We start from the raw sequence: 144,179 nt of genomic DNA on the forward strand, positions 1-144,179 counted from the left end.
TAAAACAAGGTCACTCTGTGAAGGAGAACCACTTTTTGCCTTTTTTTTTCTCTTTTATCTTTTTTAATTTTTAATTATTTTCTCCCTTTACTATGGCCCTCCAAATTCAGACTCTTCATCTCTTTGTCATGCTACATAGCCAGGCACTCAGTGTTTAACTGTACTGGGACTGTTTAGGACTACAGCACTGTAGACCACTCCAGAAGTGATCACCTCCTTTCCCTAACTATACTTGAAAATGCATATGGAAAATCCTTACAAGTATATGAGGGAAGAGTTAACAGGTTTTAGATGTTCATAGTTACTGGATAATATCATCCACACTCATTGTCCCAGAGAGGAAAGCTTATTGTTTTTAGATCGGATGAATGAGTTCTAATTTATTTTTAAAGAAATCTTTCATTAATGTCAACAGCTTTTTATGTTCAACTCATTTCAAATCTGTGACCAGAACGAAAGTCTCAAGGATCTCTTAGGAAAAGTTCCATTTTGTGGAGTGAGGTATTGCCTTCTTATCTCAGAAAGAACCTGAAATGTCCTCATAAGGAGAAGTCAGAGTTTTCTGGGTTTTTTGAGCAAATGTTGTACTTTACATTCCACAAATCAATGACACTGAGGGGACCTCCTTCTGAATATAAGGAGGATAAGGAGATAGAAAGAACTGGTACAACTTTACCAAGGACAGGTTTTGCATAGCAATCAAATTGACTTTTGAAATTAGAATAATTTCTCTGTGGACCAGGGGAGATCAGTGGATATTTTACATTGAGTCTAGGAAGGCCTTTGAAAGAGCATCTGTAATTTCTTGGTAGCCATGTGGTGAGATATAGATCAGAGAACAGTAAAGTGGGTGGACAATTGAATGGACTGGAGGGCTAAAAATGTTGCAAACAGGGGCAGAAAATACAAATGTTTTCTAGTTAGTAATGCCGTTCTTCAGTCATGAGTAGTGGGACTGGTACTCTTTGCTTTAGGTGTACTTGTCTTCATCCCTTTTTCTGAACTTGTTTTCCCATAATGACCTCAGACCTAAATAGCAGCTTGGTGTATTTAGCCATGTCTCCTGGCTGTACCCATGTTTTGCAAGCTGATAATTAACCTTCTTAGCAGCAACTCAATCTATGTTCAGACCCTGTGAGATGATGCCAACTGGTGAGGGTAGAGAGTGGGAGAGAGTCACCCTGGGCTTCCAGATGTCCTCCATTGTACACAAAGCCTGCTCCAGCTGCCTTCTGACACAGAAGTCTAGAAAAGGCTTGTAGTAAAAGAGCAGGAAAGACTATGAGTGCTGCCCAGAATGTGTATTTGCCATTGAACCATGGCACCACCAAAGGTACACTTCCACCTTCACTTGGATGCCTCTCTGCTGCTCTGCTGAAATGTTATTGGACATACATAGACACAGCTATCTGAAAAAAAAAAGCCACTTGCAAAAATAAGCCTTTTTACATAAGGAGAGTGGTAGATGGAAGGACTGTATGATCCTTCCCCCCTCCCCTCCCACCATCTCTTTCTAATGTAATTTATAGATTAAGGAACTAGTTCATGTGTGTTTCAAACAGAAGTTGAGAAGAGATAGAGAAATGTTTGAAATAATCCTTTCAGAGTTTTGTGTGCCAAGTAAACTCAAGGAACAGGGCAGAAGATTATGTCAGATGGTGGGAGGCCACTTAAATGAAGATCATTGAAGCTGAGGTTCAAAAACTTCAAGATTTAATGAGTCTCCATGGGTAAGTTTACTTTATAATTGCAGATGATATTTAGACGAACAGGACTAATTAGAATTGATTATAAATGTGTTTAGGCTTAATTGAAAGTAAGATTTTCTTATGTTAAATTCAAGATGACTCTCTTTTAATATATAGAGTTTAAGTAGATGTGTAGAACTAAAATCTGATATCCATATGTCTTCTGTGTATTAGCCTTCGTGTTTCTTTTCTATTTCATGTTAAAATAAATTTAAAGAATCAAATTACTTTTGGTCTTCAGGCAATTGAAATTAATCTATAAATATTTTATTTCAGAACTGGTTTTAGTACAAATAATAAAGAAAATAAATAAAATGGAAAAAATCCCTGGAGACCATATAGCTTTTTGAATGGCTGTGTTTGTTAGCTTAATGTTTGTCACCCACTACAGCTATAATATATATATATAAGCTCTAAAGCTTTTAAATTATTACACATATAAATGTGAATAATATTAATAGGTACATTCTATTATTAATTGAATTTCTAATTATTATTCATAAGTTTTGGGATTTTTCATTAGTATTATGGACTTTTGATTTACATAGTAATGTTATTATGTCTCATAATTAGACAGCACATAAACACTGTTCATAACTGATGAAAAGAATGGTTCACTACCTCCTTATTGCTGAATTTCAGAGTGATTAATAATGTGCAGCTTTTACAATCTGGGAGTCTTCAACACAGCCAATAACTTTATGGGTGCAACTAAGCTTTGTATGTTAAGTTTCAAAAGGTTTGAAGAGCTGATCAAATATTGCAGTGTTTATTGGAAAGCAAAGCTTGTTCTTGTGGACCTGTATCTTGTTTGTGTTTTCTCACTGGAGCAAAAGGGGAAGAGAGAGACAGGTTGGACATTTATTAAAAAGATAAACAAGTTTTGTCTGATTAATTTGCTAGGATATGGGTACCATACTTCACCAATGAAAGACAAGTGGTCAGTAATGAATTTCTAATTCTGTCATTTAACAACTGGGATGTATGGGAAGTAAAAAAGTTTGTAGTTGTTCGGAAGTAGAGCAGTCTGTCATTGAAGCTTCCAATAATAAATCAACATAATGTGGCTGATTTAAGAATTCACTTTTTAAACATTTAGGACTCTTATGTACATGATAACCTGATCAAGCAATCAGCCATCTGATCATGGCTATCCATGAAAAGGAGTGTACCTGCATATTACATTTTTCATAAGATATCACAGAGAAAGTTTGGGCCAGCTGGCATTCCTTGTCCACGTATATTGTAGAATATTGTACAGACATAAAGGGAAAATGAAGCTCCTCAGGTGTAAGACACCTAAATTGAAGTGCCTACATGGAAGTAACCATGCCTGGAGTAGACATCTAAGATTGGATTATAACCACTACATTCAAAGATTGTATTCTGAGAAGCAGCTCCTAATACTCCCCTCATACTAGTTAATTAAACCTGCCTAGGCAAATTCCAGACACTGAGGTCACCTGGAAGAGACTGTCATGTGTTCATGCCAGTTCAGTGTCTGGTGTTTTAAACTACAAATTGTCTACTGTAATGGTATCTGTACCATTTTAATAGCTAGACTGTCCTGTGAATTGTTCAAGGCTAAGTCAAATTAATAGCAGAAATTGTTCTAAGTGATTGTTGTTAGAAACATTTGCTTCCCATTGGCAGAAGCATATCAAAATCTGTCTGAATTTATTGTGATACAAGTGAATTGCCCTATAGAGTCCTTCAGACTTTGCATGTTAGAGTTCCATTGCCTTTAATAGAAGTCTAGGAATTGAGATGACATGAAGGTGCCTACCCTAGATGTTGGAAATTTTTTGCTTATTTGTGAGAATAAAAATTTAAAATTTAATTGAAGTTATTTATTAATGCTTTCCAGAATGACTGTATTATATCAGTAAAGTTTTAGTCATATACTTGTGGTTTTATCTCTTACAGTAATTTAAACTTTGGTAAATTTGTCCTCCTTAGGAACGTGGACTTTGCCAAAAAGCAATACATTTGGGCAACTAATTAGACAAAATATTGAAGTAAATTAATGAAATGAGATAAAAGGCTATTGGGATAAAAAAATTGTACATGTATAAACACACAGCACATATGTGTTTTGGGGTAGGAGTCTAACTTTACAATAAGAACTGTGGAAAAAAACAGAGAAAAAAAATAAAAGTTTTCATTTCTGGTTTTCATCAAAAGAAAACTGAATTAAGGTTAGCTAGAAACTGAAAGAAACAGAAAGAATCTTTATTTCAGGAGCTGATAGAGTATGGCTAGATTGCTGGGTTTCTGTATAACCCTATCAGAGTTAATAGAGCTCCATGTAGCCAAACAATCTAGCTGAAAATGGTACATTTCTGGGTTATGGACTATTATATGCTATTTCAAGGGATGGGATGACTTTGTGGTGAGGGAGAAGTAACATTAACTGAAAGAAACCATTCTGAAAAAATACATACCCCCCCCCCCCCTTAATTAATAGCTATTAATCAATAAAAGGCATCTAGCAAATTAAAAATTATGCAGCTGAGAAGATACAGATGGTTCCTGTAGAAAAGGAAAAACAGCTAAGGCAGAAAAAAATGAATAGTAAAATAATACTTGTTAGCAGTTTGAATTAATCCTATGGGTTTTTCTTCTATCCTTTTGATAAAATTTAGTGAGAAAATGTTATGGGTTATTATCCATCACTTCTTTCAACATTATTAGCAGCTTTCAAAGACCTTTGAAGAAAACTGCATGTAATGAAGTTAATAATACATATATTTTATCCGTAAAGGTTACATCTGTCTAGCACTTTAATTTTTCCACCTCTTACTTATGTGGTGGTTAGAATTACAATGAAAAATCATTAGATCAGGTATGACTCATCCATTACAGCCTGGAGAAAAGTCAATATTGACACTCCCAATGATCTCATATGCACCTTTCATATATAATTTGTTGATGCTATTATGTATCTGTGATCCATGCTTCCCAGGGAGGAACATCCTCTAAGGTTAAGTTCAATAATCTTCGCAAGAAAAGATGATTGGAAGACCTGAATATACCTAATAAATTTTAGATTAACAGACAAGATGACATTTAAGCACAAGATGTGAGCAATGATTAAAAGAACATTATGAAGAAGGGAACATGCTGTGATTTCACGATTGTGTCATCTTTTCAACGCTTTAGGATTATATAATGATCCTTGAATATTTGCTTCAGCTACTCTGGGCAAAAGAATCCCAATGACAAAAATTTCCTCTTACCAAAGTTAATAGTTTCAATTCTTCACCTACTCTACTAATCTTTGGCTAACATTTTTGCAAAATAGGAATAAAACTGAGTGTTCCATTTGCATATAGTGCTCTGCTCTGACATCCTCTCCTTGTTTGTGGTAACATGGTATATATGACACAGGGAAGTTTAAAATCCTGAGGGAAGCTGGGAAGGCAAGAAGAGTACAGACCCTGAATGTCACTAGAACAGACTGACTTATTCAGAAGTGGTAGAAAAGATCCTGTGAGATGCAGCTCTGAAGGGCAGAAAAGCTTAGGAGTAATGTCAGATCTTTGAGAGCAAACCTCCTCCAAGTACAGGAATGATGTGTTCCAGAAAGTAAGTAGAATTGCCATGAATAAACAGGCATATTCATGATTAACCAACAAAAACAAACAAACAAACAAACCCAAACAAACAAACAAATACATCAAGTAGAAGCAAAGATAGGGTATAATGGAGGCATACAGAAACATTGCCTGGTCATGCAGGAATGCTGATGGAAAAGTAAAAACTTGAGTAGACTTGAAGGTGGCAAGGGATGTCCAGCGTAAAAAGAAGAGCTTTTGTGACTGCACTGACAGTAAATACACCAGCAATTAAAACATTGACTCACTGCTGAAGGAGGTGAGAGACGTAGTGACAGTGAATACCAGATGAAGATGGGGTACTCAATGCCTTCTCTGATTTTCACCAACAAGGTCTCCTGGGCCTCTCTGTTTGGAGACAAGGTTGCAGAAGGAGAGAACCAACCTGCAGCATGTGGAAGTTGAAGTCAGGGATTTTTAAAGAGAGTTTGATTCACACTAGTTCATAGGATTTGGTGTGTTGCACACAAGTGTACTGGAAGAACAGCACTAGGAGACAAATACTTTAATAGTCTTCAAGCAGTCTGAGGGAAATTGAAATAACTGAGTTTTTCAGCCTCACTTCAGTAGCTGTGAAAATTACAGAGCAACTCTTTTTGGAAGCAATTTTGGCACTCGTGAAGAAACTGACTTCAAAAACGAACCTGGACTGACATATAGCAGGTTGAGTCTTTTGCTTACTTTGTGGGATAAAACTACTGGATCTAGAGAGAAAGAGGAATGTTGATTTTCCCTTAGTCACAGATAGAAAAAGGGACTTTAGTGAGGTTTTCAACATAGTCTTCTCTAATATCCTTGTCAACAGGTTTGGACATGATAGCATACATAAATTTATTACAAAATGAGTGGAAAATATTCTGGACTGTGCAACTTGGGGATTGTGCAATCTCCCTGGCAGCAAGTTACAAGTGTAATTCATCAGAATTCTTGCCTGGGACCTGTTAGTCTTGTTCAACATCTCTATCAGGGACCTGGAGGAGGTAAAGAAGTGCACTCTTTTGTCGAGTTAGAAGACCAAGGTTGAAAGACCAAGCTGTATTTTCGAAGGCAGGTCTGCTGTTCAGAAACATAGACAGACTGAAGGCAAGGTCTAACAGGAACCCTATTAAATTCATCAGTCCTCTACCAGGAATGGACCAAAGAGTAGTGTGGACAAATTACTCTTATTGACTGACTAGGTAAGTATCTCTGAGGCAAGGACTTGGGAATCCTGGTGAATTGTCATTGATTAAATAGAGTCCCATGAAAGTCATAGCAGGTGCTAAGCCTGTGCCTCCTGGCAGTGAAAAAGTAGCATTGATTTCCTCACAGTTAAACTAAAATAAACATTTTTAATATTGCATTTATATAACGAATATAATTAGAAATACTTAATGAAAGCAGATAAAAGAAGTGTTCTCATCTAGAAATGGACATTAAGCTCCCCTGAAATAAAAACAAAAAAATATTTTCATCCCAACATCAAAACAAAATATGCAGAAAAATATATATCTGCCTCATAAAATGGTCAAGTCTTTGCTTTGTGCTCACCAGAGATGTTCCTATTTCCCTGAGTTAAGGTCACCCTTGCAACAATTACAGATTTTCTGTTTGGTAAGATTAATAGATTGAACATATTGGTCAGATTCTCTGAATCACCCTCTTTTACTGGCCTCCTTCTCTTATCCTTACGTCATCCTTTATATTTACACCCATTTTTACAGCAAATATTAACTGCCTGCAGTCTTAGGTTAGTGATCTCATTTTTTATGAGTATTTCTACACATTGCAAAAAACACCAAACACCCAGAAGTTCACAATGTGACCTCTTAGATGGTGCAGCATGGTCCAAGTCAGCATGAGCCGAGTAAAGGTATGGATGCCTTGCATCTCTGAGAAACAGAGGAAGCTTTATGAATCAATACTCCAGGTCACTGGGTGTCAGTCTCTTGTCAACCTGGTCTTCTGAGGAGAGCAGATTCTTACTATCAGACAGGGTATTTCATGCTCATATATCAAATAAATTTGAAACAAAACTTGCAGCAAGTGCCCTTTCTTTTCTCTGATTGCTGATTCTGTAGTCCAGATTCATCTCCCTTATACACTTCTTAAATTTTTTATTACAGAGGCACTACCATTGTCACTGGTGGGCTTGGCCTTGTCCTGCAGTGGATCCATCATGGAGCTGGTTAGAATTAGTTCTTTTGGACAAGGGGGAAGTTTCTCCAGCTCCTCACAAACGCCCCCTCCCACCCTGTAGTTCCCCTGATACACAAGCTTGCTGTGCAAACCCAAGGAAGAGGGATATCATCAACTCTGCTTCCCTGTAAGTGTGTTTGCAGCAGAGAAAAGTTTTGATAGAGGTTGTTTGCCCTGATGGGTTTAAAATAGAATTTGGCCATGTAAAGAGTAAAAGAGTAGAAGGGAGGAAAGAGCAGAAAAGAAAAGAGAGATCAATATCAATGTTCCCAGGAAGTGAACAGTTGATTTTGGTCATATTTCAAAGAGGAATATGCTTGTGTATAAAATGCAGTCATATTGAACAGGTTAGTTGTGACTGATCTCATGATAGTCCAATCTACTCCATTATGAATGACCGTTGCAGAATTACTTTACAGAAGCATAGTGAGGTGGGTTCTCACATCATAAACTGTGGTCTTAACCTCCAAACATGCATACTCACTGCAGAGACAGGACTTTGCTTTGGTATTTTTTGTCATTACCTGCTCAAAATTATACCTTGTAGTTAAGGAAAATCTCTTGTTTCAGACACAGCCAGTTTGATTATGGTTTCATCTAATTTCCTACAGAACTTCACTCTGATATACAAGCGGATAAAAAATATGTTAAATAGATAGGGAAAACATCAGAGGTAAGAATAATGGAATTCCATTCCTAATGTGAAAAGATACAGAAATGTTGGTTTTTCTTAAAGAGAAAGTATTTTCTTGGCACAACTTTTGCAAATTTTGGTATATAAGTTGCTACTTATGGGTCTGCACAGAACATGGTTCAATAATATAGTAAATGGTTAATATTAATGTAGGTCTCTTAGCATGGGTTCAAAAATGCTGCATAGACATTCTGTTGCAGAGTGGCACAAGCTTGCATTTCATTTTCAGCATTCTTCAAAAAATGTTTGTGAGTTTTCTGACAAGTGCATATAAAGTATGTTCAAAATCAACAACAACATGCTCAGAGGGATAGTCCACATCATGTGTTCTGGCTAAGAAATGTGATTGTGTGCCTGAGTCTGATATAGATCAGTTTAGTACTGCCTGATAATGTGACAGTGCAAAAGTCTGGCATTGGTAACTGTAGAACAGCAGAGCATCATGTACTGAGAAGTACATGGCTTCTTAGAGTCACCTGTGGAAGGCAATTTTAACAGAGATTAATATCCTTCCCCACAAAAATCCACAGCTGAATTAATTCAGAAGTTTCATAAATGAAGTTATGTATAAGGATTACACTACAGAAAAACCATTAGCTGAAAAGATGTGAAACTTGGTCGCACATGGCACACAAAAATAAGTTTTGAACATGCTGAGAAAGCCAATATTCTGTGTTTTTAAGAATCTAGAAGAAAAATTTTGAGGGATTAGTCAGTTTTCCTTACACTAATTTGCCAATGTCTTTTTTTTAACATAAGTACTTCAAGGTACAAGTATTACCCCATGAACATTTGTTTTTTGACATATTAAGGCTGTGAGTGTCTTGCCAAGACATTGCAATGAATAGTCATGAGCAGTGCTCTACATCTAGCCTCAGACAGAAAGGGCATGTTAGGCATGTGGAATGAGTACGAAGAATCCTTGAAAGAGCAAACTGTCTTAACTTACAGTGGAAGCAAGTATAAGTATGATCCATGGTATGACATGCACAGCTTTACTTGTTTTGGCCAGTGCTAGAGCAAGAGGAAACACATATCCTCTCTGTGTGAACCTGAAAGGGCTTACACTACCTGATCAGTTTGGCTTATTTTCTGCATTGACATTTACAGGTTCTACTCTTCCTTAGTTTGCCTGGAAGATGTCACTGATGTCAATGTGAGCATCTGTATAAGTGTTGGTGCACACATGTTTTGGTACATTACTGAACACTCTGACACAGATAAATTAATTTGATCAAGTAGTGGTAGAGGAAGGATTAAAAGCATTTATATAGAATTTCACAGAGGAATGTTTTTGTAACAATTAACACCAAATCTTCACTAAAATGAAGATTTTCCTTTTAATACAAAATCAAAACATTTGGAAGCAAGGAAGTAGTAAGTCATCTGCATAAAGTGAGAATACTGGAAATTAGAGGTAGTTTTTCTCTATCTCTCATATTTTTGCTTTTTAAAACTACTTTCCTATCTCCTGAAAAGGCACACAGAGAGAAGAAAAAAGAAAGAAAAGAAAAAGAAGCCCCAAAGCTTTAATAAAGCGTTACATTTGACAGAGCAGACAACTAGTGAAAAGAGGAGATATCTTTGGCAATATGACATTGAGAGCTTTCAGAGATGCTTGCTGTGTTCATGCTGGAGAAATCCTTTATATGTGCAATAATCTGCAGCCATAGCCTTGAAGGTTTATTTCTCCATCACCTTTCTCCTTCCTGACACCTTAGTTCTCAACATACCTGAACACCAGCAAAATGGGCTGGAAGGCTCTCAGCTGTTTTTCATACAATCTAGTGATTGGATAGACAAATAAAGAATGTTTGGGATTTTTTGTTATTCTTGTTCTGTATTTTCCTCCTTTATGTGGCTTGTATTTGGTTGGTTGGGTTTTACTTGTTTTAAAGAAAAAGCTGTTTTACACTTTCAGAGTGCTGTTACCGCCAGTGAGCACCAACTGTTATGGACTTCATGTATAATTCATGCAATCAAAACTTTGCAACTGTGCAAAATTGCGTACCCCACATCCTGTGCCTTCAAATCGGCTTCCACACACTGTCAGAAGTTACAGCAGTGGAGCCCACTCAGTGGCCACAAGCTGAAACACTAATGAAGCTGCTTGAGTAGCTCCATAGAGAGCCATTTAATCAGCCTTTGTTTTTAATTTTGGTTGGCTGACAGGTGGCCAAAAGTACTGAAACACTGAAAGGAAAAAAGAAAACCTAATTCAGTTATCACTTAAATGAATAGGAAACACATAAAGAGATTTTTATCAAGGCTTTCATTTTGATGGTGAAAATTAAAGATTACTTTGAAAACACTTAAGCATTTGTGGTATTAAATATTGAAAATACATTATCCATCTTAATAATTATGGAATTATATATGAATTACTGAAGTAAATTCCTTTGAGGCATTGGTACAAGGGAGGTGTGTTATCTCAAATTTACATATGCCTCAGATTTTTTTAATAAGATTTAAAAATAGTATCAACTTCTCAGTTCCCCAGATTATACTTGTACTCCTTTTCTTTCTTCCTTTCCCCATATACACTGTCTTGATCTAATAAATGGTTCCCTGAATTTAGACAGGACTGACTGTGCTGCCCCAAGAGACAAGAGTAGAAAGAGAGATTTTTGAATTTAAATCCATTCAATTTTATTTAATACACCAACTGAAAACCCAGCTGCTGAAGTAATTGAATGCTAATTCTTGACACTGAACCCAGTGACTGTGGGACTTCACCCATGAGTTAAACTCAAGCATAGTAGAAATCTGTAGAGAATAATTTTATTTTTCTGTCCATAGCTGGTAATGGATAGTTCACCTCTATAAGCATAACTAAGCATAACTTTGGTTTCTTGAATGTTCTTTACCACCTGATGACAAATATGTTGGCTGATCACACACATCTATAATCTTTGCTTCTTTCTTATAAAAGTCCTGATATTGATATTACCCAGAGGTATGAGTTTCTGTAAAAACATAACCAATTTTATCATTCAGTGTTGCCAAGTAGCCACTGGATTAAAGTCTTAGATAAAGGATGGATTCTCTCTCTACCATGTTCTTATTTGCTCAAACCTGAAAATCTCCAGCTTTTCAATCTTAGAGCTTGCATAGTTGCTTCTATGCCTGAATCATTCATTATTCCAGTGCACGTTACTGGGAATTAGGATTGTTCTAAAGATACTTTGAATGATGTGATAGTCAATATAAATTAAAAAAAATTGCAAATACTGGGCATTCAGATTACATTTTAATCTGTAGTGTGCCACACTAACTATGCTGGAAAAATAATAATAAAAAAAACCCCAGTTTAAATTCTACTTAGCTGTGAACAGTGTGCACAAAAAGGTTAGTAGTTTATCTTCTTCAAAAGTTCATGGCAACAGTTTCCTTCCTACTCCTGCACATGTTCCCAAACCTTAGGGTGTCCCATGTCTTCCTCAACATTCATCTCTTAGCAGGTGGATAATTAGTTTTCTTAGACTTATGAATAGAACCAGTGTACAGCCTGTGTGGCAAAGAAATAAAAAATACCAAAGTAGTAACAGCATCTAGGATGGTAATGTGCTTGGGCTCAGGAAAAAAAAAACCATAAAATTCTACTTAGAGAAAAATGAAAGTACCGAAGTATATTTCTGTTCCATGGCTGCTGTTTATCCTTTTGAAATATGCCTGAATATTACAAAATCCCATTGAAAATCTAATGAAGAATTGGCAGATGCTACACTTGCAATTCTACATCTGAAGTTCTTATCATGGGTGGCAACTTTTAACTACTCTTTTTTCCTTCCTCATTGCCATGAGTGAACTCAGTAAGGCTTTGTGTACTCTCTGATTTCACTCCTGCACTGGGTTATTTGTTCTTCCAATGCTGCTGAGTCTGATTCAAGGAACTATAAAGCATAGATTCACCTTTATTTCAAGTATGTTTCAGCTCGTGAACCTGCCTAACAACATTCTATATACTCTGAACAAAGGTGAGGTCAATCCTGATGATGTTAATGCACATAGATCAGCTGAGCAAAAGCACACTGAACCAAGATACCACTGGGAAGGATGTAAACAGAAAAAACTCAGGAATAATGCCTCACCTTCTTCTAGTAACAATTGGCACAATGAGAAAACATGTAATGTACAAAACAAACCTCTCAGTATTTATGAATATAATTGTTCACCTATTCATAAAAAATCAGTATGCCCCTTCTACAGACCTTACTTTCAAACATAGTGGCCCAGAGTCTTGAAAATGTTGAGTGCTACATAAATTGCTCTTCCACTTTTTTAATAGACTGCCTCATTAATTACATGAGACAGCAAACAACAGTTTTGTGTGAGCTGATAATTAGATAGCATTCATCTTGGTACATGTGCTTCATGGAAGAATTTCTGTCAGACACTGCCCACTTTTCTCCTTTCTCCCGGATTATTAAATCCTGACTGTATATGAAATAAATTAAAGAAAATTCTGACTATTGCAATTGCAGTCAGAATGCAGTAAATGTACAAAAATTCTGTGACAGAAATAACTTTTAGTTTTCACCCATTTTCTTTGACATTTTTGTCTTTAGCTTTGCCTTGCCAATTGAAGTTACTGTTAGACAAATACTCTGTTTACAGTGATAGAACTAGGAGAATTTCCAGGAAATATCAGCACCAGAAGTAGAAGTACATTGACAATCCTGCACCTTGATGCTGTATGATGAGTGTCTAAGAGAAGAAAGGAGCTTCAAAGAACCATGTGTTTCTGCCCCATACAGTTTTGTTTCAGGCTGTCACTTGACTGAAATGAGATTGGAGACAAGATGAAAAAGCTTGAGAACATCTAGAACAGGTTAGGAAATGCAACATTCTATTCAGAAATATTTTGTAAGAATAGTGCTGATTTCATAAACTGAATCCATAAAAATTTTGTGTGAAGGAATGATAGAAAACAGCTACCTGAAAGCTAACAAACTGAAGAAAACTGACTGCAAACTGTTAAAATCATATATCTTCTCTACCAAAGAAACTACAAAAGTACTGCCTTTATAACAATACAAAAACAAATCAACCAACCAAAAAAACCCGAAAACCAGTAAAAACCAACCCCATCTAGATCCCACTACTCTGCATATTATGAGGAAACCTGTTGATCTTGTGTTCCCAGTGTCTGAACATCCAAGAGATGGCAGCAGTATCCATATGTACCATCTGTGTTTTTTGTAAGTTGTCCAGAGAGGTGGAAGCATACAAGGGTTTCATGATAAGTCTCTAAAGGCCATAAAAATTGTGAGTTGTGGAGGCTGCACCAGCCCTTTCTAAGCCTTGAACTGGGTGCAGATGGCAGCCTAAGATGAATGCCCTTTCCTTCTGTAAAGCACTTGGTTTAATTACAAAGCCCTGGCAGCTGTAAGACAGAATTGTGATTGCCAAATAACACTACTGAGAAAGAGAATCTGGTCCAGTTTCTGTAGGACTCCTTAGTATTTTTGTGCTGTGTGTCTTTGTAATTTTTTACATATTAATTTAAAAACCTGTTATTTGAAGAAGCTAAAAAATCCTCCCCCCTATCCTTCTGGTCATTAATTTTATGACACATGGGCAGTTTGAGGATTCATCCAAACTTCTTTAGGCAAAATACTAGAGAATTACAGTGTTTTGAACGATATTTTACTTTCATTCATCATTTCTATCTTGGCAGTGTGAGAGTTGTACACAAAAGTATTCTCTTGGATGAGTACTCCTGTCGTGAGCAATGAGTGTTTATCTTATCACCAACAAGCAGACTGTCCTGCAATTCTGAGTAAATCAAAAGAGACTTGTCATGTCTATAAGGGTAAATATGTTTGCCTTTCTTGGTTCTGTGATACAATTAATTTCTATTTCAGATATTACACTATTGAAGTGCATTTTCTCTGTAACTCCATTCAGAACCCATTTCTGACCTCAGTTAAAATGAGCTTGTATGTTTTACATACATTTACATTTTTACTTCAATTTGCAGTCCTCTGACTGCTGGACACAGCTCTGTTGGAACTGCAGGGATAATATTCTCATTCAGTGATTTTTCTAACCTATGACTTACTGCATTGCTGATTTAATTTCTTGCTCTATAAATTGACTTTTGTCTACTCAGTATAAAAAAAGGCATAAAATTAAACCAAACCCTGTCTCAAAACCTGTGTCATACTTGCATATGCGTGCACAGTCACTGATTTTACAAGAAATACATAGCGCCTGCATATCTGAAAGCAGACCTGGCTTCTGTAGTTCTTAGAAATAAGGAATGATTTGCCATTTCCAAGACCGTGCTTTTGCTTGCCTTTTATGTGTAAACTGGGAAAGTATTTTCTATCACACCATAATAATTAAATCTGCAGAAGAAAAAAATCATGAGCCCCTACCAGAACAAGTCTCTTTTATGACAGTTCACATTTTACCCAAATTATGTTTTTTTCCTTAAGTTTTTATTGCTAGAATATATTAAACTTTAATGGACCCAAACAAGAATTTAATTGCAAAAAAATAGAGATACTGTCATACTTTTATGGACTACTGAAGAAAAGAATGGGAAAAATTCCACGGGGTAAAGCATGGCAGGATTAGAGGGGGAAAAATTTTCTAAGATGCTTTATAGAAAATGTTCTGAAAATCATCATTATAGATATACAGTGAGTTCTCAAATTATATCCAGTGGGATATTTTTAGCATGATTGCAGCACAAATTCCTACGTGAATGTTACTATTGCAACTGAAGCAAACTCTATAAAAAAATTCCCTTCCTCCAAGCTCAGCTGTTGTATTCTGTATGTTCTACTAAACCACAAGATATAAATTCAGCTAGAGATACCTCTTTGTGGAAAAACCAAGCACTGGAATATTTAGTTGAAAATATTAAGGAAAAAGATGAAGATCTGCAAAGGAGTACATACCTGTGTAAAAGTTTCACAGAGAAATTTATTTCTTATTCATTAAAGTCTCTGGAGCTTTGCAATTATCTCTAGTGTGTATAATAGATGAATTTCTTATTTTGTAAAAGGCATTATATACATTTACTGAACAGTGTGAATTCCTTTGCAAGACTGAGGGTTTTAAGGTCACTTGATGAGTCCTCATTCTATAAATCAATAGATATAATTTCTCCCATAGTCTGTCATTCCTAGGTACAGACTTTCTGAGAAGAAAAAGCTGTTTATTTGTTGTGTTGCAGGGTTTTTATCCCATTCACTGGAAGGATTAATAGGGTGAGAAAGAACAAGAGCAAAATTTACATGACAGTTCAAATTGTATTACAGCCCTTCTTCATCAGACACTTTCAGCATTCAAAGGATTTCTAACAACATAACTCTCCAGCAGTTCAAAAACAGGCCACAAATGAAACAGACTAACTCAACTTTACTGGAAGCCTTAATGAATATCTAAGTATTTTACCCATTTGTCTTGAGCCTTTACAAATCATAAAGCATATCTATTTCTAATACCTTATAAATTCTTGTTGTATTAAGTGTTTTCAAATGCAATTGTAACTCCAAAACAAACACAACTGTAAGTTCTTATTTCATTAAATGTAATGAAAAACTGAGGAAAAATTGAGGAATTTTGATGTCTTAGTGTATCACGTCCTGCTGTGACACCTGTATATGTTATAAAATTTTCTAAAAGACTACTCTTCATTGACATAGACCTCTATACATAGAAATGTATGGATAGATGTATTACTGATGAATTACTTGATTGCTTTTAAAAGTGTCTTCAGAATGGACTCACCCACCAGTTCTAATTCTACTGGACAGTGGGTGTCAACAGACTAAAACAACTCAAGTTGACACACAGATAGATCAGAGTCAATCTGTGCAGAATCAGCAAATAAAACAACTGGAAAGGTGAAAGTTAATGTAACCATTACATTTTGGGTATGTAGTCCTTGCTTGAAAACCACCTTGACCTCATATGCTGCTATAGACTAAGAGCAATATTTCATGATTATTTGAAGTAAAGTCATTCAAGGAGAACCCACACTTCATGAAATATGGTGCTTGTCACCAGATGATGTTTTTCCTTGGTGGCTGACATGGGAGTGATCCCATCATACTTCTATCATTTTAAGATGGTTCTGTAAAAATACAGCATCCCTGGAACAACCTGTGGAGCACCTGTTACTTCAGAAGAGCTTATTTTATCAGGTGCAGATTCCTTTGAGTACCTCTGAAGCTCTTTCAGCTGTGCACAACAATGTGAACCCCAACATTTTTGCTGTGAAAGATAAATTTTGCAATTACATTCACTCATTTACAATTTAATTTTTAATCACTGAATGTGATTAATTTAATGACTGTCTAAGAGGTTTTTCTAATGTTGTTTCTTTAAATGGAAAAGAAAAACAAGATCTTCACTACTTGTACATCATTATATTTTAAAGTTACTCTATGCAAGATTATCATTATAGTCTGCTCTTTATCTGGTCTCTTAGTGTCTTCTGAGTTCAGTTGGAAATCACATTATTCTGTGTTTAGGGATGTAAATAACTTATAGTATTGCTGTTTCAAATCTTTACTGTGTTTTAATCAGACATTTTCTTTGCAAAACATGTAATTTTAATACAACGTTTGGGTGATTCAGGATGAAAATATAGTAATGCTTTCAAGGAAGTGTATGGCAGGATATGAAGCATTTGTATTCCTTCTACATAAACTCCATCAAGTATTTGGGGATATCGTGAGCTATTCTTATTCTGTAAATCATTGCTCTAATAACGAGGACCAGTGTGAAACTAATTTTTCATCTGCTGGATTACTCAAACACAGCAGAGCTTTTATGCTCTCAAAGATTCATATTTTAAAAATTACAGTCTATGAAAAAATTAGTGTTTAACATAGTTTATGGAGAAAAATACTGATTAGCATCTGAAAATTTGCATTTGAAACAAAGACTCTTTCATAAAGTAACATTTTCATGCCAAAAATGTTTCTTAGACTGATTATATTTATTATGTGTGTCATGCTGTAATACAGTAAACATCAATAATTTTGATTACTAATGGGAAATCATATCAAAAGCCTCCTTCATCATTTCTGGATGAGCTTTCTGTGTCTTGAGAAATCAGCAAGTCTGTAAATGATATTATAGTGCAGTGGGAACACAGGTAATTTCATAATAACCTGCTTAACTTAGGTAAGAGCACATAATAGATACCAATTAGACGAAGAAAGAAAGAAGAAAAAATGAAGAAAATGCATCTCATAAAAACATAAGTAGAAAAGATTATTAAAAGAAATCAGTGATGTTTATGAATAGGAAACAGTGCTCTTTGTTCCAAAAAAGAAGTACAGGTCCTACTATCACTAACATTAATCTTAACATTATCATTGCAAAAAATTTTTAAAAGATGGAGCTATAGAAAACTCATGGTAAGCCAGATTCAAGTTAATAAAAGGGAGTGATTGTTCTTTTAAGAATGAGTCCAGAGAAAATATCTGACCTTGATTATTGTTTTACTAACATAGCACATAGAAAATGTCATCTCCCCTGTTACCTATTTAAAAGAAAATATTAATAAAATTTAAACCATATACCTTATCACTATCCTTATGTGTGTGTTAATACACACACACATAAGGATATTGATACACATATTTATCACTTTTTTGACTTAGCAAAATTCTCTTGAATGTGCAAAAACAAAGATATGCTGTGAATGACATTACCTGTGCATTCAGTTTTTGTTTGTTAAAAATAACATGATATTTTACTTAAAGTCTGAATGATATATAAAGAATAGCATGAAAACGATGCATAAATATAACTTTTAAAATAGTGTCTGACAATTCAGCTTTTATTTTGTGGTGATAAAATTTCAAAAATTTACTGTTACAATTTTCTCTGTATTCTTTATTGTACGTTTCTGTGTAGAATATGAGGAGTGTATTCAGCACCTACTGAAGTCAATAAAAAATCCAGACTCAGAGATTAACTATATGGCTCCAGTAGAGTGTGATATAAAGGACAAGGGATGAAAGATTATATGTATGAAACGTCATCACCAAGGTGATGAATGAAGAATATAAGAAGGTCTTTAATTCCTGAAAGACCAGTTTAATAATTCAAAATAGAGTAAGATAGTGGAAAGTACACCTGAAGTTGAAAAACAAGATAAAGATATTTTACTGGTGCTTTTATAGCTTTTGAGGTAGCTTGGGTATTATTACAAGGTGTAAAACAAGGAAGAAAAATCAAAATAATTCGTGCTCCTTCCTGCAAGGGCTGCCTGTGGGCTGCAGCTTCTTTTAGGGTACATCCATCTGCTCTGTCATGGAGGCCCCCAGGAACTGCAAGTGGATATCTGCTGTGCTGTGATCCTTCGGGGGCTGCAGCACAGCAACCCTCGTCACCATGGCCTTCAGCATGGGCTGCAGGGGAATCTCTGCTCCAGCACCTGGGACGCCTCCTCCATCTCCTTCTTTGGTGACCTTGGTGTCTACAAGGCTGTTTCTATCAAACTTTTATCACTACTCTCTCTAATGGCTGCTGCACAGCATTTTACACCTTTTCTTAAATATGTTATATCAGAGACGCCTCCAGGATCACTGGTGTTCTCATCTTTAGAGCTGGGTGGAACTGGCAGTGGGAACCATGGGAAAGTGCTGAGCCTCTTCTCACAGAATCCACCTCTGCAGTCCTGTGGCAAAAGCTTGCCACACCAGTCAGCCATCACAGTGCCATATGCTTTGGCATCTATCCCTTTGAGGGGTTTAGATCAAAATTCTATCCTATTTACCATTATGTTCTGAAGCTTTAACTATGCAACTTCGAAAGGTGTAAAATTACTGTTACTGTATATATATAGACAGGCTTAGAGTCACTGGGCACGTTAGAAGTGGTCATTGCATCCAGAGAAGAAAAAGATTTTTTAGTCTTGTAAAGTCTTTAGTTTTTGGGGTTTTTTTTTTGTCCTATATAAAACTCCTTAATAAAGGCTCAAAGGTTCAAGTTCCAACCCAAAAAACCAGAAAAAGTTACTGCAGATTCTGTACCACATGCTATGATGCTCTTTAACTTAATAAACTTTTCTTTGCATAGTCTTTAGGATGTTAATTTCTTAAAAATAAAGTATTTTATATTATTTATCTGTTTATCTTAAATTGCATTAATATGTGCTGTGTGTGTTGAACTCACTTCCTGTTTTGCACAATACATTAGAAAATAAAAAGCTTACGAAATGTTACTGGTCTCTGCTTCTACTGAAAAACCAAGCTAGGAAGCTGGAATTATAATAAATTATTTACCTGTCTATGCGATCTGTAGCTTGCAAAGCTGAAGTCTGTGTTGTAGAGTTGGGACCAATATAAAAATACAAGATCCAGATTTTTCATTTCTGTTCTCACACAAGCCTAGAATATCTAGGTGCAAAGTTCAGCTAATTTAACTATTATTCCAATAATACTGAATGCTCATATTACCAACCTGTATTTCTTTTTGATAGTCAACCTCCAGATGACATATTTGTCTTGTAGCAGAACTACAACCCAAATCATTCAGTTCTACCTCATTTCACCCCAGTGTAAACATATTCAGATTTCTTTTGGCTCTACATGCATTCTTGTAAGCCAAAAGTGGCTGGTTAGAGATAATTGAAATTCTGTTTGATTATTGTCACATTAAAATTGTAATAGGTTTCCATAATTATCATATTTCTGTATGTCTATTTTTTTTGGATTTCACCAGCAACCAAAGAACTGCTAAGGCCCACCCTTTCCCATTTATTACTAAAGAATGAAGCACAGAATTGTCAGGCATGCTATTATGTGAAGAAGTAATGGTACTCAAAAGCATTAAAACCTGTCACCCTGCATCCTATACAACTTTGCTACCTAAATTCATTTTCAGGAGGAAGAAAACTGCTTTAGATTAAAAGAAGTTCTCACTGGGTGTTTAGCTTGAACACAAAGCCATTCCAAAGGGATTAGCAAAATATAAAAAGTAGTATCAGAAGAAAATTCAATGGGTCTGTTAGAAATGCTGCACATAAGTTGGCTCCCTCCTAAACTCTCCCTCTGTTTGACTCTCACAATGTGTAATGTGAGAAAAATGAAGTCATTAAACTTTTAAGAATTTGACTTGCTTAAAATATGTGATTTTAATTAGCAAATTAATTTAGGGTTTTTTTTAAGTGTAGTATCTACTGGGAGGAGCAAGTGGGTAATTAAAAAAAAGTATTAGTATGATTTAAACTGTACTTCTTCACTAATTTTTCATGTTAACTAATGTCTTCATGTAGCAATATTGCTTCACCTAGATAAAGTACTGTCTACATAGCTACACTCTTTCCATTGGTTTATTGCACACCCTGAAGCTAAATGACGGATTAAAGTAGAGATAAAATACAAAAAACAAAAGCCCCAAGAATGAGATACAACTCTGTATTAAGAAATGTGAATGTATGCATATAGTTATAGGTTTCTACAGAACAAGAGTGTCCTGGGTTGTAAGATAAGCTTGTATTCCATTTGCCATCTGTCGAAGGCGAACCGGTTGGACAGGTTTTTTGTTATCTCTCTCAGAGACAATGGTTTGTGTATACACCTTTGACTGATTCAATGAAGAGCTGAAAAAATGTAACACGGTGAGGGGTCCCACCCAGAGGGGGGAAGCAGCTCGCTCTCTTCTTCGCGGGACTCCGAGAGAAGCAGCTCTCTCCCTCTTCTTCGCGGGACTCCGAGAGAAGCAGCTCTCTCTCTCTCTTCGCGGGATTCCCAGAAAAGCAGCTCTCGCTCTCTCTCTCTTCGGCGGCACTCGCAGCGAAGCAGCCGGCGCGTGCAGAGGCGACGGCAGCGGAGCTCAGAGGCAACCCCGGCGCAGAGGAAGACCGGCCCCCACTGCCACCAGATCTTCAGAGGAAAATTATACCCTTCTAAAGATCACCACTTCAGCTGCAACTCATCAACTATTGCAAGGGAAAGCAATTGTCCCAGCAAACCTGATACTGGCAATCCTCAGGTTCTAGACTTTTTTTTCTTTCACTGGTTTTGTTTGTACCGATTGCATTTGCCTTTTTTTAAATTGTTGTCCAGTTTTCTCCTAGTAAAGAATTGTTACTCCCACTCCCATATCTTTGCCTGAGAGCCTTTTAATTTAAAGATCCTGGTAATTCAGGGGGAGGGGGGTTTGCCGTTCTCCATTGTACAGGAGGCTTTGCCCTCTTTCACAGACTCCTGTCTTGTCTAACCAAGACAGAATTTGGCGCATCAACGTGAGGCCCGAGGGCATTGAGAGGGAAAAAGGATTAACAGTTCTTAAGTAATTTGGTTTTGTTGTGTGTAAAAACATCTTCAGCATCACCATGTGGTCTAGTTTACCTTGGTTTGGGTGGCATGTGATCGTAGCTATACTTTTTCCATTTGCAGACCCTTATCTAAAAATGGGTCCTATAACTAAGGCTACGGTGTCTGTTATCAAGTTTGGCTTCTGGGTTAATTGGGTGAGGAATTCATGGATCTTTAATTTCCTCTGGAAGGCAGGTACATGGATTCATAGCTATCACACGTTAACTGTATGTTTTTGGGGTTACTTTAATAACGGTACCTACTGCGAGGAAATAGCACCTGGGCAAACTTTCTCTCAACCTTTTAACCATCTTTTTGGGTCTGCTCCACCAGTTCTCAAAGGGTTAAGATCCTTTATAAGTGCTAATGATACCATACAATGGGTGGTGTTGCTGATAGTCCTGTTATATTTAGCATTCAGAGATAAGGGAAGATTAACCTGGATAACTACCCTCACACCTACACCACAGACTCGAGATGCTGCTGCTCCAGAGCCTGACCCTGCCCCACAGCCCACCTCAGAAATGAACCGCCCAGATTGGGTGAGGGTTCTGGTTAAGGAGATACGAGAGATGCTGAAGGAGTGCATTTCCCCAGCTGGTGAGAAACCGGCCCTTTGCCTTGAGGAGGGACAGTCTAATAGTACAGCTGTGGAACCCACTAATGTTACAACTGTCCAGGTTCCAGCTGAACCACAAGGGCAGTCACGGTCAGCAGCAGTGGCCCCGGTAGAAACAAGGAAGTCTAAGGTGAAAGCAGAGCACCCTGCAGATAGGGACAGGAATGGAGGAACCTCACAACCCACAGGGGAGCCAGAGATTGCTATCATCACCGAGTCCCTGACGTACGAAAGTCTTCGCAATCTGCATAAAGACATTGTGCGACGAGGGCGTGAGGCTTATGCTACCTGGCTACTCCGGGTTTGGGATCTTATGGGTACAGGCGTGCAGCTGGACGGTGGTGAGGCAAGGAACTTGGGACCCTTGACCCAGGACTCGGGTATAAATCAGGTTTTTGTAAGGGAACCAGGGTCCCTTTCTCTCTGGGAGCGGCTCTTAATGAGTGTCAGGGAGAGGTTTATCCACAGAGAGAGAATGCAAGAGCACCATCATAGAATGCGCTGGAAGACCCTCGAGGAAGGGATCCAACAGCTGAGAGAAGTGGCAGTATTGGAGGTACTCTTTGGGAGGGATGGACGACACAATAATGATCCTGACAAGGTCAGGTGTACGGGACAAATGCTGTGGAGTCTGGCAAATCTTGGGCCATCTCAATACGCCACCTTCATTGCAACGATCAATGCTGACACCCACCGGGAGACAATAGGTTCTGTTGCCAACAAACTTAGGAATTATGAGAGTATGATTAATGGCCCAATGCAGGCTCATATCTCAGCCGTGATTAAGGAGTTTAAAGAGGAGATGAGGGAGGAGATAAGGAAGGTTAATACAGCACCCGTGAGAGTCACAGGCCCCAGAATCAGCGCCCAACAATCCCCAGCTAGAGAGAGAGGGTACACCCCAAGGGCTAATCTGTGGTTCTTCCTGCGTGACCATGGGGAAGACATGGGGAGGTGGGATGGGAAACCCACTTCTGTCCTGGCAGCACGGGTCCGTCAACTCAAGGAGGGAAACTCTAACCGGGGGAGTTCCACCAAAGTGAAGGTAGCCTCAACCTCCCGTGACCAAGCTTGTGGGTACGATCTGTCAGACCCCCTTGAAGGGACCTCTAGTATGTATGCCCAGGGAAGGAATGATAACCAGTGTTAGAGGGGCCCTGTCTCTAGCCAGGGAGAGGCACGGGAAAACCGGATCTTCTGGACAGTGTGGATCCGATGGCCTGGCACATCAGAGCCACAAAAATATGATGCTTTAGTTGATACTGGTGCACAGTGTACTCTGATACCATCGGGACATGTGGGGGCAGAGCCTGTTTCCATTGCTGGTGTGACAGGGGGATCACAACAATTGACTCTGGTGGAAGCTGAGGTGAGCCTGACTGGGAAGGAGTGGAAGAAACACCCTATAGTGACTGGCCCAGATGCTCCGTGTATCCTAGGCATAGACTTCCTCCGGAACGGATATTACAAAGACCCAAAGGGACTCAGGTGGGCTTTTGGAATAGCCGCTGTAGAGGCAGAAGACATTAAGCAATTGAACACCTTGCCTGGACTGTCAGAAAACCCCTCTGCAGTAGGACTCCTAAGGGTGGAAGAACAACGCGTGCCAATTGCGACCTCGACAGTGCACCGCCGGCAGTATCGGACGGATCGAGATGCCGTGATCCCCATCCACAAAATGATTCGGGAGCTGGAGAGCCAAGGGGTGGTCAGCAAAACCCACTCACCCTTCAACAGCCCCATCTGGCCTGTGCGCAAATCTGAAGGAGAATGGAGATTGACTGTGGACTATCGTGGCTTAAATGAAGTGACTCCACCGCTGAGCGCTGCTGTGCCGGACATGCTGGAACTCCAGTACGAGCTGGAGTCCAAGGCAGCAAAGTGGTATGCCACCATTGATATTGCTAATGCGTTTTTCTCCATTCCTCTGGCAGCAGAATGCAGGCCTCAGTTCGCTTTCACCTGGAGGGGCGTGCAGTACACCTGGAACCGACTGCCCCAGGGGTGGAAACACAGCCCCACCATCTGCCATGGACTGATCCAGGCTGCACTAGAAAAGGGTGAGGCTCCAGAACACCTGCAATACATTGATGACATCATTGTGTGGGGGAGCACAGCGGCAGAAGTGTTTGAGAAAGGTGAGAGGATCATCCAGATACTACTAGAAGCTGGCTTTGCCATCAAGAAGAGCAAAGTCAAGGGACCTGCCCGAGAGATCCAGTTCCTGGGAGTGAAATGGCAAGATGGACGGCGCCAGATTCCCACTGAGGTCATCAACAAGATCACAGCTATGTCCCCACCAACCAGCAAAAAGGAAACACAAGCTTTCCTGGGTGCCATAGGTTTCTGGAGAATGCACATTCCTGAGTATAGCCAGATTGTGAGCCCTCTTTATCTGGTTACCCGAAAGAAGAATGATTTCCACTGGGGCCCTGAGCAGCAACAAGCCTTCACCCAGATCAAGCAGGAGATCGCTCATGCTGTAGCCCTTGGCCCAGTCAGAACGGGACCAGAGGTCAAGAATGTGCTCTACTCTGCAGCCGGGAACCATGGGTTGTCTTGGAGCCTTTGGCAGAAAGTGCCTGGGGAGACTCGAGGCCGACCACTGGGATTCTGGAGCCGAAGTTACAGAGGGTCTGAAGCCAACTACACTCCCACAGAGAAGGAAATCTTGGCTGCCTTTGAAGGAGTTCAAGCAGCCTCGGAAGTAATTGGCACAGAAACACAACTCCTCCTGGCACCCCGACTACCGGTGCTGGGGTGGATGTTTAAAGGAAAAGTTCCTACTACCCACCATGCCACTGACGCCACATGGAGCAAATGGATTGCCCTCATCACTCAACGCGCCCGTATTGGAAACCTGAATCGCCCTGGGATTTTGGAGATAATTACGAACTGGCCAGAAGGTGAAAACTTTGGTCTCACTGATGATGAGGAGCAGGTACAAGTGGCAAGGGCTGAAGAAGCTCCACCATACAACCAACTACCAGCAGAGGAGACCTGCTACGCTCTTTTCACTGACGGTTCCTGTCGCATCGTAGGGATGAACCGGAAGTGGAAAGCAGCCGTATGGAGCCCCACACGCCAAGTTGCACAAGCTACCGAAGGAGAAGGTGGATCGAGCCAACTCGCTGAACTCAAGGCCGTTCAGCTGGCTCTGGACATTGCTGAAAGGGAAAAGTGGCCAAAGCTCTACCTTTATACTGATTCATGGATGGTAGCCAATGCTCTGTGGGGCTGGCTGGGAAGGTGGAGGAAGGCCAACTGGCAACGTAGAGGAAAGCCAATCTGGGCTGCTGATATATGGAAAGACATTGCCTCTCGGGTGGAAAAGCTGACGGTGAAAGTCCGTCATGTAGATGCCCATGTCCCCAAAAGTCGGGCTAATGAGGAGCACCGGAACAACGAGCAGGTAGATCAGGCAGCAAAAATAGAGGTGTCAAAGATAGACTTAGATTGGCACCATAAGGGGGAGTTGTTCCTGGCTCGATGGGCTCATGATGCCTCAGGTCATCAGGGCAGAGATGCCACCTACAAGTGGGCACGAGACCGAGGGGTGGATCTAACCATGGACAGTGTTTCCCAGGTTATCCATGACTGTGAGACGTGTGCTGCCATCAAACAGGCCAAGAGAGTGAAGCCCCTATGGTATGGTGGGCGGTGGTCCAAGTACAAGTATGGGGAGGCCTGGCAGATTGACTACATCACACTGCCCCAGACACGCCAAGGCAAGCGCTACGTGCTGACCATGGTAGAAGCCACCACTGGATGGCTGGAGACTTTCCCTGTACCTCATGCCACTGCCCGGAACACCATCTTAGGCTTGGAAAAACAAGTCCTGTGGAGACACGGCACCCCTGAGAGAATTGAGTCTGACAACGGCACCCATTTCAAGAACAGCCTTATCAACACCTGGGCCAGAGAACATGGTATCGAATGGATATATCATATTCCCTATCATGCTCCGGCTGCCGGCAAAGTTGAACGGTGCAACGGACTCCTTAAGACTACCCTGAAGGCACTCGGTGGGGGAACATTTAGAAACTGGGAAATTAACCTGGCAAAAGCAACCTGGATGGTCAACACCCGGGGGTCTGTCAATCGAGCTGGCCCTGCTCAGTCAGAACCCTTACACGCAGTAGATGGAGATAAGGTCCCTGTAGTACATATGAAAGGTATTTTAGGGAAAACTGTTTGGATTAATCCCACCTCAGGCAAAGACCAACCCATTCGTGGGATTGTCTTTGCTCAAGGACCTGGTTACACTTGGTGGGTAATGCAGGAAGATGGGGAGACCCGCTGTGTACCACAGGGAAACTTAGTCTTAAGAGAGAACTGGGTGTAAGATTTCATGGTGTGCAGATGGAAATAGAATAAGGGGTGGATAATGTCCTGGGTTGTAAGATAAGCTTGTATTCCATTTGCCATCTGTCGAAGGCGAACCGGTTGGACAGGTTTTTTGTTATCTCTCTCAGAGACAATGGTTTGTGTATACACCTTTGACTGATTCAATGAAGAGCTGAAAAAATGTAACACGGTGAGGGGTCCCACCCAGAGGGGGGAAGCAGCTCGCTCTCTTCTTCGCGGGACTCCGAGAGAAGCAGCTCTCTCCCTCTTCTTCGCGGGACTCCGAGAGAAGCAGCTCTCTCTCTCTCTTCGCGGGATTCCCAGAAAAGCAGCTCTCGCTCTCTCTCTCTTCGGCGGCACTCGCAGCGAAGCAGCCGGCGCGTGCAGAGGCGACGGCAGCGGAGCTCAGAGGCAACCCCGGCGCAGAGGAAGACCGGCCCCCACTGCCACCAGATCTTCAGAGGAAAATTATACCCTTCTAAAGATCACCACTTCAGCTGCAACTCATCAACTATTGCAAGGGAAAGCAATTGTCCCAGCAAACCTGATACTGGCAATCCTCAGGTTCTAGACTTTTTTTTCTTTCACTGGTTTTGTTTGTACCGATTGCATTTGCCTTTTTTTAAATTGTTGTCCAGTTTTCTCCTAGTAAAGAATTGTTACTCCCACTCCCATATCTTTGCCTGAGAGCCTTTTAATTTAAAGATCCTGGTAATTCAGGGGGAGGGGAGTTTGCCGTTCTCCATTGTACAGGAGGCTTTGCCCTCTTTCACAGACTCCTGTCTTGTCTAACCAAGACAAAGAGATATCTTGAAATTTACATTTCCTCTACAGAGTTAGCCATTTCTATTTGAGACATTTGGAAATACAGGTAGCAGACAGTACGGGACTCATGATTTCAAGCAGCGCTTAACATCACAGAACCTTGACTTACACCCATTGTCAATGAAGTCAGTGGAATTTAACTAACCAACTGCATCATGGAATGTCTCAAGTTGGAAGAGACACATGGGTAAGGTTCAATACTATTGTTAAAAGAAGTATCTAAACTTTTCTGTGCCTTTGACACCATAGGGATATCTTAGTTTACAGTTTCCTCTCCCAGTGTGTGAAGATTTTCCACAGGATCTGTGCTATGACTGACAGACCTGAATATCAGTAATAGAAATTTTAATCAACTTACACAGTAATAGAAACCAGTGATCATATAACTAAAATCTGGCCCAGGTATCTTTATTGTTGTTAGATGAACAAGCTCCATGGACAGCTCTGACTGGACCTCTGTAGATTGTACAGGGACCTTACACATTCAGTGCTCATTTCCACTTCCATTTAGACACTTTAAATTTAGGAGATAATCCTGGACTGAATTCAGGCCCTTCACTGAGATCAGTACTATTATGCATTTCTTGCCCAAAATGAAAAGATTCAATGTTTTACTGTATGTCTTCTCTTCTTTCATTTGATGTATTTTTAAGCCACCTTTCAGGATCTAAACAGAGATTTGTATAGCTTCTTAACTGGTATTATTTTTAATTTGAAGAAATAATAGTTTCCACACTTGATATCTTATATATCCTTGAGTTTTAAAAAGTTTAAAAAATAGAGGAAATTTGAAAGATTCTTTAATGGAATTTGCTCTAAGAAAATTTCCAGTAAAATACCCTCTGTGCTGATTCTTGACAAAAATCTCATAGGCAGCTTCTCCAGTGTATTTGATCATTATAAGCACAATGAACAAAATCTGGGAACAAATACAGTTTGCACTTCACTTTTCTATTTCTCACAAGTGAGATTTCAACAAGACAGGATAAATTAAGGATTCATTATCCATATCTGTAAACAAGCAGCTCTCATTCATAAACACTCATGATCCATTTTTGACTGACATGTGTGAGCATCTAACTTATCTGTCACAAGACTAATAATGTTAAAGATCAAGGCTCAGCTACATAGGACTGTAACAGAGGAAATGATTTTGATATCTAAAATCTGTTCTGTTCAGCTGTGCTGCTCAGTTTAGGTGTATGACTTTTCTCACTTCTGATGGTGTACGAAGTCAATTCCTGGCAGCCACAGACTGCTGAAAAATGCTTCACTTACAGTACTTACCATGGTTAGATTAAGCAGGTTAAAAGCTATTCAAATATGACTTTCAATGAAATGTAAAAAAATAAAGGGAGAAAACTCTCTGCGGTTTCTTATACCAATAAGGTATTCAGTGGCATAAAAAAAACCCCCTAAGAACCACCATAAAAATCCTATGAAAAAACCTGCAAACAAATGAAAAAAAAGCCCTACTGTAAAATGATTTCCTGAAATTTATAGATAGACAAAGACTTTAAAATCCTTTAAATTTATCATTAACTTCTAATGATTTTTTTTTTTTCTATTAGAGGCTGAGAGATCAGGAGTTTATCAGGCATGCTGCTATGGGGAACACAAGTCACTCCTGCTGCTGGGTCCTGGGAGTCAGTTGATGATAGAGTGTACTCAGCTACACTGCTGAGCTGCATAAGGAACACCATGTCCAGAGCTGAATTTCCCAGATCATGAGTTGGATGAGGAGAAATTAAAGAGATTTCCAACAAAGGCTATCAAGGCACTGTTTATAACCTCAACCATACCTGGAAGGGTGCTGCAGCATTTTAACAGGTTGCCCCACTTTTCTTGAATGTTTTTTGGCCTAAGCTACAAAAGCAAAAGCAAAAGCTGTGCCAGACAGTTATTTGGGATAGTATTGCTTTGAGTGAGAGCCTGCACTAAACAATATTAGAGGATTCCTTCCAAATATAATGAAAATATCAGATTATTTTGATTATTTTTCCCTATTCCAGTTCCAGATATTTAAGTGTTATGCTTTAATATTTTAGTATTTGTTTACAAAAAATTATTTGAATAAGCTAAAATATTAAATAACTAATATTATATTGACCTATTTTAAGCAAATGTTGAATCTACATTCTACAGAATAAAAAATAACCCTCTTGAGAATATTATTTACATTTGCCAAAACTAAAATATGTTGGCATCTCTTAATAAAAATATTTTAGTTTCTAAATCTAAGACAACATGTTTGATTTTGCTTGCCATGAAAATGAGTCTAGAATACTTACATAAACAATGAAACCTTACTTTTAAAAAAGGACTGGAATGAAAAGCTTGAGTTCCAGCTCCAACCACAGATATTTTGGAAGCGACAACTGACACAAAACAGTCTGGCAACTGGAAAGATTTTGATTTACAGCAATCTAGTGCAAGTGCAAATTCTTTTTTTTCAAGACACTGGAGACCCAACATTTAATAAAAAAAACTCACTTATGCAGATATTGCATCTTTCATCTTAAAAAACCAAACCCAAACCCATCAAACCAAAACCCCAAAGTAAATTTCTGACTCTCTGTGGACTACATTTAAATTGTATAATGACAAATTTTCCCTCAATTTAAGAAAGATGTACTTTTACTATTAAAAACTTTACTGAGTTAATAAAGAAAGCTTTAAAGAAGCTAAAGTTAAAACTAATGCCATGTCTCTTTATTAAAGCAGACATCTGAGATTGTATCATAGAACTATAGAACAGGTCAGATGGGAAGGGACTTCAAAACATCATCTTGTCCAACAATTCATGGGAAATGGAACCTTGATGACATCAGAAACAGTTTTAGTAAAAACTCAAAGAAAAGAGGGTTATATTGGAAATTAAGAAAATATTATTAATCATACTGGAAAATGCAACAGCACTGCCACAATTGTATGCAATCTTTTGTTTTTCTGTCTCACTATTCTGCTACTTGGAAAGTGTCTTCTGAGCACAAAACAAAATTTTCAGAAATTAGTTATTAAGTCAGTATTATCATTACATATCATTATTAACAGTAAAGCACTTCACAAAATTCACTTAGCCAAAGAAATATGTCAGAAATTGCATATTAATTTGATTTGTACGGTTTCCCAATTGCACACTGCCCAAACATTTGTAGATTCTTATCCATGACAAACCAATAGTCTTGAAAATAATTATTTTAAAAATAGTTTTCTGGTATTGTGCATAAAAAAGACAAGTAAATAGAAAGACAAGTAAATATTTCCCTAAATATCTCCTTGGATGGAACCTTACACAAAGTATTCTTGATTGCCAAGAGCACAGTATAGTGCACTCATAGTAGTGGCTGCACCGACGCTGCACCTCAGTGGGAAGAGGAGCTTCAAGATAAAAATATCTTTCCTATACTGTGTGTAAAACTATATGTTTATGTGTATATGTGTGTTTTCATTTGTGTCTATTTAGAAATAAGCTGAATGAGTTTGAACATGTTTCTTTGTGTGATTAAGTTTCAATACTACTTTAATTCTACATAAGCTATGCATAAAATCCTGGTTTTACAGACGTGAAATACTATACTGAAATATGTCTTGTGGAAGGCCAAAAAAAGTGATTTGGGTTTAGAGCATTAGAGACAGGTAATTGCAGGCTGAGAATCCGGGTTATGCAGGCTGAAAAAGTGTGTGCAAAGGAAAGGTCTTATTGCTCCTCAGCTACCTCATATACCTACAATATGAATAAGCCAGCTGCTGGAGTCAGCTGCTCAGAAGTAAGGAGCAATTGAAAAGGAGGCAAAAGGCATAAGCTGCAATAAGACACATATCAATGTAAGGGGGAAAAAGCCCCACACTTATCACATATGGGAAGCCCAACACTGGAAAATGTACCAAGAAAGATTCTAGAATCCCCACCCTTGAAAGAATTCAAAACTCAAAACTCAAACGCAGAACTCAAAACTGTTGAATGCTCCTTTCAACACACATTATTCACTGTTCCAAGGATTCAGTGTATGTATAATTACTAATATCTTCGCAGCTCATCTTCTTTTTCATGTTTCCTTCTCTTTTATTTTTTTCTGTATTTTTAGCTTAGATTTTGATTTGGGGAGAGGTATCTATACCACATTTATCGTGTTTGTAACAGCTAACTAAAAAAAAAAAGGAGATTTCATTAAACAATTCACTTTTTTAATATCCACCTTGACAAAGTTGTCAAAATAAGTAAACGCTCATGGCCTGTATAAATCAATGAAATAAGCCTCCAGTTAGAGCTGACTGACAGGCTGTGGCCTGTTTGAATCTATGTAAGTTAAGATAACAAAGATAAGGTTGGCTGCAGTGATGTTCAGCACCTCACTTACTGATGGCATCCAAAAATCAAGGCTTCTCCAGTGTGCTAAACTAATGTTTGTTTTAACAGCTTGGGTGGATATTTGTAACTGGATGATCATATTGCAGATGGTTTGTTGATTCTCAACAAGATATTATTCTCTCTGCTTGCTTTATTCACATAAATGTGAGGTTTAGCTTTTATTAGCTGGTTTTGGTCACTACTGCAAAAAAGCATAACTTCTGTTATTTAATGACATAATTTCTTTTGCATTACTATTATTGAAGATCCTTAAGACTTGTTACTGTGTCTCAACTACAAATAACTAATTTTCAAAATACAAGCATTTAAGAAAAGATGAAAAAAATTCTCACATAGCCCAGTAATTTGTTTGGATTTTGATAAATTAATCTATGACTAAGACACTTCTGGAGGATATGGCATAGATTTAAAGTGTGGGGCTTAGCTACATTATTTTAAACTAAAATCAAAGCAATAGCTTTAGTTAACATTTAATGTTTTCCTGAAGTTAACCAGTCCAAATATTTTAGTAATGTTGTACAATTAGGGGTATCACCTTTTCTTTTCTTTTGCAACAACTCACAGCAATTAGCCAACTACCAGTCAATGTATTCTTAACACAAGGTTATTGCTTGAATTAGTTTCTGAAATGCAATTATGCACTTAAAACTTTGAAGAAGCCCTCATCATTCTGGAAATTGCACTGATAAAATACGTCATATAAAATCAGGTTCCATCTGATTTCATTTTAGGTTCATCAGGTTTCATTTTAAAATCTGCTGTCCCTTGCACACCACCTCTCTCTTTCCATGTCTGAAGTGTAAGGTCTGGCAGCCCAATTGGAGATACTGCATGGTGACCTGACTGAGTATTTAAGGGAATAGAGGGACACTCCTGTTGCAAAGCCCAAAGAGGGAATTCAGCTGGGGATAAACTGTGTCTTTGCATGTAATGGTTTGATGCTGCTCAGTCTCACCATTTCTTCAATTAAAGAATGATTTTGTTAGGATTTTGCCAGTGGCATTGAGGCAGCTGGCAAACATCTGTTACCTATGAGTGCTTCCATATATTGTATCTTTCAGCCCACAGGATATAGAAAATTGTGTGATTTGATATCACATCTCAAAATACAGGCTCTGAAAGACACTAGTTCTGGGACTACTTCAAAATGTCAGACAATTAGGTTTTTTTGTTAGATGTGCAGAATAAGTCCCTTAAGTACTAAAAAATGTACTGATGAAAAATAGGGGCAGCACCAGTGTTGCTGTGGGTAACAAATTACTAAAATTTCTTCTCTGTGTTGTGGTAACTCAATCAAATAAAATCCATCAAGCTAGTCAAAATTGAAATACGTGAAGAAGAACACACGTATTGTTGTGTTTTAGCTTTCTGCACATATTGCCAAGAACTTTGCTGTTATTAATCATTTTGATCTGGTTCTTCAATAACTGGCCATTGACTCTGCCTCTTTGAATTTACAGACTTAATCTAAAGAAAATGACTCCTGCAGGAACTTTAAACCTGAAAAACAATACCTATATCCTTTTCTACAGTGATCTCAGAAATCTTTGTGTAAAAGTCTGATTTCCTGTGTACCTCCTCTATACCATTAAAATAAGTCTTGCAAGAGTTTGAAGTTTACTTATTTGTTGCTAAATCCCTTATGAGGTCTTTATTGATAGATCTGACTGACATGATAGTTCATATATCCAGAATCTGATTTGATTGGATAACTTCTTTGGCTGCCTTGGAAATAGATGCTTGTCCTTTCCCTGTTTATCTCCCCAGCTCTGCAAGGACTGACTTGGCTTTCTCTTGCCAGTTCAAATGCAAATGAGATAAATATATACACATAATCTCAGGGTCATTGTTCTGCAAACACAAACTTTGTTATTTGATGATTGTCACACTGTGACTATTAGAACCTGCAGTCAAGTACCTGAACTCTGAACATGTCATGGAAACCTCATTCTTCAAAGTAACTGAGCCATACTCCAACATAAGAGGAATCCTTATCACAGAACCTTTATCTTGCCTTCTTACATATCTGAATGAAATTACTTTTATAGTGAACTTTATAATGTATCCTTATTTGTATCAGGAACAAAAACATTTCAGTTCTGCTACTCTTACTGACCAAAGTCTTTCACTGGCACAGGCCATTTATGCAATGTCCTCAGCATTATCCTTTTGACAGTAATATCCTGCTAGTGAATACTGAGAGTCCTCTTAGCTATACAATCCTCTGACCTGCAAACATGAGTTTTAATTTCTAAAGTTAAGGGATTGAGTGGTACTAATAAAATTTCAGCTGAGAGTCTGTGCATTTTCTGGGGGAAGCTTTGCATCTCTGCACTGCTGATTGGCAGAAGTGAAGAGTCTGGGTTTTTTATAAGGAAACATAGGAGGTAAAGAACTAGGAAGTCACAAATTCAGTTGTCACATAAGGTAAAAAAAACCAAATAAATGCCAGGCTGTGTTTTAGCTACTGCATTATGTATTTATGCAAAGGTCATTACAGTGAGTCATATCCTGTCTGAAGAGACGTTTTCAACTTCTTACAGCAAGATAAAGCAGGTTGTTAAACACTGCAGCTGAGGCAGGGTTTGTGGGGAAAGATGTGATAATTCTTCTTCCCATTCTAAATATTAAAATTAGGAAGTATGACCAGCTGATGCATAGCATACAATAACTCTAGCAAAGACTTCCATCTTTGAAATGAGAGCCCACATTTGATTTCATAAACCTGATATAGCTAAGAAAGAATAAACTAGAGGAAAGACTGATCAGAAAAACTGGAGGGAAAACAGTTTTTCAGGGACTTTTGTTTCAGTTATATAATTCTATATGTTCCCATTATGAATTATTGCAAATATTAATGGAGACTAATCACACAACAAAAGAGCAAAAAATGTGATCTTTTTGTACTGAGTAGATACTTGTAGCTCATTTATACCATTTGGACAGTTTGAAACTCCAGAAATAATTTGATACTCCATTTCTAAGCCTTATAAAGAAATCACAGAAAACTCAGTGAACTGCTACCTGGAAAAGGTGATGTTTTCCACATTTGAAGGTAAACAGATAAATACCTTATTAATCTAGAATTCTGTGGCTCATGGCAGTAGAGAAAATAAATGTGTTTCAAGTCACAACTTTGTCCTGTTCCAAAGCACACAAGTTGGTTTTAAATAACTTATTTATTGATAAGAAGAGTGATTCTGCAGTGCAGGCCTCTGTGACATCTAAAAGCAGTAAAAAGAACCTGAAAATACTAGAAGTATAGAATCTTCCCTAGTGCAACTGAAGTCAAAGAGGAATTTATCAGAGTTGTGTAAGAGCAGGAGCAGACATTTATAAAAAGCTCCTATAACTTGTATGAAACTGCTATGGGAGAAGCTTGCTTGAATGAACAATCCATCCTTCATCTTCCAGCATGACAACTAGAAATACAGGAAATAATGAAAGATGTAGGTAGGGTTTCCTTAGCTGAAATCATATCACAGACTCTTTGCAATACATAAGTATAAACCTGTAATTTATTTAATTACCTGTCAGAACACTCTGATCCATAGTTAATTTATGAAGCACTATTTATCCCTAGTGATTCTTTTCTGTCCACAAAAGGGTAAAATAAATGTGGAGGATGTTACAAAGCACCTACATTGATTTTTTTGGGGAAGATATGAATTTGTATTCAGAGAAGGATGGCTATAAGATACTGAAGGTTTCTTCTAATGATTGCCAGCCAAAAGGCACTTTTGATTCCAAAATCAGAAAGGTCAGCCACCATTACTTTATTGTTACAAATTATCTATGCAGTGAGAATACACATCTCCAGCTTCAGCTCCCCTTTGCCATGGGAAGCACACAGACCCATGATCACACAGACCTTGCTGATAGGTGAGCCAGCTTGGTGTTGTTGCAGTGCAGATTGTATGCTAAATTGCAAGTTCAGTGCCCTGTCTTTTGGGTATTTCTACCTCCTTATCACTGCCTTAAAAACACAAATAGCAGGACACAGAGACATGGCATTTATTTTCCCAAGCTCTTCTATTAAATGTAATTGTCTATGCTAATGATAAATTAAGGCCAGATAAAAATCTCTTGCAACTGCCAGACTCTGAAATGCTTAGTCCTATTGGAAGGGTCATCTAGAAAGTAGGCAAGACAGTGCTAATAAAAAAAAACAAACCTCTATGAATAGCAAAAGGGATTATGAGTGAAAAATATGGAAATTCTACCTTACTTAATATTGCAGCAGGCATGCAGTATGTGAGTGTAATTTGAATTAATGGGCATATTCTTAAGGGTCCTTGTCGATGTGTGATAAGTTTAAAATGCTTTAGTTACCTCATAAGGTGCCAATGAATAAAACACAACAAGAATTATCAGTTTAACTAAGAACAAAATTTTGAAAAGAATTCTAGACTGCAAAAATGCTCTTACCAACAGCTTTCCTTTCCCTGTGACCCCTGGCAAATTTCTAGCTTACTCTTCCAACCTTAAAAATGTTCGGCATAGATCAAAGGTACGAGCTGCATATCAAAATGTACCTCCTTGAAATTTTCATATTTTAGAATAATTTTCCCATGGAAAAAAAAGAAACGTCATGAAATGAAGCCATTAAAAGACAAAGGCTTCTGCCCAACTAGGCTGGAAGGTAGCTAGAGTCTGTCAGAAAATAATTTTAAAAAATGTTGGCTACATGGGTTTTGTGCTATTTCATTTGCAAGTAAGGATATTGCTATCAGATGTCTCAAACATGGTTTTGCAGCTCTGCAAATAAAATAACACCTCTTTCACCTGATTGCCCTCAAAAACTCCTCTGTATGTAGCAAGCAGTTAATTATTCTGAATTCACACCTAGCATCAGATTTAATGCACTGAAAAATACAGCTTATATATACAATAGCAAGTAAATATGTTTTCTGTTTAAAAGAAAAGCTGCATGAAACAGAAATGCTAATGAAATCAATGTTGGAAGATATCTGAGAATAAAATTCATATTTGATCAAGGAAGGATTACTGGGATTAGTCAGCTCTGGGAAAACAATAGGAAAAGAACAGGAAAAGTTCCTGTTGTAGCTCTTTCCTAAAGGACACAGAGGCACATATTTCATTTTAGAAACTGCAATGAGGAGCACAAAGACTTGGGCACAGGTTTACTTAATTATATATATGTACGTCATCTAGTAATACACAGGAACTGTGTACTCTTTTGCTATATTTATGAAGCTAATGAAAGGGTTCCTTGTTCAGAAAGGAAGATTCTTTCTTGCTTTCTGCTATTTCTTCTGACTTTCCTGCCACACAGTTGAGAAAGGCAACATAGCTTCTTTTTGCATGTTATCATGTGAACTTCACACAAAGCTAACAATAGCACAGAAATTGGCTTAGCCTCTGTTACCTTTGCCAGAAAGTGAAAAATAAAGAGTAAACAAACCCTGTCTTGAGTCACTGGTTACTGTAGAGTTTCAGTTCAGAGAGAGGTCTCTTATTACCTGACCTTGCCAGAAAGGGCTATTGGTAAGTGGATACTGGAGATCATTCCACTCAGAACAAGAAGCAGTTTCAAAGCTCTAAATAAATTTACCATATACCCGATGATGAATGCATTTGAAAAAGGTCAAGAAAACAATGACAATTTTATTGTTCTGTCTTATTTGTTTTTATTTCATCTGCTCTTTTATCTCCATATGGCAACCTTTCACAGAAGTCTAAGACATATTACAAAAAAAAAAAAAGAAAAAAGAAACCTGTAGTGAATTTAAACATAAAATTTGCATGAGACTTAAACAGGGCTTAAGCTCCTTTTCTCTTGTTTATTAAATCCTGACCCTTTATTTATTTTTATTTTTTCTCCTCTTTTTTTCTTTTGCAAAAGTAAACCATAATTCAATAAGTGAGATGATGCAGAAAGTAACTGACACTGAGAGCAAAAAATGTTAGATTTTCTTAGAATTGGGAAAATTTATAAAAATCATAGTTTCACTGTGTTTATGATCATTTTTATAAATGGAAATTTAACACTGAGATTTTTTTGACTAAAGACACATGTCCATGCAGATAAATACAAATACTAAAGGAAATTTTTTTTCATATCAACTGCCCTGAAACACCTTTTTTCATAATTAAAGCATATTCCCCTCATGAGAAGACTAATCATTCACAGGCAGGTTTAAGTGTCCCCAGAGCAAAAGTGGTTTGCTTCTTGCATCAGCTTGCTTTCTTTGTGTCTGGGGAAGAGACTACACCTCCCTTCCAGGCATGGCTGTTTCAATAAGACCATCAATGTGATTTATCCCTGGCCTCATAACTCCAGTCATTCTATTGCTGCACAGTGAAATATCACTCCTAGAAACTCTTCTAGCCACACTCTTCAGGTCTGTGGAATTTTAAGAGCTGATGAAGGATGGTATTATTTGGCCTCCAAGCTGCCTGTTTGCCAGATGTGTCTCCTCGTTAAAGTTCCCTTGGTACCTCTCTGGTCAAGGAAGACTGCTAATCCTTTTAGCTTGGTCAAATTCCAGTTCATGGAGCTCCATTCTGTCTATATCAACACCCTTCCCCCACTTTAATAAGAATACCTGAGGGGTTTGCTTGTTTGCTTCTGTGTTCCTCATATAAACAGTCACACAGTGCTCTTTCTTATTGTCATATTTTGTAATTCATCTCAAAATGCACCATATGCAGCACAATAAGAAGGTAATGGAAAATGTTGGTGTCAGTGAATTCAAATTCAAGATTTAATTCTTGAAACTATCAGCTTGTAAAATATGCAGAGTTTGAAATCCCTGTGTAAACATGAGGTCATTATTACATTAAACAAAATCAATTTCCCTCTTCCCAGAAATATTACCAGGATTCAAATAATTCATGTATGTGTAAATTGTATGATGAGCTTTATTATCAAGGAAACAGAGTTCAGGGGTGAGTTTGGGTCAATATTTTTTTGTCTGGGTAAGCGCTTGAGAAGGATTACTTGATTTTTATTGGTAATATCTCCAAGTAATTCCTCTACATTTATAGTATAAAGTTCCCAATATCACAACTTCTTTAGCTCTAATTTCTAAAAAGCTCCAATTCTAGTACTTCTGGAGAAAATACTTTAAATACCTGATTTCAGTAATGTTTAATTTCAGCTCATGTGCTTTCATTTCTAGTTTAAGATCTTCCAGAATAGAAGACTTATATCTTGTGAGTCCTTTTTCCAAAACAGGTCAGACCTCAGGACATGGAACTGGGATAAAATCTGTTCACTGTTTGTCCTAATACAAGCACTGCATATTATTGAAAGTGTATTATTCAAAGTATTGAAAGTTTTGGGAATGGTGCTAATTAAGGTACATTGAAACAGAAGGATGTGAGTGAATCACATAAGGAGCAAGACAGTGTAGTGGAAGAGAGCCTTTGGCACCTGAGGCTAGAAGAACCATGAATTCTGGCAATTTCTTGTGTAAATATCTGAAACTAGTGAGGTAAACCACTGCTTACTGTTTACACCAAGATCTCTTCATTAGTTTTTCTCAAAGCCTCATCCACGACAGGCTGAACCCATAAAATCATTATTAATTTTTGTATGTGAATGGAAAAAATAATAGAATAAAAGCTTTAAGGAGTATTGTATTTGTGGGCTATAAAAGATGTAAAAAAAAAGGAATAAAAATAAAGCTAAGACAATTTTACAACACTGTATTTTTTCTGTCCACTCACATAAGTGTATAGACACTGAAAAACACATTCACAAATAATGAACAGAGAAATACACAGCAAGAGACCTTTTTTTGTTTAAGTATGATAATAAAGCTAAGATCTCATCTCATAATTCAAAAACATGTAGACTCTACATGTTTAACAGGTAAAAGATGTCTGATTACACTTACTGTTCTTTCACACTAAGTTTTCATCCTGTAAGAGTATACCATGAAGAAGCAGAAAAACACATAGTTGGTTCTGCAGCTTGTGACTTTGGGATTTCATGCCCTGTCTGCTGGAGGCACATTTACATACAAAGGTTAAATCAGATGAAGCAGTCTGATACCAGTCTGTCAGTAGTAATATTGGCAGTGATTCAAGATTTTGGTTACTTATGTTATAAAATTCCTGTTCTGCTTTTAATTTGATTGATTTATTTAACTTACTTTCATTTGACTGACTTATGCTTCTCCTTTCTGGTCCAGTAATTTAGACAATTAGTTTTATATTTGCAATAACTTTTATCTGAAGAATAGTAACTGAATTTCTCATAGTGTCTACATTTCTTAATATAAAGCTATGACTTTGTGTTTGGGGAGAGTCTACAGTGTTAGAAAACTAATTCCCTTTACTCTATCTCACTGTTAAAAAAAAAAAAAAGAATACCATCTTCCCTGCTGAATATCCTTTAAAATTTGCTTCAGCCTTTCACACAGAGAAAAGGGGACAAAAATTTTAATGGAAAAGATTTGAACCTCTTATACACTGCAGACACAGTAACCTCTGTGGAAATCTAACAGTTAAGGATTTTCTATTTAATTTCACTACTTTAAAAATAGAGGGTCTAATTTTCCAAATCTTTTGCATGTTTCCTCCTTTTTATTCATGTAGACTCACTGACTTCATTATGAATAGAAGGGATCAGCATAGAACTACCAGGAACAAGTTCACTTTTCTACACAAAAGTTAAAAAAGCCCATCTTTTTATTACATTTTATAGTTTTAAAAATAAAGAGTTATGAGCTATAGCAAAATATGTAGGGATTTTTTAAAATCATGTAATGTTTAAAATATGGAGTCAATGAATGAAGGTATATAGAATAATTATTGCTTGCTCAATAAGAACTTCTAAATTAAATAGCAGCTCTTTCACCAAATACTTATGCATTTGTTTTCTCTTGATTGTGCTTCCCCTAATTTACTGAATGTTTGCATATATACAAATGAAAATGCAACATATTTTTAGATATAAATGCAAAGCACTGTCATAACATATTCTGATGACACCCACACCAATCTGTAGCTTGTCTTTCTCAAAAGGAATAGGCTAATGTATGAAGTAAAAAATGGCCAGAGGTCCTAATTTATATGTCGATTCTCCAGGTAATATGCTGTGGGACTGAAATAAGAAGTACTGTGAGTCAGATTGAACTGTCAGCATTTTGGCAGAATATTGTTCTGACACTTTTTGAAATATCTTGCACAAAAAGGTTATATTAGCTGAGAAGAAAAACTATCTTTATCTCATGATGTGGAAAAAATACTTTCTAATGGCAGTAAATACACCAGGAGTACAGTCTGAGAGATCAGTTTGATAGTTTAATATTGTGCAAAATGCACCACATACAGTGAAAATAAGTGTGATGGCAAAGGGAAGAGGAATAGAAAACTTTCTGCTCTGAAGTTGAAGGCTATAAGGCATGAAGATTTCCTGACACATAGTAGATTTTTTGGCTGTCAGGCAGCAGATTTTTCAACACATAGCTTAATATTTTGTATATAAATTTTAATTTGCTACGAGTATTAGTGGTATGAAGTGCAAGTGACTTTCACCTATCTTTACTGAGCAGTTTAGTTACTGAGGAACTAAACATGTTGTATTGTGTTTTTATATTTCTGTAACAGTTCTGTAATGGTTTGCCCCTCCATCCCCCGTTTTCTCCCAGTGGTTCCACCAGGAGTTTTCCAGCTGTTCCCTCAATGTCAATCTCCTGGAAAATGCTTAGTCATTCCCCTATCCCCTCCCTGGCACCTTGCCCATCACTCAGCTCCCCATCCCATTCTTCCAGAATCTTCTACCCTGTGTGTCGAGTGATTGGATGAGGTCCCGGGGTCCCTCCCTTAAACTTCCCCCATTGGTTTTTTTATTTGTCTGTCCTTTCACCTTCCACTCCCCAAATCCCTCATTGGTCAATGTTGTTACCAGCCTGGTATTTAAGATGTTGCTGAGAGTCTCAAGAGATGTTGTGATTCAAGAGCGCTCTTGGCTGTTGGATCGTCTGGAGTTCAGAGCTCTTAGGAGCCTGGATTAAAACTGAAGCTGTTTTCCCAGCCTTTAGTCAGCTTCCCTCATTATCTCCTCGGATGCTGCCTCTCCTCCAAACAAGGCAGACAGTGTAGCTTTCTGCCTTAGCTGCTCCCCGACTCTCCTCAAGACAGGGGAGTGTCCCCGCAGCTGACCGTGCCTCTGCTGGGCAGGTGAAGACAGGGGGCTTCAGATTAGCACAGCAGCATAAACATTGCCTTAAGAGGTGTCATGAAAGTTCTCTTTACACCTTGGTGTAATGCCTTTTTAGTTTAATTTCCAGTGGTCTGACTTGTGGTACAGACCATCTATGGAAAAGATAAAGTCTATGAGCTCATTTAAGTGGAAAGGAATTTTGTATACTCTGCTGGAAATATTTTGTTAAGGTGGCCAATATGCCTACAGTTTATGCTGAAAGATAAGTTGAAAGAACTGAAGAAGGATGTATTAGCTTCCTTATAGAGAAGGTTAATATTAAAAGTTAATAATTTGAAGTAAAATCCATATTTCTATGAAATAAATCTTGATATTAACTTAGTCCAATCATTGAGGCTCTTAGGACAAACTCTTGGACCAAGCTTTCATTTTGGGTACAACCTCTTACTATACCCCTTCTTTCTACAAATGAGTCTAACTGTAGAAATTCTTGATACTGAAATGTGACACATAGATACAATATGGACCAACAGGGTTTAAAATACCATGTTTCTTATTGCCATTGAAGTATACGAGCATTTTATTTCTATCTGGAACAAAACATCCAAAAGCAGTAGCAGCTGAGCACTCCAGCAAGTAAATTGAGGCTTTGTTTTTTTTAATGTTCCAAAATTTTGGCTGAAGCTATCTCAGGATAGGTTCATACAATCTTACTACCATGCACATTTCTAAGTCTCCAGAATCATGATATATAAGATTTCCTTCCTCATTCTCTAGACTAGAATAATTTTATCATTTGTTTTCCTCTCTCTCTTTCCCTGCATATAAACAGCTGGTGTGATAGAGGATATGGACTTGCCTTGATGATTAATTTATATTATATTCTGCTTGAATAATAGATTAATGGAGTTTTTCTGGAAATAAACCAGGATATTTCACCACATTCCCTAACTAGTCTAATTTAATCTCTGGGCAGCATGGATTGCACAGCCTTTGGCTAAATTTAATTTCAGAAAGGCCCTGTAATATTCACAGAAAAATGTAAGCGCCAAGTCTAACTTATGATCTATACCTGTGATATAGACTTCTAAATCCTGTGTCAGTTCTAAAACAGATGGCTCACTCTTTTCACTCTTACTCCTTACAACATTCATGCAGAACATTCATTTACTTGAATGATGAGCCCTCTGTAGTTCTTAAGGCTTAATTCTCCCCGGCTGCAGATTTTTAAGTTTAATGAAGAAATGGATCATAGTCAAGAAAGATCCAGTTAGGAAGTTGCTAACTTTTTTCATCTGATGCCATAAGGTGAAAACCTTGTGATTCAGTGAGGGCAATTTTAGAGGGAGAAAATAAATATCCTATGTGGAGAAAACAATATGAAATGAACAGTCAAATGATTCTTGCAATGGTTCAGTTGTTTCTATGTCTCCTATTTTCTTTCAACATCCTTCAAGTTTAATATTTATTCATGCTTTATCACCTGCTTTTTTTTTGCATTTATCCAAATAGAAATCCTTATTGAATGTCAGTGGTTTGCTCAACAACAAACATTTTTGAAAAATGTATTCATTTATCATATAAAATGTTTGCAGCAAGCATAATAAAGGTTCTCTATACAGTTTCTATATTCACTATTGAAAACCTACTACCTTTATAAAAGTTACATTCAGTTCTTGGACTTATTTATATTATTGGTATATATTATAAAATTTACATGCAGATTTGCTGCTGATTGCTCTCAAGGATTGATGCTGGTTTACAGAAATTCTTTTCTTAAATACATATATCCAGGTACATTCTATTTTCAGGTATAGGTAAATAACTCCAACTGGCTACAGAAAAGAAGACACATAAGTGAGAGGAAAGAAATTATCTGCTCCTCAACTAACAGAAAAACATGATAAATTATCTACATTCTGACTTTCAGACCTTTGAGAATAAAAGGTTTCATTTTCTGAAATGCAAAGCTTTTCAACTGTATTTACATGAACTATGTAGACAACAAGTGATCATCTGACTTATTTACTGTTTTTTAATGTCATGTTGTATCATACACAGATGTGACAGTCTAATCATAAAGGAAAGCAAAGATAAACTACTCAGAAAAGGACTCAGAGTACACAAAAACAGTGGAGTTAGTTAGGCTCAGAGAGAGAATGTGGACTATTTCCACACAGTATTAGTTCACATTTTACATTGTTCCATTTTATCCATGTATGCAGCCTCATTTCAATTCACTGGTTACAAGCATTCAAAAGGAGAAACACTGATAGAAACATTGGCGAAAAAGGAGAAACACTGGTCTGAGCCCCCAGGGATCACATTAAAAAGGCTAAAGTCCTAGCAGAATTAAAATTTGGTCAGGGATTTCAAGGGCAACAAGAAAACCTTCTCTAGGTACATTAATGATGAAAGATAGACTAGGGAAAATGTGTGTCTTGTCTGGAAGAAAATGGGAAGCCTGGTTATCTGGGATATGGAGAAGCTGAACAATTAAATGGCATTTTTTGCTTTGGTCTTCACCAACAAGTGCTTTAGCCACACTGACCTAATTACAGGATGCAAAAGCAAGGACTCCTACCTGGGTACAACCCAGGAGGGATGTAGGAGAAGATCAGGTGTGAGACTGTCTAAGGATCCTGAGGGTGAACAAGTCCATGGGACTGATGAAATGCATCTGTGGGTCTGGTAGAGGAAGTGCTTAAACCACAATCTGTTATATTTGAGAAATTATGGCAGTCCAGTGAAGTTCCAACTGATTTGGAAAGGGGAAATATGACCCTCATTTTTAAAAAGGGAAAACCAGAAAAACCTGGGTAAATACAGGCCAGTCAGTCTCATGTTGTGCCTGGCAAGATCATGAAGAAGATCCTCCTGGAAGTTATGTTAAGATACATGGAAAATAAGGAAGTGACTGAGCAACAGCCAACATGGCTTCAAGGGCTAACTGTGCCCAACATATTTGTGATGGGATTACAGTAGTGGTGGATGATGGAAGAGTAATTGGTGTCATCTGTCCTGCATTACATCTTTCTCTATAAACTGCAGAGACATTGGTTTGATAGAGGCACCACTTGACTGATAAGGGATTGACTGGCTGGTTTCACTCACAGGGTTGAGGTAAATGGCTCAATACCCAGCTGTAGACCAGTGACAAGCGGCATTCCTCAGGCCTCAGTTTTGGGATTGGTACTGTTTAACATCTTTGTCAGTGACATGGACAGTGGGCTTGAGTGAAGTCTCAACAAGTTTGTCCACAACACTAAGCTGTGTGGTGCAGTCGACAGGCTGGAGGGAAGGGACATTACCCAGAGGGACCTTGGCAGGTTTGAGAGGTGGCACTGCACAAACCTTAAGTTCAACAAGGTCAAGTGCAAGGTCCTAACCTGGGTCATGGCAATTCCAAGCACAAGCATTAACTTGGCAGAGAATGGGTTGAAAGCAGCCCTGAGTAGAGGGACTTGGAAATGTTAGTGAATGACATGCTGGGCATGAACCAGCCATGTGCACTTGTAGCCCAGAAGGCCAGCTGTGTCCAAGCATGTATCAAAAGCAGTGTGGACAGCAGGGTGAGGAAGGGCATTCTGCCCATCTACTTTGCTGTTTTGAGACCCCAATCAGAGTACTGTGTCCAGCTCTGGGATCTCTAAAATAAGAAGGATGTGGACCTGCTGGAGTGAGTCTAGAGGAGGGTCACAAAGATGGTCAGATGTTGGGAGAACCTCTCCCATGAAGAGAGGCTGAGAGTTAGGCTAGATCACCCTGGAGAAGAGAAAGTTTCAGGGAGTCATCGTAGGTGCACTTCAGTATCTAAAAGGGACCTGCAAGAGAGCTGGAGAGGGAACTTTTACAAGGGCATGATAGGACAAGGGGGAATGGCTTTTAAATAAAGGTGGGTAGTCTTAGATTAGATATTAGGAACAAATTCTGTACATTGAGAGTGTTGTGGCATTGAAACAGGTTGTACAAAGAAGCTGTGGTTACCCGGTCCCTGGCAGTGTTCAAGGCCAGGATCGGTGGAGCTCTGAGCAACCTGACCTAGTTGCATGATATACTGGTCATGGCAAAGATGTTGGAATTAGAGGATCTTTGATGTCTCTTCCAACCCAAACCATTCTACAGTTCTATGATGTCTTACAAGAGCTTACAAAAAGCATCTTTCCAGAAAATAAATATGAATTACATTGTCTCCACTAGGACTCGACATGAGAACATTATACACTCACAAAAAACCTTTGCAACACTGGGATTTCAAATATTGACATCAAATATCCTTGTGCAACTTTTCAGTTAAGAAAGAGAAAAAAATACTGAACTAACAGTAAATACATTTACTTCTGCATTTCCACAAACAGAACTGAAAACACAAAAGGAGTTTTCTTGCACATATTCAATTCATATTGCTAGGAAAATGGGATCTACTTGATGATATTATGTTAGCCTAAAAATGGGTTACACATGTCAAATGAATTATTCATTGTAAACTACTCATTTACCTCTTCAGTTAGTAAAACCAATACTCAGTTAAAGAGAACATGCTTCTCAAACTGTATGAATAGCTCACAGGCACAACTCCTGGAGTCTATGCCCCTTCTAATCAGGAGCCATTAAGGGCAGGTCAAAAATGGTAAATGAGATTGACAAAACTATACATTTAATAATAAGTATGATACTATATTATGGGTGATTTTTATCTTAATTGGTTTTGAAAATTAATTGACTGATAACAAAAGCTGGAAAAAAGCATTTAATTTAAATCAGACAATTAAAAGTCCCAGAAGACTTGTGGCTGATAATATTAACCAATGTTTAAAAGATTAAATTTTAGCTTCAGAACCTAAATCATTGTGTAATATGCAGGTGAGTCGTTGTATTCTGCTAGTAGTAAGCCTAATGAACCCTGTCCATAGATGTTCATCCTTTTTATTAAATTCCCTATTTTAAATTTGTAAGTTTGGTGTATTGTTCCACATTATAGATGTCATTTAAGGAAAAAAAGGAAAAAAAAGAGCCAACCAAACATGAGTTTAGCCTCCAATTATATAAATTTTAAAAAACTTTCTATTCCCTCTTAAATTTGACATTTCAGGGGAAGATTTTTCAGGATATTAATGGAAAACTATTTTCCTGTATTTTGAAAGCTATTGCATTTATAATGGGCTTGTGTTACTCATTTTGGAAATGCGCCTTGTTGTCTTCTTTCTGCATCATATAAAGCTCATCAATGGCATTTTTTTTTCTGAAAAGTTCTGTGAGAAGAGGTAATACTCAACTTTTGTGTGTCTCAAAATAACTTATCCATATGAGAGAACAGGGTATTTCTTAGCCTTTTCACAGCCTGAAGATGTCTACATCCATGACTTGCAGATCAAGAATATTGCTATAGTTATTCTGTCATGGAGATTCTTGAAGTCATGGTGTAGCCAAGAAAGTATGAATCAATGGAGTTCAAAGGTAGCAGAAGCAGAAATAAAAACATGGTTGAAAACCTCTGGTCTGAGTACCTCTCCACGCCCCACACCTTCCAAACACCCCAGCTGTTTATTATGCACTTCATATTGTACTGTGACATCCTACACCTTGAAAAAACAGGCATATTAGGGCTATATTAGCACCAGGCTTATAAATACAAATTCAAAAATGCTCATTATTGGTTACTGAAGGAATGCAACCTGGTATATAGGCAAGAATTAGCATTAGAGCATAAGAAAGAATAAAAAGAAAAATTATTTTGCATATAAAAATCTTCCTTTATGTCATGTAAACACAAAGGCGTTAACAAAAACTATGAAAAACAGCTATAGTCCCTACAAGAATGGTAACAAAGAGAAAACAGACAGAGATAAATTACTCTGCCTTTTCTCCCCTGGTTAAGGATGTCATCCCTAACACCATTATTTATCTCTTGGGTTCACACTTATATATTACCTAACCCTGATTTTTGATTTGCCATTCACCACATTTTGTTAGTGCAAACTCAGCTTCCACATGTAAAAGATTCACTTTTACTATAAAATTTGGTTATGCAAACTGGAATTAAAAAGTATCTGTGTGTTTCATGCCACAGCCTTCCCATGTCAAAATGTGATTGATAATGTGGCAGTGAGTCAGAGGATATGACACTGTAGGAAATAATTACTGCATAAGGACAGATATTCCTGAGAAAAGAAACATGTATTTTGCCTAAATACTTTTTCAGCCTTCTCTAGGTGGCATTCTGGAGTGCCACCAAGTTAACATGAGAGGTAACTCACTCAGAGAAGTGAGTCTAATATCAGCAAGCTCATGTTTGTGTTAATGGAGAATCATCTAAATATTTAGAAATCTAAAAATGAAAAAGGCTGAAGCCACTGAACTTGGCTGTGTGGAATTCTGCACTACTCAGTGGACCTCCCAAGTGACTGACCTACAAAACAATACAGGAGAAAAAAACAAAACAAAAGCAATCCAACTAAAATCCCATCCAAAAACCTTCAACAGATACAAAGCCATCATTAATTTTCCTTCAGTGACTAATCTTTCTTCAAGACCTAATTTCTATGCCTCAAAATTATGTGGTTGTTTGCTTTATTGCTTGTCAAAGCATCTATTAAGATATTAATAATTAAGATATTAATAAACGGCTTTGATTTTGTTTTCATTTGTAGAATTGTTTCTAAGTTATTTAAAGTTGCTAAAATATCAAGTGGTATATTTCTAACTGCATAGTATCTGAGCAAATTTTTAAATCTACTAACATATGTCTCAACAAAAGAGTCTTTTTTTCTAAAGAAACACTTTGCATAGTTTATTTATATGGAAAATGTAAAAAAAAAAAGTTTTATTATTTCATTTGAAAAAAGGGGAAGAAAATTAAATCCAAGAAATAAAGAAAAAAACAAAGTAAGAAAGGAAGAAAAGTAAAAAAATAGTAAAAGTAAAGATTGTATATTTCAGTACAGTTTCTAAGTTTTGAGTTTAAAGAAGGTCTGAGAGATAACAGAATGGCCAAGCTTTTATGAATTCACCATGAGTACTTGTTTTCAAAACTCCACAGCTTTTCAATGAAATTTATGACAAGTTCTTTACATCTAAGGAAATTCAAAACCCTTCTGAGATTCCCTGAGAAGCCAAAAGATCTCTTCAGAAGATATCGGTCTAGTATGTGGAAGAGTCTGAAAAAATATACTTTAAGTTGTTGTTGGTAGTGATGCTTTTTTGTTTTTTTTGGGGTTTTTGTTTCTTTATTATTGAGAAGTTTTGTTGTGGTTTGTTTTTTTTTTTTTTTGGTTTTTTTTTTTTTGCCCCTGGATATTTCAGCTTCCCTCCTCCTGTGTTTCTTATGATCAAATAAAATTTGTGCTTGTCTACATTTGATCCATCCAATTTCTGAAAAGATTCCAGTTAATTCTGTTGTAAAACAGTCTTTAAAAAGGTGGTTTATGCTCTTCTGCATTCTTCTTAAGAAGAATTTAGTGCATTCACAGTAAGTGAATATACATAAAGGAAAAAAAAATCTCTGTCATAGTTCTGCTTTTGTTTGTACACAGATGGAAATGAAAAAATATATCAATAAAGGAGAAAATATGTCTCCTGTAAATACTTCTGGTTAATTGATTATCTTTCTAGTGTCTGTCATTTTTTTTTTAATCTGTTTATGTTTTTGTGCCCAAATGGCAGAATACATTACTGTTTCGTTTTCCTCTCTTTTAGACACTGGTTTCGGAGCAAGGCATTCCAAGCTGAGTTCAAACAGCACCACGGACAGAGCCCTCCTTTCACTCTCGCATTCTCCATCTCACATTCCAGGTGGCTGGGTCCCTCACACTGCAGTCTTTATCTCATTAAAAGATTCAGATACACTGCTCTACCCAGACAGAAGTGCTTAGGTAATCTTTAGAAGGTAATGTTTCAATTGATATTCCTTTGTCAAATCTGCCAACAGGTTTAAAACCAGATACATACAGGCAGCAGTGTATACAGGCAGTGCAAGGCAATGATGGCTGGAGTTTTACTTCCTTAGGGAACAAAACCACAAAATGTTGCCACTGCAATAAAATAAAAATAAAAAATAAAGGAAATGCCAGAAGTTTCTCAGGTTTTTTTTTTGGTCATAGAATAAATTAAGTAGCAGGATGATCAAGCAGTTCTATCCAGCTTCTTGGTGATTTCTGCTCTTAAAATGGCAGAAAAAGAAATAAAATCTGTGCTACTGAGTCTACACTCAGTTTTAGAAGAAAAAAAATAGTAATTGTGCTAGTTTTGGCTGAGGTAAATTTTCTTTATGATAGGTAGCGTAGGACTATGTTTTGGGTTTATGGTGGAAAGAGTTTTGATAGCTCAGGGAATAGTTTTGTTATTGCTGAGCAGTGCTTACACAGAGCCTTTTCTACTCCTCACACCACTCCACAAATGAGTAGTTTGGGTCTACACAAGAAATGAGAGGGGACACAGCCAGGACAGCTACCCCCATCTGAACAAATAAATATTTCATACAATAGGAGCTCATGCTTTGCAGTAAAATGAAGGGGAGAGTTGGGGGTGAATCCACTGCTCAGAGACTATCTGGATATGAATCAGTTGCTGAAAAAATGTTCATTTACATTACTTGTCTTTCTTGGGTTGTATTTCTTTCACTCTTATTTTTCTTTTCACTGTAATTTGTTATTGTTGTTGTTGAGAATGATTATTTTATTGTATTTAAATTCTTAAACTCTTGACTTCTACCATTTGAATTCTTTTAATCTAATCTTCCTGGGACAGGAAGTATGCAAGCAGCTATGTGGTGATGGTGCTGGCTTGGGTAAAACCATGAGAGTCCTAAAACTTGTTCAAAGCTTAGTGGATCCGTACAGAATGGGACTTCTCAGTCATGTCTGAGTAAGGTAGAAATTTGACATGGACCATTCTTGGATCTTGGAATCCTATGGATTCTTGGATCCATAAACATATATTTTGAATTACACTATGACCATACTCTTAATTTAAAAAAAAGATCTCTTTTCAAATAATATAATGAAAAAAAAACAAACAAACAATACAAATTAATAAAATCCAAAAAAAACCCACCCCAACATAATAAAACCCCAAAAATATTTTGCATTCTAAGACAGGCATCTTCCTCCATACTGTTTGATTGCTACATCTTCCATGAATCTGGGTGTGTTTATGTTCAGAGACATACACGGTTCTGCAGATTTAGATGATTCTGGAATGAAAGTTGTGAATACTGCTAATGTATTCCTGAGGCCACAAGACTGCCAGAGCATTCATCTGTGTCTTTTTCTAAAAAACACATATCAAAGTCTCAAGCAAGTTTTAACTGAAGAGAGCTAGATAGTCAATCATTTGGAGAAAATTGAGAGTGAATGAAAGAAAAATAATGAAAAAACTGTCTTCCTTTTCTCCCTGACTGCTGTTTCCTGTCTGTCAGGATTGTTCTCATTCCAGCAATTCCATGATGCAATAAGCCCCAGGCCATCACTTATGTGTTCCTATCAAAAATCACAGCCTTTTGTCTTTCAGGCCTGGCCTTTTATACCTCTTTAAATCTGTTGTATATTTACTGATTTGTCTCCCTGACTGTTTTCTTTCTGCACTATTCTTTGATTTTCAAGGAAACTTCTGTTTCCAGCTAACTGTCTGAACTACCGTCCTAGCTCCTTCCTTTCCCAATAATTGACCACCAGGTAAAAACAAAAAATAACTTTCTTTTTTGTGAGTAACTCACATGTATGTGAATGATAATAGCTCAGATAATTAATACCAAAATCTGTCTACAATATATCTTCTCATCTTTTGTTTTCTCAGAAACAATTTTCCACACATTGCCATGAGTGCATAAATCTTGTTCACACACGTAAGCATTTGAAATGTCATTCTTCTATTTTTTTCTTTTCATTTCTACCAAATTAATTTGAGAAGACATAAAAAAACCCAAGAATGTAATTCAAAATACCTCATTTCTCAGGTAAGTTTCAAACATTTTTAAATTAAATGTTATTATTTTTCAAGTGCTGTCAAAAGTTGTTAGCCTAATTTGATCAAAAGTAAGGTAACCATGACAGCTTTGAGGATTTCCCTGGAAAGTGATGAGAACTGCACTTTGTTTCATTATATGTTAAAGGCAAATGAAGTGCAGAATCTCTCTCATTTCATCACCTATCCCACATTAATAAAGTTACGTGCCTGGTTATGATTTCACCATGCCACTGATGAATAACATTGGACTCCTTCAAAGAGTCCACTGGTAGAAAAGGAAATCACAATTCTTAGAAAATAAAAAATGTTGTAAAATAATTTATAGTAAAATTTTACATTTTAATTTGAAGAAATAAATTTAGGAGTAAATATTTTTAATATTTTATGAATAAAGGTCAAATTAAATATTAAATTTCTTAAAATATAAAAACATTTTCTTTACCTTTGAAATTAATTGATCCATTAATGCATTATTGAGCACCGACATTGACTAATTTATTTAATAAATAAAAGTTCAATTAGTATTGTCAAATAGTGCCTTTACTAAAAGATGCTACTGACTCTGTCATAGCAGAAGTTCATACTGTGGTCCACAGGCACAGTCCATGAGAACTCATATGCTACTCTTGACCAGCCATGCATTTGATATGTTTTAATTATTAGTGAAGATGGCTGTTCCCAATACATGCAGAGCATCAGAAATGACAATATTTTCCCATGTGTGTCTGCAGGTATGCACTTGGTTTTGTAAAATCAGAAACAAATAACTGCAGGAAATTGCCATGAATAGCCCTTGTGTTTTTATGTTTTTTATGTGTACCCTCTATTATGGAATACTGTATTAGAGAATATATAAGCTTACCAGGTTTGTCAGAGTCAGGCCAGGTGCACAAGCTGTGCAAACTGTAGTAAATTATCACATGTTATAAGTCTTTCTTACCCCTGAGTCAAATGACATTTTCAGGGTCAACAGAATCAACTCTTGAGACTTTCTGAGATGGAGGAAAAGTCAGGAGAGAAACAAAGTTGGAAAACTTACATCAAAACCAAGGAGTTAGGTCTACCTACTTTTTCCTTCTGTAAGGAATGGTTCATACCCATCTGTTTTTTTTTTTTTTTCAAACAACAGCTCCTGTGGCACTGAAGTTTTCAAGGCCTCTTGGAGTGGAGTTGGAGGTGACAACCCTCCTGATCCCACTCATATGTCAGAAAGGTTGGCTGTACCTTTATCTGGGGGAGAAGAGGAGACCAGATGGAAAGTACCTTGGACATCAGGTAAGTAATATAAACTATTTTTATTGTATCTACCAATATTTTAATGCAGTTAATTGAAATCAAAATGCACTTCTGATAACTTATTGACAAATTCTACCATGATAAAATCTACCCTGGTCAAACACTTCTTAGTACCAAAGGAGAGAATTAAATGTGCTGCTTTTGTGAATGACCTTGGGAATTCTGTGACAGTTTTCAAAATCAATTACTCTGTTGTGTTATGCTTAAATAAAAAATAAGTTAACCTATATGTTTTGATTTGCTGTAATCAGTTTAGGGATAGCCGGGAATTCAAACTATAACCACTGAAACAAAATGTTTTGTAAGCTGAGTAGTAAAAGCTAGATCTCCAGCTGTATGCAATGTGCATTTTGTGATCAGTTTCTCTAATCAGAAATATAAAAAAAGAGATCATACATACCCTAATTTTAGCTAATGCAAAATAAGGCTTTGGAATTCTTTCAGAAGTGTCTATGGAAAATTATCTCTTTTGCAGATATTGTCACATGGTTTTTTGTTGATTGTGCTATCGGATCAAGCAGAAATAGCATAGTAAAAAGTTCTGAAAGTATTTAATGGAAAAAAAAAAGCCTCAACACTTATTTAGAGATTACTTTTCTTACAAAGTGGCTTTACTACCTTTTTGATTACACATTTGCAGTTTCCATAAATGCCAGCAAATTTGGTCATACTAACACAGATAATTATTCAATTTTCAATGCAATCCAATTTCTGAAGCAAAAATACCTCTCTAATATAAAATTCCTGAGTTTTTTCCCTAGCAGAACTTAAACAACTAAGTCTTAAAGTCTTAATTTCTAGATTTAGTTGTTGCAAAATATCCTCAGAATGGCTTCGGCAATTTAATAAAAAAAAAAACCTGCTGTGCACTGGCATGCTTCTGAAAGGCACATAAAAATAAATCCCTTTGAATGCATTCTTTGCTTTAATGGTTAGTTAATGCAAATTTAACTGTCCTTGATGACATGTTTTAATTTCTGCTTCTGCCTCTGGACTAAAACAAATGTTAAATGCAGTTTCTCCACAGTTTTACTGATAGCATCTCCAGCATTGTGTGTAATCTGAGATTTAGCATATCTCAGCGTTTTTGTGAAGAATGAAAACATGCACACTTGCAGACCTTAACATCTTTTTAACCCTGCTTTTTTGAGAATTCTGACTTTTCCTTTAACAAGTAGAATAATATTAGGAAAGTATGATGACATTAATTTTTTTTCCTCATCCATTAATTTACAATCTCTAATGGATAAAGTGGAAAAAACCAAAGACATGAAAATAAGAAGAAATTTCATAGAATTTTCCCCCTCAAATGCTATATTTTTCTTTCCCTTTGAGATCTGCAAGTCCTAATACTTCTTTCAAATTTCTCAGATCTGTTGAGATTTTTGGATAATGAATGGGTTGGCCTCATCTCCTCTCTTACTCCTAAATATGTGCTATTATTTGTGTCCATATAGTTGAGTATATCTTGGGAAGTTGGATGATTAGAGAGTGCTTGCCGAGACTACTGTTTCCAAGAAAATCTTTGTCTCTCTTTGGAGAGCAGATTCTTTCTCCTGTGGTAAAATTTATATAAAGAAGAATTACATATTCCTAAACATTACTATTGCTCATATCTTATGATCTCCAATGAGTGAATGAGGAGCACATTTTTTAGAATGCAAATTATTTTTTGTTGCTTGTGAAATAAACAATACCCATGAACCTCCTTGGGTCATATAGTCAAATCATGGGGCCACATCCAGATGAAAGAATATTAAAAGCACTATGTGAATTTGAAACTGCCCCAAGAGAACCACGACCCATAACCCAATGAATGGATTATACCCATCTGCCAGAAATTCATCCTATAAGACTGCTAAGAGTTTACACATAAAAAAAGCAGAATTGTCTGCAGAAATTTGTGACATACAAGTGCAGAGGCAGAACTGACAGAAGATTTTTCTGAAGATTTCTGAGACTTCCTGAAGGTTGTGTTAAACACACACCGTTGAATACAGGTCATATTCAAGTACATAGCGTGTGTTATTTTCTCTCTGGTGATTACAATGCCTTAAATTAAGCTATTGAAGTATGATGTGCTAATGTAGTTCATCTCTTTCATCAGTTTAATGAACTATTCCCAAACAGCATCTGTGACTGGAAATTCTTTCCAAAACATGAGAGAAATACAAGAAGACCACTTACTGAGCAATATACCATTTAAAGCTACTTTTTTCTGCTCACATTGGTGCTGTTTCAAACTGCCTAAACTACCTACAAACAAGGTCAGGTGGACACTGTGATCTGTTCAAGGAGCTGAATGTCTGAGCAAAGGCTGCCTGAAGAGCCTCAAACACAGCTTTGCTGGAATGCAACTGTACTGCACTGCCTCCTACTGCAGTGGCACATTAGCAAGCTGTGTCATGGCATTTGTTTTTCATTACACCTTGAGATATGCACACTATTCTATCAAAATAACAGACCTTCATATGTCTTTTCCTTGATTAAACTCATGAAACAATGAGAAGCCATCAATTTTCATGTACTTGAGAATTTACTGAATTTTTGGAAAGTAATTTTTGTTTAATTCAGTGAACCAAAGCAAATACTTAGCTGTAAGTACTTTTTTTTCTGCTATCCTAAGTAAGGATGAATTTTTAATCTTCTTTTAGATATTGGAAAAGTACATTCTTAAAGCTTAACTTTGTGTTTCAAAACAGGTCAAAATATTTAACAACCCTCTTCTGAATAACAATTTTTATTATGCTGTCAGAAATTTGCTTCTTCCTTATTTGTTGAGTATATAGAAAAATAATTATCATCAGAGGCAAAACAAGATATCCAAGGCAACTGAAGATTAAGTATCAGCTGCTTACCAGGAACAACTGAAGCATTAGTGTAAATTCTTTGGGAAATATTTTACTTCATCAATGTCGGACATTTGCAGTTCAACAAAAGTAAAAGTTGGTTATACTTTTGACATTTTTGCTCTCAAGCTCCTTTATGACTTTCCCTTCTGGTATTTTAATTTAATTTAAAGTATTGGTCTATTAAAATGGATGTATTAAAAAAACATATATTTCAGGAATCTGAATTTCCCAACACCAGAAGAAAGATGGAGGGCCAGTGTACAGATTTATATATTGCACATTGAGTAGCAAATCAAACTCTGCACTATGTCACATCACTTTTGATTTACACACCAAAATGTTTCCCCTCAGTCTGCTGATTTTTTTGTTTACAAATAGTAAATAGAGAAACAGGTGTGGAAATACAGAAATTTTTTTTTTAGTATCAAAGGAGTATCTGCAGTGGGATAGGTGGTTCTTGGTGAGAATTACCTTCAACTGAAGTAACATCACTTTAGGTAGGTGATATACTATTTTTTGCTGCAGGTTATGCACCAATGCTATCTCTGCAACCTGTTTTACTCCTGTCCTTTCTCTTGCAGAAATGTTATTGGTACTCGTATTGCTAGGGATGGGCGAACCTGTGACAGTGGCAAGGCTGCTGCCATTGCATGCCCCCATCTGTCACTGTTCCTCCATGGGCAGATGACCTCCCCACACTACCTATCAAATACTCCTTGTTACACATTTTTTTCTGGTGTGATGGCAAGAGAGGGAGAAATCTCATAATAAGATAAATAAAGTTTAGGTACCATATAATTTAGTGCAATTTCTCCATAATAAGTGAATGTGAAACAACCTGAATATAGACTGGATATACTGGAGAAAAATCCATATTTCCTTTTTATACCATGCTATTTTGGCTATGCCAATAGAAATTAGATGGCTAAACAAAAGCAGAATATTTTTTAATTTTTGCATGTTACATTCTTCAGGCAACCAAATGTGGAACACAATTGTTTAGGCACACATTTGCCAGAGCAATTTTAGTTCCCCTGCATTATCTAAAGTATCGAGACTGGACATAGTCTTGTGACATAAGGAGGCAAGGAGGAGATATATTAAGAATATGTGCTTTAAATCTACTGATGACAGATTGAATCCTGCCCAGCAAGACTGTCTTTTTCTTGTGGTTTTCTTTAGACTCAAGAAATATCAGAGAAAATGGGCATGGAAAATATGCAGAGGCAAAGGATTTTTTCCTCTGCCCAGTGTGTCTTCAGCCTTGCATATGCATGGCCACAATGAAATGGGAAAGGCAAACGCTACAGATGAATTTTTCAGAATGGCTGGATAATTTTATAAGTAATCATAACATTTGTAGTCGTCCAGGTAAAGAGGAGGGCAATTGAATGTCATGGTTCAGGGAATAAAACAACCACTATAGAGGAAAACAGGAATCTGTTAATTTCACTGTCTTTCTCCATGAATAGTATTTCTAACTTTGTGAAATATATCATATTGTTTTGTCTTTTTTCTTAAGCAACCATATGGTTCAGTGATCTGTTTTTATACCGTAACTGCCAAGAGTTTGTGTTTCATAATTTTTTAAGACTATTTATGATGTTTCTTTCATTTTGAGAAATTTATGGATCAAAACAACCAAGGCTTATATAAAAAATAGCACCATGTTAATATTAGTGCAGGGTACACTGTGTGTTGTTCTTGAGAAACTACTGAAAGAACCCTTATCATTCTTAATTTAAAAGAACAGATTTTTTTCACTGTCAGCTCATTTATATTTTTATGGTGGAGAAACAATTATAAATGATAAATGTTTAATCAAATATGGGTCTATTCAGACATAAAACTGTAATTTCACTACCAGGAACAATAGCTTTGAAGTGCAACAACATTTTCTACCCACACATCATAATGACCTGTAGGGGATAAATGTGCCAAAAGGGAAATCCATGCACAATTTAATTTACAACTTCATTTTTTAATGATGAGACAAAGAAGAAACAACAGAATGCACATATAAATACTTCTATTTTTTGTACTCAGTTTTCAAAAGGAAAATATGACTAGATAACTTAAGGTCGCTTGTGTCAAATGAAGAGTAGCTCTAAAGATCGTGATTTTACCGATGAGTGGAACCTTGCTTAAAGTTCTGGGGTAAGAGAGTGAAAGAACTATTTACTTGAAATCTGAAATTCAGAGCTTGTTTGGGTCAGTCTATTTACCTCTTCCTGTAACCAGTCCACTAAAGTGAAAAACAGCTGATGAACAAGTATTTCAGAGCCTTCAGCAAAGTTTTGTGTTTACTGTCACAACCAGAATGAGTATCTGGAACTAAAGACTAAAGACTTGGAATTTTGGCTAAGTGCTAAGGGAACTAGGCTCACTGTCATATTTGTGATTTATTTTTCTTGTTGTGGTAAAGACTGTGGGACTACCTTTTCTTTTCAAGCCAGGTGTGCTCTTGACAGTAACAGGAGTAAGGAGTAAGTAACAGATTTTTGGCCAAGGTAATGCCTGAGGCTCCTTTTGAAGTCCAAGAAACTAAACCAAATAACAACAGTTTACATACATTCTCATATAATCTTGAAAGTTAATACCTATTCCACAGTAGCCCCATGCAAACCAAGTCTAAATCATGCAGACTAGGGGACTGTGGGGTCCCCACTTGAAGCAGGAAACAGTACAGATACATTGGCTTAGGAGGCAGGATGATCTACAGTGCATGATGTAGACAATAGCCACTAGATTTTGTTCAGTACCTTTGATCCAGAGCAACATCCCCATAAAATAACAGCTGCAGTCTTTTTTGGGGGGATAAGCTGCAGCTATTATTCCTAGTACTTCAGCTGGAGCTATCCAAGGTATTCCTGCAATGCTGCAAGGTATTTCTGGATATGCTGCAATCATATCTCCACAGATGCTACAGAAGTCATAGTAAGTGTGGATGCACTGCATTAAACAAAGACCAAGCAAGAGCCTGTCTGCAGAAGCTTGTGGCAGCTGTCTAGAAGGAATAAAAAATATAGTATAAGAAGTACAAATAAATATAGGAGCAATATGGTAGTTATACCTCAAGTGGACTTCAGATTATTTCTAAAGACATACCACAAAGCTCAACTCTTTGTTTATGTTGTTTCAGTGGAGTTCCTCTATATTCATACAGAGAAAGGTAGAAAACATTTGTTGTAAAGGCAAATGAAGGCCTATGACAATAGAAAATGTTTTTTTGCTTCAGATATACCTCATTTATTTGCAAATGTAAGAAACATGATTCTTATACTGAACGTGTGTTCTTTTGTGTGTTTACATATAGATACACAACTCCACTTATGTACATATATATTAATAGCCAACATACAAATTGATCTACATGGTACACACGCGCCAAATGCAGATGAACAATTGTGATTGGTTTGCACTTTTAAGCTATTACTGGGAAAATAACTCCATAAGCAGTATTTTCAAAAGGCTTCAAAAGTTTAAGTGCTCAGCACTGCTTTCAGGTAGAAAATTTAATTAAATTATCTTGTTTAATTTATTGATAATTTAATTCACTTTTAATTTATAAAAATTTCAGATTGGGGTGGCATTTTTAATCATAGAAGCCCAGAATCACAGAATCAATTAGGCTGTAAAAGATCTCTAAGATTATGAGATGTGATTGGTTATATCTAGTTTCTAACAAAGAAAGGAGGTCTTCATTAAATCAAATTCTAAGTTGTAAACACACACACACACACACACACACACACACACACACACACACACACAAATTCCTCTATGCACTATTAGCCCATTAAACTTTGACACATTTAGAACCATACAGGTACAGGCTAAACCTAAAAAAGCCTGTTACATGCTGTAGTTTGTTGTGAAAGCAGCATATTTAAGGACATTTACTTAGGTAAAAATAATAACATTATTTTTGCTTAAATCAAAAGAAGGGGAATTTCTATCTCATCTTTCTGGTTTTTGAAAAGCAAACAGAACAAGAGTTTTAAAGAGGAAATGAAACACAATGCAAAATGAACCTGCACAACCCCAAAATAAAAATAAAAAAACCCAAACAAACAAAAAAAACCCCACCAAAACCCAAACTCACTCAAAGAAAATTCCCAAACAGATGTGAAAGCAGTTTTTTTTGTTATAAAATTGCCATGTCCAAACGGTTCTGCAAAAAAGCAAATACTAAAACAATATATGGCAAGCAGGAAAGCTATCTCAGAATTGCTATATAAACAGCTTCTAGGAGCAGTTAATGCTTATCAATGGTGTTATAAAACACAATGATAATTCTATAGAAAAAAATGCTTTGAAAGTGTAACACATTTCTACCACAAGTACATAAATTTAATGCATTATGATATGTACCATAAAACAATCACAGACACTTTCCATTATTCTGAAACTCTTTAAATGCTGTATGTTTTGAGTTCCAGGCAACAAGGGGCATGTATTAACAACAAATTTTATTGTTCAATCTCCAGTACCTAGACATTTTGGACTTCCACTTAGTGTGAAGGATATCTATTGTGGAAATTGTACTGTTCATTTCAGCTGCTATAGTCACACAGGACCTTAAAAGAAATGAACAGAAATTATCTTTGCTGCAAACTGCAGGTCAACCAAAGAGTAAGTGGACAGGGGACATGCTTCATTTAGAAGCAGGCTACAACTAAGTAAAAGTGTCATAGCAGTACATGATGTAGAATTTTAAAATATCCATTTTGATGTCAAATGAATAGCAATAAGTATTTATTTAGATTATTAACTGTATGGAAATCTGTGAATAAAAGAAGCAGGGTTTCCAAAGTCAAATAGAGAAAAGTCGTGGTAGTGGTGAAAACATGGAATACTACCTTCAAAAGATCTACTTAAGCATAACAGAGAATATCAAAGTAAGAAAAATAGGTTCTAATACAAATTTATTATTGCCAATGACTAGGAATGCAAACTGAAATGCTTCTATCTGCTCAGAGAAGCTAAATAAGCTCAATTTCTATACTGGCTATGCCCATTTTTGTAAGCAATAACTCATAATAACCTTTTTTGCCACCAACTGTGCACACTAATGTGATAAATTATTAAAATAATAGGAAATATTTGAATTCATGTTCACCATCTCAAGGTGAACAGACCAAAAGCTTTTTATTAGATCAATAAGTACAGTGGCAGTTAGAAAAAACATTCTGTTGTCCACATCAAGCATAAAGATGGGTGCTTGTGTCTAGCCCCAGACTTTTCAAACTGATTATTGTGCATCATATATTGTCTTGTAGAACATCATCATGTTATTTTAAGTCACTGGATAATATGTAATAAAGTATCTAACTTCTAGACATTTTGGTAGGAGTGCCATAAACACATTTGTACACTTATCTTTGAGAACAAATTTGAAGCCTTAGCAATGAATTTAGAGTAGAAAGTAATATCTGCTCTTTTGAAAACAAAAAATTCAAATCTCATGTATTTTCCATCTGGGAGATTTCTAATATATCTATATATAGTCCTGTATAAAAACAGCAGCATCAACCCATTCAGGCAGGCAATTTAATTTGGCTTAATAGGTACTTTCATTTTATGCATTACAGCATGCAGTTTCTTTTCTTCACATTAGAAAAACAGTTTCTTATTTGAATGGCAAACCAATCTTGGTAGTGTCCCAGTATTCATAAATGTAATGGCTTTTTCTTTCTTTCAAACATTAAATAAAGTTGATATATAAAATTGTAACAGCATTTTTTGTCTTGCTTCCCAATGTCCTTTCTTCTATAGCAAGTGTACATTCCATATTAAGCTTTAAACATGATACCCTAACCAGATTAAACTGGAAAGAGTGATAAATAACTCATTTCAGCCTACTTCTGGTCTGGCCTGGTTTGAATATCTATACAATATAGTTTGAACCAGGAAATAGGCATGTATATTTAAATTCATCTGAAGCTGTCATACTGGCAGGTGTTGAACATTGGACAAATGTATGCAAAACAATGGTGCTTTTATTTTTTTTTTTTTTTTGTTGTTGTTGTTTTCTTGCTTTTAAACTGTTACACAATGTCTCCGGTTTTCTGTAGTTAATAATTTAAAATGTGTTAGAGATACAACCCATCTATACTAGTGGAGCAAGCACAACTTGTCAAGCTTACTACTTAGTACTTGTTACATAAATGAAGATAGTAGTATACAATTGATTCAGTGCAGAGAGTTTAGAACTTTGTAATCCAGAAATTTTTATGCCCTCAGGCATTCTCAGGAAAGGAAAATTCTGCTTTCCTTTTCATCTCTATGCAAGCTGAGATAGTTATATCTCTGTGTGACTCCTGAAAATAGACTTTGTCCTCACATTTAAATGTGATAAAAAATGTTACAGGGGAATGAAGAAGGTTTTGAATGTTCCATGCTTAATGTAGCCACTTATCTTTGCTTCCTTAATTTTGAACTTCATCCTGCAAAAGTTCATCCTGAAGTTTGTATTTGTTCAAATCAGTTTAATGTCCTTTATTTGTCACATACACTTTAGGACAGTTTTCATAGGTGGAAGGTGTCACATTTTTAGTATTCTGAGTGATGTTCTTCAATAACCATATTATCACTAGGAGCTGCTGCCATGAGATGAAAAGTGACTGAAGCACTGTTAAAACTCACATTATATAATGAACAATTATTTCTTAGATTTTCCATGAAGAGAATTTAGGCACAGACTTTCAGTGAAGTTTTGGAACTGCTTTGTCTTGTTCCATATTTTTCTTCACTATTTTTTCCCCCTGCTCCCTGAACTCCCTGGAACACATGTTCCTAGTACCTCTGCTGCAAAAGAAAAAACAAAAACCAATGCCCTGATGCAAAAGTTGGAGATAGGAGAAGTGGAGACCCTGTTTTCCAACTGGGTTTTGTGCTAGAAACAGTTATTTGTACCATGGCTGGGTGGCAGACAGTAGTCAGACTTGCCAAGAAGAGCCTGCTCTTGTGGGATATTTGAAATTGACAAGAACTTGGTCTTGTGGGATATTGGAACCCATCAGGATACAGATGTGTTGTGCGTTTTAAGAGACCTGAGTTCTGTTCATGTATCCAGGCTGTATCTGCATATCTTGACTAGATGTCCCAGACTGAAAAGCAAGATGTCTTCTGTGGAGTAGTTTTCCTTATCTCTTTCACAACCAGTCCTCTTTCAGGGGAGACATTGCTGATAGTAGGCTACTGAATGTCACTGCATAACTGTTAAGAGCTATAACATCCCATTGTGAGATGCTCCGCCCCAAGGGAGGAGCCAAGCCTTCCCACCTAGAAATAATCTGGGATTTGGGGACATCAGAGCCAGTCTTTCCAAGGTTCCCAGGAGGAAACAGTTGGGGTTTTTCACTGGACCTTCAGAGGAAGACTACACCCTTCTACAGGATCACTGCTCCAACAGAACCACATCTGCCACTCCAGGAGGAGTGCAGCCACTCCAATTTGGACTGCTCCCAACAGGCTGGCCAAAGGGGTGTCAGGTTGTATTCAGACTCTGTCAGTGTTTTTGCTTTTGTATTACTGCATATATTTTGTTTTTTTCCCTTTTCCTAATAAATTGTATTTCTGACTTGGAGTCTCTCACTGGTTTTGCTTTCAAACCAGAACACTAGAATACTTGCTGCTGAATGGATGGCAAAAGCCAAAAGTCACTGAATCAGCCTGAAAAGAAAGAAATAAAAAAAAGATTGGTTTTTGAAGCTTAGAAGTTCTGGAGGAATCTGTTCTTTGAATCGTAGCAGCAGACACATATGTAATCAGATATCCCCCATGACCAGACCCATGAAAAGCAGGGATCTAAGAGTAGAACAAACAATTTGCAGACATACAGGCTAACGCCCTTAGGTGCGGCAATCTAGCACACTGCAATAGCCATCTGGTGACCACCCCAAATGAGACATGAGTTTAGATAAGATGTGACCCTCTCCTGATATATCCTCCTATCTCCAGGGCCGCTGAGCAAGAGCTTGTGGAAAAGTCTTTAAAATATTCATTTCCTGCATCTCCATGATTTGGAGACTTTTTCCTAGCACATTTTATTGGTCGTTAACCTACCATAAAAAGACCCTAGGAGGAACAGGAATCACTTTCCAAGACTTTAATTTTTCTCTCCTATGTAGCACTTACCTGAAGGAACATTATCATTTAATCTGGCAACGCAGCATGCAAACTGCCAGAAGCTACTTTTTGACTAGTGAAAGATGAACCTCAAAGGCCTGAAAATTCTTTTCACTCAGACAATGTCTAAATGGTAGTATTGTTATTTAAATATCTTCAATCCATACATTTGAGATGGAAATTTCCCTACTTTGTATTATGCATTCTCATGTCTCCCAGTGAAATGGAAAAAACAGAAAAAGGTTTAGCTGTACTTTTAAGCTTCAATTTTCACATCAGTGTGCTTAACCCTTATTTTAACATCCAAATATTTTTTTTTTATCCTTGAAATAAAATCCTGCAAATTAAAAATATAGCCGAAAACCAGAAACACGCGTTAGTTAAAAACTGTGTATTGGAGAACTTTGCTAGTTGAAAAGATCTTTGAAAAGTCACTTTTCTGCTATTTGCTGTTTGGAGCTAAATGATGAAGTCATGTGGTTTGAAGTAAAATATGGCTGTGCTTAATTTTTTCATTTTTAAATGAAGTCATGGCTATGCTCTTGATGTAACTAAAGCATAGGTTCCTGACTACCAGGAGAGATGCCATGAATATTCCCACATGTACATCTAGCTATGCCAGCTATGAGGTAAAATCTCTTTCACTGATAAAGAAATTTTGTATTGGGGTTCATGATGACAAGCTCGCCTCTATATAGGTGATGTAAATCTGCATATGACATGGGTCTAGCGCAAATTTCACCAGTCATCTTCATTTTGTGGGGTAAAATTGTAGAAGAGGGGTCTCAAGTTCCTTAATCCTGTCCTCTTATACTTTCAAACACTTCATTTGAAGGTGAATGTAGGAAAAACAATTCCCCAGATAGTGAAAAAAAACCCCTTCACGTAGTTCACGTAGTGGAAATTTCTGAGTGTCCACTTTGCTTTCCAATGGATTGTATTAATATCCATAATTTTGTTGTTTCTATTTTAATGCCTGCTATTTGTACCTTATGGCAAAAAAAAAAAAATCTCCTTTATATATTTGACATGCTTTGGCACTAATATTTTATCAGTTTGGATCACAGTTTTAAAGAAACACAATTCTTTAAAGAAAAACCTCTCTTCCTTTTGAAAGAAGTCAATAAAATTGTAAAGTTTGGGGGGAGGGGGGGAACAGCCATCTCAGAATCTTGTCTCAGATTGGGAGTTAAAATAATCTGAATAATAACCTAATTACTCAGGTTGCTTGTGGACAAACACACATGGTTTCTGCTCAAGACATCTAAGAAGTCAGTTCTTGAAAAAATTTTAGGACAGTGTCAGACCTGAGTAAAATTAGGGTAAAGCTTCATATGGGAGAAAATTACATGGCTCAAAGTGTTCTTTGGATTAAATATTTATTAGCCAGAGTTTTCAAGTACCTAAACAGTGACAGTCTTTGTTGCTCTGCATGAGATCCTTGTGTGTCTGTGTTGGCTGTCCCAAAAACTTCTGTACTCTCTGCTGTCTATCTCAACATGGTCATAGCTGTGAATCATATTTCCTGACACCTGGCTGGCCCTCTGGACTCCAAACTGAACTTGGATGTTCACGTGTATTTCTACATCTCCATCTAAAAGCTGTGTGTCTTAAAATTCATGTTAAAGTATGTGATGCAATGTCTTATTAGGTCCCTGAGTCTTAGATGGAAAAAATCTACAGTGCTGCTGGAAGCTACACACTTTCTATATTTTGGAATATTTCTTAGCTAGAAGATATTTTTCTTGAAGGATGTTGAAGGATTTTCTTTAACAAGGGGGTATCATGGCTACATATTGACCAAGAGTTAATAAACTATAGAAATAAGAATGGAGTATTATGACTTTACATTCCTGCTTTTTCAAGGTAACAAAATGGACTTCAACAGTTATGGAGCATTTGCCTAACCTGCCTTTTACTTGGCACATATGATTAACAGCTACATTTTAAAAACTTAAAAATGTTGCTTATATTTTACATTAACACACTTTATTAAGCATATTTTTTCAGCTGATGATACATTTATCTGTCTCCCCATTGTCTTTTTCTAAAGAAAAAGAAAAGCTTTTTTCTTTGCACTGATGGCTCAATTTCCTGAGTAAAATTCCAGAAACAGTTTTAAACTCAGCTACAAAATTTCCAAGTATCTTCAGTTATTTTAGCAATGGAATAGATAATTTAGCCCTAATATTATTAGTTGCTGTATCCAAAACTTTGGCATAATCTTTTTACTGGCCATCATTTCTATGATACCTGAAGACCTTTACTAGAAATGTTCTTCTCATAGAGCTTTTATTATAACCCAGAAGCTGGATTCTATGTGGTGCTATATCTACAGCTAATGACACAGCTCACAAATCAAAGCTATATTTTTTGTGTATTGATCTGCTGCCCAGTGGACAGATTTTCATTTTACTACATCCCTGAGATGCCATGAAGTAGAGCTTTATGACTGGCCATTTTCTGATGCAGGTTCCTATTTCTGCTTCTCACTGAAGTCCCTCCTCTCTTTTCACAGGCATAGGGCAGAGTTCTGCCATGCCTCTCAACCTGAAGCTAATGAACAGAAAGAAACCAGAAGCCATCCACAGTCACTTCTATTGATCCTTGAGTCTTGGTGACAGCAGTCCCAGCACAAGGGGCACAGCATTACTGATATTTTCTGTGATGCTCTTATATTAATGACAGACTACTGGGGAAGAAACAAGGCTGTAGCAAGTGTCCAAGGCTCAACACAATCTGTATGCAAACCAGAACCCAGATCTTATGATAATAATGGCACTGATGGATAAACAATACTTCTTGTCTTTGTTGACCTATATGCAACATTTGATGCCGACAGTGACCATGAGAGATTACTGAAGGAAATGGCAAGGCTGCATATTGAATATGTCAAAATGGTCTAACTTGTCTCTGGATGAATGCAGCTTTAATAAGGTGACAGGAAGTGTCAAGTTTGTCTCCTGACAAACTGTAATTTCTTTTTTTTTTTGGACCTATTCAACATATACAAATAGATCCTAAAAATGATAGAATTATCACAAGTTTAGTGCAGCAACACAGCTCTCATCATGTGTATCTTCACCAGACAGAGCAAGATGGGGTCAAACGTTGGCCAATAATAGTTACTGGGCAAAAACTAGTAGTGCCTGAATGAAGAAATATGAACCCACACATGGCAGCGTTTGTGCTGGGGAAAATCAAAATGTACCAACAATTAAAATAAATTTGGGAAATTTACAGCCTCATATCTGAAAATATGAAAATATCTTTTGTTGAATGAAGTTCAGTAGAACAAAGTATTAGCAAAGTGATTTCAAAAAGACCAAATACCCAGTTTGTGCCTGAGATTTTCCACAAGATCCTGTTTAATGATAAAAGTAACTCTTCCTAACTTTTAAATTCTTAGTTTTTAGTATTTAAAATCTCATGTACTATAACTTGAGTATGTTAGAGAGAAGAAAAAAGGAGAAGGGAGAGAAATAGATTTTTGTATTTTTTAGATTTTTGACAAAGGTGGATGAACAAAATTTACAAAATTGCTAATATCTCCACGGACCGTTACTTGTCTTAGAATATTCAGAGTTTTGCTATTAACTAATTAATTATGAGGTTATAATACCAGTTTCCTGCACAAGGGCCAGAAATAGATATGTTTATCTCTGACTGTTATTCCTTTTGCTACCAGTGCAACTTTCAAATCCTCTTTGAAGCAAGGATGTTGATTGCCATGTTGCTTTTGTCCAGTCTGGTGCTGTGGAAAAAGGAAAAAAAGTATGTCTCTACATGGTTAAGTCACTATTGTATTGAGCCCTTGCTCCTGCTTTTCTTGCATCCGTGTGAAAATCCCCTCAATGTGCTGCAATTGAAGTTTGGTGCCTGCAGGAACTGAGTGAGAAAGTGGGCCACAGCTCTGTCTGTGGATCAGCACATAGCACAGAGCCTGGGAACAGGCAGTTCAACCTTTAACTGGTGCGAATCACTTGGCAGCTGAGACAGGACATATGTGTGAGTACTTGCACTTTAGAACAAGGCAGATCCAAACACAGTGGAATTTTGTTCAAGGGCCATTTAAACAACTCTTCTTGGAAATGACCTTTCTTCTTTGTTTTCTTCTTTCCCACTTTGCTCATCAGAAGAAACAAAGATGCAGATGCATCTCTTCCAAACAACAGATGGCAAGCCTTTGATCCAAAACACAAATGCCCCAAACTATGGTAATAAAATTGTTAATAGAATTCTTTTAGGCAAAGGAGAAGAACATTTTCCCTTTTTAAAAAAAAAAGATGGTGTGTATCTGTGAAAATAAAAATATCAACCTGAGATTGTCAGGGAAATGCAAAGCACGTGAAGGTGATTAGTCATTCAGTCATTAGCTGTTTGATGACCTTATTTATCAGTGGTGCTTCCAAAATATTAATAAAATGACTGATCAGGGGTGAAAGAGGCACAAGGAAAAATGCAATTTTTAAAAAGTTGCAAATATCAGTATCTTTCATGATAGCTTTAATCAGTACTGAAGCAATTAAAATTATACATCTATGCCCTTAATTGCCTATTCCTGGATCTTATTTCTGTTCAAAATATGTATTAGTTAATAAGTAAAACACAGATATTTTATTATTTTTTATCATAAGTACATGAATTAGCCTAAATTTTTGTCTCACAGGATGAAATAGTGAAAATAATCCGGAGCTTGTTTTTGTTCTCTTATGAACAAAAATTTTGGCAAGATAAGACAAAATTTATCAGGTTGCAAAGCAAAAAGACATTTTAGGAATGTTGCATTTGTTTAAAATCTCACTGTCCAGTAATGCAATCAATTAGTAGCAATGTGAATTCTTTATCCAATCAACACCAGTAGCTAGATTACTTAGTAAGCATGAGTACATATTTTCATCATAGATTATTTTCATTATATTTTATCAAATGGATTTACACTCTGATAGCTTTTTTTAGATGACATCCTGTCCTCACTTTTAATGCTGAATTTGTAAATCTACTTTAATTCCACATCACCCACCATAGTTAATGTTAGTAGAACAAAATACCCCATGTTTAAAGGGAATTCAGAGGAGATGTGGCAAGATCTTTGATTAAATGTAAATAATAAACAAGCAAGTGATAGTACCAGAATAAGATGGTATGGTGAACATATTGATGAATGTGGCAGTCTCAAGTAAGACTCATGTCAAAGTAAGAAAGAAGCCTGTGAAATAGCGAAGTCTGTCAATCACTTTTGTAGTTCTTAGTTTAAAGAAGAGTCCAAAGATTTATTTGAAGAAAAAATTGGAGTATGCATTGATATTGTAACTGAAAATAATGTGTTATAATGCCCTACTTAAATGTAAAATAACTCTTTAGACTAGTGAAGAAAACCAAAACTGTATACAGTAGAATGTTCTGTAGTCTTCTGTACAAGAAAGAATTTCTTTGACCCTAAACAGGAAAAAAAATTGATTTGAAAAAGAAATTATTGGTGATCATTACAGACAACGATGAGCTATAGTGTGTATATGAATACACATAGAAAAATAGCTTAATGATATGTAAGCACAATCGCAATTGGGTTTTTTATTGTTTTGTGGGTTTTGTTTTCTGAAGAGAGAACAGTGGGGGGCAGGGGAGAGAAGGAAGACCCAAACAACAAGGAGTGTGAAGAAGTTAATTAATTTCTAGTTTGGAAAATTTGAGAAAGTAAAGAATGAATATAATATATTTGTTCTTATTTTGTATTTATTTTTATATTGCACAAAATTGACCATTTAAAAAAAAATAATTGACAGTAATAATGGAAAGCCATTATACCCTGAGATATATTATGCCACAGATTTGTAGCTTCCCCAGGGTTATTCTTAGTGAATCATCTGCCTTCCCACCTTAAAAATTCCTGTCTCAGTGAAATGGTTGCTGTGTGTTGGGGAGCAAGAACTGTTCTCAAGACAGTGAATTCTCTCACTTCTCAGGGCTACAATGTGCATTGCACTGTGAGCAGGTCTTCCTGGGGAAGGAGCACAAGTAATTTGCCCTGAAAGTGTTAGCAAAAAAGTGAAACCCTTTTTCTATGGAAACAAAGAAAGGAGAAGCTGCACATCCTATCAGTACTCCAACTTCTAGAGCAGTCAATGAGCCCTTCCTGTAACTCTATGTTACCTGTAGTCATGTGGCCAGACTGCTGTCCTGAGAAACTGAAGCAACTGAGCCAAATGCAAACAGTAGCTCCTTGAATTTATTTATTTTCTCCATGTTTCTCTTTAATAGATTTTTTCCGGATGAAAAATCCTTCATTATTGTCAGAGAAAAATGATTTGAAGAAATGGCATGACAGAATTAACTACTTTGGGGCAATCTTGGTTCATAAACCAAAGAAGTCTATGAAATATTCCAGCCAGGACATTTCAGGTAGCTGACCTTTTTTCTGGTCCTAGGGACCATTGCCAGCATTACCTCCTGAAGCCATCAGTCCCCAGGCTAAGCCAGGCCCATGTCTCAGCCTTTCCTTGAGGGAACAAGTACTCCAATCCCAACCAGTTTGGAGACCCCTCACTGAAGTCAAACAACCGTGATGCCACAATAACATTTCAGCAATACCAGTCTTTTGTAAAATGGAGAGAGGATTTTTTCTTTTCTGTGTTTGAATAAAAGCACAGTAATTCTAGTCTTAATTGTATTCATTTTTGTTTCTGATGAGTTTTGGAGTTACCTTGAAGTATTTACACCTGTAAATGAAGTTAATATTTTTTTGATATTTTAGATGATAGTTTTGCAACTTAAATGTGCTGTGATCCAGAAGTTGCCCTATTACACCTAATTACATATTGCTTTGCATTCATGGCAAATTTAAATAAGAGTATTTTAGCAAACCAAGGTGAAAATGAAGGCATGTAAATAATATTCCCTCTAAGAAAAAACACCACATATATCAGTACAGTTACGGCGATATAAGTACTGAACAGCCAGTGAACTGTGAGATTAATTCACTTAAGTTTGGCAAAATACTGTTATATCTCAGAAAAATTCTATTTCTGCTTATTTTTTAATTATGTATTTTTTTAATAAATATACCATTATTGGAAATGACACCAAATACTGTAAAAGCATCAAACAACTTCCCTACTTTTTTCATGGTTGGGAATTCAGTCTGACTGTGTCTATGCTGAAAGTTTTTACTTAGCTCTATATCCACCTCTTGGGTTGTATGGTCTGGAAAACTGGAGAAGAAAAAGCTCTCCTACTAGGAACAAAATATTATGAACTTTTCCAGGAAGAATTCAGAAAATGAGGGGGCAGGGGCAGGGGCAGAGGCAGGTGAGGTACAGCAAGTGAGCTGAGTCTCTGGAAACAGAAGGCTAGTGACAGGAGTGAGCCAATCCAGTCTTCATAAGCAAGATCTCTGGGGCTAAAAGTACTCTAGGTTACCTGCCCACATGCTCCCTGCTTTGGTGGCTCAGGGTGGAAAAGCACTTCTCATTCTGTCCCAAGATAAAATCAAAACAAAGGTCTTTCAAGGAGGAGGTCAGTAGCAACAAAACTGCAGCTTCTTCCATCACTCTGGGGCATCCCAGCAGTAGCACTGGAATAATAGAAGAAAAACTTGGAGTCTTCCTGAATTCATCACACATGTCTGTACAAGGCTAAGCTACAGCTGCACTAAGATGGTGATGTATTGTTGATCTGGTGAAATTTTGAGTGGTTGAGGAGGACTTAATAAAAATAAAGAAATCAAGCACAGATATACAATATCATGTTTTTTACACAAACCATAATAAAAGACTCTAAACCACAAATTTTGTGTTTACAAGATACCAGGTAATAGAGAAAATCAATATGTAAAAGTTAAATACATTTTCTATTTTTTTAAAATTGTAACATTATTTATATATAAGCACACTCATGGGAGGTCATAGTAACCATTTTCTAAAATGTTGTTTTGTTTTCTTTTTTTAAATTGCATTCTTTTTCAGTTTTTGATTAATGTGCAATATAAAAATTTCTAATAAACAACTTATTACTATATAAATATAGTTCAACTGTATTTATGCAGCTTGAAAATGAAAGTTTTGACTGGGTTGTCTTTTTAGGATTAGGAAAGGGGGTTTGCAATGACAGCTCTGATATCTAATCTATTCTATTTCTGTTGTTTGGGGTTTTGGGGCTTTTTGTTACCTGTGCACACCAGAGAGCAATAACAGAAAATATGGCATTTGCAATAATGCTTTCAAAGAAAACTAATTTCTATAGGACAGATATTAAACTTGTTGTAAATATTGGTAACAAAAGCTTTAAATTTGTGTGCTACTCAAAGTGAAGTTCTCATTGGGCAATGTATGCCAAATGCACTGCACTTGGGTTAAAAGACATATATGGACTTATGCCATTCATCAGTGCAACATTTCAAAATTACCCGCTCCTAAGAGTCTGGAAACTGTCTAAGCAGAAATCATGTCTGATAAAATCATAAATGTTTTCTCCATCATTGCTGAAACTCTAATTTTCTTGTTTATTGCTTGAGTTGATAAAACAAATAAAAGGAATTGAGGAGAGATTTCTTTAATATGCAAAATGAATTTCAATGTTCTGTCCTGCTGCTATTTTTATGGAAAACCTGACTAGCTGCTACACATGGAACAGAAAAATCTGCATTTAGATGGAAATATTATGAAATGCATGATATGGCACAAAGTAAGTCTTTTAATGGAGATAGCAAAGTGTTGCATTACATGGTTGAGTGGAAAGACAACATGCATACAGGCTTTTATGTCCAGCTGCCCTGATTTGCCCAAGAAGGCTTACTATTTGAATTTGAAACTAATACAGGGGAAGAAAAAAATAGTCTCAAAAATATTAAGTAGAGAAAGGAATAGTTTTTTTGTCAAGTAGAATATTAAGATCCTTGTGAGTCACCACAGTAAAAAATGATGTTTTGGACTTGCATGTCAATTCTTTGAAGGCTCCTTAAGTGTTTTACAATCAAGAATTAATTAAGCCTTTCAGTACTTCCTGCTACATAGATAAAGTGGTGTAACGAAGATTAAACTTATACCCATAGGTTTCAACAACTATTTTAACATCATTGTAATGGCTGATTCAGTTTCCCTAGAGATGTATTTTGCAATTTTCTTTTTTGTTTGGTATTGTTAATATAAATAAACCAAAGAATATATAATGCATTTTGAGCAAAATGGTGATTTATCACTATGAGTCATTGATTTCTATCAAAGATCACAACATATCTGAGGTTCCAGCATTTTTAAGTTCTAAAATTCCATCACTGCTGTGATGTGGAACCACAGTTGTAACTTATGTCAATGGATGGAGACCTTATTCTAATCAGGAATTTTGGCCATAATTATATATGCTTTCAAAATATTTTAAGAGAACAGTCAAAAGTGGAGCACCAATAAATAAAGTAAATAAATTTAAAATATGGGAACATCTTGAAATTTTAGTTGGTAGTTTTACATATGTATTTCCATAAGTTACATATGTTTTTTAAAAAAAATACCAGGATAGGATTGTTCTACTACACAAAAATAATTTTGTAGCCAAGGTTGTGACCTCCTTTTTGATTATAAAATAGCTTCTACAGCAGAACCCTGCTTCTGACTGTACTGTGTGTAGCATTATGCTGGAGTACACTCTAACCAGTTTATTCTGTAATTCTGCATTTTTTAGTGAAAGGAAGTAGTGGAATCCTCTCATTCTTCCAGAGAAATTAAAATACTAGCCTTGTTCTGAAAACCACACTTCCCCCCCCCCATAGCTTTTCTTCTACTAATGCTTAATCAATTAATGTTCTTGAATATTCATGACAAACTCCTCCCTCTGTTACTGTGCTGCAGACTGAGGTAACATTGGAAAGGGGATACATTTCCTTTCATAACTTTTATTGAAATGACAAAGAGTGACCTCAGGGAGTTTCTATATGTCCTAGTGTTCCTTCTATAACATTTAAAATAATGGGGACACACTAGGTGGTGTGGCCTCAGGCATACTGAGGGAGCTGTAACTCTCTGGGGGTTAATGGATGACTGTTTTTAGTTGAGTAATCAAATATAATACTGTGCTGCAGAACTCCTAGCAAGGAACATACATGCAGACTAATGGCTATTACTCTAATATGCTTTCAACCTTGAAGACATTTTAAAGACATTGCTTGTCACTTCATTGTTATATTGTTGCATTCTAAGAAATACATGTCAATTTTCTTTGACATGTTTTGGTGAAACAGAAAACAATTCTGACTATTTTCTTATTCAAGCAAATAACTATTCCGATAAAATCTTCAAATATAATGCTACTGTTAAAAAAGAATGTTAGTAAGCAGAAATATAAGCTGAAAGATCACATCACCATTAATATGAATACCAATACAAATTAAAACTTAAAAAAATCCCCATATTTTTTTATATGCACTATGAAATAAATTAGTCTGTATGTTTTCAATAGGATTCTGTTGAAAATATTTAGCCAGGTTCCAGGTAAGAACTCCCCAGAGATGAAACTGGGAGGAGGAGAATGTGAGAAAGACATTTTTAGATCTATTTTGAAATCTCCAGTTAAAGAAGAGAATCAGATGCTGTATTTAAACTCCCTTTATCACAGGTCTACTGGAAAAACAACCTTTCACCAATTTTAATTTAAGTAATTTTGTAATTATAATTTATTTTCCTCTTTATTTTCATAATTAAATATTTTGAGGGGTTTTGATTGCTTTTTTGTTTTTGTAAAACCTTAACTGCTTAAATTCAATGTTTCATGTGAACTATTGCAAAGGGAAAGGAAAGGGAGTCATAAAGAAGGCTAAAGCCAGGTTGCCCTTCTCCCAGTAAAATTATGACATTGTGGCAGCCAGTAGGACTCTTCCTGTGTTCATCATTACACATATATACATAGTTATTTTTCTAGATCAAGACTGGAAATACTTTTGTGCAGCTATCATCATTATCTATAAATGTATATATGTATTTCCAGGACAGCTGTATTTCAGCATGTCGTAGCCAGCAGATAATAAAGTTAGAAAAGAATTGTCTGACTTCTAGCAGTTCGGTGCCAGAGATCTTTTTTTGCCCTTGTGGAAGAATGAAATGCAGCTCCTAGACACACAGAAATCACAACAACCCTCCACTCCCCCTGTTGACTATAGAAGAGAAACGATGCGAGCAATGGAAGAGATATGTCAGCTCTAATAAATACTGGCATTTTCAGCATATCAGTCTGTCTCCCTGTCTACACCATTGGAGCTTTATTCATGTTATAGAATATATCATTCAGGTCATTAATTTCACATTTTTATGTCTCCACTTTCTCCTCAGCAGATGGAATGACCCGAATCCTGTTGGTGTTAAGAGAAATCCAGTGAGAGTTTTCAGTGGATTTAGAGCAAGGATCCTAAATGAATAGTGGTTTCCTTTGTGTCATTTGCCATATATGATTTATGACATTTCATAATAAAATGTTCTTCAGCTCAGAAACTTTAGATGTACAAAAATGATTTATTTTCTTCCAGGATCCAAAAAAAAAAAGTTATGGTTACATTACCATAATCAGTTTCCTGGAGGTACATTCTATTGCGTCCTTCTGGTATCTCCATTATCTTTGTGATCTAGTATGAAATACCTCTTTTAAATCTTCAGGTTTATTGGCGATGAAGAAAGCTTTTTGATATAACAACACAGTAAGATGCTCCACTAAACTCAATCACTAAACCTGTTTCATTATATTTCCTATTCCTTCAAATACAAGAATTTAATAATAACTAAGACTTGGAAACTCAGTGTTCTTTGATGGATTAATGATTGATAATTTTTCATATCATTATTGGTAGTCTAAGACTACAGGAATGCATTACTATTATTCATGTTCACAATCTGTCATAATATCCTAAGCAAACTTGCTTCACTTTCTTCTGTTTAATAGGCTGTAAGGTATTGAACAGGACTTACAGCATGATCATTTCCATGACTGATGTATTTCTGCTAAATAGCATACATTTGCCCTGCAGCCAGTATTGCAGTTTTGAATGCTTTGCAAGGAAACCTGACATTCCACAAATCCATCATCTGGATTCTTGGGTTACATGAGTATGTCAGAAACCAAGAAACCACAGCCATAACAGGGAAAATCAAATGTACTTACAGAACAAAATGTGGTTTGGCTTTTTTAGGTTTTTTTTTTTTTTTTTTTTTTTTTTTTTTTTTTTAATGCCTGGAAGTGAAATTAAAGATTTATTTTAAAGTTTCTATTGTAAGTAATGAACAAATTATTGATATCCAAAACAATTAAAAAATCTTCTTTACTGTGAGGTAATGCATGAAAATGTAAAAAAGTTTTAAACCAGATTTTAGTCATGTTTTAATATCTGGCAAAATATTTAATTACTTCTGTAAAGAAGAACTTCTATGAATTCAGAACATGGCATATATTTCCATAAACACTCAGGGTAATTTTAATTTTTTCACTATAAACACAAAAATTACAATCCAGCCTCTTCTTAAGTTTTTTAAATCACTGTTAAGTTTAAAGAAATTTGATTGCACTGGTTAGTACCTTGATGAATGAATGATATTTCATATAGTCTAATTAATTTGCTTTTCAAGAATGTTATAATTGAATTCAGCCTCTTTTTCCTTGTGAAAATAGAAATAGTTCTGATGATGAAATAAGTTCATTTAGCCAATTCACTAGAACAGGTGATTACTTCCATGCATTCTTCTAGACAAGAAAAATTTAAAGATTTTCCCTTTGTGTGCATTTTTAATATGTATGATAATTAATTTTGCTTTTACCTTATGAAGCAACAAAGCTGAATTCAAGGCTGCTCAAAACCCTGAAGACCTACATATGTGTATGTGTATGAGTGTGTGCATATACAAGTGTATGCATGAGGTCCTACTAAAATATTAATAATTTTAAAACTTTCATGAGGAAGGCGGTTGTTTGGGTTTTTATAAACATATATCACTTGTTCAAATGCAAAACTAACATATTTGGGTGATTAAAAATTTTAAATATGCTAATTGATCTTTAACTTTTACTATTGATTCAAATTAATAAAAAAAGCTTGCTATTAAAAGTTTTGAAAAGAGAGTGTGTATAGAAGTGGTCATGGGGTTTCTTTTCCTCCTCTTACCTCTATTTTTCACTAATTCTTTGTTTAATACAAAAGAAGTAATTTAAACTTATAAGAGTTTATTGATTCAAAATAAAGTAAAACAATACTCAGTACATTCTACAGCTCCAGAATCAATATTTGCATGTCATCTCTGGGTAGTTTTGTGTGTGATTCTTCTTCACTTTCACTAGTAATGCAGATGCAGTGGTGACCTATTTATTTCAAAGGTATTTTGTGTTTTGTTCCTTGAAATACTGTGTAAGTGTTATTAGCAACACACAATCTGTTTATCAGGTGTAGAAAATATTTCACAGAAAATGTGCTGAAGCATATTAGCACTAATGGTAATGAAGCTTCATTAGATCAAGATATGATTATTACAACAGGTACAGAATTACAATGATTTTTTAAGATAGAGAAGTATGTGAGATTACCATCATATATATCAGAATACTATGTGTAATCATACATCTATAACGTGCCATCAGTATAGTGCAATATTTTTCATAAATCATCATATTTTTGAAATTCTTAAACTAAAAGTTTCTACTAAGATTAAAATTCCTTCCTTTTTTGATAATGCAACTCTGTGCATTGCTCATTAAAAAAGAAAATATATTTCTAAATAACATTAAAATATGAAAAACAGTTCTGTTTGTTGGAATAGTGAAGCTCAACTGTATTATCTAAGCACTGTAAAGAATTGCTTGCTATATTCCCATTTCTCATCCTCTTTCACACAAAATTTCACTTATTAAAACTATGAAAAATGCATACACATTTCAGTCATATTTAATTAGTCATCCCACACTACTTTCAGGTAATTTAAATGCATATTCTTCATCTCCAGCCCTCTCAAAAGAAAGATCTACTGAATTTCTTCACTTTAGATATATAAATACATTAGAAGAGTTTGAGTTTCATTTCTTTAGCAAGATAGAGATAAACCCCATATAATTTGGCACGTAATTAAGTACTTCAATAAATCACTACCTCAACTGCCAAAAAAATGGTCCTTCAATGTGAACTTGAAAACTACACATATATCAGTTCCTTGTGCAAGGTTTGTTTTGCAGCACAAATCTAATTTAAACCCAATTTGTATCCAGATGTAATCAAAAAGAAACCTAATTTCTCCCACCTCAATTTTATTGGAATCTTTTTCAATCCACTCTGTGGACTCAAAATTAAGATTTAAAGTTGGGCTTGTCTGCTTGTATATTTATTTTAATGGCATTTCTTTTAAAAGTGTTTTATGTCTATTTAGGGTCTGCCTGCTTTATTTTTTTTCTGGACTTCATCCAGGAAATAAATGCCAAATACAGGTTAAAAAAATATTTTTTTCCTTTCTGATGTTTCCATTGACATTATAGCCTAGAGACAGATGTCAGGCTGTCCCCTCATAAATGAATACCCATATTTGTCCTCTCATGCTTACTCTCAGTCTGCTTCCTGACCTAAGTTCCAAATCTCTGGCTGCCATGACTAGAATGTGCAGTGTCAATTTTATTCACTTGCTTTAGCATTGGCTGAATCCATTAGCAACAGAATATTTTCTAATAGTAAAGAAAACCAACCAAACAACAAAAATAATCAATTCCAAGATTTTTCCTTTGTGTAGAAGTGGGAAAACTATGGAAGAACATTCACATGAAAGAAGATGGACCAGACTGAAGTTCTTCAGTCAGGTAAAGTAGGTGGTGAATACAAGATAGATTAATCAAATGAGAAAATCTATTGGTGAAGTGAACAAGAACTAGGGAAATAATGAATGCTCTTATGTGTAAGGTATGAGGTTCAAATGCCACGAACAATATGGATGCATCTACACAAAATTTACACATCTATATTTAGTTAAAATGTGAAAATCTTCAGTACAGACAGGCACAGATGCTTACATTTACCTTCGGAAAGGAGACGACCTAAAGAATTTCCTCTGCAGCACAAAGCCACTGGTATGTACATCACTGCATACTTCCTGGGATTTATACTCTTCATTAAGCATTTGCTGTTAGTTATAGTTAAAGATTAGACCTTTGGGCCTTTGGTCAAATGCGCAATTGTCTTAACTTGGGTATGATACTTAATTATGATACGTAACTTGGGTATAATACTTAACTATGATACTCTTCTGGCCTTACTCTAAGGATTTTAAATTATTGTAAAAGCAATTCCAAGTATTTCTTGGCAAGAAAAACTGTTGGTTTAATTACTCATCAGAAAATATAATCTTTGATATGCTTTGGAATTATTGAGTTCTAAATTTATAAATGTCTCTAATTCTTCTCATGTAAATACCCAACTATTTAAACAAATGTAATGAATGCTGAAGTAAGCCTGAAGAAAGGAATTTGTTTTGGCAAATGTGTGGCTATGGTCCTCTTTTCATACAATAACATAAAATTTGCTCTCACTGTGGGTCTTGCCTCTTCTGTTTCAGCGAGACTTCTGATATACCTCTGGACCCAGGTTCTTCTGTTCAAGATTAATATTTGTGAATAATAATATCAGCAGATTTCAAGTTAAAAGTCACTAATGACAATACCTTGCACCCTTGTGTAAGTCTAAAGAGACTTCTTGCTGTGAAAGCATGAGATCAATACTTAGATCCATTTAAATGGATCTCAATGAATTGAGATTTCTAAAGCAGAGAAAGGGTAAGATAAAGATCAGAGCAATCAAGAAGGAAAATTTGCTGATGTTATATGGGCTAGATTAACACAAACACTGGAGACATGTTGCTTAGTTTCTGGATAGATCATCTCCACAAAGACCTGAAGGATTTAATGCCTTCCTGCCCCCTCAATCTTCTGCTGATTATAGAAAGTTCCCTCTCTCATAAACTTCATGCACTTCACTGTTCCATGGAAACAAGGTTCCTAAGAGATATCCTGTCTTTAATTTTGTGAGGGTTTTTGACGCAATAAAGTTTCACCCATACTATTCCACTAGTGCATTTTTATTTCTAAGGTAGGAGTGACCACTCTAACAAAAAGTGTTACTAGTTATGAATACCAACTCTTCTTCCTTCTGGTCTTTTGTCAATTCTTCCCTTGGATTACAAAAAACCTTCATGGAAAATCTCATGTTGAACAGTGTTTATTTATCTCTACATGTATATTTAGAATCTATGTTACAGTGCTGTTTCACAAAAGGGGAAAACAAAACAAAGCATTGACAGCTTACTAAACTTACTAAGTGGAATTTGTGGAAAGACTCCAAAAAAGCTGGCTACTTTTCTGAGTGAAATCAAGATAGATAAGTTTCCTGGTAAAAGTCTAGGAACTTCAGAAACTAGGTCAATGCTCTGATTGCCTGAAAAAATCAGTTGATATCCTGGATTAAATGTGATTCTCTCAGATTCTTCATCTTAACCTTGTAATTTTAGTTGATTACTTGCTATATTCATTTGATGATTTGATAATTTCACATATTGATTTATTGAATCAGTCTTAATCATGTCCTTGATTGGGTCATTGTATCATTCCATCCTTAATTATCTTTGTAAAGTCATAAATTAGTTCACTAAAATACTTGGTTGTGTAAATAGCTGCTTAACCATCTTTAAAAAAATAAAATCTGTAAAAAAATACAGACATTTCATTCAATCACATTGCACCTTGTGCCATCAATTCTGAGGATAAAGTTAATTTTAATTAAGAAATTAGCAAACCCATTTTCCTTAGCTGACAAATCGGTACCTAAGAAACCCTTGGTTTTATTATCTTTGTGACTTCCTATATCATGGAATATGTTGCAAATAGGTAAATAATCTCCAGAAAATCTTAGAAATTGTAAAAATCTGAGTACTTATCTGACCAAAATAATACTAAACTCCTCTGGTATGTACAAAAGAGACACCTCTCAAGTAACAGAAAAACAACAACAACAAAAAAAACCAACCAACCAAACAAACAAACAAAAAAAAACCACAGCCCAAAAAGAAATTGAGATTATAACCAATGTCAAGGTCATTAGCTTATCTATTATTTATTACTTCCTTAAAATTTCAGAAAAGTGTATAATACAAGTTGTTTCCAAAGGTACTGTGTGAATGCAACTGTTGTACAACTATTTCTTGTCCCACAGGCATCAGAAATAACTCTTTTATGTAGAACCAAACACATTTTTTGTGTAGAATAGTTGTAAAATGCTAATCAAATATGAAATGTTCACAGAAAATGACAATGGTAATAACATCTCAGAATAAATACACATTTTTTAAAAAAGCATTTGAATAAAGGAAAATGTTTTTTATTCTATTTTTAAAAAATCCTTTAAACCTTTAATTTATGTAGTAGAAAAATTTTTAGTTAAATTACTAATAAATCACAGCCATAATTTAAGACATACTAATCTCTGCTTTTATGTACAACTGACAAAGCATTTAGAACATTTGCAGATTAAAACCACTAGAAATACACTGTACTAATACTCTTTTGTTTTCAGTTCTTTAAGTCGTGTTTAATATCAAATAACAATAATTTCTTGTAAGAAAAACGTTATAATGTTTTAGGAAGTAAAATAGCAGGTGGAGAAACTTGTACTGAAACTGTGTTCTCCAAGAGAGATAGAAAGATGAAATCCCAGTTCCTCCATTATTTTGTTTACTGTTCTAATTTTAGAATTGTTTTCCCTGCAGATCTGTAGGACAATGTTTTTCCTTACAATTTTGACTTAAAAATAAGATGAAGTCTTATTAAATTGACCCTGGATAAATTCACAGCAAGACCCATAAGTTTAGACCTTGGCACAACAAGAAGGCTCATAGTGAGAAAAGACAACACACATTTCTATGGCAAAAAAAGCCTGTAGGATGAGTGTTGATGGCAAAATGGAATGAAATTTTTGCTCAGAATGGGTCTTACATTATAGATGAGATTAATAAATAATGATATACTTAATCCATATTAATCCACTAATTATTTATTTTAGGAAATACCTTTGTCTGCATTTCTTAACCTGCAAATATTTTCTAGAGCATTAAAAATGGCTGAATGTTAATTTTCATATTGCTATCATGAGATGCAAGACCTGATGCCTTCAATGACTTAGCAGTGCTTTTTCCACTTTCTTAACAGTGAGTGATTTTGCACTGGACTTTTCCATTCTCACCCAAGCTTCTCAGAAATTACTTTTGACATGGATCACTTTTCAATACATTTAATATTAGCCATTTGACCTTTAGATAATCATCAAGTTTTAAGTATTTAATTAGAGTTCTCCTTGTGTTTAAGAAGTTATTCCTGTTAAAAGCCAAATTGAATACTTCTCTTAAAAAGGGGGAATATTTTCACAAATGTTAGGTTGACATATATTCCAAAGTTTCAAAATGTCTCTCTCAAGTTTCTCTGCCTATTTCTTACTTGGCTTCTTTCAGTGTAAGGATATCACATTTGATTTTAATTCTGAATTCTTAAATTCCTGTTGTTTTTACATATCCTTCATTATTCTTAAGGAAAAATCTATTCAGATGTTTATAATCTCTTGCATTTGAAACATTTTAGGATGCAGCAAATATTTTCCATAGCTTTTGAAAGCACCATAAAAATATCTTTCAGTGTTCTCAAGTAGTATATCACAATCCTGTCATGAACTTGGAAAAACTAGTCTTATTACAATTGTTGGAATCAGTAGAAATAGAACATTTCAACCACAATACAAACATCTACATTGAACAGATCCAGATAGAATTCTAGAAAAAATATGTTAATGAAAAAATATTGAATTTTATTGGTAATTAAAAAATAAAACATAATTCCTTTTGAAATACAAGCTTTTGGTAGTGAAAGAGTGTAGCAAATTTTACTTTCTCTTCCTAGGCATCAAATTACAATTTTTCCAAAATTAGGACCTGAAAGTTATGATTCATAATCAATCCCATGTGCACTCAAAAATGTTTTAGATTTTTAAAATTAAGAAGGTCATAGCACCAAGAATTGCATAGCATTTTATGAGATTTTTGTGCCAGCCACTACCCACATACACACAGCCAGCCAACAGTAGCAGCTTGCATTCTAAATAAACCATGAGGGCAAATATTTTTCTTTTCACTTATCCTTTACAAACAGTATTGACAATTTAGGGAATTAAGTAGACATTTATGGTATTTGAAGATATAATTGCACTATTTAATATTCAACAGAAAGCAGCTGCCATTACTCCTGAGGGAAAACCAATCATAGGTATGATTGTAAAGAATCAGTGAGAACGGTTAATTGAAATACAGGAGGACTTGTAGGTAAGAGCAAGGGAAAAAAGGCAATAAATTAGTTTTCCTGAGACTTCACAAAAAATGAATCTAATGAAATCAGTATCCACTCTAAAGTTATGTATTTCCAGTACGAAATTTACAAGAGAAAATATTATCCCCTTACGCTTCCCAAAGAAATGTCAACAAAGGTTATTTAGTATAAAGAGTTTAAGAAAAAAAAAAAAAAAACAAAAAGCATTACCTTCAAAACCTGGCAATACATGGAACCAATTAACATACCAAAAGTTCCTCCTTGAATGCCCCTCAGCAAAATAAAGTATTTTCTGAGAAAATTTACAGGGATTTTGAAGAATATTCCAAACTTCCTTACTTTTGGTTAAAAAATCCAATCCAATCCAATCCAATCCAATCCAATCCAATCCAATCCAATCCAAACCTTCCTTAAATACAGTCTTTGGTTGATATGAAAAAGCTGAAATATCCACCCATTAATTTATTCTTTTATATTGCCTAATTTTTTAACATATTTATTGGACACATTGATTAGAAGAAATATAATTTCAACCTTCCCAAATCAGGGTGTTTTCCTTTAAAAATGTCATAAATTCAATCCTTATAATTTTGAAATCTGGTCAACATCCATTTACTGGTATTTCTACTCACCTTTTGAATCCAGCAAAATAAAAACCTGAATGTTTACCATTCAGATGAATGTTGGATCTCATTTTCAGTTGCTGTGTTGCAATGTTGTAATGTTTTCCAAAAGTTTAAAATCTGTACATTTAAAAGAAATACTGCTTGATTTTTTCTTTATAAGAAGGAAACTGTCTCCCAGCCTCTGGAGTGTTAAAAATTAGGTGGTGTGGGTGAAAATAAAGCAAGGTAGTAAGGAAGTTTCAAAGCAAATTTTCTTATTTATGACTTCTCTTACCATTTTAGGACATAGAGATCATAACTTTGATTATTCTTTCTGCTCTAATTGTATATACCATTGCACTGGTCAAAATATGCTAATTGTATGTATGCAGGAATCAGGGTGGGGATTGTTCTTTGATGGCTCTTACAGGTCCAATCTCCATTTTATATTCAAGGCTGGGAGATAATTAAAATAGGTTATATATGTAATTTCAGTACAGAAATCAAGCCTTGAAAAGCTATTTTTAATTGGGATCCTCACAAGGTCTCCTTAGAATCAAATCATCAGAAAATGGCAGCTTACCTTCTTCATTTGTCCATATATGAACAAGAATGCCTAATTATTATTCTAATAGGAATACTTTAACTCAAATATTATATTGTACTTGGATAAAACATAAATGCACAAGGAGTGAGAAAAAATAACTAGAGTTACACACCTTCACTGCACATTAACACCCACCTGTTTCTCAGTTCCTGTGGTGGGTAGGCAGAGTTATGCTCTCCTGAGGTCTCAGTGACAATATAGAGAAAAATAAAGGCAATCCAGGACTGAGGATTTATAGGAAATAGCTGCAAGTACAGTCCTTTAAATTACACTAGTTAGACTCAAGATATGATCTGAACAACCAGTGATCTCTAGAAATCTGTCTTTTGTCAAACATACATCTGTCTGACCTCTGTTTGAAATTCTTTGCTCAGTGATAAGAGATGAAAAAAAGACCAGAAGCCTAATGCTTTTGGTTAAAGAGCCCCAAATGTTATCTTCAATTTTTTATTCTAAGCAAGGGATCAATCACATGATATAAAAGATTCAAAACATTTAATGTCAAAACTGGAGAGCTATTTTTATTGTTGCTGAAAAGCATACCTATTGCAAATTTTCCTTGCTTTTAGCAGGTAAAAACATGTTTTCAGAGCAGGCAGTGGGTGTAAGTCATGCTGAAATCCTAGCTTAACATTTAAAAACGTGTTCTTTTTCAATTAAAGAGAAATGTAACTTTTGAACAGTACTATGAAAATCTATAAAGAGGAGGGTGTATGATGGGGAGAAAGTATGTTTTTTCAGCTAAAATAAATGTTTCATTCTGTTTTGCCAGAGATAATCATAGAATCACAGAACATTTTGGGTTGAAAGAGAGTTGAAAGATCATCTTGCTCTAAGCCCCCCTGCAAAGGCAAGGGGCACCTTCCACTAAACCAGATTACTCAAAGCCCCATCCAACCTGGCCTTGAACATTTCCATGGATGGGGCATCCACTGTTTCTCTGGGTAACCTGTTCCACTGGCATATCACACTCCCAGTAAAAACTTCCTAACATCTGATCTAAATCTACCCTCTTGCTGTTTAGAGTCATTCTTCTTTACCTTGACACTACAATTTGGTGAAAAGTCCCTCTCTAGCCCTCCATTAGACCTCTTTTAGGTACTTGAAGGATGCTAAAAGGTCTCCTTGTATCCTTCTCTTCTCCAGAGTAAACAAAACCAAGTTTCTCAGCCTGTCTCCATAGGAGAGGTGCTCTAACCCTCTAATCATCTTCATGACCCTTCTCTGGACTTGATTAAACATGTTAATGTCCTTTTTCTATTGAAGGCCTTCAATAGAAAGGCCTTCACCTGTGGTACTGTTGGACACAGTACCACAGGTGAGGTCTCACCAGAGCTGAATAGAAGGACAGATTCCTCTCCCTCACCCTACTGGCCACACTGCTTTGAATACAGCCCAGGACATGGTTTGGTTTCTGGTCTCTGAGTGCACATTGCTGAGTTATGTCCAGCCTCTCAACCACCAACACCCCCACGTCCTTCTCCTCAGGGTGACTCTCAATCCATTCACTGCCCAGCCTGTATGTGAGCTTGGAATTGCCCTGACCCAGGTGCAGGACATTGCTCTTGGCCTTGTTTAACTTCAGGAGGTTTGCACAGTCCCACTTCTCAAGCCTGCCAAGGTTCCTCTGGATGACATCCCTTCCCTCCAGTGTGTAGACTGCCCCACTCAGCTTGGTGTGATTTTCAAACTTGGTGAAAATTTGACACAATCCCAATGTCCGTGTCATTGGCAAAGACATTAAACACTGTTGGTCCCAGTACTAAGCCCTGAGGAATGTCACTTGTCACTGTTCAACACCTGGACATTGAGCCATTCACTGCAACTCTGACTGCAAGCATCCAGCTGATTCCTTGTCCATTAAATGGTCCATCCATAAAATGCATGTCTCTCCAGTGTAGGGGCAAGGGAGGATGAGTCGCTACTTCCTGTATTGTGCATTTTTAAGGGCCTTGTGTGCTCTAAAGACTGAACAGCTGAGAGACTCTTTGCCTAATTCAGAATAAATGAATGTTCTAAGAGTATGATCTTATGTTCTTACTGCTTCAGAATATTGACTCTTCTATTATTATAGTTAGTGTACTCTAATTTTACTTTTTGTTACTTATTCTTTAAAGTAAACTTTAGTAATGATTCATTCTTTTTCTGGGTGATTTAAACTACAGAACTTTGTTTACAGGAATGGCAGGGATTAGCTAAAATATAGCTGCTTTTCCATAACAAATTTCAGTTTGAATAAGATTTATTTCAATCATGTGGCAATTCTGTCTTTAGAAAAAACATCATTCATCTTAGATACTCATTTTAACACTATTTTCAAATAATCAAAGAGCTGGAAGATGAAAATACACAAGTATATCACCATAAACTGCCAAATTCTCATAAATGTAGTGTGTATATTTATTGCTCTTCAGCTAATAGATATAAAATACTTAATTTACAAAGGCTTCCAAAAGCTGGAGTTGTAGGAATTTGGAGGAAATTATTAAACATTCTCTACTTTTTTATTTCTATTTTGAAATGTAAAGGGTTTTTTTTTATTTTCTTCCTGTAGTTTTATCTCAGGTTGAGAAATTTTCAGTTAAATTTTTTCATTGTGGTATGCTATACTACAGACAAATTTCCAGGATGTTAAGATACTCCTGTATTGAGTGTACAAGTAATTGCAATTAGCTAGGGAAAGATGACTGCACTTTTAGTCTAACATATTGAATAAGCAGAAATAGGACAGGACTGTTTACATCCTTTTCCTTCCCAAAATATATGTATTGAAAGAAATATTACTAGTGGAAAAGAGGAATTGAGGTTAACACCCCTTTTCTATGCCAATATCTGTAATTTAGTTTAGAGTTTTTTATTCCTTTGCCTGTCAAACTTGAGATGTACTCCAAGCAGTGTAGCCACTTCCTAATCCCCTAGAACCCAAGCTGCAGTTGGAGGCATCCTCTAGTCACCCCTTCAGGCTCCGTATTCTGCTCAGGATTGCAATGATCCCTGTTCTAGAAAAGTACTTGGATGAAGTTGTTGAAAAGTATCACTTTTATTTGAAAACCATGACACAGTCCAAACTACTGAAGATTTACTTTCAGCAATCCAAGTGCCTACCTCATGTGGGAGTCTAAACGGAAGTTAGACCCTGCAGCCAAGTGGAAGACTAATCAATCAGGTTCATTGAGTCTACACCACTAATCACTTCAGTGTCTCTCAGAAGAAAATGTTTGTTAAATGAGCATTTCTGTAGTTTCCATATACTATAAAGTGATTCGAAACAAATTCACATCTAATACAGACATTTTACTCTCAGTGAATCTTGGGTCTTATGCACAACTAAGTTCTCCAAATGTGGATGTCTAATGCCGTTTGAGATGTCACCCACAATCTGAGACATCCACATGAGACTGACAGATCTAACACTGTCCTTAGAAGACTTGTATTTTTCTGCTAGTTATTTTTCTGCTTTCTGAAGGGCAGATGCTGTATGCTGAAAAATCTTAGAGTCTTTTTGTTCCCTATTCCAATCATATTTTCATAGTAATTTATAGTGAAATTTTGTCAGAGTTCTCTTCCCTCCATATTTATTGAAAAGCATTATAGGATAAACTTTACTGATGTGAAACTAACAAGTAACACAGCACAGAAGCTAGCTTTTGTTGTAGTCCCAGTGAAATCCCTCTCATTACCCTCTAAGGTTATATAAATATTTGGATTCAGAATAATTAACATACATAACTACACTCTAATCTTCTCCTATGGGAAACAAAGAACTAAATTCAGAAGTTATTCACAGAGTGAATTTTACTTTTATCCTCACTAGACACAAAATAATAATAATAAAGAAGAATATTTATGTTCCTTCTGGTCTTTGCTCCTATCCCAAAAGTGTTGATTTGAAGCACTGTCATAGGAAGTGTGCAACTGATTCTTTTAATGCCTAAGTCTATAATTTAGTCAAATTCAAATCTTTCCTGCACCACTGAGGCACATTTCATACATATATTCAAGTGGGGATTCATAGTCTAAATATCTCATCTAAAGAACTTGATGCATACAATGAAGTAATGAACTGGAGCTAAGAATCTTAGAAAGGTCAAAGCACTGGAGAATCATGTCAAAGTTGACATTCAGTATTCAGCTACATCCTCTGAGGATACTTGTTGGAAAATACTGTGCACTCTGCGCACTAAATGTTAGTGGACTCTTAAAGAATGGAGGTTTGGAGGCAGAGTATCTTTTCAATAAACTTTTAAAGTTTTTCTGTTTTAAGTAAGATACTCAGCTGGTAACTATGAAAATGAGTGAGATACAGTCTCTCTAATTACTGCCTCAGAATAACTTATTGGACATTTTCCTAAGAAAGGAGACACAAAACTTCCATCAGAGAGAGATTTTGAATGCTTGCTTCTCACAGTCCATGCAGGTTCTTGTTACATTCTCAAAACGAGGTCTGTAAGTGGATTAAATAAACACCAAATTCTAGATAAAAGAAGCAGCTTCAGGTTTGGTAGGGAAGACTTAGCAGCCAAGGTTAGAATGATGACATCTCTGCAGGTGATGTTTCCCTTCTACAAGCACAGCAAATCAATATCTGTTTTAACCTGTCCTCTTTCTTTCCCATGCCATATGCTCCTTTTAAAATATATTTGGAAGGTCAACACCACCCTGGGCTGCATGAGAAAAAAACATTGTTAGCACATCAGGAGAGGTGATCCTTTCTACTCAGTGCTGACGACACACACCCTGACTGCTGTGCCCACTCCTGGACATCCAGTGCAAGAGAGACATGGCCAAGCTGGAGTGAGCCCAGCAAGGAAAGACCCACAAAGATGACTAAGGCATTGGATCATCTCATAAAAGAAGAGGCTGTGAGAGCTGGGACCATTGAGCCTGGATATGAAATTCACAGATTTCTGACAGATGCTTATAAATATCACATTGGAGAAAGTAAAAAGGGTTGATTCATTCTTGGTGGTATGCAATGAAAGGAACAGAAAATAACAGACATAAAAGGAAATACAAAATTCCCTTTAAAGAAATGTATTTTTTTTTAATTGGAAGGACAGTAAAGCACTGGAGCAGGTTGCAAAGAGAAATTATGGAGTTTCCACTTTGAGATATGTTCAGATCCACACTGGCCATGGCTCTGAGAAGCCTGACCTCATTTGTGCACATATAAATATGTTGTTGCAAAGAATATACCATTAAAAAGTAGATTTAATTATTATTTAAATGTACTCTTCTGTTTCTCATCTGTACTCAAGAATTCACTCTTCTTTGGGAGAAATAAACCTTAATATGGAGTGTACAAGATGATTTTTGCAGACAAGTTTACAAGACAAATGGCTGAATATGAATGGATCAGAAAAGACTTTTAAGAGCTGTAAGAACATATGTGAAGAGAAGGATGACAGTGAGTTTTTTTTAAAAAAAATTATTAGCAGGCATTTCTATAGTCCTCAGCAGTACAGTGTGTACCCCAAAAGCACTGCTTAATCTATTTTCATGTCAACCATACAAATTAATCCAATGTTAGACTTTCAATTCACAAATGGGCATTGGAGTCCAAGAAGAGCTCACTGAAGTAAGGAGGCTCTTAGTTTTGGTTGGTCAGTTTGAAATGTGCTGTTGAAATTTAGAATAGCAGAATATTCAGCATCTCACTGCACAGTCTTTGGCAGCTGTGAGTGGTCCACAGCTGAGGATGCTGGCAAATGCCAAATCAAATACTTTCATCTGCAGGTTGATGACACATCCAGAGTGACTATTTGTTTTTTATTTTGGCCAATGTGATTTTGTCTCAGCTCGCAGGGAAAGAGATACAATAAATCAGACTAGTGTCTTACCCCACAAATGCTACCTTTGATTTTGTAATTTTTGCAGCTCAGGTTGTGTTTGCAGCCTACAGAGAATAAACACAAGAGATCAATGCTGGATTTGAGCATGTCTTTTCTCCTTCATTATAGCAGACAGCCTTCTCTGTGCCTTTTTGTCCCTTCAAATGAAGTAACAGATTTTATTATAGAACAGCAATGGCCCTAGTTCAGAAAAGATTAGCATTTGCCTAGGTTTAAATTGAATGATCTAATTGAAATCAAGGGGAATATTCATTTGTTTTATGTATTTAATCAGCTAGCTGAAGTGAAGCCTAAATTAATGAATGTGACCTGTGATTCACCAGACATTTGGATGCTGGATATGTAATGCCAAGCACGATTTGCAGGGCAAGCCATAAAGGTTTCTGCTTTCATGCTAGTCCCATCTCCCCTGCTGTGGTCCTGGCATCACTCTGTCCACTCAGCACATCCCTGCATTTTCTGGCTCTGCAGAGAATCTCTGGTGCTGTACTGGGAGTCAAAATGGTGCCAACACTGTGACAGGGAAGAAGAGGGGGACGGAGCAGCCTGAAAGCAAGAAGGGCTGTGGGTACTGTGTTTCTGCCAGCTGGAGGATAACTGCCCTTGTAGAAATACCTCATTGTGACTGGGGCTATGGGGCACAGCCTGGGCTCCCATGGAGGATGAGACAGCAGGTCACCATACCTGCAGTGCGGATCTAGCCACCATTTATGTCATGGCTGCATTCATCCTTCAAATTAAAAAACTCACTTCTAAAGAATTGAATTTAGTATCAGAGAAGTAATTTTCACACTGGAGTAGAGAGTGATTAGGAACGTGTGTACAGTTTTCTGCAACACAGCACAAATCGGCTGGACCCATGATACTCATAAGTGTCAAATAGCAAGCATAAAAGAAAAAAAAAAACACTCTAGTGACATCCAGGACTTCTTGCTCTATAATATTTCAGATTTGACCTGCAGCTCTATTGTTTGTCACTCACCCAAGAGGTCCCTTAAAGCTCAGAGAAATACAGTGATCTAAAAAGGAAGATGGGCATGTAGTGAAAGCCAGACATGTCCTACTTCTGAAATTCTTTTTCTTACATACCTTGAGAAAATCTGGCCCTGCCATGGCTCTTAATCCAATAGCAGGAGGCTGTGAAAGCCAGGATTCTTAAACCAATTTTGCTGTTAGCAGAAGTCTAATTTTAAGGCTTATGATACTAAGCTCTTCCAAGAAGATTTTGATATCTTGACTAAGTATGAAAAGCAACATAGTACCTAAATTCCTATTAGCAGAACTGGTATGTTCTTTATCTTGAAATCCACTTTTGGTATTGAACATGAAATGCATTTGAAACCTGTTTTAAAGTTCAGATCCCAGAGATGATTTTAAAAAGTGATCATTTTTTGGAAGATTTTATGAAAGATTGATTTTTCCAAACTTCTTTGTATTTTATCATTACAATGATTTCTAGTATAATATACTGTTCTGTGACTTTTGTACAGCACAATCTCTGAAATCTCTGGATTTTTCATTTCTTAGTGTTTTGTTGTTTTTTTATTTATCAGTGAAGGAATTTGGAGAATAAAATCAAATCTTCAGTCCAATCATTGTTGAAACAGTTCTATTACTTACCCTCTATTTTCTCCTCACCTGTGTTACTGAGGTATATACTATTTTTTGTTCAATTCTTGTTGACTTATCACTATATTAACTGTATTTCTTCCTTTTTCAGTCTCTGTCTGTCCATTACATAGAAAGAATAACTGCAACCTTTCCCATGGGTAGATATTTAGTAAATAACCTGTTTTGTCCTGTCTTACTGAAGCTGGTAGCCTCTGTAGAACCCCTTTCCTTTGTTTCTTCAGACTCAATGAGCACTAGCAGCATTCCCCAATTTGAACTACTGGTCACATACAGAGGTCAACTAACTCCTGGGACCTCTTTCCTACTGCAGAGCACAGGGAGATTGAAGACACTGTAAATAATTTTGCAGTGTTCTCTAAGAGTTCACAGTGGAATATAATAATATCCTTTTATGGTTCTAACACATCCTGCAGAAAATCCTTTATGAGCTATAGCAACTAATTACAATATCTCTGTTCTGTGAGAAATTGGGGGAGAGTGAACAATGAAACAACTGCTTAAAAGGGGGTTGCAAAAAAAACCCCATAACATTGCTGCATAAAAATCTGTTTTCCAGATGTACATAAAGTGATGAGTTAAAAACAAATTGCCATGTAACTTTTCTCTGTTTTCTTAACAGCTTCATGGATGACAGTAGCTTGTCTTGGCTGGAAATTCATATAGATTAGAAGCACCTAGGATTGACTGGTATTTTTTTAGATATGGAACTTTAGTCTGGAAGCATATATAGTTCTGTTAATTTTCAAATATCTCTTAATTAATTTTAAAAAATTAATTTTTCTTAAATTTAATGAGGGAGAAGGAGAAAAGATGAAGAAACAGGTTCCTGAATAGGAATGACAAAACAAAATTTGGAAAACCTAAGTTGCCATTTATTATTCTATATTGCCATTATTATTCTGTGATTTTATTACATCGAGCCTTCCTGAGTTTAGGAAGTGTTTGGACAGTACTTTCAGGCACATAGTGGATTTCTGCACAAGGCCAGGAGTTGGACTCAATCATCCTGATGCATATTCTATGATTATATGATTTACTATTTACTCTCCTGTTTAACTAAAGAATATATTTAGTTGGAGGTGATTTTACAGTTAAAAGGTAACTTTATCACTTCAAATCTTTAGCAAGCCTAAATTCTGGATTTTACAAATTGCTGCACAGAATTTTAAAATGGACAAAAAAATTAATCTGTGGGGTAGTTGGACTGCTCTGGAAGAGATGTAGAGTTGAATTATTGGATATACTCCTAATCAGAAGCTCTTTTTATGTTTTCTTTCTAGGAAACTCTTGGAAATGGTAGAGTGTGGGAGTTGGGTGGGTGATGTTTGTGTGCAGGAGAAACCAACTTCAGAAACTCAGGTGCTTTGCTCCAATGAAACCCATAAGGTAACCACAGACACCTGTAAGACAGTCAGATAGCATGCTGATGTGGGAAGTGGGAATATGAGCCCTTTGCCATGCCACTCAACCATTCTCTGGACTGCTAAACACAGATATAATATCTGTGAAGTAGCTTGTAACCACTGTCCTCTACTAGGGACGGGCACAGTCCCAACAGCAGAGCCACATCCCTGATGCTTAGTTACAGGCAGAAGAACAGAGGAAGAACAGATTTAAGCATGAGGGCTGGGACATTGAAAATGCCTCTTTGTTCATATTCAGACAGATATTACTTAGTACAGCTGCTCTGGGGCATTCTGATTCCTTTTCAAATCTTCAAGTGACCTATGACTGCTCAAACCCAAGAACAGGTAATGTGCCACAGCTTGTGTATGCACATTTGGCCAACTGGGTCAGAAGAGGGAGATGTGTTTCAACAAAATGCTTTAGAAAACACAACAGTTAAGCTAAGCAAAGAAGACAGTGGTGATAGAATTTGCCTTTCCTAACCAGAATGAAGTCCAACTGTTGTTTCTGGCAGCAACAACCCAGACTCAATCAAACCCAGGTGCAGAATCAGCCAGCTTGGAGGAAAAGTATGTTTACATCTGCCCTTTTCTCACTCTAGGGCTCTGCTCAGAGGGAGGAACATGCTGTTGGGAGATAAATTTCCCTCCTTCTAATTATAGGCCTTGCCATCTTCTGCCCACTTCAACTATAAATTGCCTAATCATAAACAATTCCTCTTCAAAGCTCAACACAGATTGGATGTAATTCCCTGACAACACCAATCTGTTCACAGTATTGCATGCAAAGGACAAAATAACATTAAAGATCTTTCAGCCTGCTGAAGGAGAGAAGATTGAAGAAAGAAAACAAAATCTGAGAGTAAACCACAAAAGACATTATTCTTGTCACATTTTAGCAATGAGTAGCAAATCTTCACAACTACTTAAAGGATAAGAGAAAAAACCCTTCCTTTTCTATTGGAAAAATCCCACCTTGTCACACACTTTCCCTTTTAGTAACTAGTAAAGCAAGTAAAAGGCAGATGGAGACTGTTGATAATTTTTTTATTTACCTTGGAAAGCTTAATTATTAAGAATGACCTAATCATTCTCACTATTAAACTGTACAAGATCACATTACTGCTCTATTTGCCAGTTTTTTCCCTCCTCCCCATTTGTTTTCTTGTCTGGTAACTGACCATAAGTAAGAGTTTAGACCTTGTTAGAGAGCTGTCTATTTAAGTAATGTACTGCCTATGAACCATCCTTCAGAACTAGAATTGCATGCTGGTGAGACAGATAACCAAAACATTGCTGACAGGAGACAGCACATTTTCTGAAATGTAATAATGAGACTAATGATATGCTAGTGGGATGATATATATATAATATATAGTGAGAATAATGGTATGTTAGCAGCACATGGTTTGTGCACTAGTGCCTCAATCCTGTAATTGCTTTTTTGGGAAACATCAGAATACCAATATGAAGTGCAACAACAATAGTAAAGCAGCATTATTGGTAGTGTTTTTGAAGTGATAATTGACATCAGGGCCAGCAGCTAATTTTACATTGATGTATCTTAACTGAATAAAATGGCTTTTTTCCTGATTTATGCCAGTATAGGGAGAGAACAAAATTAGGCCTTAAATTTCATACCTGTCTTGAACTCCTGGCAAGAAGGCTGGAAATGATCGTCATATTTTAACACTGTTAAATTGCTGAGTTTAAAAAAAGTGATAATCCAAAATGATCAAATCATATCTCATAACTCAACTTTGAGAAGTTTTCTGTTTCATGATAGTAAATAACCATTAAGAGTTATTTATTTATATATTTAGTGGACTGTTCTAGCAAGAAGAATTTGGGGAAAAAAAAGTAGATTTTTAGACTGAAGAGAATATATTAATTTTATGTCTGATTATTAAAAAAAAAGCTAAACATATTTGGGGCAAAGTAATCACCACCTTTCTATATATATGAGAAATTGACAATGAAGATAGGGAAAATAGAATCCAAAATTTATGAAGTACAAGAAATAGAAGAGAAAAATGATAGCTCAGTAAATCAACCCACAGTTATTTAGTGCAGATGGTTCTGTAGTTGATATATACTTGGGTGAAATCACTGACCTTGCTAATTTGAACTGGATGGTAAATTAAACCCTCTATACAAAGAATCTGAAATATTTATATCTCAGAATATAAACACTGTAGTAGTATGCATACGCACCAAGTGAAAAAGGTAAAAAAGGTCTTTGTTAATTATCACCATAGCAGATGTGTACATGCATGTGTACATGCAGACTGTGCTTCTAAGTGGGAGATCTTAAATAAAAAAAAGAAATATTTCTTAATATCAGCATTATTATCCTATACTGAAATGTTACTTCGTGAAAAAGTGATTTAACAAAGGAAGTCTCAATAAATAATGTTTAATTTAAAAAAAAGGTAAAATCATCTATTCACTCACCTGGCAGTGGGAGAGTTTGCTCCCAATGTTACAAAAGCTTTGTGTTAAATTTTTTGTCATCATTATAAGAATAGTCACTATTAGAGTTTTCTCAATAAACTTGTGGAGAAAAAGACACTTATTTTTGCATCACCATCTGGTTTGAGTCTGATTATTTGGCTGATCTGCTGAAGTGTTTTCCAAATGATCATTGTTTAGCTTGTAACATCGGATGCCATCCAAAGGTCCAGCACATTCAGATGTGGCTGTAATATAAAACAATAGCTGCTGCAATAAAACATATCTTCTACTCCTGCCCCCAGTACTCTCCCTTCTTACATTAGGTGGTTCATTACTGGATGTTCTGTGTTTGATTTCATTGTTTATGCACTCTACAAACATTATAAGGGGTCCAAAATAGATGGTGATGATGTAAGCATTGTGAGATTAATTAACACTAGCTACAGAAGAAGAAAGAGAACTGTGATTTTTTTGTTCTCCAATGCTATACAGTTCAGAAGGAATACATATGTCACACAAATATTTATGAATTACATGGAAAGAAATTAGGAGTATGAAACCTGTTACAGTTTGAAAAGAGCTATGAAAACTTTCCTGGGAGGATGAGGGAGGAGGAACCACATCCAGGTGCTAGAACTTGTATGTATAAAGAAAAGAAAAGGGATCCCTGTACTTTATAATGCACATTCATATCTAGAAACTGGACTTTTATCTAAATTATTGGAAAGGCTTTTATTTTTCAGAACTTTTAAATGAGTACATAATTTCAAAGAATGAAATAGGTGCTCAAAAGGAATTAGGAGCTTTTAATTAAATAGATAAACATCTGCAAATGCAGGACATGGATGGGGAAGCACCCAAGATTCAGCTTATCTTCATTTTAGATTAAACTTAGTTGATATGTCAAGGGTAGGAGCTTAGGCTCAATTAAGAAAGAAAGCAGTCTTAGTAATTGAGATAGAAGATATTGTTAGATTTCTTTGACTTCTACACCTAAGGCAGATGCCCAGCATCTCCCTTAACAGTCAAATAAGAGGAAGGATATCTTTAACAATGAACTCATCAATCTTATTTGGAATCTAATTTGGCATGAATGGAAGTTACTATTTTTTACCACAAATAATGCAATGAATTCAGAAAAGTAGATCAGGTGTGCTGTGTGATTCTATGATACTACCTACAACATAGATTCCAGGTTCTAGTCAAAGGAAGTCTGTCCTTTCTCTCTGAATTGCAGAATGAGATTCTGATTTTGGGAATGGGGTGAAATGTCCTTCTAAAGTGCTTATCTCCCTCCACTGACTTCAAAGGAAATTTGAAAACCTAAATTACATTACACTTCTATCTTAGCACACAGCATTAACAAGAGACAGGGATAGAGAGATTAACGGAGAATATTGTATATAGGAAAATTTTTGTTTGCAGACTATTGCAATAGTCTGCAATATTGTTGGAAATAAAAAGATATTGAGGGACAGGGCATCTACTCCAAGCATAATGATTTTGCAGTTAGGCTGTATAGCATATAGATCTAGAGAGCACTCTTTTAATCTTCCTACAAGTACTTAATAAAATAAAAGGGTTTCTCTTTTATGAGTGCAACGGTTTTAAATTTCTCTTATTTTTAGATTAATTTAATAGACTGTATTTTCCCAAAATTTATGCTTGTATTTGGATCTTGTTGTAGAATTCATTCTTGGAACTGTGACAAGTCATTAAGTGCAACAACAATGACAAAAAAAAGAATAGCAGTGGTTACTTAAGTAAAAAAATACTGCTAAGGAATGTCTACCAACAAAACCAGTCTAAAAGTGCATTGGGCATGTCTATAGTATGCTGGACTCCAGAGATCCTGGTACTCACACACACCATAGAGGCGTACAGAGAGTCAAATTTGCCTCTGGATTTGAGATGACTGCATATGAGGGAGATAAATCTGAGCTCCATAGGGCTTACTGCTCCAGGATGATCCTTGGCCTGGTGTGCCAAGGCTCAGTCGGCATTAGCTTGGTGGTATCTGCATTTTGCAGGTGTACAAATTTTCTTATCTCTTATTATTGCTATATTAAATAGATATTTCCCCCCAGCCACTGTGATTCCTCCATCTGGCATACATCTTGAAGCTTACTGGCTAGTTTTTATCCAATTTCAAGATACATGTTCTCATTTGAGATCCTGAGCATATTCCAAATGCACTCAGGCATTGCTCCAAATAACAGCAGAGATAATTTTCATCTAGGATAATGCGGGGTCCTAAGCAAATGAACTCTGTTCACAACATAGAACTGCAAGATTTTACCTGCAGAAATTAACTTTTAGTTCCCTTTTGGACATAAGTACTTTTAAAATGCTTACAAATTAATCCAAGGAATTCTAACAGTCTAGCTGGGAAAAAAAAAAGAAGAAAAAAATGCCCCAAGCTGAAAAAAACAGAGTAGAAGCAATGAAATATTGACTCTCTAGTACAAGAAGATAAACACAACAACAAAGAAACTGTAAGGAAGGGGTATATATTGAAAAAGCAGATATTGGACCTGATCTTCAGACTTCAAGCTAGGCCTTACCATTTTTTTCTAAAAGTTACAGTGCACAAAGTAATGAGAAGCTAAGGAAGAAGCACATCGCTTAGAAGAACAACGTTATTCTACTTGGTAGATAGATAATGAGTTTCAGGCATCTCCCTACTATGCATCTTGCAGAGTACACGCTCTTTATTCAGATACACATTCCTGAAACTGAACACCAGTGCGTTAATGCCTCAGTGGTAATGCTCTGAGGAAAAGTACTTTTTAAACACAGTGGTCACTCTTGGTAAGGGCAATCCTGCATAAGGATGTTAATATTTATAAATAATGAAAAATGATCTGTACTTTTGGTTCTATTACACCCCAGTTTTGAAATGGAATAGTGATGTAGACAAGAGATAATGAGTTTTTCTTTTCAGCAAGAGTTGAAATAAAGCATTTTCCAAGGTTTGCATTCATATAACATGTGGCATTCATGCAGGTTAATAAATCCCTCTCATGTTAATTGAACTCTACCTTTGAAGATAATCTGAAAGGAGAGGTAATTTTAATTCAATTTCAAGTGTTGTACCAGGGTAATATCCCAATAAAATGGATTTAGATATTTATACATAAGATTTGTCTTGCATTTTATCTTTTTAAAACAGTCTATTACTGGAGATTATATTTTATGTGGTTACATAATATATTAAAGGCTGTGAGAGGTGGTGAGCACACTTCAGCTGAAGGACATGCCAATGATTAATGGAGCCTAACGTCCATACACCCTAAATTAGGTTTTAGAACTGCAGTGTAATTTTTATCATGCAACAAGAAAATTCATTTACAAAGACTATCCCACAGCTTTGAAAGTCACTATAAAGATTAAGTTCTCTTAGACAGAAGGTGGGAGATTTAATTTTGATTTTTTTTTTTAAATAGATTATCAGTCTCCTCAAGGAATGCTAAACAATTTGAAAATGCTGCTTTTCTTTTTCATGAGTTTGGAAAGTATTTATCAGGCATCTATGTGTCTATCAAGATTTCTTACTCCATTGTAATTACCTGTGTGTTGGACTGGGCTACAGTGGATATGACACAAAGAAGATACTTCCTCTGAAACACCCTAAAAAGAATAGATTATAAGGTCTGGATGCTTTAAGGCTGCAAGAAGAAGGTGACAAAATATGACATGACCCAGAATCTACTATTTTTTACTTCACTTTAGGAGAAAAGCTGTCAGCTTTGCCAGAAAACAGTTATAAACTAGCAAGAGATTAATGAACAGCTTCAAATGAAGACCTGAAAGTGTCGTATAACTTTCTATGTAAGATGCATTTCAATAAATTTGTTTTGTCCATACCTGTAATGCTCATTTGCCTGCATCATACAGATATTTGGGGAATGAAATTGCACCAGCATGTTTGTAAAAAGCAAATTGTAAAGTTGAATTACTATTCAGAAGAAGCAAATAGTACAGTCAAATGTAATTATAAACTACTGGTCTTCTCTCCTAAAGCCCATCATTATAAACCCACCCAATCTCCCATCTTTTATTTGTCACTGAGTCATCAAGTTAAATGTGCTGGGAAATGTCAGCCTGCATCACCCATCACGCCGATTTTCCTTCTGTGTGCTTTCTTCCATGCTACAACTGATATTCCAGAGCAACTGCTCCTAGGGCTCTGCTTTGTCAGTGCATTAATCACCTTCAGATGTCAAGTAAAAGATCTTCTTTTTTATAACATCTATAAATAGGGGAAGTAATTGATAAGTTGTGATTATACTTGTGGCAAAAAAAAAAAAAAAATTACTCTATTTCCCTTATTTCCTTAACTCTTAGGCTCATATAATCATAGAACCACCATGCTTGGAAGAGTCTGTTAAGATCATCAAGTCCAGCTGTTAACCCTGTACTGCAACCCCTAAACCACTTAACCACATCATACACTCTTCCTGGCCAAATCCCTATAGTTTATATTCTGAATTTTCACTGGTATGGAACATCCCTTTGGCCAGTTCAGGTCATCTGTCCTGGCTATGCTCCTGCTCAGCTTCTTGGGCAGCTGGAAGGAAGTTGATTAAGGGACCTGAAAAGTCATTGACTTGGGTAAGCACTACTGAGCATGTTTTATCTCATTACTCTAATCCTAAATCCAAAACACAGCACTGCACCAGCTCTAGGAAGAAAATTAACTCCATCCCAGCTGAAACTAGGACAGTCTTGAAAGCATGAATAAGTGAATTTGGAGAATATAGGGCAAATGGATTTTCTGTGCTAATATACCCTAAGGATAGAGGGGTGTGTTCAATTTTAACTGATTTGTAATCCCTCAGAAACTCCTATCAAACTCTCTTGGAGAAACTGCATTCAGTGAAAGAGTTACATTTCTGTTGGCTTTGTTGCTTGGTTGGGGTTGCTGTTTTGCTTGGTTTGTGATTTTTTTGGTGGGTTGGTTTTTTTTTTTTTTTTTTTTTTTTTTTTTTTTTTTTGTGTCGTAGACCTTGTTCTTTATAAAGTCATTTACATAATGTGGAATAGTTAGTGACATGTGGAAATATAGTTCAAACCAGAGAAGTCCAGGTTGTTGATTTATGGAGCATAAAGAGGATAAAGCCCAAGTTAGAGTTCAAAGAGGAGCAGGATTTTTTCTTCTCTAATTTTAACAGCAGAACCAAAAATTTCAATTACTTTAGGACTATCCTGTGGCTTTGAAAGTCACAACAAAGATGAAGTTCTGTTAAACAGAAGGTAGGGAGGGAATTTAATTTGAATTTGGGAGAAAAATCAAATTACTAATCATCTTGAAAAAGATATGAAAGGGTTGAACACATGGAGACAAAACAGTAAAGCTAGTCTAGAGTAAAGTTTTTTTTTCATGTGACTATTTACAGGGCATCATGTTTTTCTCAGTATTCTTATAAGGATTTTTACTTTTTTGCATTTAAATTCTCCCATATTTGAAATGTGCATGGCATAATTTTAATGGGCAAACACCCATTAAAAAACTGCTATAGCTTTTGATAAAATAATTTTGCATATTCACTGCAGAATCACAAGCAATTTTAATAGGAGAGGGTGGGAATCTCTTGGTCATCAAAGTAACACAGCTCAGTTTTAGGACTGAGATGTTTGTTAAGAACCAGCTTCATGTGATAGTGTGAAAAACTGCTTGAATGTTACAAAGATAATCATAGAGGATTCTGCATTTTTTTTTATATTTTCAATGCTATGATATTACAAGTATGCTGCATAGAATAAATTGTCCAAACCTGTAACTTCTTAACAAAGTCTGTGGGAGATACTGCAACATAGATTTTTAATTAAGGCAGAATTTAACTACATTTACTTTTTCTGGGGCTTATCCCAGTTTTTTAACGCAGCACATTTTCTGTAATTAGTCTAAATATGTGCTTATGAAAATTTGTCCATTTTATCTACCCATCTCCTGAATCCTAGAGATAAATCCTTTAGCTAAAATAAATTATATTTAAAAGAAAGTACATGCTTCAAAGATTGTGCAAAAAAAAAAAAAATAGGAATATAGACAAAGTCACGGTTTTTCATGTTGATAGGATGTTTCACAAATGTGACTTGTGCTTGAGAACATTGTTTAACATGCTTGTTCTCCCCAGAAAATCAAGAAAAATGTGTGAGTTCACAGCATGATCTTTGGCAAAACATTTAGAACATTTACTAAGAGCATCCTTCATTACAGAAATACTACTTATTTGCTCAAAAGATTGTGACAGGTTATCCCCAAGCTCTGGGGAAAAGAGTTGGATTTTACACTTAACTATGGTTAAGAATTCTTTGTATAATGGAAATTTTGGATGAAGTTCATAGGAGATGCTGTGCTATTCATGCTAATAATGATTATTACCAATTAGGAATTATCAAAACAAGTTAAAGGAATGGCAACACCTGTCAAACTTTCTGCTGAAGTTTCTGTCTTGGTTCCTTGTTTAGTGTATGCAACAGTCATTTTACTGGTTGGGTCCAAATGTCAAAGATCATAAGCTTAAGAAAACTGAATTGTATGTCATAATTTCAATTTAAAAATAAGAAGCTCTTAATTTTATCTCATGGTTCTTTCCTTTGAAAATTTCCAGTTTATAAAAACTGGTGTGTTTCTATTTCATGGCAAGTTAACCTCTCTTGTGTTTTCTCTGATTTTTATTCAACATACCATAGCATGCTGCAGGGTGTCTGACACTTCTTCACATATGTACAGATAAGCTGCAGGCAGCAGAACATCAACTTAAGGTAATTGAAATCAGAAAGTCTTATATCTTCATTTTTTTGGTTCAAATTAGTCAATGAAGTGTACAATGAGCAGGGTGTAAATAACGACAGAATTAGAAGCCCTTAGTCTCTAATTATATTAGGTAAAGTTGTATATGAATAAAACATAAGAGAATGTTGACATAATTTGTTGTAGACATTAATTGCTCTCTCAACTGGATGTTCAATGCTGCAATTTTTGAGGGGTTAATTCATTAAAGCAAGCTAGATCAGAATGCTCAGGCACTACTGAATTTAGATTACTCAATGAGCAATTTGATCTTATCCAAAGATGCTATTGCAAGTCCTCTGCTGGAACCAGAAAGTAATATTCAGTCAAGTGAATAATTTCTCACAACTTGCAAAGTATAAAGCATTTACAAACTGTATGTAATAGGCAAGGTTAAACACAAACCTATGCCAGAGGTTTCAGGAGGAGTATCTGTCAGGACTGTAAAATTTCAAAACGCTTGATATTTTTTGGCACCTATTTCCTTTGAGGATCCACCATCAGCATGCAGTGCTGCAAAGGCTTGAAATGGTCCTGTTTAATTTAGTTGTGTTTGGATTTTTTTTTTTTTTTGTTTGTTTGTGTTGTCTGGATTTTGGTTTTATTGGTTTAGCTTGGTTTTCTTGTTTGGTTTTTTTTTAATTTTATGACAGTAAATTCCTATTCCTGCCATTGAATTTAAATTTCAGTGTAGTCTGTTTTTTTGTAACTAAGGGGATACACAGAAAGAACATCTGTTTCTATGTTGCAGTTCACAAAGCATCCTTATACTTTCCCTTACGGTCCAGCTTCTCCTTTCTGAGACTACCTCCTAGCAACACATGCCCAACATGATTTGGGAATATTTTGGTAAGACTTAATTGCTAAAAGCAAAGGAGATATCATTGTAGGTGAAAAATTGAAATATGAATTAAACCTCACAGCTTTAGATTGAAATATTTTAAATCTGACTAGGTGAACTTAAATTCCTCAAGCTATATTTAAGCACATACACAGCACTATCTTGATTTTTTTTTTCAGAAATATAATCAGCTATAAATTCTCTCAAAAGCTAAGCTACACAAATTTGGAAAGAAGTATTTTCCTAAAATTAAGCTCCTTAATATATATTGAGAGTCCATACAGACTAGGCAATATTTTTCCTTTTGATTAACATTTCTTTCTAGCTATACTTTTTCATATCATCAATCTATAAAATAACACTCCTTCAAGGAGAGGTATTAGTTTCAGTCATAGAAAAATGTGTAAAGAAATAAATGTGTTACCTATTTTAATGCATTTTTTATGTTTCTGAATTAGTAAATAAAAATTATATTAATCTGAATAAAGATTTTAAAACAGAAAGTTTATTCAAACAAAATGGACCCAAAGGTCAGTATATTTTTTGGTAAACAAATTTTTAAAAATATTTTGAAGAAAAATTTGCATAATTATTCCTAGTTAAAACTTCTGAAAATGGCATGTAGTAAAGTAGCAATTTTAAGACCTAAAGTCTGTAACTTGCAGGACAACTTTTACAGGACTTGCCTAGAATTTTATGTTGTCTCTTTCTAGAATACAAGATAATTTTCCTCTTAAAATAAAATATAGTTAGGAAGATTTAGTATTTAAGATAGCAGAAATGGTCATATATATAATTTTAAAAATTAATGTTTTGGTTGTTTATTATCATTATTTTAATATTATTTTATTTTAATTTACTTTTCATATTCACAGTCTGGACACATAAACAGAGGAAAAGAGAAGATATCTCCCTTTAATAGCCAGGAAAGGAGCTAAACATTTCCTAATTCTATCTGGAAGTCTAAAAGTCAGATGAATGTTTAGTCTCCTTGAAGTGACATTGATGAGCTTAAACTACTGAAGCTAAATAAAACCCTTTGGAGTTTAACTTTTCCATAACATAAAAAATCCAACCCACAGCACACATCCTTCACTTTACCTAGTTGGGCAATAGTGAATCAAAATTAATTGTCTTTGAAATGCATACACTTTACATCTTGAAAGCTAATCATTATCACTAGAAGAAATGACTGCTATATAATGAATAAATTCAAGATAGAAAGTCTTTCTTTTCCATATTCTCTGATCGTAATTTGTTATGCTAACATTAATCTGTGAAGAGAGAGAAATCTTAGCCAAATAATGGAGAATTTGCTTTGACTCTGTTACTAACTTGCTATGTCACCTTGATAAAGTTGGAGAAACACATTGTATACCTATTCTGCTGAAAAAAAAATAACAGAAAAAAATTGCTGACAAACTCCATGTTTTCTTTCAATCTCCTCTTCTAAAACCACAAAATGCCCTTACAATAAAAGACACCTTTAAGACAACTTTGAAATCTTGTAGACATCTTCATTCTAGTTTAATAAGCTAGTTTGTGTCCATGCTCTTTTGCAGCAGCAGGGATGCGCTTGCCTGAGTTAGTGTTCCAACCTCCCTGCTTCTACATAAAGGTCAGAAACCACTGCCCACATGCAGCAAGGTGAACTGGAACTCAAAACTGAGACAAGCCCCTGTTTTAGACCCCATGTTTTAGTGGAAGAGATTGTAATCTTAATATAATAAAAATACTGTCCTTTTAACTTATATTTCTTGCATGAACAACATGGGTCCCCTGCTATTAAATATCAATCTGCAGGTCTTGTGAGGCTCACTGGAAGTACATATTTGTAATCTTTGATGATTGTTTAAATATACTAATCTTTGTTATTGTCTGTTTCCAAGTTTTACCTGGATGTCACAAGAGAGGCAGAATTGGTGAACAGTTTGCAAAGTCACAATCCAAAACCTCGTGACTCTGGTAGAAATCTGACAGCAGAACAAAAGATCTGCACTGGAGCAGAAAGGATAGCAATGAAGCTCTGCTTCAGTGCACCCTGGGACTGCCAAGACCTTGCTCCAGGAAAAGTCCTGCAACTTGGTCAGCCAAAGGCCTGTCCCTATGAATGACAGTGATAGTCTGCTGGCAGCTTCAAGGATTAAACAGCTATCCAGGAAAGAAACTTTAAATAATCCATTACGTGTTTGCAGCATGCCTGAAGTTATGTTCTTTGTTCTGTTTGCAGCACATGACTCACAGACTGCAGGGCTGCTGTCATGGTGCAATACTGCAGTTCTGTGCATGTGCAGCAGCTCAGGTGTGAGTACACAACTCACATGGCATGGCAGGGCCTAAGCAGAGCATGGCTTATGTTGATATGAAAAAAAGTACTAGAATATAATACTAATATTATATCTGCTATTACTTACTAATGTAGAGTTTCTGATGAGTGAGCACAATAGGGAGTGACCAGCTCCGGTGCTTGGGCCAGCAGTATGGGGAATGCTGACACACACAAGGACCCACCAGTGAAGGAATCACTGACAAGCTGCACGTCAGTGTTAGAGGGTCTAGGGTAGAACTGTATGGTTAGCTCTAATCTCAGCACACTGCTGTTGTGACAACATATGGAAAAAATCTCAAGCTGACATGCACTGAAGAGCCAGGGGTCACCTTGTTATTCATTGCTGAAGTATGATAATGTTCAACAAAATAATAATATTCTGTATCTTCAGCCTGTGAAGTACTGCAGAAAAATCCTATTGTGAGTGCCACAGATAAATAAAGACCAAGGTATGTAGAAACTCAGGAGGAGACAGATTACAGGCAGATAATACTACATGAGTAACTAATGGGTTTTCTATTATTATAATACAGTAATTTCAGCAAAAGAATAATTAGAGATAGATAAGCACAAGGAAGCCTGTGGAGCAAATAAATTGAAGCTTTAAACAAATATTTCACTATGAGTGTCAGATTTTTATTCAGAAGCCAACAGGAAAAGAAATCAGCAGTTTCCTGAAGTGAAGCATTTTAGGTCTTAGTGAATATTCATACTATTTTACAAAATCTATAAATAAAGCCAGCTTTGTTAAAACAGGGATTTTCCCCACTACGTGCCTTTAGGCAATCATTTATTTTAAGCCAATTATTTTATGAGCATATTATCTTTAAAAAAGTCCATACATGAGTTATTAACTCTTAGTCTTTTACTCAATTTTGTTTGGTTTCTTTTTTTCAATAGTGTTCTTATTTTTCCATGTATTTGTGTTCTTACTTTATTGAAATGCAAAAATTCTTTTAGCTGCAGTTTCTCTTTCTCCAAGGTTCAGATATTAAATGGAATAAATAATTAAATTAATTTTTATCCCTTTTTATACAGCCAGTGTATGCGTATGGCAGGCCAGCAGGAATTTGGTGATATCATCCCCAAAGAGGATGTTCCTATGAGCTGTTGAAATAGAAGACTGTTTTCCAAAAGGGTCAGATTTTGCTTTGTTGCTTATACTGAATAGGACTTTATTCAGTGAGAAGAGGCTCAGGGGTGACCTTATCACTCTCTCCAATTACCCAAAAGGAGTTTGTAGAGACATGGGGTACCAAACTCATTTTACATATGTTAGTGAGAAGACAAGGAAATGGCCTCAAATTGTGCCCAGGGAAGTTGGGGTTGGACATCAGGAAACTTTTCTTTACTGAAAGTATTGTCAAGCATTGGAATGGTCTGCCCAGGGAAATGACTGAGTCACCATCCCAGGAAGTGTTCAGGAAATGACTGGATGTAGTACTTAGTGCTATGGTTTAGTTGACATGGTAGTATTCGATTAAAAGTTGAACTTAGTGATCTTGGCAGTCTTTTTCAATCTTAACGATTCTGCGTTGCTATTTTTCCATTCTATATTTATCTCTATCAAATGAACAAACACCAAATTAATCTATCAGTGTATGTAAATCAGGGACTTTTGGATTATAGCTCTCAGGGAGTGAGGCTTTAGTCAGGCACAGTGTGCCTTTGCAACTCAGGCAATTTAAGACGCTAAAATTCCATTTCCACCTACAAGGGTTTAACATTGACTCCCTTTCACAGGTTACCATCTCCTCAGCTATTCTGGGATAACTGTCCATGTAATTACACCATAAATCCAGCCCCATCAAATTAATATGGCTTAGGAAGCCCTACTAATAAAAGTGTGTAAGGTATTGCGATTACTTGGACAGAACTAGCCTGGGTGCTACTTATACAGGTTTCTTTTCAGGTCTGAGGCCTGGGTAATCTTGGACAGGCAACAAGTAATTGTTTACTCTAACTCAAATATAACCAGAAGAATTTTTGATGATGGCTTTAGTTTTCCTTTTATTTTGCAAATTTTAAAACTGTAAATACAGTACTTGATTCACAAAGCTGTTAAGGCTTAACTAGCATCAAAAACACTCATGTGAAATATCTGTGGGTCAGAGTAGCAAGGGCCTACTGTTGTAGAAGCACAGTAACCAACCCTAGGGCTTCAGGACAGTTATTTATATGTAGTTTGTGAGAACAACATGAAGGTGTCAGGGCATTGCACAACACAGATATGGCAAGTCTGAAATTAAAGACATTTTAGCCATCATTACTGTTAAAAGACAATCCATAAGCTCAGAAACCTTGCCATTATATGATTTGTAGCCTGACTTCTCAGGAAAGTCGGGCTCATACAATCGTACCTGTGATCAATATATGTACTTATATAGATCTTTCTTTTCTCCCTTAACTTTGAGATATCAAGAACAATATCAGACAGGAGTAGAGATCTCTGAGGAAAATAAATATTTCATGAAAAGAGCTTGCCAGACAAAGGAATGAAATGTAATGCATCTATGACTGAGATACTTCTCAGTTCACCAAGCCTGAGAAATTATCATGGCCCTACCCAATTTACAGAAATAATCAGAAGAGCAACTAATTATCAAGAGATGAACTCAGGACAGTATGAGAACCAGAAGTACACGTTATTTGGCACCAGATATTTCACACCTTAGCAATGAGTTACAAATCTTCCAGCTGCTCAAAAATGTTCAGTAGAATATGCAAGACCACTTACCCCACTTCAATGTTTCTTCTTTTTATTTTGATACCAGAAACGCATTGGGTGTGAGATCCAAAAGGCCCTTCCTAGTGGCGATATTGCTTAAAATATTCTATATCAGGTTTTTGGTGTATTGTTCAATCATGTAGTACAATACTCTTCTGCTCTGCTCTAAAAATGTGTGGTATCTCACTCTTTTGCTCTGGTTTGCAAAGTCACTGAAGCTTTTGATGAAGAGGCACTGGGAACCTTATCTCCACTTTGAGGGAGGGACAGATATAGACATATTAGTATGTCTGCAGCCTCTCATGCAGGCTTCTTCATTTCACCAGGCTGGAGTGACTTCTGAAAGCTAAAAGAATAGATGATGATTCAGAGGAGCAGCAACCTGCAATTGATCTGCAAGAGTTGAAGCAGCCAGAGGCACTGCTAGAAGTCAAGCCAAGGCATGGGGAGACCTGGCTGGAGACCTGGAGTTTTTCCTCCAGAAAATTGTTCTATGTTTCTTTTCTTTTCTTTTCTTTTGTATAAATGAAATCTGAAAAGACACAAACAATAGTACAGCTGGTTTTAGGTGAGACTACATCTCCAAATACTAGTTTTTAGGAGATGCGAGAGGAAAATTAATATTATTTCTTTAAATATTTTGCCTAATTTCACTACTTTGCAGAATTTATTAATGCAAAAATAATAACATTTATTTGCTTCTCTAGCAAGCAATTTCCTCCTCTGTTTCAGCAAACCATTATTTTTGTTTCAGTAACAATTGTAATGCATTTTTAAACAGTTGAGACATATGCCATTGGGTAGATGTCCAAATTAATCTGTAAACTTTCTTATCTCTCTTTTCCATTCAAGCATTATGCTGAGTCATTTTTACACACCTTGATAGCACAAAGTGTTAACACAGGCTATTTTTATTAAGAAGTGGAAAATTGTGTGGGATTTCTTTGGCAAAAATGCTTAATCCAAATGTGGATGCCCTGATGAAAAGAGTTGAAACATTGCAGGAACTGACAAATGAAACTTGTCACAATGCCCGAGAATTGGCACTCGTTAACAGTGAAGGAACATGATGTCTATCACTGCATTCAACAACAAGGCTTACAAATGAATAGATTAGTCATTGCTCATTTTAAAGGATTATTAAGGGTTTAATGAAATTATCAGAACAGTCGGCTACTCGGACTAGCATAACCAATGATATTTTATACCCTGTATTAAAGGAACTGCTATAAATGGTATTCAAAGCCGATTTTGGCTATAGACAATTATTGTCACAGTTGTTTTTGCTTTTCTAGTTAATCATCTCACACAGTTTCTTGCTTTGGATGAATTCATCTGAGGACTATATCTAGGTAGCAGGATGTCTCATGCTTCAGCATGCTGAGCTCTGCACATTAAACACATGTAATCCTGCTCAGTCAGGAACAAACAGTAAAAACACTAATTTGGAGTAAAAGTATGTTTTTATCTGTTACACTTAATATCTTTCTCTGTACACATCGTGGAGCAGACTGAAAGGATCACTGTGGGAAAGGTAATGCAGTCTAAAATGGCAAGACTACCTAAATTTAAGTCAGGTCTATGCCTGGAATTGTCAGGTAAATTTAAATTTACTTTTATTCCATTAAGATTATTTTTATATCCGATATGCATACATAGGGAAATGTAAGTAGCAACATGTGTAAAGTGTGTTTAGGAATTTTTTGTGGAGGAGTTCCCTGTTGAGCTGCATTTATCAGCTGTTGGGAGGAGTTTAAAGGGGAAGAATGACAATGAGGATGGCAGATTCACTCAAGTGACCGTGCAGCTGGGGCTGCCAAGGTCTGGAGAATAACAGTGGGGGAAACCCCCTATATTATGCCTATTGATGTTTATCCTCTGTTTTGATAAGAGGAATTTCTGTATAAAGATAGTGTATTTTTAGAGACTTGGAGTCACTCTCCTGGGCATGCTTGAGCTTCCTGTTTTGGGACAGAGAAGATCAAAGCTCAGAAATCATAAAAAAGCACAGGGAGATCACAGCACGGAAGAAAACTACAAAATGTGCTACTTAGTATTCATATACAAATTGCATTAGCACTTTCCCAAATGGCATATTATTATTTAGAATATGATGCAGTCAGACGTAACAACTGTAGGGAAGAGACAGAGTCACTGACAGGTACATGAAGAAAAATATTTTTGGCAGACTTTATCAAGTCTGTGTTACAGCCTCACAGCAGCAGATGAGATCACAATGTGCTAATGTCTGCACAACCGATAATTTCCCACCTCACTTCCCTCCTCCCAGCACCTGACCTACTTTACATCACTTTACCCCGATGGGCTGTATAAAGCACTTGGAAGCCTTCAAACCGTGGAGATCTCGTAATGCTCCAGATACAAATCCTCCATTATTACTGTCCATCATTTATGTGCTAGAAACATCCCACTGCCGTTTATAGGCATAAATTATCAATCTGTGTCAGGCAACTGTTTTAGTACCAGGAGCACTTACTGCTAAGGGAGTTACAGCTGTCCTGAGCTATTAGTTGCGGATAAGTTTCAGCAAACACTTCAAGAAGTTCTCTCCTCCTCTCTGGTTAGTATTCTCTGGGCTACTACTGCCCTCTAATAGAACATAAGAGATATTTTTATTGTACAGAGAAAGATTATAGAATTCCTCACATAAACTATCAGTATTTCTAAAAAAGAAATGGAGAAAAAAACCACACTGTTCTTAAACAACTAATTTTAAAATATCAAAGAGTTAATTTGGCCAAATAAATATTTACATAACCTTTCTCTCTTATTAGTATAGAATAAGTGCCTCAAAATAGAAAATTTAGAGTGATAGAAAAAAATTGAGGATTGAAAACAACTTTGGAAAATTATGTGTGCCTTTCAGGAAGCCGAGTGTGGCAGATGATATAAATACATAATTATAAACAACTATCGTTACAAAAATGTTGTGAAATGGTTAAAATATTGCACACAGGATACATTCAGAAAAAAAAAAACAAATTAAAAACCCATCAAATGAATAGTTATTAGCTGCATTATGTTCTCTCCACTGCTTTACCCACAGGCATTGTACCATTATTGCAGTTATTGTATATCACAAATTACAGACCATCTCCAATATTTGCTACCAAAGAATTACAGCCTCAGGGAGTGCCAAGTTTTCTACCATCAGCATTCAGGACACTACCTTTGTGAGGATAACAAGAGAAATCAAAGCAGGCAATCAACAATGTGGAAAAACTGCAGAGAATTCTAGCATATAATATTCTACTTCCAAATCCAAGCCTATACTTAACATGCTGTGCAGCCTCAGGTTCCTAAGAACACAGAGCCCACAGCAGTGCAGTGCACCTGAGGGTGCACACACAGGTGCACCTGGGCTCACTTGGCATTCCAAAGCTGCATGGCCAAGGAAGACAGTCACCAATGTGGAGCTGGAAATCTTTACTTCACATAGCAATCAAATAATACGGTCTTTTTCTTTGTTGGAGTGGCTGAAATGTGGCCAACAGCTTTTGAGAGTTTTTATGAGACTGAAGTGAGGTGGGACTTAGTCATTTGAGGGGCCTTGGAAACTCAGGAAAGTAACTGGCTCTAAGTCTGGCTTTTCAGTGCTGTTGGTATGCAAAATATTTCCCACATTTCTTTGCATATACTGAATCTTGTGGAAGAGAGTGAAGACCCCCTAAAAATGTGCAGCTTCAGGCCAATGGCAGTGTAGAAGATGAAGTCTACAGTCCTATGTATAAATTTCTGAACACACAAATGGGTCTCAGTAGGAGAGAAGGGAAGGGGAGGTTTGGCTATTAAACAGAAAATAATTTTGGCTTACCAGTTAAAAACCTGGGGAAAGCTGGAGAAAGAGGACTATTTTGATTAATGCCTTTATGCATCAAAACTTATTATTTCATCCACCAGAGGTCATTTGAGAGCATATCTAGAGAGTGAAGCAGATTACTACTTTGATGCGGAGTGTGTTTTCCTATGAAGCACAAGACCAGAAGTCCAGGAAGTCAGGATAGAGCAAGGAGTAAAGCACTATGCAGAGATAAGTACATAGCACTAGAAACCTGTTCCAGAGTTCATATTAACCTTTGGTTTTGTCCTTACTTTGTATGTGGCAGATTTAATTAGAAAATTATATACTACATTTCTATACTTCAAGTCAATAAACAAGTCTCTATTTTCTTGGTGTGTTTAGTCTAGAAATTGTTGCCAGAGACAGAGTGGATTTTTGCCTCCCCCAGAAATGACGAGGATAATTTATTTCTAATTTTTGCTGTTACTGTCTCAGGCTATGCTATTAAGAAACAGCTATTCTGGATAGTGGAATGAAAACAAGAAATATTCCCTCCCTGATGGTAATGGTGGCTATTAAATCTAAAACCCCAGAGCAATGTAAAGGTCTAGGATGATAATGTAATGTGATCACTTTGTCTCTCTGAATGACTTAGGACTGACTTTTATGTTTTCAAACAAGCCCTGATTTTTTTTTCAATATCTGCCACATTATTATGCTTTGGACGACTGCATATCTTACTGTCCAAGCTTCTGACTTGTAATTTATGTCTGCTTACCATCTGTGAGTGGGAGTCAAGTGCCTTAAGTCAGGTACAGGTGTCTATTCATGAGTGACTAAGTGTTACACAGATTTATCTTGCCAGTCCACTCCTCCCTTTATCCCCAAAGATCACTTAATGTTTAAATGCATCTGTAAAATCACAGTACAATGTTTTATATACTGCTTAAGGAGAGGACTTGGCTTCTGAAGTTCAGATATAAAGGAGTACTGATCACCTGTAAGCTATTGATTTAAACTCTACGAAAGGAACATAGTGATTTGAATTTCTGACATTTATGGTTCACAATTGACAAAGAGGGTTTTAACAAGAGGTAACTGCATCTTTATGAAATTTCTGATGTACAACAGTGTTCTGAGTAATTTTTCATGCTTCATAAGAAATTATTCTTTTGCTGGAGTTTTGCCTCTTTCCTAAATTTTTACAAAAAGCCTGACAAACTCCTGTCTGATGCAAGTGAAAAGCTAAACCAGCTGTTTTATTTCCTACATTGCAACTAATTTGGAATCAGTAGGCTCAGATACTTATTTCATATGACACACAATTAATGTTCATTAACAAAATACTAGGAACAGAGAATGCACTTTGGCTTCTGAAACCAGTGGAAGTTTTTCCATAAATTCCTAAGCAGCACAATTTTAATTGCTATTTCTGTGAATGTTGAATTCCCCCCTGTACATCATGACACAGTTTCAGACCATTTTATGGCATGGGGTGCTGGGCAGGTCCACCTGTATGGCCCACTTGTTCCTGCAAGACCAAACGACTCGACAGGAGGAAAGAGTGAACTGTCTTTGGCAAATTAATATGCTTGCCTGCAGGATATGGTGCGCCTGATTGAGAGTACCTGAAATGTGCACAATTCCAACTCATTTCTTGAGAGGAGCTTCTTTTCAGATTTCAGTCTGCATTAGCAATTTTTGTGCTATGTTCCAAGTCCTCCTTTCTGAAGGCATTTTTGGTGAATTTTGGCATCTCCTTATTGTAAATCAAATTTGTCAAAAAATTTTTTTCTCTCTGGGAAGCAAAAGCTGAAGTACCAACGCTCCATAATTACATCACATCAAAGGAGTAAGGCACTCAAGCACAGTATTAAGCAATGTGGGAAAACCTTTCTGAAGCAGAAGAACAGAAAGGTTTTGAGATTCTTAAGCTCATATTTATAAAGTTCAATAATCCTATAGAGAGTAAAAATCCAAACATCATAAGCTATTTACTCTTATACTACATTTTCTATGGTTATGTAATCCTGGCCTCAAGGAAGCAGTCAATACTGCATTTGCAGTGTTTCCATAAGAATGTTAGGAACTTTTGCTCTTAAATCCTAACAGTTAGGATAGCAGGATACCATATTTGATCAGCAGAGTCATGGAACAGGAAACCATAATGACTTTCTACTCTGGAACTGGCAATATGACTGAGAATCAAGGAAGCAAGTCTTCTAGTGCTCATGCACTGAATAACAATGGTTGCAATCCAAAACTAACTACTTATTGTATAGTACTTCTTAATGTTGAAAAATGTATTGGTCCAGGAGATTTTATTTTCTTTTTACTTAAAAGAAAGCAGAAAAACCCCTTAGTCTCTGTCTTTTTTTAGAAGTCATTGTGTTTGTCTTTTATCCAAATCCTTCACTTTTTGAAACTTGTCAGGTAGTAAAACAGGGCTACTTTAAATACAAAGTGAATTTCTTATGTATATGTAAAAAAAAATTATAGCATTTCTGAAATGGGCTGATATGAAACTATAAACTATTTTTAACATTGGACCTGGGCAGCAATTTAGAAATAAACAAACATAATAGCCAAATTTACTTAAGTCATACATTTTATCAACTTTCTTTTAGAGAATAAAAAAAGAAATTGACAAGTCAAAACCCTTAATAAGAGCCATAGTTTATTAGAACACATTTATTGTTACAAATAGGGTATCTAAAAGAAAATTACATAGTGACTTCTATAGCATTGCATCACTCAGGTATAATAAAATTGATGAATCCACATAAAATTTATGGAACTAAGGTGAATTCAATTTATTTGAATATGCTCAGTTATGTTTTTGTTTATTCCCATAGCAGATGTTTAATTTACAAATCAGGCAATTATTACAGCTCTTCCAAACAAATAAGAACAGATTACTCAAACGTTCACATCAGTTTTTATGTTTATCATTAGTTTTATGATGCATCATGAATATTCAATATTAAGAAAAAACTCTCATTATGATACCTAGAATACCTTAAAATTACAGTTTTCATCTCCAAATGGAGTCTCATCCTGTTTGAAAACATTGCTAATGTGTATTACTATGAGCTGAGCTTAAATGCTAATAAGGATTTCTCAAATATCTTCCTGATGCTTTCAAATAGATTAGCTTTGCATTCACAATGCTTTAGTGTGGATGTGGCCAACTACGGTATATATATTTTTTTACATAAATAAAGGAATTTTGAATTGTATTTCAGAGAGAATTCTGGAGGCTTTTTTTTTTTTTAACAGGACAAGGTAAACCTACCAAAAATCCCCAAACACCTCTTTTTCCACAAAACAAATAACTACTTAGATATTTGCCTTGAATTTTCAAGTAAAATCAGTATTACCCATCTGGCCTTTGGCTTACACCATGTTTCCTGGGTTATATCCCACGGCAGAAGGAAATCGTTCATTCAACAGAGATGCCATGTTACATTCTGAATGCACATGATAAATGCACACTGGCTATTACTTAGCTATTTACGTTGTTTGGTTTTGTTTTGTTTCATTTTGGCTAAACTGACTGGCATGACGTAAATAAAAACAGAATGTCTGTCTATCATGGAAGGTGTGTATCACATATACAAGTGTGTATGAGAATGTCTGAGAAAAAAATATCCCCCTTCTCATTTTCTTTAAATGAATTGCAGTTTGCTGAGTTTTATGCTAGAAGAAAAGAAAATAAACCTCAGTTTCTTCCCCAAATTCCTATAATGCATAACTCACTCCGATTTGCCAAACTTGTCAGTCTTTTCACTACATGACAAGCTAAGAGGAGGTTTTAGGGTTAGATAAATTTATTCAGATAAACCTTTGTGGAGTAGTCTCAGTAAGAACATACTTTGTAGTGCAAGATGTATGAAGCATAAAAGATTCCATTGGAAAACAAGTATCTGTTGTTAAAAGTGCTTCTTATTGCAAGAAAATTTCTTTACCCACTTGACAAAAACACTCTGGACAAAATCAAAATAAATCAAAATAACACCTGTCATCTGTTCCTTACTTACAGTAAAAATTCAATTAGAAACTTCAGCTGTAGAACTACTTTCAGATAATCTTGTGTAGCATTGTCATATAGTTTTCAGATCTGTAATACTACAGGACACTTTGAATGTGAAAATTATAATTTTAGGTATTTTCTTATCTCCCATTTTCTAACAAGAAATTCTAATACACTTGCCATTTCAAAAATATAAATAAAATGGTGCTTTCTGCATCAGAAGCACTGGAGCAGGCTGCCCAAGCAAGTGGTTGATACCTCCCTGGAGGTATTTAAAAGACATGTCAGTGTGGGACTTAGGGACATGGTTTTGTGGTGATCTTGGCAGTGCTGGGTTAATGGATGGACTTGAAGGTCTTTTCCAACCTAAATGATTATCTAAGTTTATAATTTATGCAATGCACCTTGACCATTACTGCACCACACAGTGTTTGTATATTGTTCCTGGAGCAAATACAGTTGATTTAAATGATTTTGTTCTTTGAACTAAAACTTATGGATTTCCAGGACAAAAAAACACCTGCCAGTTCACACTGAAACTCTCATTCATCCTCTTCCAAAAGTTCTAACAAATATTGATTCTCAGTTTCACAGATAATTTCATAACAAGGAAGGTATCTTATTAAAAATATATCATGAGGTTGAGCTGCAGATCTGGAACATCAGACCACCTTATGCAAATAGCCATAATATCAAAAAGGAGGAATTGTGTTGATAAACTAGTGCACATAATTATTTGTTTTCAACTGGAACAAAGAAAACCACTCTAATGAGAAACAGTTCATTGGTAATGTGATTTCAGTAAGTAGTACAATATATTTACATCACAGAACATGTTTTTTGAGAGTAAGTACATATTATATACTGCATGGGAAAAAAAATGAAGGCATGCTGGCAGATTTGAACATGTAGAGATTTGCATAAGACTACAGACAAAAATCACAGCACAAATAATGCTAATTCACTGTCAGGATGAACTGGAAATGATAATCATTGAGCAGCAACTTTGTTCCACAACTCTGCTAATTATTCTAATACTACAACCACTCCCCTAGTTTCAGCCTGTTTCCATGGTGTCTGAACCTCTGGACACTATAAAAATGATCAATTACTTAGGATGTCTTAATGAAGAAAATGCAGAGGTTGCAAAGGTAAGCACTGCAGTCAAGAAATTAACAGCCAAGGTTGCTTGCACAGTTTTAACTCTTGCCCTTTATGAATATATATTATAGCCCTTTACCTGCATATTGCTTTTTCAAGTATTTCACATGTTCCTCCAAGCTTATTTTAGTCTTCTGATAACGAGCCATCCATTGAACAAACTATTTTTGTTTAGGTGTTTAAGCAACATAACTCTGACAGAAATGCATTATATTAACATTTCAGCAGTTTTTTCTGTAATAAATACCATTAGTAATGTAACTGTTAGCACTTTTCTTTCAGCTAGTTTGATGTTTTTGCTGTGATTTGCTCTCATCAAAAATTTTTATCTTCCTCTTAAAACTTGATATATTTCCACTAAACGTTCGTCTAGATTATAGTCACATTTTTAAAAAACTATTTATTCACAAAACTTCTATTTAAAATGCAAACAGTTGATTTAGCCATGTGATTATATCAATGTTATGGTCAGAGGTAATGCCACCTCTTTCTTCCTACATATATCCATCTGCTTATACACCCAAGGAATGTACTATACCTTGCAGCATGTAATTGCCAGGGAATGAAGAGGTTACCCTCCTGCTGTAAATACAATCTACAGAGAGTGATGTATCAGCAAAGAAAAAAGAAAGAAAGAGAAAAACGACAAAACCACATTCTGATCAGTATAGATGTTTTGTGTATTCTCTTCAAAGGAAGGATTCTGATTTAATTTCATGTATATCAAGTTTTATCCCAGATGACTCAAATTGGTGAAAGAGTTTTTAATTGAATAGGTCAGCTGTATGGTTAATTCTTTGGGGAAAGACTAAAGTCTGTAAAATGCACAGCAAAAAGATAATTTTCATTAAAAGAGCTTAATGAGCTGTGCAATCTCAAATTTTAAAAGCTCTTTGATTTGGACTCTGGTTCTAGTTAGTCCCTCCCACAACCAGGGGGTTGATATTGCAGAAATAGTACCTGTTATTCTCTGGCTGCCATGCTCTGCAGGGCTCATCAGGGACAGGACAGACACACAAAGCCTGTTCCTAGGTAGTGAGAGTCAGTGTACTGCCTTAAAGAATGCGGATCTGAAGTGAGCGCCATCATTACTCTTCCATAATCTCTATTTTTCCCTCTGAAGATTTGAAAAATTATCTCACAGTTGTAATGCTCACTAGAACAGGTTTGCAGTGATATTGTTGTGGTGGCTAGTTTTATACTGGTTAATGTATTAACTTTGCTTGGAGATCTAAATATTTACAATGGTATTTAAAACCAGAACTGTTCAAATACTGACCAACGTAAAGGAATTTCATTACAGTGTTTCTGAAGAGATCCTGAAACTGAGGAAACTCTTTGAAAATGATGAAAAAATTCTTAAGCAATGACACAGACTCTCCCTTTCCCACTAAATGCACTTTGGAGAAGCTGTGTTTCATCTTTCCCATTAAAATAAGTGAACAATCTAAGGCGACAGAGAAAAAAGCAAACAGCCCTTTTATGGCTCTGTGTAGTGAGCTTTCGGACAAGCTGACCCTGAGCAGCTGCCAGGTACCCAGCCTGGCTGCCACCCCATCCACCTGCTCTCTGCTCTGTACCAGGCTCCTGCTGGCTGGTTCACAAAGAAGCTTCCAGGTGTTTGCTGCCTGCTGGCCTAGCCACATGTTGGCTGCCAGTTACCAGGCTCCTGCTGCCCTCTTCACCTGCTGGCATCATGCTGCTTTCCTGATGCCCTGAATCCCCTGCTGAGTGGCAGTTGGTATTCTTTCACTGTCTTCAGCTTTTTATACATTTTATTTTGAAATGCATGACTGCATTTTCATATATCTGTAACACACACACACACACACACACACACACACAAAATACACTGGCATCTTCTCTGCCCCTCTGCCTGCTTTTTCCCTGCCCACGAATCTGCTTGAACAAGCTGCTGTGGAGCAGCAGGTTCCATTTAACATCCCAGCTGCATGCTGACATTACCACCGGTGTCAGTTTGTAAGCACATCTACAGTAATTATTGCTGAGACAGCAGGTTTTGCTGTGAGATTCAGCAAGCCCCATGATTTCTCTTCACACAGGAGCTTCAGAAGCAATGCTTACAGTCCTTGCAGGTTTTTGATTCCATGTAGAATCCAAAATGTACCTCTGGGATTTTTCCACTCTTCGGAGTGGAGATTCCTCCTATTAACATAACTATTTAGAAAGAAAATTAAAACCATCTAGAACAGATTTCACTAACAGTCATTGCCTCTTTTTTATTTTGTTTTTCTGGCAAAATGAAAAGCAAAATGAAACACATAAAACATAACTCACCATTTTCCACAACCAATCAAGTCCTAAAGCCTTTATCTTACTCTGAAGAAGCTAAATCCTACTGTGAAAATAGGAGTAGCCTTACACTTCTACAGCTAGGGACACAGTTGTTTATGAAACAATAAAGTGAAAAGGAGCAAGATAGTGTTAATATAAGGTATAGAGTTTGAGCACAAATATCCAAACTAGATTGACTGCCCTCTCTTTACATGAAATCTATGTTCAATTCCTCTTTGATGGAGCAATAACAAGTTGCACAGTCTTTAAGGATGCAATGAGCAGGCCATATGGTTTACACTAAACATACTGTAATACTTGTGTTGTGAATGATCTTGTAACTTCCAAAGGCAGATATTCTGTGAAAATCTATGGGACTCTGCAGGGTGAAATTGTATTGAACACGACAGACTGAGCCCTGGGATTCAAATTCAAAAGCTAGATAGAGAAGGGTATTTAACACTAGGCTGCAGTATGTATAACATTTCAGGCTGCTTGCAAATATGATTGATTTCAGATACAAAGCTTAAGCTGCACAGGGAGATTAGTATTTTGGCTAGCTGGCCATTACTGTACTTTCTGATAAGAACTTAGTTTAATTAACCTAGGAGATTTCTAGTGTATCTACAGCTACAGGAATGGTTAGAAAAGTTTAAAAGGGCACCACAGGAATAAAAAAATATTTATAAATAGTAGACCAGACTAAAAGCTTTATCATACTTGTTGGTTGAGTGGGTTTTTATTTTTTTTTGAAGGGGGAGTTAGTGGGTTTTGGGCTTGTCTTTGACCAGCTGAGTGAGGAGGTTCACAGGCATTGAATTGATTTCTGATCAAGTAGAGTTGCTCTTATGCTGAACATTCCTGCCAAGCCTGGAGAAAAATACATCCACCTAGCCTTGTGGAATTTTGTCATATTGTCACAGACATCACAGCCTTGATCAGGCAGTTAAGTTGTATGGGTCAAATTTATAATGAGTCAATATATCAAATACTTTTGCATAGAGAAATATCACCATGTGCAAAGAGTCCTTGGAACACTGTATTCCACTTTGGATCAGAAAAAAGGACAAGTTTGCAAGGAGCATCAAGTCCGCGTGCTGAGCCATGCAGTCAAATCTTGTGTGCTCTTCATCCTTGTAAGTGCAGTGACTTTATGGCTGTGGACTTAAGATGTGCTTTTGTGGACATGTATAGGACTACTTAAGCCCTGTTAGCTTAAAAATGGGCAGCTCTGTATCTGCCCTGAATTGATGTCTGCACCTGACAGATTTGTTTACAGGTGTTTACCATCCAAACATCACCTAGAGTGCAGAAGCAGCTGCTTTAATCAGGTAGAGACAGATGACTGCTTTAATAACCATTTTAATTGCAACAGAAACTTGGGAAAGCTCAGAGAACCTTTTATTTTATTCTCCATTGTTTTATTCCACATCCAGAGAAGATTTTAAAAATTACCAGTAAGATAATGAAGCTAGTTTACCCTAGGTGTTGTGATGGAAATTAGTGTTTTCTTAAACATGATCTCTGAAAATTACTTTCTACAAGACAACTCTGACTAAGCATTTTGTGAAAATTCATTTAACCTTTACAAATAAATATTAGATAGCATTTTGGCAAACTATAAACCTCTAACTAAAGCTGCTATTTGTCTCATTTAAAAAAACCAACAAAACAAAACCAGGAGATAAGAAAAATTCCTGAATAATTTACAAATCTTTAAACTACTATTATCATGTAAAATGCAAACAGTGCTAATGCTTATGATGAAGCCCCAAATTCACACAAAACTGTGGTTTTTTTCCAAAATAATGCATCTTATGAATTTATAAATAAATAAATCTGGAACAAGGACTAATCATAGAATCATGGAAGGATTTGGGCTGGAAGGGACCTTTAAAAGTAATTTGGCCCCATGCCCATGCAATAAGCAGGAACACCTTCAAATAGAACAGCTTGCTCAGAGACCTGTCCAACCTGACCTTGAATGTTTCCAGGGTTGGGGTACCCAGTATTTCTCTGGGCAGCTTGTTTTACCTCACTGTAAAAAATTTCCTCCTTACATCCAGTAGACATTACCTGTCTTCTTTTGGTACAAAATCATTACCCCTTGTCCTGCAAAAATAACCCCCAAGCTTCTATTACTAGTATTATGCATAAAAAGATCTATTTTTCTGCATTTTTTTGTCCAGAATTCAGTCCTCTACAATTTGAATCTAAAATTTGCACAAGTAATGGCTACTTGTATGTACTTGTCACTTCTCACTCATATTGACTGATAGTAAGGAAAGGTTGTTTAGCATGGATATTATGAATGACTAAATCTTAATTTATGACTACAAAATTGAAATAAAAAACCTGAAACAGACCCTATGCAAATGGACTTTAAATGTGCATATGGCATGTACATATATGCTTATGGTAAAAACTAGGTAGCCTAATTTCACTTCTGTTAAAGCTGCCTATTGCACATATGTTGGTGGCTCACTGTACTACAGAAATGATATAGTAGATTCTTAACTATCAATGAAAAATATCTGCTATTTTATCGTGCTGCAGTATGTCCCACTGACTCCACAGGCACAGAGGTATTAGATCTAAAATGAGCTGATGAAAACCAAAACAATTTCTCCAGCTCTCCCCAACCTCTAACTACTAAAATACCTACCTGTGATATGCCTTTCTATATTTTAATTTTCTCTAAGATAAGAAGGTAATTTCACTTCATATTAAGTGGCAATTAAATTTGATATTTTCTTTCTGAAATGTGAACTAATAAAAAGTATTTTAAAATACAAATAGAGTTTCCTAGTAATTCAGAATTTACATCTCTTTCAATGCTCATATTTCCTCCTCATCTTTGTAAACATTACAATAGTCTTAACCACTTTACTCAGACCTCTGCTTGTTTTCCATTTGCAAAACCTTTAAATGTTAACTGTGTGACTCCTAATTTTCAAGATTACCTCTATACCATTCCTCTCCCAGTGGATTTTTCTTGCTAATGTATTGGAGCAAGTTGGTTCAGCAGAATTCCTTATGCCAGATTTAGGTTTTCTACATGATGAAAACCTTATTTTTCAGCACAGGATAACAGAGAGACAGAAGAGTCTTTGGGAAAAGAGACAAAGGGAGAAAACAGCATTCAATATCCTACTAGCAGCAGTGCAGGAAGAAACTTATGTGTGTAAGTTTATACTTAATACTCAGTGGATCCTAATGAAATGTTGTAGATATGTTGTGCTTGGCTTCTGGGCTTGTAATGAAAAGAGCTTTGTGCAGACAGAATTTAGATTAAAATCACCTTCTTTTTTCCTTGATAATATTCAGAGTTGTCATTTCTGCAGAAAGGAAGCCTAAGCTCAAGTTTGTAGTAGAAACGCAAAATATTGTATTTGGTAAACAAAGACTGTGATCTATTGAAATGTAACTTCAGAATAGGGAGCATTTTCTTTGCCTGTCACACACAATGAAAGATGTGCTTTCCCTTGAATGCCCCTATTCTCTCACTCTCCTAGCCCTGGAGGCTCTGTTCTTCACTATCTGCAAATATGGAATGATGAGTGGAAGGTCAAAACTTGCATCATTGGGAATAAAAAGAAAGCATCTTTTATCTGCAGGTTAACATTCAAACTGCCTGTGTTGTTTTTTTGGCATTTTAAAATGGGAACTTCATGGTATCCTGAGAGCCGCTTTAATGAATTTTTCTGGCACCGAGACCCTTCTATGCTTGAAGGCTTTTTCTTTTCTTGACTCCAGGGTACAAAGACACCTGCAAGGTTACACCAGGCTGTAATAACATGATGTCACCAGCTCTTATTAAAGAATAAGTTTTATGCTGGTGGAGAAACAGATCAGGGCAATTCCTGAGGAAAGAAGTGTCAGCTCTTCCCAGACTTCCTCTCCACAGCAGCTCCATCATATATCCTTGGCTACACCATTCCACTCCCCAGATGTTTCTGTGAAGTTCCAGCACTTGGGATGTTTACAGGCACAGAATTAATTTCTCCACCCAGAAAATAAATGGTCATGCTGCAGTGCTGCAAGTATGGAAAGGCATCCCTTTACTGTGGGACAAGCCAACCTGGCTCCAAGTTCTGACTCATGATGATCTTCAGGGAGTAAAAATAGTAAGTTCTAAGAACATGCTGCTTCCTGGAAATGACTTTTTTTTCCCAGAAATTGTAAGATGGAAGAAGGCAAATCACATTTTATGTTGGAATTTTTATGGTTTAGTTGTCTTATTTACTTACATATTTACGATGATCCAGTTATAACACCTGCATTTACCTGATCTCTAAAAGTAGCTATACGCACTCTACCCTTAATTTCCCTTTACTGCTGCTACTGTTAACCTGTAAATGTATCTACTCTTTTGGTTGCTGTTGGAATATAAAGAACATAATTCATTCTACAGCTAAAAACCTTCTTAAACCTTTTAGCTTAAATGTATCTAGTGTTGTCTGTATTTGTTTGCTTTTGCACCACAGTTATCTGTTTACTTAAGTATCGCTTTTCCAGTATTTACACACCATTTAAAAATATCAGTTATATCTCATTTAGGCCCCTTTCGAGGCTAGGTAAACCAATACATTTCAATCTCTTCTCAAGACAATCTTCTTATCCACAGGACTTTGTAACTGTTTACCTATTAGTTTTCACATCAAAGTTAATTTTTCTTGTTTCAAAATGCTTTCTATCTATTCACAAAGTAATGGAACAGCCCAAGTGTGAAGGGATCTCAAGAGTTCACTTTGTCCCATCTTTCATGGGAACAGGAGTCACATGAAGTCATCTAACACAATGTTCAGTTGTATCTTGAAAGCTCCTAGTGGGTAGGGACACCACCATGTCCCTGCATAGGCTGTTCAAATGAATGATAATTCTTGCTGTAAAAAAAATTTCTTTCTTATAGCTAAGTGAAACCTCTCCCAGTGGAACTGCTACCTTTTGCTTCTTGTATTTTCCATGTGGCTCTTTGTGAAAGCAGAGCCTCCATTCTCTTTGCAGCTACCTTTAAGTGTTGGTAAACTGTGATGTGCCCAGGAACACAGAGAAATGACCCTCAGAGGTGAGGAGCTGCTGGCCTGGCCTCATCAATCTCCATTTGCATCCAAAGAAGAAAGGGAGAAAAAAGAGATTTAGGAGCAAGATCAATATTGAAAGAGCTGTCTTTTTTTTTTTTTTTTTTTTTTTTTTTTTTTTTTTTTTTCCTGTGCTCCTATGGGGGTGGAACACTCAAAGCAGATACTAGGAGTAAATCCTCCTGGCAACCTGGATGTAAATCAGGAGGAAGATGATGAATTTATGGGAATCCAGACTGATTTACACTCCTGTGTCTGGTCCCTGCAGGTCAGTTTGTGGCCCTGGGGAGGGCTTGTGATGATCCTTATCTTCTCCAGGGAGAAAAGACCTAACTCCTTTAGCTGATAGATTCAATTTACAAGATGACAATTAGAATCTGTTCAGCTACCTATTTTTCTGCCTTTGTGGCTAGCAAAACCCATCTATTGCTTTATTATTTCTTTCATTCTTTAGAGGAGGTTTTGCATCACCTGACTGCAAAGAGAGACTATACCAAATGCAAAAACAGAAGAGAAGTTTAAAGAAAATCTAAGCTTAATTGCAACACTGAAAAGTTCTGAAAGATTCTTGAAAAATATCCTGAACCTAAAATATAAAGGCTTACAGAACTACAAAGAATGATCTCAGTTTTCCCCAAGAGGTTGCAAGAAATAATTTTGAGTATAAAGAAGCATGTGATTCACATATGTGTGTGGAAAAATAAGAAATGCTTAGATTGAGCTACTTCTTAATGCTAATTTCCCTTGATCATAATAAATACAATTTCTTTTACATCTAAGCTTTCTATATCAAACTTTCAACCCAAAGAAGTTATTTGAGTATGCAGAGATATACCTACTGCTCTGATAGTTACTTTTAACATCTGGAATTTTGCCATTACACAATTTCAATGAAATTATTTATATTTGTACTAATATACTGTCCAATATTTGCCAGCTTTACTTTGGCTATAAAGACACCATTACAGGATTTGGAGGACATACTCTCTAATATTAAATAAAAATAAAGAAACATTAATGTAACATCGAGTCTGAGTAATTAAGCATACACAAACCAGGAGATTCAAAATATGATGGTATGCACTTTTAAGTCAATTTAAATTTCCCATTCTGTAATATTATGTTATGCATTATTCAAATTCATACTTAAAGGTGAAAGCATTGTAAACCACAATTGTTTGAATGGGCTAAGGAGAGAGAGTAATTTTGCTTCACAGTCTAGAAGAGATCTAAATCCAAAAGTGCTCAAATCCAAAAGGTTAAAGTCAGACTAGGGGATGGATTTTAGAATCACCAAAGATATTATAGTTTATGACACTAAGATGTCTGGATCATTCCCAGGAGATTTCTGTCCAAGCTGTCAGAGAGCTCATATTTATAAAGCTACTCTGCAAAATTTGAAAACAATGAAAGTGTGATATTTTAAATAACCTGAATTTTCTCAAATAGCTTTCAGTCTAATATGCAAAGTGAAATGTAGCCTTTAACATTCTAATATCACCTTTTATGCCTTAGAAGTAATTACCCAAGAATATTATCTTGTCACAGAACTAAGGTGATTTCAGTAAAGCCAAAACCTCAAACATTACCTTGTCAAAAATCAAACTAAAATTGTCTCTGCTTAGAAATATAAAATATCTAAAACTTGTTTAACAGAGGTAGTGTTTCAGTGCCTACATAAAGGCAATTAATAGCAGTTTAGATATTCTGGGATATTTTCCTTCTGTCTCAGCTGATCCTTCACAGCAGCATTAGTCTTTCATATGTCCCAGGTCCTATCTATCAGCCCTTTGACATGTCTCTGAAGCCTCTGAATAGATTTCTTAATATTTGCACTGGATGAATTCTTTTCTGGTTGCAAAACTTAGGAAAATTCCTATAGTCAGCCTTAGTTTTTTCAAACATTCATATTTTAGTTTAAATCTTATAATGAGATCCACATTCATTTTAGAAGTTGTCTGATGTGTATCTTAGACCCTCAATTTCTCTGTCTGTAAAGAAGACAAGATGATTGAAAGAAGCTTGAACATTTCCATACCACATTATTTCTCACACAGCAGCATGCATACAAAAAGCACTGATAGCTTCCTAAAAATTTTGGGTCTGTGAAGATGTTAAAGGTAATGCAACCTTAGCCACTCTTTAATATAATTTAAGGCTTAATTCTATGTTCATACTTTACTTATATGTCCCCTTTCCATGTACATAACCAATAACAGGACTCGAGCTGAAAGGATGTGGATAAAGGCCATGGTAGAGAAAAATTCTCTGCCCTCACAAATGCATGGATTCAATCTGATTAATTTCATGGAAATTGCTTTACTGATTTTAACTGTTATTCTGGAATGACTCTGGTGTAGATGAGACCAGCATGCAATCCAGTATTTACTGTTTATGCATATAGCACAGTGAATGGGATGGTGATGTTACTACTCTGTATGAAGACATCACAGAATATTAAATTGAATATTAAGGATAGTCCTCTAGCTTCATGATCTGCAGAATATTCAGATAACAGCAAACAATTTATTTTTTTATATCCAACTGCTAGTGCCTGCCTTTACTGTCATCATATACCCTTCTCATTCAAGGAAACATAATTTTCTCCTGGAAGGCAGCAGAATTTCTGTCTCAGGCTGAGCATGAATCAGCAGCAAATGTTATAGCCCATACTATGATTTTTTAAACTATCATGTTTTAGAAAACTGAGTTTGAGCTATAAATTAAGTTACTCTTCATCCAGGGAAGGACACAGTAATGGGCAACATCCTCTTTGGGAGATTTCAGTATTCTTGGATTTCTAAAGTAATAGAGCTGTCCAAGAAACATCCATTGGAGGAAGTAACCAAGTAAATATAATTTTTATCCCACCAAAACTGTTTAATTAGATGGTCTTAAGAAAGTCTAGAATGATACTCACCATTCTAATTCATATAATACAGATTTAAATGCAAAACAATTTATTAGAATAATTTGCTATGCTAGAAAGATATTATTGTACTATACAGATCTGTTTTTACATTCATTGTCGTTGATAAGAATATTTTATCACAAGGGGAATCCTTAGGACCTTGTGAATCATTAGAAGTGTGGTAAGAGAAAAAGTAAAGTTATTTCAGGCTAGTATAAAGAGTAGAATAACTTCATTAAAACAATAAGATGTATTTATCAAAGACTACATCTCTATTATAGAGATCTATTCATTACCTGTTTCTCACTGTCAGACTTTTTACACACTTGCATTATTATCTGTTATTATGTATTCTCTTTCATGAAAGTCAAATGCAGATATTACATATTAATTATATTTGGCTGAAGCACCTAAAAATATTTAATTTTTGATTGAAATAAATCAGTGTTGTAACATAATGCAGCTGAAAAAACATTTCACTAAAACACTGGTAAAAGTTAGTTAATGGCTTTTCAAGTTTTACTAAAACTTCACTCAGAAGGATTTGATACTGATTTTTTACTGATACTCTTTTGTCACACTTTCTATGTCTGATGATATGAGTACTGACCTGAGGTACATCTATGTTTAAAGCTCTTAACTCTTGAATTAGGGATATCTAACCTTAAATATACCTTGAAACTTAATATCAATTTTAACAAAGATGTTCCAAGGCCCAAGCTGGTACTTCCACTGAAAAAACCACACAAAACTCTTGTGATAAAAGAAACTGTGTTATGAAAGCTTTCTTCTATGAAGTCATGTAAATTTACTTTTGAAGTTACTCATGCACACTTGATTCCTTTTTTCAAAAAGGGGAAGCAAGACAAGCTCAAAACAAAGGCCTGGCAACAACAAAAAAATATTTTCAATCTTCATTCCAAGACAAAATCACATTCTTACACCCTTAATGACTGACATAGACTCTGGTACTTTTCCTCTGGCGTTCTCTAATAACAGTCGCAACAAGTTAGGAACATCAAAATTGCTTAGGCTGCAAGTCATATTAGTTAGCCTTATCCCTAAAAGACATAAGGTTATTATATTCAGTGAGTTTTACAGAACTGTGCGATTTTTGGATCAATGGACATTTCTTGATCTCTGAAGCAGCTCTGCAGAATCTTTGTTTAACTCCTTGGTGGAGCTACACCTTGAGCCAGTGTCTGACATTGCTATCATTGTTCACTGTATTTTGGTGATTTGTATTACCCAATATCTGTGAGGTACCAATAGGAAAAACATGCTAGGCATTCTCAGAGAGATGTCTAACTTCAAAGCTCTTCAGAGATTACCTCTGCTCTCTGATATGTCGCCTCATGCCCCAAGATATGAGCAAGTAGAAAAGTGATACATCCTGCTTTTGTTACCATAGTAAAGTAGTCTTTCCAAGATCTCAGAACAAGCCAAGTAGCATCAATAAAAAGACTGGATTATCAGTTAATTTTATTTGGATATTAGGTGTTGATTTTGAGGAGTGCAGAAGGTTTCACTACCTGCAATAGTGGCTAATAATTTATAAGTGCTCATTTTTACTGACCACCATACAATGTATTCCCCATCACAAAGAACATTGTAGTTCAAGTCCCACTTCAAGGCATGAAGCTGAATGGAAACAAATGGATCTTCTTATTTCAACAAAATTAGTAATTAATATCCAACCAGGATTAAAAAGCTGCATAAAAGACATTTTATTTTATGTGACTTGTTTAATTAATTTGTCTTTTTTCCATGACCATAACATTGATCATAAAGGATTAATTTGATATTAATGCAGAAATCATATGTACTTCTGTCAGAACTCCTCTGTAATTTAGTGTTAGCTAAATGTACCATTAAAATAAATTGTTACTCATAAAAATGTTGGGTTACTGCATTTGTGTTTATTCTGCATTCTTCTTTTCCCATTAGATAATCTTTTTATCTGAAACTGGAAGGTTTAAAACTGTTAAAGAAGTATAAAATGCAACCATTTACAAATTTAGCATTCCTTAAATTGGTCAGGTTTTGAGCTTTCATTATCTAAATCTTGGGGAATTAGCTAAAAGAGGTTGTATTTGGAACAATCAAATCAATAAAAGAAGTGCATAAAGTTGCTGAAATACATGATCAGCACTGAGTTTTATACCCCAAGTGTGCTCTCTAGCCAGCTTCTTTCCTGAGTTCATAGACATATACTTCTCTCTTCTTTCTCTAAAAGCATTAAGAAAAATCATACATTTACTAAGACTAGATATTTGGAATTGACAATACCGTATTTAAGAGCTGAGTAAAATTACCATTATGTATGGATTACAATAAAAATAATCTTTTCATGCAGTCAAGGCCAAAACTTTTTGTGATGTACCTCAGCATCTTTCCATTGTTTTCAGTAGTACTCTATTAATTTGCAAGTCACTTCTCTGGTGGTAGTGTTTTGAGTGTTAAAACTCATGTAAGTTGAACACTAATTTATACCTGCATAAGCTCATATCCTATTAGCATTTGTAAAGGGAATATATTCAATCCTGTGAGAATTCGGGACATATATGCTTTAACGAGTTGACTCTGCAGATAATAGAAAGAGTATTTGAACAATATAATATTGAATGTATGGCATTAGATTCACCTGAATCACCCTTCAAATGCTCAGTATGCTCTCTGCTCAGTATGCAAGTCTGGTTCAGCAGATGTTTGCATGAGGAAAAGATTTTTCTCAGTCCAATAGGGTAGGCCAACAGTCAGCAAACCTTTGGGATGTGGATCACTTGTTCTTCTGGGGCTCAGTTCTTTTCCCCCCCCTCCCTTAAATTGTAATTACTGGTTTTGCTGTTATTATTATTATTATTATCTTTATTATCTTTATTTCAATCTTAAACTGCTCTTAACACACGGGTTCTACTTTTTCCTGATTTTACTCCCCATCCCTTGTTGCAGGGAGTGATAAAGAAGAAAAAAAGAAAAAATCAGGTAAAGAAAGAAATTTAGTATCTTTTAGTGCTCATATTTAATGGATTTCTCTCTGATAATTCATGTGGTCATTTTTTGCAGAATGCTTATTTTACCAAGTGCTTTGCATATGTGCAAAAATATCACCCAGGCAACAACATGCAAATATTTATGTCACTCTATGTGTACTTAGATGGTACTTACCCCAGTGCTTTCACTCAGCTATTTTCCTGTGGGTTTCCAGAGACTAAAACATGCTATCTCCTAGGAAAAATCTGTGTGAATAATGGCACCCTGAAAAACAGCTACACAAAAGAGCAGTTCCCAGAAAAATAAACTGACATCTGGCATCACAGTAACAAACACAAGAAAATGCACCTGCAGGAAGATGTGTATCTTCCCAGAAATACTTGTGTAACTCTGTCCTAAAGTTTTCCCTCTGGGTTCCACAGAGTGAAACTCAAAATGTGATCGTTGATGTAAAATTAAGTATTTAATTTAAAATTATTGTTTGAAGAAACTTATTTATTTCAGGTTCCTTTTATAATCTGCAAATAAGAGAGAGAAGCTTGTTGACCTGATTTACTGTGATGGAGGGCAGGACTTGGAACATTCTGTTTCAAATCATTCAGATATCAGATGTGTGGGATGCCTTCACTGAGCTTGCACTGGGATGGACTTTCTCTGTTAGGTGCCTTTCTCTTCCATTTGACTACTGGTGAAATGCTGACTTCAGGTCAGATAAATTATGATTTTGTATGCAAATATTTCACACATTGATAAAAACTTAAACTTTCTGGCAGCCTTTACTATTTTTTTAAATTAGAAGGTGAGTAATTCTGGGCTATTGAGGAGTCCTTTCTACATTATAAATGCATACTGTTGAAAGAAATAACATTCTCCAGTTATCCAATGAAAGAGAAAATAAAAAAAGATCCTGAGACTTACGTAAAATTTGTTTAAATTTTTCATTTAGCATTGCCATTTTGAGATTTAGCTATCTGGTCCATGCTATCACCGCTGCCCTAGCCCTCATTTAATGAAGAGAGGTTAGAATCTTCAGGGGTTGATTCATCCCACCTATCCAGCTTCCAGTACGGGTGAGGATGATTCATTACTACAGTTCCTTCAGCTTGCAGCCTCATTATGACAAAACCACTACAGAAACTCAAAGACAGACTTGCCATGTTCACATGCTCTCTAAGCTACTCTGCATCTAAAAGGTAGAGATCTCCAATACTTTAATCTGTTCCTACAGGGAAAAAATAAAACCTCTTTAAAATATGGTATAAATATGAATAAAGGGTCTACCTAAGAAATACTGGAAAACATTTCTAGAAAGACACTAATCAGAAAAATGAGGAAATTACAGAAGAAATTATTTTATAAATTATTTCCATAACATTCTTTGTGTCTTTAAGTATCTATACTTAGATACATTCTATGTATCTCTGCTAATTTCTCTCAAAGGAAGAATTTTTAACAGTATGAAATTCCAAACAGATTAAGAAAAAAAATTTAAACATATAATCACTGTTACTATTACTAAATTACTATTATTATTTCCATTCCATGTAGGAAAGCCAAAAAGATATTAAAATATTTGCAAAGCCAATTTCATTTCTGTATAGTGTGATGCCAGACTACAATGGTATACGAATGTATTAAATATTCTTTTATATCAATATGGATTGAAAAGAGTACAGGTACTGAACTCTTAGAAATAATTATAGATGTTTACATATACTTGAATTTTTTCAAGATAAGATCATCATAAAACATTTTAGATAAGTCTTATTTGAGTAACTGGTTTCTTAAATTCCTTAGCCTGTGCTAAAATCTACATCATGAAACTGAACATATGAGCTGAATTTCAAGGTGATTGAACTGTATATCTACAGTTTGTCTTTACTATCTCTGAACCATACAGCTTTTTATTGTATTCCCCTTTGGGTGAACAGCTGTTCAATACTAACATGACCATTTTAGATACTACTACAAATTGTATCCCTTACAGTATCTTGGGAAATTTCTATAAATGAAGAAAACTATGAAATTATTTATAAATGGTAAGCAAAATATGATGAAATCCAAATATCCTCAACAGCTGCACATTGCACACAGTTGAATGTTTACTTCAAAAATACCTTAAAAGAACCTGAAATATTCACATTTGGTAAGAAATTACACAGGGTTCCATTGGTCAAAAGCCCTCCAGGGAAAGAAATGTTTCCCTATATTTGATGTCACTTTTTTGCAGCTGCTTTATCAATTTTCTTTAGATCTCAAATATTAATCAGATGATACAGTATTCAAAAGCCTGCCTGTATGTCTTCAGGCATCTTTATCATATAAGTAGACCGACTCTGAATACATATTCTAAAATATATTGAAGGAGCCTTAAAAATGAGATGTCTCCTTTTCTGGTAATGTACCCATAAGTATGATTAATATTAATACATTTTAGGAGTGTATATTGAATGTGTTATATATTTCTTGAAGCAAAACTCTGCATTCAGTGCTGTTGGAATAGCCATGAATCTCACAAACAAGCGTTCAGGCTACAGCAAGACACACCATCTGCATGCTTTCCTAACTGATGCTAAGAAATTAATTCAATGAACAAATAATATACTCAGGTCATTTGGGTTATTTTCAAAAGTCACAGGCTGTCCATGATTAACTTAAATATTTATTCCGGTTTATTATTTATCAAACTTTGTATTCATATTTAACACCTTGTCAGATAGTTGAATCATGTTCATTGTTTGCATTTGGGTGCCAGCAGCTGTGGGGCACTGTTTCAGCATCCTACTTGGTTCATCTAAACAGAGAAAGACACAAGAGGTAACTTGAAAATGTAGCTGAATCTTTAAATATTTTGGAGAGGGATGGTGAAAACAAGTAAACAGACTGGAGAAAATAAAACAGTAAGGAGAAGGAACTGAAAGGGCAATAAATTATTTGGTTTTTTCCTGTGCAAATGGCTTGCATGAATATATTTCTTGAAATAAAAAACCCTAAAACTTAATTAATTTTATATAAACTTAAATATTTTAGATACACATTAGTATTTTTTCTCACCATCACAGAAAGAAAAATTACCTATCTCCAGAATGCTTGAAAACAGAGACTGCAATGAGATTTTTACCTGCTTTAATAGCTTTTCTGCTAGGAAACACAGGGAAGGGAAAAAAAAACTATTGCTTGGATCTTCCAGGGAGTAGCCTATCTAAAATAAACACTTTTAAAAGTCCATTGTTGAAATTGTTGAAAGAAAATACAAAAAATACATAAGGAAGTAAAAATGGACTTGTTGAATACTTTGAAGAAACTTTACTATTGTCTTTTAGCTCAGAAAATCAAATAGTGAATGTCAATCATGTGCAGATGGAAACCAGTACAGTGTAGCATCATAGAATCATTGAGGTTAGAAAAGACCCTCAAGGTCAACGAGTTCAGCCTTTGCATATGTATAGACCCAGAGTGCCAGTTTGTATAAACAGCAAAACTCCATCTGTGTCAATGGGGTTTATTAAATTTGTATTGAATAATAATCTTCCCTGAAACATATTTTAAATAAATTTCATTAGTAAAACCAGAAACAAAGAGTCAGAACATACTCTTACAGAAGTTTTTGTAGGGAAATGCAGCATGGCTGGAGAATATTCAACCAAGATAGGGCAAATGGACACTTGTAAACTGCAGCTTGCCAGTGGTTTACTCCAACCAAGTTGTAGAGTAGTGGGTTTAATTCCTGCTGCATTTCAATGTCTATACATGTACTAGAAAAAAGACTGTTTTTTCTAAACCATTTGCCTGGAATTGGTTAATAGCAAGGCAATGAAACCTAGCTAGTTACCAAATGCATTAAAGGCATTTTGGGCAGATGTAGGTATTTTCATGACTGCATTATACAGTCAAATATTGTTCCATGAATAATAGTTTATTTATAAGGGTCTGTATTATGCAATATCAGCTTGAACTGAGGCATTAAATATGTACTTGGCCTTCAGCTTATGCAACCAACTCTTTAAGACCCATATGAAATGCAACAGTAGAATGTGATTTTGTCAGGAAAGCTATTTCTCAGGAAGAATCTGCCTACTAAAATCACACAAAAATATTAAGTTTGCCATTTTCTTGTGCAATTACCATGCCATTTTTTTTTAATATCATTATTTCACATCTTGCTTTTTGTATGAGTACGAGAAGGCTGGCTATAATATAACGGAGTAGCCATCAAACAAATGGCCTGTATTTCATTTTCAAACAGAACTGCCTCTTCCAAAAAGGGAGGAATAAAATTTCATTTCAAACTACATTACCAACTTTATTAGGGCAGAGATGATCACTCACCTGTGCAAAGCTCCAGGTTTACAACAGATGAAACAGCCCTAGATACAGGATTTTGAAGATTTATAGATGTAGTGCTGTGGCCTGAGAGCTGTTTTCCTTTGAGATTGTGAAGAGTCTGAAGGGATGAGAAAATCACATCAGAGGATTTGACCAATGAAACTCAAAATGAGAAATGTTTCAAATTAAATCTGAAAGCCTTCTGTTGATTTCTTTCACTTTTGTGAAGTCAAGAGAGGAAGCTTTACAGTGAAGGAGAAAAAAAAGATCAAAGAAGCCCGATACACAGGAACAACAAAGCTGAAAGTAATGCAGCATTTTCAAAGGGGTACAATAGTTCTCTTTGTATGAGTTAGTGGGAATTTCAGCTTCATTTACTTGCAGAAAACACACAGGAGTTATCATGATTTTAGAGACACTAAGCAAGAAGTAGTCTTTAGCTTCCCATTCCTGTACCCAAGCTCATGTTTTTGTTGCAGCTTCCTCGTCAGGAAAGGACAGCAAAATCCCCTTCCCACCAGGTCCTTTTCCATAGCTCCCTTTTCCTTCTGGAAGAAAGAAGAGCATGGAAAGCAAAGTGGAGGAGTACCCTGTAGTGCCTGAATTGAAACCAGAATCAGGAGTAATTCAACACATGTCAGAGAGTACAAGTTAGACCTATCAAATAACAGCAACATATATACCTAAATAGTTCACAAAAATTTCCTAATAAATTTATTTTAAATTCATGCCTTTTGTTTATACTTCCTGAGGAGTCAGATGATGACTTTATCTCTTAAATGTTGCACATTATGTAATATACATACAAATCTCTGATTACTGATCCCTAAATCATTACTTCCCTAACAATTGTAAATTAGTTAATTTTTCTGTCTTTTAAAAAAATCAAGCACACAGTGGAGGACCAGATATATGCTGACATGGAGGACAATTCACAAATAGGAAATAGTAGAAAAATCTCAAAATTCTTCATGTTGAAGCAAGATATGTACTTTTAAAATAAGGAAATTAGAATTGGCACATATTTAGAAATTGGATTAGGAATAAGAAAAATTAAGGTGACAGTTTACACTGGATTTGTATTACTGTGTTTCGCCACTAAATTCAGTTAAAATATTACTGATTTCTTTTGGAACAGATTTTAATAAGATATTATATTATAAAATAATATATTATAAATATATTATATAAATTACATATGTGATATATGATATTAAATATTATATATTATATATTTTATAATATGTATTATACTGTATGTCTAAAAATTATATGATATATTATTATATAAAATAAGATATTATATTATTGAATATTTGTCTCAGAATCAAGAACTGTGTGTTTTTATGTGACATTTTCACCTAAGATTTTGAGCAGCAGAAGCAAAATTTGTAGCAAGGACTATGATTTTACCAGACAGATTGTCACCAAATGAAAAAAAATGCACTAGAAGATAAAACTGTGTGGAATAATAATGCATTAGCAGGAGCAAAACAACAGACATGCATCCATTATAGCCATGTTGCTTAGAAATTTGATTTAATTCTCTACAGTTTGTAATATATAATATAGAATTGAGCAGCAGCTGAATTACTCTTCATCTTTATGTCTGCATTATGCATATTGTCCAATTTGTCAGTTATTCTTGTGCCTAGGGCTAAAAGAGGTATCTGTAGCAAACAATTGGATTACTGGTTTAAATTCTTTTCACTATTAATGATTTGTCTGGAGGCCGAGCAAGAATTTTCACATAGTTCAAAAGCATCTGAAAACACTGAATGCACATATTTCTCATGCTGGAAATGCTTACAAATCTGTTTGTTTGGTTGGTTAGTTGGTTTGGTTTTGGTTTTGTATACATGTATTCTTAGAATGTGTGTCTTACTTATATAAGTAAGTATATGCTTACATTCCTTGATAAAATTCAAATACCTATGAAGAAAGTCCAGCAAGAAAAAGGGAAAGAAAAGCTCAAAGTGTAGATAAAAAGTGAGGAACCAGACCATATTTATTACCTGATACCAAATTTTAGTGGTCTCCAAAATCATGAAATGAAATTTGTTTGATTTCATTTCTGATTCACTGATTACAAAGATATCCGTCACTTCAGCAGTACTTTTTTCTTTTGATATCAGAAGAGGAAATTTGTTCAGTTGCTTCTGCATCATGAATCTGGCTTTGTCACTCTTATATAAAAGAAGGTTTTTCAGATTTAACACTAAAATTCAGATGTAATACTAAAATTTTAATGAAATCAAAGCTGAATTGGAATGCCATTCAGTAAAGGAAGGCCAAAGAGCAGAAACAGAGAACAAAACAACGCATAAGCATTTCTGGAGGAAAACACACACAAAAAAAAAAATTCTTTCACAAAAGAAGAAGCCACTTGGAAACAGAAATATCGCTCTCTGATATTGGTCTTTCCCACCATCAATAAATATTGTAAGCAACAGTGACTGTGGCTATATTCTGCAGAAATTCACTGTTTGATTCTTTCTTTGATTAACTTAACAGTGTAGTATACCTACTTTTGGCTTCTTTTTCTTTCACTTTCCTAGTTTTAAATTATATTAGCATTTACCTTTCACCCCAGGTCTGCTAAGCATCAGTCTCCTGTGAGACCCTATCAAAGCTGTTCAAGTAAATTACATATTTTGTGGAAATGCACAATTTAAAGAGCACCTAGCTATAGCTGCCATATTTTTCATCTGTTACTCAATAAATGTCTAAAAATGCTTTGAACAAGTTATTACTCGTCTTCTTTTCAAATTATGCATATTTGACATTGAGATGAGAAGGATTAGTTCATTTATCCTGAGGCTCTGGAAAATGATTTACAACATTAGTACTAATCTACTTCTTCATTTTCTCTTCCATGCATGGTTTCTTCAGGCCTTTGGAATTTTTTTTCCGTTTTCTGTTGACTGCTTGATAGGAATCACATTTCTTCATGTAGCCATCTGCCTGCCTACATTTTGAGTCCTTTGTTTCCTTTACCATGGCTTTGTCTTTACTCTGAAAGTCACCTACCCAGATGTGTCCAAAGACAGCAATATAATGCTGCAGAAGTAGCAACTCCAGGCAATATGAAATTGCCACACTGAGGCTGTAGTTTGGTTTTCTCATTTACCACAGCCTGTCATATCGTATTCAGCAAAATCTTTTTTAGTTGGGTTTTTATCTCCACTCAGAATGCCAGGATAGCTAATAGATCAATATAAGTATAAATGGAATCCGGCATGGTAAATGTCTGTGCTGTACACATCAAGCCACTTACCTGAGAAGGTTTTGACATACTTTTATTCTGTAGTATGAGGTTAATCACAAGTTATGTTGATTGATGCCTTATGGCAACAAATCTCCTCTAGGAAGCTTTTTAGAGTATAATGCAGAGTTTCAGAGATGCATGAAATAGTAGGATAATGAGGCAGAAGGAACAAATTTTTAGCTGGAATTGCTTCCAGCTAAGCATGCATTCTTTATACATATAAGCTTTGGAAGAGTAATTTAGAACAAAATAAAACAAAAGTGAGAAATGGGAAAACAAATAAACAACAAAAACAACAACAACCAACAAATAAAACCAGAGAAAAATATAATGTTAAAAATGAAAATATCAATATATTCAAAAGCCCCATTACTGTCCTAGAGTCTTGTCCACAGGCAATATAACAAGAAGAAAGAATCTAAGCAAATTGAATAGGCTGAACTCTCTCCCTGTATCCTAATCTTAAAAAAGGCAGACTATGTAATCACACAAAACATCATTGTTTTCTGACACTGTCCCAGAAATCCAGCAATACTGTTTTCAGCGTTTTCTTTCAGTTCTCCTGCATGTAGGGATGCTTATTAAGGCCTTCTTTTCCGAATCTGATGCTGAGTTACTCCATGTGATATTCCCCAGCAGACTCAGGCAGTCTTTGAAATTTACACATTCTCTTCATAATGGTATAGAGAAGTTTCCTATCAAAAACCTTTGTTAATAGTAGGAGTTTGTAATATTGACACATTATAGTTTTCCCAAGATTAGTTTATAAGCACATATAAATTAACAAGACCTGTTCTTTTTTAATAGCATTGGAGAACGATAACACAGGAAGAGTGCTAATTTTAGCTATTGACATGTATTAGTTTTAAAACGTAAACCAGGAGTGAAAATGAGGGGTGGAAAATAAATCAGGTCAGTAGCACAAAAATTAATTGCAGCTGAAAGAATATTGAAACCTATGAATGCTATGTCTTAGATGAGCTACATTCATTGCCATGAAGAGGGAAAGTAGTAAATTTAAATATTGAAAATGCACACTTGCTATTTCCCCTCCTGGCAGTTTTTCTATCTATTGATCTAGTGTTAGCCACTGGAAATATTTTTCTAGTCTGGATTTGCTTTATTATTCTGTACTTAGTTCTACATACAGGATTTTAGTGTCTTAGAAACAGAGATCATACAATGCACATAAATATTTTTAAATATAATTGTCATGTGCTCTTGGAAGTACATAGATTTTTATACCTCTTGAAACCTTGAATTTCATACCTAAAAGAAATTCAAATGTTTTCTTATGTTTCCTGCCTAATGATAACATTATGTATACCCATAAACTCAAGCAGCCTATATAAAATTTGCGTTTTATATATTGTACAGTGATTTTGCATGTAGCACTTCAGACATTGTTCCTTTACTGCTTCCTGATTTTATACTCTCCATTGAATTCTACATTTTCATTATCAGATTTCTGACTCATACCATTAAATTGTGTCAGGGCAAATATACAGAAAATTAAGTATTATTCTTCTTCAAGCTTTTTTCTAGGAATGAAACCACGGTGAGTCCTGTCCTTGATGGGTCCTCTAACTGGATAACAAGCAGCACTGTCCTGATTCCCTTTATTTGCTATTTCAATGGTCTATTAGTGTGCATACCTTTGCTACAATGAAAGAGTTTAAAGGTGAAGGACAGCAGGTGACCCATTTTGACCTTCACCCTGTCCCTTTTTGTACTTTATTCCAGATATGCTTTTAAAAAAAAAACTCTTGGCACTTGGGAATTCCAGAACCACAGACTCAGAGTGTAGTTGAGGTGGGGAGGTCTTTATGGGCATCACCTATTCTGAGTACCCTGCCCAAACCAGGTCAGCTGCAGCAGGTTGCTCAGGGAGCTCTCCAACTCCAACTTTTTAATATTTCCAAGGATAAAAACTCCAAAACTACTTTGGGCAGCTTGTTCCCAAGGAAGTGTCGCCTTCCTTGACCTGCTGGCGGTGCTTCTAACAGCTCAGGAGGCTGTTTTTTTTCTCTCCTAGAGTGGCATACTTGACATCTTATATTTAATTTGGTGTCCAGCAGGATCCACAGGGCCTTTTTTGCAATGCTGATTTCCAGTCTGCCTCCAGCCCATCTGATATATGGAGTTATTCATTCCTGGGAGCAGTCCTTCCTCTTGTTGAACTTCATGAGGTTCCTGCCAGACCATTTCTTCAAGTTGTGGAGGTCCTTGTGAATAGCAGCTCAACCAAAGCAGTAATGCCTTGCAGGAACAACCCCTGAGGTACAGCAATTATCCTTTTTTTTTTTTTCCCCTGTGATGGTAACAAATACTGAAACACATTACTCAGAAGTTGTGGTTGTTCCATCCCTGAAGATATTTAAAAGCCACATGGATATTTGGTGTACCAACAACTCCTTCCAGTTTTATATAATCTGAAATATTTTGAGAATGTCCTCTGTCCCATTATCCATGTCATTAATAAAGACAGTAAATAGTAGTGGCCCAGTAGAGATCCCAGCTCATTCACTAAGCTAGTCAGCTCATTATAGGTGTCTACCAACAAGGCTGGTAAAGCATGATTTTCCCTTTGCTGACTACTCCCAATCACTTTTGTCCTTTCTGTGTTTGAAAATGGTTTCTAGGATTATTTCCTCCACCTCCTATGACCAAGGTGATTCTAAAAGACTTTTAATTTCTTGAATCTTCCTCTTGCTCTTCATGATGACAGGAATGATATTTGCTTCTCTCAAGTCCTCAGGAACTCCCATTCACAATGACCTTTCAAAGATAATTGAGATTTTCTTTGCAAATTACAGCTCTCAGCTTTTTCTGAATTTCTGAGTGTATCCCATAAGGAATACAATCTAAAGTTTGCGCCTGCTGAAGAGACATTTGAATTATTTCCTTAGTGAATCAAACAACTGTGACACTAAATAGGCATAACCTCTTTCAGCTACCCTTTAAAAGCCTGGTTAATTTCCTCAATTCTTACTGGTCCAGGGCATAGCAGTACTGAGATTTTGTATCCAAAACCGAAGCAGAAATACTACTAAGACAGATTGGTTTGGGATGGTGCAGAGATATTAGAGATGTTGAGGAATGCATTTGTAGCTGGGTATGCAGCTGCAGTGCGAGCTGTAGGTTTAGCAGGAGTGGGAAGTGGTGAGACCCCCAGGCAAGAGCATCAACCCTTTGTGTGACATTGAGGGCATGGCACCTGTGCTCTGTCTGGGTGACTGGACACTCAGAGACATACTAGGAGCTGATGCCTTAGCTGGGAGACCTCAGACTACCGTGTTCAGGGACTGTGAGAGTGTAAAAGTCCTGGGATTCCTTTGATCCGGGTCCCTTGGAGGCACACACTCAAATTGTTGTGCTGTTTTTCAGGAAGGCTGGCATGACTGCATGGAGTGGGGTTTGCAGAGTCCTGAGGGATTCCCTGGAGCTGCCCTCTGAGAGGGGGTTTTGGTCCCAGCCATGGCAATCTCAGGTGGTGGATGTCACTACTGCCAGAGCAGCTCCAGAATGGTTAGGCAGGAAAGGTTGCTTGACACATACTTATTAATTTCCCCAAGTATTGCATAAGTTTCTCTAAACTACTTTTGGATGTGAAGTGCTAGGTTTTGTATGATATGACACTATGCATATTTCCCATATCTAGTTGCATGGAGGCTCTGCTATTCCCCCCTTCTCGCTAAGCGCCTTAATTTCTAAATTAAAATCTAATTTCTTAAAATCTAATTTCTTCAAACACAGAGAAACATAAATTCAGAATCTTGATGCTTTTAGATTCCTAAGTCTAGAGACAAAGAATTTTTGTGCACGTGGCTGAAATGGCAAGGACATTACAGATAATGCTCATGAGCAACAAACCCATGGTGAATGCTACATTTACTTTCAGGTCAATGCAAAAGAATGGGACACTGAGTCAAGTCAACTTTTAGCTTTAGTAGGTGAACAACTGGTACTGTATAACCTAAATACGTGCCCTCAATCACACACATTTATAATCTGCATAGCTTTCTAACGACTCAAAAATCTCATTTTCCATTCCTACTTTATTTTCCTTTGTTACTCATGCATACTAGGACATTTAAATCCACAATTTTTAGTCACAGAAGATCCTCACTAGATTTAGCTTAGACTTATTTGAAAGCATCTCCTAGGATTTTTCATGCTTTTAGAGGTTGTGTTATTTTCTATTTTCTATATTCCATTTTCTTCTGAAAAAAAATGCCATGGCTCAGGGAAAGCATCACAAATCTTTTCTGCTCTTGCTTCACATTTCTATTTACTATACTAATAAGCTTATACCAGACACCAAAACCTTTTCATTCTCTTGTGTATTATTTTTAAATGGAGCTAAGCAACTGAGACCTCAGAGTGTTACAGCTTTCAAACAGACTAGCTACTTATCAAGTATGGTCAGAAAATTCTCACTTATAAATTACAGAATTATTCAGTGCGTGGTTGACTGCTATTATTATAAAAAAATCTAGATATCAGTAAATCAGCACAATTAAGGACATTTTATTAAACTTTTTCTTGAACAAAAAATTATCCAATTATCTTTAACCTTGTTTTTGTCTTTGTGCATTCCTTTTCAAGTTTAGAACATTTGTACCCATTCCCTTTTTCAACATACTAAAATGCAGAGAAAAAAATATCTTCTGAACAACTTTGAACTAATTTTTAAAAAGAAATATTTGGCTTTAGAGTTCAGACACTTAAAACAGAGTGCCTAATGCTGGTATTTCTAAACATATTGTTTCATTATTTAATTTAAATATTTTAATATTTTCTTGTGACATTTTTTAAAGATTTCACTGGTATTCAATAACATTTTCTTTTTTCTTATTAAAAAATATAAAGGTTACCTTAGAGACTAGAATGAATCTAAACTAAAGGACAAAAATTTTATGCGATATTATTTAATGGATTTAACAAAAGAAATATGAAATGGACAATGCATTCTTAGGTACACTTACAAAGTGTAAGATGTACTTAGGTACACTTACAGAGATACTTCTCAGGAAACAGTTTTAATATTTTTTTGTCCAAACAACAATTTCAAATGGTCTTACAGTAAAATATTATCAAATAAAGAACATCTGTAAAAGTTATGATTATTTAATGGGTGGTGAAGGTAATCAACAGAATTAAAGAAACTGTTGACAATTTTACAAAGAAAGCAATTTTAGGGATTTAGGTTGAAAGGAAAAATATTGGCTGTTTTAATCAGGCACTTGATGAAGAAATAAAGATTCAATTCAGAATTCAAAGATGATTTCTCACTCTTTCAGTTTTTTTCAAGTAGCAACATTTGGAACATTTTTTTCTTGTCATATTAGAGTTATTTCACTCCTTGTCTTATTTTATGATCCATGAAGAATAAAGGGAAATAAAAAGTGAAAAGGCATAATAAAGGCTACCTGTTGTTTTCTGAGAAACAGGGGATTCTGGGTACACATTCAGTGAAGGATCAGATTTTTTCCTCCTTTCCAAAAAGATCACTGTACATGTTTATACATTAGTTAAGGGGGGTAACAGGTCTTCCACAAATACATTTACTATTAAAACAGGTTTTCACATTTTAACATTTCCAATTGTTCAAGA

The 144,179-nt window shown here is 35.9% G+C and overlaps 1 long non-coding RNA gene across 1 annotated transcript; it reads left to right on the forward strand.

The window, feature by feature from the left end:
* The first annotated feature begins 1,650 nt into the window (after positions 1–1,650).
* LOC144246006 (uncharacterized) lies at positions 1,651–75,565 on the forward strand. Its single transcript, XR_013339605.1, has 3 exons — positions 1,651–1,730; positions 52,929–53,074; positions 75,396–75,565. It is a non-coding gene; the product is annotated as an uncharacterized LOC144246006 (long non-coding RNA).
* The last annotated feature ends 68,614 nt before the right edge of the window (positions 75,566–144,179 follow it).

This window comes from Lonchura striata, chromosome 3, assembly GCF_046129695.1.
Source record: "Lonchura striata isolate bLonStr1 chromosome 3, bLonStr1.mat, whole genome shotgun sequence".
NCBI lineage: Eukaryota > Metazoa > Chordata > Aves > Passeriformes > Estrildidae > Lonchura > Lonchura striata.